The following is a 144,179-nucleotide window of genomic DNA, read 5'->3' as shown; positions in this document are numbered from 1 at the left end:
AGGTCCATTGCAACTACAGTGTACCAATAATAGATGCTTGCAAGTCCAAGAAATTGACAAAGGGTGGAAAGTTTAGTGGGTGAAAGGTTCAGTACATTTTAGTATATGTATAAGCACCTTGTATCTTGTACCCATAAAGGGAGTCACATTTGTGTAATGTTCTCCACTACTTTTTGCTGTCTTACTGTGACGTCTTAAACTGTAAAAATGCAAAACTTTTCAACAGATTGCTTAAATGTTCTGCAAACTTTACTGATGTGTTTTGCATATCGTCGCTTGGGTGACAAGACCTTGTATCTGCAATTTTGGTGAAAATGACTTTTTTGGATTAATGGTCAGTTAATCAGTTAAGTGATGTCCTAGGTCCAAATCCTAGATGTCTTACCCCAAAAATGAAGCCAACACAGCATGTCAAAGGAATGTCTATCCCATTGGATACAGTGCTTTGGCCGCCATGTTTTTTTTTTGCTCTGCTGAACTTTTGACATTTTGTAGATACGAGGTCTTGTCGCCCAGCGACGATATATTGCTGCCTTTAATCAATCAACAAATAAATATGAAACTTTGAGGTAAATTTCCAATAAAGTCTACAGTGAACAGATTCATTGAATTTGATGGTTGTCCTTCTGACACTTTAACCCTAAAAGGGCCGGGGGGGGGGGGGGGGGGGGGGGAATCCCCCCCCCTCGACGTTTCGCGCTATAATTCTGTAACGCGAGAAGGCCTCGTCGCGAGGCTTCTTGACTTTCTTCGTTCAAGTCTCGCGCAACTTTTGAGACCAAATTTGCAACGTCCGCGCATACTTTTGCGAAGCCACGCCCATTTTTGTAATGGAATGTCGCCCCAAAACGGGCACAATTTTGTGATTTTGTGTACATATCCTCTGGAAAACGGTGCTCTGTCATGAAAGTCACAAAAACCTAATTATTTTTACAATTAATCACTTTCATTGATTAATTTTGTGCTAACTATCGTAGAAAAGTGGTCAGTGACAATTTCCAAAGAAAAAACAAAGAAAAAACAAAAGTTGAAAAACACAGAAATACATAAGAAATTCTGGAAACAATAAAATACATTAGAATTGGAATGAGTTTTGGGAATTTTTTGTGATGTACAATTGTTGAATATGCTAAAACAGATTTACAGATCAAAAAACTAGAAATATCACTGAAGGTGATTAATACCCCCGCCCCGTGACGACAGTCTTACCCAAGGAATCTTTCCTTGATCTTCTGCCATTTAAATGCCGTTACCATGGCAACGCAGCTTCCGACACGTCCGAAAAATATGTCTTGCACATCTTCCCACCAAGACTATTGTGTGTGCCACATTTCATAAGCTTTTGTTAAAAACTGAGGAAGTAGTTCAATCCACAAGATCTTTCCTTGATCTTCCGCCATTAATATGCCGTTACCATGGCAACGCAGCTTCCGACACGTCCAAAAAATATGTCTTGCACATCTTCCCACCAAGACCAATGTGTGTGCCACATTTCACGAGCTTCAGTCGAATACAGAGGAAGTAGTTCAATCCGCAAGATCTTTCCTTGATCTTTTGCCATTTATATGCCGTTACCATGGCAATGCAGCTTCCGACACGTCCGAAAAATATGTCTTCCACATCTTCCCACCAAGATCAAGGTGTGTGCCACATTTCATAATCTTTGGTCAAAAAACTGAGGAAGTAGTTAAATCCGCAAGATCTTTCCTTGATCTTCTGCCATTACTATGCCGTTACCATGGCAACGTACTTTCGGGTACTGTCAAAAAATGCGTCTTGCACATCTACAACCGAAGGCACACATCTGTACCAAGTTTCATGGAAATTGGGCAAAAACTGAGGAAGTAGTTTGCAACACAAAATTTTCCATCATTTTGGCTCATAATATGTGAGCTGTTACCATGGCAACATACTCTTTGTCACTGTCAAGAAATGTGTCATGCTGACCTATATCCTAAGACAAACATTCAATATGAATTCCATGAGAATTGGAAGAACACTGATGAAGCAGTTTTGCCATGAAGCATTTTGCCCTATATTTTACCAATAACATGCCGTTACCATGGCAACGCACTTTTTGCCACTGCGGAAATATGTGTCTTGCACATTAACATATTCAGATGAACATCTGTACCTTATTTCATAAAAATTGATCAAAAACTGTGGGAGGAGTTCGCGACGCAAGATTTGTACCCATTTTTGCCCATAATATGCCGTTACCATGGCAACGTACTTTTGGGTACTGTCAAAAAATACGTCTTGCACATCTACAACCCAAGGCACACATCTGTGCCAAGTTTTATGGGAATCGGTTGAAAACTGAGGAAGTAGTTCGCGACGCAAGATTTGCAACGGACCGCCCGACCGTCCGCCCGACCGTCCGCTGATTCCTATATACCCCCTTCAAACTTCGTTTGGCGGGGGTATAATTAAATCTCAACCGGGAGAACGGGAGATTTTGCAAAAATTGTTTTTTTGGCGGCAGATCTCCCTTCGAAAACGGGAGAGTTGGAGTCATTGCAAATGTACCTTTGACAAAACACAATGTGAAATTGCAACTTTTGCTCATGTGTAAACAAGTGGTTTGGTTTCAATATTGTAATAATGGATCACATTTGATACAGCTCTTTGGAGTGGGCTGGTGGAGGGGGGAGGGGGGGGGGGGAGGGGAGGGGGGAATAAGGGGAGAAGGGGAGTGGAGTAGGAGTGGGGGAGGCAATTCTTTCCCTATCATGGTGTACATATCCCCATGGTACCAGCAACTTTGCCATATGCACCTAGCCTGAAGCTGGTATGTCTGGTGCTGGCACAACATTGGTTCCCTTTTAGTTCATATAAAAATCATACTAAAAACATACAGCTTATAGATTATGCCACGAATCAAACATGATAGCCGTATATAGCCCTCTCACTGCCCTACACTTTCCATGCACACTTTAATTACATGGTACCCTCATGATATTAACCTATTTATCCATTTTGTCATTTTTGTTTTCCTCTCGTGGCGCTGGTATGGTTTTCCATACCACATTTCAGATAAAATCACGGGGATGAAATATCATCTTATAGGAATCAAGTAAGACTATTTTACTGAAGCAACGCAGTTGAGTGGAATGCTGCCATCTTTTCATGTAATCGCTATATTTTCATCTAGTAATATATTCTTTGTTTACATTTGTGCATGTATCTTGACCTCTGACCTTGTGCATGATGTATCATTACTCATACACACACACGCGCGCGCACACACACACAACAACATTTTTCACAAATCAATTTTGGCAACGTAATACAAAAACTAATAACTCTTGAGTGTGGACACACAATACCACTATTTATCACAATCCACATTACGATGCAAGTTATATCAGTCTATCTTTATTATTATTTTTCATCCCTCAAGATAATATACCTCAAGCAGTACTTGTGCCCATGACATGCACAAACAAAACAATTTTTTTTTTCTACCTATCCATAACCCATCACCTTTATCAGTTGTCTATTTCTATCTTTCCTATCAATTATATTACTACTGCTGTAGTATACAACTCACGGGCTAGAAATGACATCTTTAGCATAAATAGGCCTTAGCCATTATTCTTTACTCATATATTAAACCTCTGATATACAGAGCTTGCCTAATTACCTCTATCCTTACTACCACTGACAGTACACTACTAAATATCAAACTAAAAATTTCTACCCAAAGTCATCCCTGGAACATGACATTATGCAGCTAGAGGTCAGTGACATTTGATATTGAGGAACTTTCCTAGAATCACATCAGCACAATCATTCTACACATTGTGCATATCATATGAAATTGGGGCATCGGGACACAATACAACAGACAACCTGACGACATTTTAACTCAGGCACCCTTTTTGAGCAAAGGGCATAACAATATGAGGGGCTCTTCCCTTCCGATCTTAACATAGAAACTGACGACACATATGGCATATCATATCTTTAAAAATTAAGTATCATCTCCCACACTCTAAAACTGGCAGAAAATCTTGAAAGCCAGCAAATCTATGACTAGAAATATCACTGAAGGTGATTAATACCCCCGCCCCGTGACGACAGTCTTACCCAAGGAATGATCTTTCCTTGATCTTCTGCCATTTAAATGCCATTACCATGGCAACGCAGCTTCCGACACGTCCGAAAAATATGTCTTGCACATCTTCCCACCAAGACTATTGTGTGTACCACATTTCATAAGCTTTTGTCAAAAACTGAGGAAGTAGTTCAATCCACAAGATCTTTCCTTGATCTTCCGCCATTAATATGCCGTTACCATGGCAACGCAGCTTCCGACACGTCCAAAAAATATGTCTTGCACATCTTCCCACCAAGACCAATGTGTGTGCCACATTTCATGAGCTTCAGTCGAATACAGAGGAAGTAGTTCAATCCGCAAGATCTTTCCTTGATCTTCTGCCATTTATATGCCGTTACCATGGCAATGCAGCTTCCGACACGTCCGAAAAATATGTCTTCCACATCTTCCCACCAAGATCAAGGTGTGTGCCACATTTCATAATCTTTGGTCAAAAAACTGAGGAAGTAGTTAAATCCGCAAGATCTTTCCTTGATCTTCTGCCATTAATATGCCGTTACCATGGCAACATACTTTCGGGTTCTGTCAAAAAATGCGTCTTGCACATCTACAACCAAAGGCACACATCTGTACCAAGTTTCATGGAAATTGGGCAAAAACTGAGGAAGTAGTTTGCAACACAAAATTTTCCATCATTTTGGCTCATAATATGTGAGCTGTTACCATGGCAACATACTCTTTGTCACTGTCAAGAAATGTGTCATGCTGACCTATATCCTAAGACAAACATTCAATATGAATTCCATGAGAATTGGAAGAACACTGATGAAGCAGTTTTGCCATGAAGCATTTTGCCCTATATTTTACCAATAACATGCCGTTACCATGGCAACGCACTTTTTGCCACTGCGGAAATATGTGTCTTGCACATTAACATATTCAGATGAACATCAGTACCTAATTTCATAAAAATTGATCAAAAACTGTGGGAGGAGTTCGCGACGCAAGATTTGTACCCATTTTTGCCCATAATATGCCGTTACCATGGCAACGTACTTTTGGGTACTGTCAAAAAATACGTCTTGCACATCTACAACCCAAGGCACACATCTGTGCCAAGTTTTATGGGAATCGGTTGAAAACTGAGGAAGTAGTTCGCGACGCAAGATTTGCAACGGACCGACCGCCCGACCTCCCGACCGCTTGACCAACCGCCCGACCGCCCGACCGTCCGCTGATTCCTATATACCCCCTTCAAACTTCGTATGGCGGGGATATAATTAGACTCTCAATGCTTTTAATTAGGCTAAAATATGATCTTGAGCTTAATTTGCATAATTAATTAATTAAAATTAGAAATTGATTGTTTCAAAAAATCTAATGACACAATCTTGTAGATTTTGACGTGGGTCTCACCCATGCAAAATCCATCCCCCCCGGTCTGAGCATAGCCAAAAAAGCCCGGCCCCTTTAGGGTTAAAAATGTAATGCAAAACTTTATTCCATCAATGCTGCAAGGTGTTAACTTTTTATGTGCCACGTTCACATGTCCAACTCAGTCAATGGCTTGCCAACTTCACATATTCTGCTCAAACCCACAAACTCGCCCACACCCATCGGTAAATCGCCAAATGCAGCAGTACAACGAAAGCTTATGTCACGCTTCTGTCCATCTCACATATAGCTTGCATTTTATGTGGTTACTGACTATCAAACACTGTTCCCTAATAGATTTGTGTTTAAATTCTAAGTTTCTGTCACATTTTTTAATGCATAAGTCATACCTTTACAGTGAATGTAGCTACAGGTCATTTCAAAGAAAAACAATTATTGATTTGTCTTACTATTTTTATCAAAGCAAAGCTTGGCATTTTCTGTACAGCTTTGCTAAATATATGTTAAGCTGAACAGAAATCTATAGAAATTTCATAGATTTGAAAAACAGAATGTTTTCTCAAAGCATGACTACGTTGGCGTCTCAGAATAATGTGGCACACAGGGGGTTTCCACCATGGCACATAAAGAGTTAATCAAAACATTCCCTGCATATTACTCTGCATCTCATCTAGGCTCAAGACCCAGCCACTCATTGATGGCCCTCCTAACATCGAGTTGCAGCTGAGTAGCCAGCTCTTTGCTGAGTGCACGATCACAAGACTGGTAGATGAGTCTATATGTAAAGCTGATCTTTCTGTTTACATACTGATTAAGAAAATTCATCTCTCGCACAAGGTCAAATGTTACTGATCTCACTACTGAGCAAAAGAGGAGTTCATCAAATGAATGGTCCAGAAGCCAAAAGCTGACATCATGGGCAAATGTTGGGGCATGGATGCTGTAGTTAAATGTCTGTGCTTTTGTCTGAACTGGTGACATATTCCCATCCTTGCTTGTTGCAGGGTTACCACATTCATACGAACTCATGTGAAAATGATTCAATATTCTGTCATCCGCAGACCAAAGCAGCCTAATATCGTCAATATCAAATCTTAACATGGCAATGGTGTCCAGGTGAAGCACACAGAAATGCACATCCCCTTTCAGAGAGTGGAATGTCCCAAAATGCCCAACAGGCACTGTACTTCCATAGCATTGATTCGACCCTACTATTTGGATCACAAGGGTGGATTCCTTTGGTAATGAACTGTTCTCATCACCACTGGGTGCAGTGCTGTGGTTGAGCACTTCCCCTTTCTCAGCAAGTAGACCAGACACCATGGTGCACACACTGTCCCATGATGGAGCCCTCCCAGAGCATGGTGGGTAAAACAAGAGACACTGATGCATTATGGGATAGGAAAGAGAGTTTATGACACACCTCTTGAAGACACGCCCAAAGGACGCCACAGGTGTGCTCATCTCTTCTGCTTGCAATGTTTGATTCTGACTCAAGCAAGCTACTAAGCTAGGTCTTAGAATGTGATCTAATCTCTGCTGCTGTAAACCATACTCAAGGTATCCACACTGTCCTGCTGAACAAGCCTGGGGATTCCCCTGTTTGTAATTGCTGCAGGCACTGTCTCTATCCATTCCACTCTCCGTACCATGAGTCCTGAGCTGGTACAATTCACTTGGTTTGAAAGCTGAGGGAAAAGGCAGATCTTTGATGTTCAACACTAGAGGGAGCTCTTCAGATTCCATGCTGCGCAGTGCTGGATGCATTGCTTGCATAGATCGTTGTATGTCACCAGCAACTTCATTGATTGGGTGATGTTTGGTTTGGAGAAGGTTCCTGAAATACAATTCAACATGAAAAAAATGTAGAATTAGATATTTGTAAGAATATCCAGAGAATTCAGAATATTCTATATTTTGTGATTGAATTGTATGGTGAAGGTCAGATGAGGTCATTGACCTTGTTTATGACATCTTCTTCCATATCTGTAAATGATGACACTCCTCTGCTATGAGTAAATGAGAGCTACAGATCACTGTCACAACAAAATCATCTCAGTGTAACATACTTTCAAATAGTTATACTGCCAAATGATTATTTTAATGTCTCTTTTTATGCATCACCAAACTTTTGTAAGAATGTGGTGTGCACAATTGGTCACAAAATGACAGTTTTTTGCAAGAGACAGCAAGCCTATGCCTATTTAAACCTCAATTATCCACAAATAATAATGGGCTGCAACTTTTTGACAGGTTCAGGATTTACTAAGAACATATGGCAGGGGCATCATGGGTGAATGGTTACCCCCAGCCTCTGCAGCACCTAAACAACACGCCAACATACAAGAATGCATAAAAGACATAAGACGGATCGTAAAAGCAGTAGATCTTACAGTTCATAATTTGCCAGTTAATACATGAAGATATAGGTATGATATCAATACAGCAAAAATTTTCCAAGGAAATAAAGGCCTAACTGAAAGGTATCTTGACTAAGTAGTAGTAACTTTACATGGCTCATGGGATTTTCACATTGGGTCTGCTTATGCTGGCCTACATAACGATATGCCGAGGAACGCAAAGGGGTCTTTGAGATGCACACATGAAATAAGACTTGTCTTATTTCTTCACATCATTTCAGCCAAGAAAGTACAATCTTTATCATAGTCTCTGCAACACTATCCTACTCGACAGCAATGTCGACGCAATAGCACAAAGGATCTAAGATTTCACAAACACATTTCTTTATAACCTTTTGGGAAAGCCTGCTGCCTTCACATATTTTTTTATTTTCCCACAGTATGCAGATATAATGGGTTCACTGCACTACATAATTCCACGCAGGTTCAATGCGGAAGTCCCTTAAAAAGTCTGCAGGAGTGATTTCTGTAGAGCAAATGCTGATACAAGTCCTATCTATTATTGATGGCTCAGGGGATCAAGATTTTAAAAGAGAAGGGGAAAAGACTGACCGGTCAATTGACCAGCAAAGGTCGCCTGGACAGATGAACTTAACCAGCTCCTTTGACACAGGATCTGGTGCAGTGAGTAGCTTGACCGGTTGAGGTGACCCCAATGTATGCGGCACGGTGGCAATGCTCCTCTCAAAGACATGGGTCACGGCATTGCGGGTCACAAACTGCTTTGATTGGCTCCTAGTCATAAAAAAAATGAAATTTAGGTTCATCACTCAGTGAAGCAATCTTCTGCAGCCTACATATGCCATATCTCATTATGATTATCAATGCAAAAGTTTTGTGATGGAGAACAGTTTCCTTCATATCAGTAGAATACATCTTTTGCATAACATAACAAAATAAATCTATGAAACAGGACATTTGGGGCAAACAATTACATGCAAGCCATCCATTTCAGAGAGTTTTACTTGTTTATGATTTTGTCAAAGAGAGGAGGTTATGCCTGGCCCGGAAATTATTCACATTTTACATTAGTTTGTTCAGTCCATGACAAGTGACATTTTTCATACGTAGTTTGATTATCAAACCACTTTGACTATTAAAACATTTTAGGATGAAACAAACTAAAACAAAAAGTGCGGTTTCATTTCCTGTATCATTGTAGTTTGCAAAGATTCCGGATGATCAAATTTTTCAAGATGAGCCATTTCCCTTTGTTACCTGTAGCCTGTACAGGTGTAATCCAGGTAGTCCTCTGAATTAAACGCGATTGTCTTGGTCAAGATGAAAGACCCACACGCTGCCATGGCAACCACCTGCCAAGAGTCATTCCATTTCCTCTGAGGGGTGTCAGCACCCGTCCCTCCTTGGCCATTACATAGAGTGACAAGAATTCGACCATCTGGTGACAAAATCCTGGGGGAGCTGGGGAGGGGGGATGTGGAAAAAACAGTAGAAATAATACAAAAGGTTGCATATTTATGAATACTCACAGTATAAATCTATACCAAACAGAAAGGTTACCATTATAGAGGTTCAATTCTTGGTATCAGAGATGAAATGTGTCATTACTGATTATTGGTTCTCAAAATTTCAAAACTGATTTTGAAACTGCAATTCCTGTATGATGGCTGTATCACACATGTTTGTATACTTGTGTGTGTTCAATGTCTTCATCATTGACGAACATTATTGGATTTTCCCCACTCAGTTGAAAGAGATTTTATTGCTTGCTTTTCAATGTGTTTACAGTTCTGCTCCAGGTTACACTATTTCTCTAATTCAAAGTCAGAGAAGATTGTTGTGATTATCTGCATCTAGTTCCTTTGTTCTCCCTAAAGTCACTTAATTATGGGGAGAAAGATCTTTTACTTCAACCTACCACAAACTTTGGAATAGCCTAACTGACAACATCAAAGCATTTATGACATGTGACCCCTTAAACACACACACACACACACACACACACACACACACACACACAAAGTGGATAAACTCTTCTGATTGCTTGTTATATTACATTCTGCGGGAGCTCTTCACAGAATTGATTTGATGCAATGTACGTTATATTATTACCTTTATTATTATCTCTTTTCTTGCCTTTTTCCTAGCTGCCCTGCCTGAGATATCTACATACAGAGTGAGATCTGATCCTCTGTGTCTCTTTCCAAGTCTTACTGGATCAGTAAAGGGGATGGCTAGTAACTGACCAGTGGGAATCAGTGGGAACGCTGGGGGATGATTGTTCCAATCCTTGTGGGATTCATTTAAGAGTACATTATATATAATCTATTGTTGTGTGAAAATTATTTGCTTCAGAATGGTCTCATATTCAAGTAATGTGCAGTTTAATGTTTCCAAGTTAGCATGCCTGTACAGTGACGGGGTATTAAACTGCATGTTACTTGAATATGAGACCATTCTGAAGCAAATAATTTTCACACAACAATAGATATATATGTATAATGTACTCTTAAATGACTCCCACAAGGATTGGAACAATCATCCCACAGCATTCCCACTGATTCCCACTGGTCAGTTACTAGCCATCCCCTTAATGTATAAAGGGGATCTGTATACACATATGGTAGGCCTATATACAGTATTATCAAATTGTATAAACAATTATGATGACTTGCTTGTGATTTGTGATTATATCTCTGTTTAATGTCTTGTGTTTGTAATTGACTTAAAACATTAGGAATTTCTAAAATAGACTAGAAAGATTAAAATCAAGTGAAATACGAACCACACAAAGAACTGCTTGAGGAGATCCCTGTTCCTGCCAATGTTTCCCTTTCCTCCGACATGTGGAAAATTAAAGACAACTGCATCAAAGAGGATGCCATCAAGAGATTTACACTGGTCCAGCTTCGTTGCATCCACTTCAAAGAGAACTTGAACGTCTGACAGACATGTAAAACATAAAAATTTCATGATTTATTATTCAGTCGCGTTTCATATTCATGGACGAAAAATTTGGGAAAAACAATTTCAGACCATGCAAATAAGTGTTTGCAAAAATTGTCAAGAATGTTCATTCCTGAAAATCTTGACATTTAGAATGACTCATGCAGAAAATAGCACATTTTGGAAATCTTCACTGCTAACCATACAGTATCAGACTTCTTTGAAAAAAAACAACAACAACAACAACAAAACCTTGTACTTTGACTGTCAAGAGTGTCATCTGTCATTGTTAGATGAAAGAAAAATAAAGGAAAAATAAATGGTCAGTCTTTACAGGCCCTACCAGCCTCTTTAAGAATCTGGATGTTTCTCTCGATGAGCGGGTCATCCTTGGCAATTCTATCCAGACTCTGAAGGCAGGAGGTTACCATGGCGACTGTCTCTGGAAGCATCCTCCGCAGGGAAGTGGAAAAGGAGAAGTTGGCCTCTCCAAGGAGGAGGATGGACTGACAACTTGACAAGAGATCCTGCATCATCTTCCTAATTAGTGAGAATAAAAAAGAAAAGAAATAGAAGATAGATCACCCCAATACACCCAGATATTTTTTGTCTCTGTCTGGGCACTAGGTAAAGATGCCGTGCGACACTTGTGTACAGCAACAGGGCTGTGTCTATGGGATGACTAACTTACTAACAACAGCAACAACTATTGTTTGGTACTTTGGAACAAATTCATGGTCATGGATATGGCTGTTCACTGACACTGCCACTGGTGTTGTTGACAGGAAGTGTGGAGGCAGACACTACACGTATATTATTATGTCGGCAATGCAACGCAATACCAATGCCAATGGTAGAGACTGCTGTTGCACTTGGAAGTTGTAGACTACAATACACTACCCATCCAGCAGTCTAGGTACGTAGTTGTAAATCAGTTAGAAGAGCATGAAGAGAATGGGAGTTGTTCATCAATGTTACTTTAATTGTTAGTTGTCACCGGCCACGATCCGATCCGGATAAGATACAAAAACAAACTGTTTTACGACCTCTTAAGTAGAAGAGATATAACTAGTCCTAATATTCTTTTAATACATGTAAATCTCATACGGTATAGCTTCCTTGGAGCTGCGAATGGGATTACTGCAACAAGTAACAAGTAATACAAATGCTGTTGCAGCTGCATTGCATTGCCAATGTTGCCAGTATTGTTAGTATGAATGCAGATCTTTTTTTCCAGCGCGGAATCGAAGATGTGGGACTATGCCAGTATCTTCCGAACACCCGCAGTCTGCGGCTCTAATGTATAGATTCGTTGTATAATTAATGACAAGGGCAAAATTACCTCGATCCTTGTTTCGTCCACAATATTACGGAGTGCACACATGAGTGGTTTACTCGATTACCAAATCTTTTAGAAATCCGTATGAATTTAAGTATTTTGGGCGATCACGATCCGAGGCAGAAGCAGAAAACGAAACCTCTTTGCGTGAATGAAATACATAAATACATTATAGCTTGCTGCCCTCAACGTTTGTATTACTATCAGATAGAGAATTATTCATGTGTATTCTCAACCTTTCCTGCTGAAGTTTCATCCAAATCCGTTCACAACTTTTTGAGTTATTTTGCACACCGACAAACCAACGGTAACGAAAACATAACCTCCTCCTTTGGCGGAGGTAAAAATAATTGCTACATTTTACAGAGTGACGGTGCAAAACTGTGCACAATTTCAGAAAATGCTTTATGACATCATTTTGCAAATAGTACATGTATGCAAAATTTCGTCATAGGAGTGACGTCAATAGAACTTTAATTGAATAGTACTTTATGGAGTGTCAAACATGCCAACACTCAGAGCTCAAAATACCCATATAATCATTTGAAGCTCTTTCAACCAATCATTAGAGGATATGATCCAAAATTTAGGCCTAATATGAAGTTGAGTGTGTGTGTGTGTGTGTGTGTGTGTGTGTGTGTGTGTGTGTGTGCACGGGGGTCGGGTGTGTGATATAATGAAAAGACTCATGCTTTGGCTATTATAATTATCTGATGTCGAAGTAACTATGTGGCAGTCATCATAACCGTATCAAATCACTATTGTGGACGGACATCCATTATCCTCCACAAAATCTGACCTGTTCAGCACAGTGATAAGTTTCCAGCTGTTTAACCAAGGGAGATATTGTATCTCTCATTTTTTTATTCAGGTATTAGGACCCTTTATAGTTATGGTAAAAGTTGGTCCTACATATTTTTTTTTTCTTTTCTTGAGGAGGCTTACATAACATTAAAAAAAAATTGAATGCTCAAAAAAAAAAAACACCCTATAATATACCTTTTACTTTTAAAGAGTTTTGGACTCCGAGTTCCCTTGCTATAATAGGAATACTGTCGTACGCCATATGTTACAAAATTAGTTAGTTTTCCACTAGCTCGGTATGAATAGTCCTACATTGATTAAATGGAAAATCCAATCCAAAAATAATTATGAATCTGATAAAGAAGAGTAAATCCTCTCGAGATGAACTTTAAAAATTTGACTGAAATCGGAAGAAAAATAAGGAAGTTACAAAATTTTGAAGTTTTTCCTGATTGACGGCAAAACAGTTCATGTACAGTGGATATGCATGTGCAAATGAGTGAGCTGACCGTGTCACAACCTCAAACTTTTCCGTTGATTGTGTACCCCCCCTCCAAAAAAAAAAAAAAAAAATGGCAAAAATGCAATGTTTCTGTCAATGAAGTCTGAAACACGATGTTATTCCTGGTCGAATAACTTCAGAATAAAGATCAGTTAGCCTCGGGCATAATTGCGTTTGAATGAAAAACGACATTTCAACATTAATGTACAACATATAATAATGGTAAGTTGTGAGGGGATGACACGCTCACTTTGCCATTTGTATATTAATATTGACCGTTCACGAGCTGTTTCCTCAAAAAATAGCGAAACTTCAAAATTAATTGTCATATCTTCCTTATTTTTTTTTTCAAAGGATTTCGATCAAAAAAAAAATACCGTTGAACTCGTATACTATTTTACTCTTTCTTATCAGACTGACTTACATTTGGACTGGATTTCCCCTTTGATAGCACATTACGTTCATAATGATTGGATTCTATAGTGAAAAAGAGTACTCATGAAACTCTAGCAAGTATTGTTACTTCCATTATTATCAGTATTTATGTTGTTGTTATCATCACAATTATCACTATCATTTCATTTTGCAATGTCACAGGAAAGGCAAAGGATGCGGATTCCACGTGCAGTATCAGCTGCATTTACACAGCTGTAGGAAGGTCCTTTTGGAAGACACCTATTTCCATTTCAATTTTACGCCCAGCATTATACTTTTTGCACTTCAAATAGGCTATTTGAAGTATTTCAAGTGTAATGCTGGGCGTAAAATTGAAATGAAAGTCAGGCACTTTTTATAATTATGATAACGTGGTAAATATCAAGATCGAGTAACTAAGAGACAGAGATGCCAAGTTTCTTAACTGGCTGGAAGTGAAAAACTGCGATGGGGTGGGGTGACGAAGATTTAGCGACGCTAACTTTGTAGCGACGTATGCGGATGGGATGGGATGGGATAGTGGCTCCAGATGCACGGAATTAGAAATTGCCCGATTTGGCGCACACTTTTGATTTAAAAAAGTAATAGCATAATTCTCATCAATTCGTTAGAGAAGATGATCCAGGAAGACATTAATCCAAGCATTTTCCCCAAATTTTCATCAACTATGAATGGGTCTGATTGAGTGATTGACATTTCAGAGACCCGGGATTATTTATTCAGAAAGAGAAATAACTATTAGAGGCAGCAATGTAGGACGGCCCTATCCTCCAGCCAACAACAACAGCAACAACAACAACAGCAAACAATAAGACAATTTCGAGCAGCATCACAAAGCTGGCATCTCATCCACCACCTGCAATGCGCGCAGTGTTTGTCATTGATCTACCGGCCGCGTTTTTGTTTGTTTGTGTTTTTTTTTTTTTGGTTTGTTTGTTTGTTTGTTTGTTTGATTGATTGATTGATTGACTGTTTGATTGATTGACTGATTGATTGACTGACTGATTTGACTGATTGATTGACTGACTGATTGACTGACTCACTGATTGATTGATTGACTGATTGATTGACTGACTGATCGATCAATTGATCGATTGATTGATTGATTGACTGATTGATTGGTTGATTGATTGACTGATTAATTGAATGACTGATTGATTGACGGACTGACTGATTGACTGACTGATGATGGATTGATTGATTGATTGATTGACTGATTGATTGTTTGACTGACTGATTGATTGACTGATTGACTGATTGATTGACTGTTTGATTGATTGACTGATTGATTGACTGACTGACTGATTTAACTGATTGATTGACTGACTGATTGACTGACTCACTGATTGATTGATTGACTGATTGATTGACTGACTGATCGATCAATTGATCGATTGATTGATTGATTGACTGATTGATTGGTTGATTGATTGACTGATTAATTGAATGACTGATTGATTGACGGACTGACTGATTGACTGACTGATGATGGATTGATTGATTGATTGATTGACTGATTGATTGTTTGACTGACTGATTGATTGACTGATTGACTGATTGATTGATTGATTGATTGATTGATTGATCAATTAATTCTCATTCTTGTTACTTGTTTTTTGCACTGCGAAACATTAGAATATTGACTGGCGGGTGAGCGTGAGATGGGTTGCTAAAGAGTGAGACTTGGTTAGGTGTGAAGAGGTCTCGACACAAATTATTCCACATCACTTTACTTTTTTTTTATTCATAAAGAGATTTTGATCATAGAGTAAAAGACAAAGTGAATACAATGTACAAAGTGTATGTTAAAATCTAATAAGATACACTCTATTTGAAAATATTTTTGCAATGATATTGGTGTAAAAGCTGGTTCATACTTATAGATTTATCATACAGCCATGATATCAGTGCCTATAAGTGAAGAACAATACACGTTATAGGGGTCATCGAGTAAAAGAGCAAGATTTTAAAGGTCAAGCGAAAATGTGAGATGGTGACAAATTGAAATGATAACATAGGGTAAAAAATATCTTGTTCCCTGTATGAGACCATGACGTCAGGGCGGTAAATTTGAAAATCGAAATGATGCACACGCTACTGAAAATTATAGTTTTAAAATTATTTATCATGTTTATGGTGCTACTTTTTTTCACCAAAACTTCTTGCAGGGAACTATTTATTTAAATAACTGTCAAAATTAGGGGATAAAAGTGTTAAATTCCATCAATTGCAGCATTAAAGCCTTTCCTGTTCCACTAACCCCATGGAGTTGGGGTAAGTGGATCGCATGCATTAATGAATGGACGGCTTGGTGACTTTGTCAGTTCTGCGTACTTTCACCTTTCTCATTTTGTGTAGACAATCCTATGCGTACAATGCTGTTCCACTTACCCCAATACGTCGGGGTAAGTGGAACAATCGAGTAGTCATGACTAAAATGAAATCTTGAACTTAATTATGAATAATATTTACCCAAAACAGTATCACATAAATATTTGTATTGTGTTTGTTAATGGTCAAACTGTGATGCTAGAATATTTCTTGCGAGTTTTATTTTTTTTTTTGTGCGTGTGTGATTTACGAATAATGGCTTAAGCGTTCCACTTACCCCACTTTACCCTATGTATCATTTCATTTGTATCTATTTTTAGAATCGTTGTAGTGATGTTGTGGCGGATCAGGAAAAATATGTCAATTACCACTGTACTGAAAGTGATCGACATTTTCATTTATAAAAGTTGATCATTTGTAGTTTTAGTGTTGTATAATCGTAATTCTCAAGATATTCTGTAATTCAAACCATGTGTTTTAAGATAGCTGCCATTCATTTGTGACATGGAATGATGGACCTGATCATTGTACACGTTTGTAGGGCCTACATCAATATTATGTGTAACTCATTATTTTAAAACTGAATAAAATCATTGTGTATTTTTGAGTCAACCAAACATTTAACTGCAAGCATGTATTACATAGGGCCTACACACACACACACACACACACACACACACACACACACACTCACACACACACACACAAACACACCTTGTCATGATCCTTACAATGCACTTTACCATAATAAATGTCACACAATATCTCCAATAAGCAGAAGTTTATCACAATTCAAATAAAGGAATAAATCGTGTCGTTTATGAAGCTCAAACTCAGAATTAACTCTTGTTCTCTCTATGTATGAAAATACAGCGTGTAGGTCTATCCTTTTAAAACTTGTTCGGGTTGGAAGGGGGGGGGAACTGATAACTTTAAAACAGTTTTTGATCCTTAATAAAAGTTAGCATCACTCAGATAAGTTTATTATCCAAATTGATGGATGCATAGATCTGAAATCCGTCAATTCATGTTTAGTGAAAGTTTGTGTTCCGAGGCAACAGAAAAAGCCTGTGTCAATAACATCCTCAATTATTTGTTACTACATCGGTATTACTTTCATAGGAAAACATGTAAAACTTCCCCAAAACTTTCTTAGGCTAGTTTCCACTTTCTGAAACTTTATTTTGTTAAATTGGTTGTTTCCATGTACATGTATATGAAGAGTTTGTTTGCAAAAACTGATAAGTCCATATTTGCCAAATGGAGATATTTGCGATTAAAGTTCAAGAAAAATAAAGAAAATAATAAGAAAATTTTTGCTTAATTTAACCATAACTTCAAAAATGTACATTTGTATGTAGTGACCAATATATCATTTAAAAGGTATTATTTTGTACTTTATTACAGAGACCGTACTTCAAAATCTTCAAAAATGGACTTATCGGTTTTTGCAAACAAACTCTTCATATGGAACTAAATGTACTGTTCTGTTCATGTGTGTGAGAGTTGTATGGCCAAAAATATTTTGCAGCCCTTAATTTACACAAATTTGCAAGTCTACGATTTGTAAAATAAGTCGTTTAATACATGTAGTTGGTGAATATAACACTTTATGAAAGCCAGTTATTTTGGTAGAGGATAGCAAAACAATAGTGCATCGCATTTGATGATACACTGTATATCTTTTTCCATTTACTGTACATGTATATAGAGAAGAATACCAATACACATTGGAGGTTATGAGAAATTGACTTTATATTTGAGGACCCGAATATAAGAACGACCCAAGTCCAATTTTTGGCCAAATTCAGTTTGACATGAGAAATTGTAGCTTATGCATGGACTCATCTTGTGTATAAATGATAGATCCTAGTTACCCCCGGAAGTGCCTGAAATGAATGAGTTAATCTTAAGAATGAAGGACTTGGGTCATTCTTACATTCATATAATAGCGCCCTCTCTCATCCTTCTCTCATCTCTATAGCAGAATATCATGTATATGAATCAAAGAACGACCCAAGTCCATATGAATCAAAGAACGAACCAAGTCCACCACACAAAATGGCCTCTCCACAATTAATGTGAATGTTAATTGTCATAATAATGTATGTTCTAATTTGTATATACAATGTTGCCTTCCCATCACAGTTAAATAGAATATTATTGGACAAATAAAAAAGATATGAAGTTTTTTTTTAGTTTACTCGAAATGGTGTTCCATGGACTTGGGTCGTTCTTATATTCATATACTCATTTGCTTAGTCAGCCAATTATTCGACATACTGTACATTAACTTACCTAGAGCTGACTTATAATTATAAATACAGTACATGTACAATGTGATGGCTTCGCACTAACTTTTTTTTCTTCCTCTGGTTGCCCATTTGGGCCACTAAAATCTTTTAATCTGAAATTTTGATGGCTCAAAAGAAATGATGTGGCAAACAAAGCAATCAATTTTGAATCTTAGTTGCTACAGTTTTTGAAATCTTGTGGGCCAACATCAATTATATATTATACAGTATTATATCATATTCACATGCAAATACATTTGTGTTTGTGTGTTCCATGTGTGTGTATGATCTCTCACAACATCTTTAGGTTTATAATACACCTAGAAAGAGGGAGAGAGGAGAGAAAGGTGATATTGCCTGTTGTTGTTATGGAAAAATTAAAAGTAAACCATTTGTCCCAAGATAATACCGAGATCAAATCAAGCAATGTATTAACCCTAACTTACCTGGGGGGGGGGGGGGGGGGGGCATAATGGTCCCCCCCCCCCTCGACAAATTCCGCGACCATTCCACCGTGCAATTTTTTTTTGACTGCGCCGCTCGCTGACTTTTTACTTATAAGTCTCGCGCAACTTTTGAGACCAAATTTGTTGCGCCCAGGCATATCGTTCCGAAGCCACGCCCCTTAAAAAAATTTTTTTGTCAACCCCAAAATTGCTCAAAAACGTGATTTTGTGTACAAAGTCAATACAAATTGTGTTTTTTCAATTAATTCATACAAAGATTCATATTTTTAATTTCAATGGCTGAAATAAATTTATTTTAGTATAATTATGCTTTTAAAGATGTGTATGACAAATTCTGCTAAAAAAAACAAAACAAAAACAAAAGTTCGAACAAACAAAGAAATACATAAAAAATGATAAAACAATAAAAAACATAAGGAATTAATTTTGATACAGAATTTTTTTTTTTTACGCACGAACGTTCGGAATGTCACTAGGAATATTTACACCAAAAATCAGCATTCCATAAGTCTTTATAAGCCAATTACAGACGAAAATGAGGTTTTTTGCATATATTTGCATAATTAATTAATTTAAAATAGAAAATGCAAATTTTTTGATAATTTAACTTAACAGTCTTGTAAATTACATCCGGCTTTATGTTCATGCAAAATTTTGTGGCGATCGCGCGATCAACGGCTGAGATCTGAAGGGGGGGGGGGGGGGGGGGCATAATGCCCCCCCAGGAATTCAAGTTTGCTAAATAGCCCAGGTACATTGTAAGTTAGGGTTAAAGCAGATCAAGGATGGTTTAAACTTTAATGCTTAAAGGTAGAGAGCTCATATTAGGCATATATGCTGCAGAATGATATGCATCACACACCAATATATGACACAAACCAATGGAGGAAAGACTACACTGACAAAAACATTGTTTTATTTGCACAAAATGGCAATGACTGCAAAAGTGTCCCTACAAATTCATGACAGATGTAAAACAAGAACACAAAATCAAATATAAAAATGAAGATGGCTTACTAGGGAAGATATACCAAGGGAAACATCAGGACTCAATTAAAAAAAAAAAAAGTAAAATACCTCTAGAAGAGATAGGGGAAATCAAAAGACCTTAAGTCTAATAGTACCTTCAAATCCATATCTACCAGTTTTTAATCTCTGTTTGCATTAATCAAAACACACACACACTCACACAAATACCAACGAAAACGGACATAATTCTTGACATTTCTGGTGCTGCACTAAGGGGCTGCGAAGACACACAAGTGAACGATGTCTCTTGCCAGAATGACTTCTCTCCAATCACTTGAAAACTAACAAAGTAATTATACAATCCCTTCACTCTTCATCAGTATTAAATGACCTCCCGTCAATGCTCTATCGAATGCAGTGATGAACAACACTGAACAGGCAGGAATAACTATGGTGGAACCCTACAATCTGTTTATAGCACTGTGATAAACTGGATTTGGCTCCCTCTTTTGTTAAACTCGACACACAATGTTCCTAAGGGAGGTAGGAGTACGAGCTATTAAAGACATGATCATAGTTCAAAGGTCAAGAAACTTTTGAGCAAAAACAAGAAAATTCCAACCAGAAAGTTTGTGGAGGATGCTCCTATTCTTGCTCTCTTCTCTTTCCTGTGACTTCAGAAGGAAATCACTCATTTCTTACTTCAGAATTCAGCTTTCAATTTAGGAGTGTATAGGCCCACATGAAACAGCTCAAAAATGTCACTGTTACTTTCAAGCACTTCAACACAGACATTTTCTCAATGTTACTGCAACCTACTGCAAATAATTGATAATTGCCTACCACAATTCATTTGTTGTTGTAGAATTGCATAATGCACTCCCAGATAAGAGAGAGAGAGAGGAAGAAGAAAATGTAACAATTTATACACATTATATTACACCAGACATAGAAAGCTTAAACTTCAAAATATCATACAGCAAGCACATATTTTGGCTAAAATGTGTCAGTTGTACAGAATTCACAAATCTCATAATCAATAGCACAAATAAATCATTACAGGGAGTGTATTGTACTCCCCTTATTCATAAGATATCAGGACATCACAGAGTCTTCCTTTAAAAACAGCAAGATTCTGCAGACTACACAGAACACCAGTCACACACACTGTTATCTTATGGTATAGATCGTTATAATCATGCTCACACCCAAATCTTGTTCTTACATCATTACAGTTTGCATTTTACAGAATTGTCTAGGGAGACTAAAGGGGAAGATTGCATCATATCTATCTCATGCCATCACTGCTTATTTTGTCAAGAGACAGTATTTTTCTACAAACTTGAATGGATGCCTTTAGTACTACACCTCATGGAGTCATGGTATGAAATAGTTACAAGAGAGTACCTCTTTAAGAAATGCAGTACTAAAAAGGGTAAAGAATTTGCACCTAAAAAAAGTAAAATATCCACAATGATGCATAATTTTGTGAAATTTGGCTTTTTTTTTCTTAGTAGTACTGGCTATTCACTTTGCACTTTGCAATTCTTTTCATGGCCACTGTTGGCTGCATAAACTTGCACTACGGGCGTCTGAATGGTCATCTTCTCAACAAGTTTTACATGAAAACAAAGAATTTCATAATGTAGTGTCCTGTTAATTCTAGTACTCAATCGATACATAACACCATACTTATAATACCTCCATCCTACAGAGGATGGTGTTAGCTCAGGGAAAGACATTTTAATAAAATGTGTAAACTGCACCATCGACAACACTTCAAACATGCATCTAGCTTTTTCCTGAACAACCAAAGAACTGAAAAATATCTTTAAAAAGGAGCAGTGCATGGCTGATGATCTAATAATTTGGCAGGTGGTTAGAACACTCTCTACAGGACTCTTTCTTGTTTCTTGTAGTTGTCTTCTTACACTATCAGACACAAAACTCTACTGCCACTAGACTACAAGAATGCTGCAGAGAGGTCAGAAGTTGGATAAAGTTTAAAATCCTCTGGTCCTCTCACTCCCCAGATCATAGAATAAATAGGATAATATATTCATGCAGTACTACACCCACTATTCATCACTGTGGTTAGAAGAAATAGCAAAAATGCTCTGAACAAATATCACTTCCAAATCCATGAAAGATAGTCTTTTCTTTCAGCACTCAGAGCTCCTGATTACGGGAGGAAATACTCTCTAAAACTTGACTTGAATACAAAGATCAATGGCTATGTTGTGGTATGTATGCCAAACAAATAGAAAATAAAAGTTGTGAATAAATGAATAAAACCAAACCAAAGAAGGCAAACATGCAACACCGTTCATATATGAAAGCATCATATGTACAGTATCATTATCATTATAATTATCATTCCAATTCATCCCATACTGGTATCAAAATTCCTTAAAACGATAAAAAATGTCACCAGTGGTACAACAGCTTCCCAACACACATAACCTAAGTCTGCCCTACAAAAGGTATAATGCTTTGCAATGTTAGCACTGCAAAAATTGGAAAGATTTCATTCACCAATGCATAAAGAATCCATTGCTTGATTCGATGTGACCATTGGCATGTGTCATTCTTGCTTGCATCTTTGGCGCCACTCTAGATTCCATCAAGATAAATATATTATATCAAAACGATGATGTATAAAATCTGCACTCTGTTGCTTGGAAAAAAAGATTACGAGGAATCACACAGGGATGGGAATTCCCCTGTCAGGCTTTTGCATATATCTGCCAAGACCATCACCATCTCAAGATTTGCCTGCTTGATTTTGTTTTTGTTTTTGATAATATTCCTACATCAAATATGAGAAGACAAGCATAGAGCGAGATTGCAACAGACATGTTGAATGCTTTCTAGCACTTCCCCATATTGCATACATGTGCCATGCTATTGGTTGATCTAAACAGTTCTAATTATTACATAATCATCGGTGATGTATCACGACTGTCACATCCTTGAAAACAGGAGCAGCATGTATTTATGTACACATTTTGAGTAAAAAGAGTCCAAAGGCACAGTCTAGAAACACAGGAAAATAAGGTCGACATGAGATTATAGACTCCACTTCCTGCATCCAGAGTTTATACAGACCAATATGTACTTCTCATATTGCGTAAATACTACAAAGCCTTTTTCTTTATATTGGTAATCATACACCATGCTAAGGCCAAAAGATTTCTATATTGGGTGGAAAAATACTCACTTTAATATAGACAGAGGAGAACAGGAATTTGAATATTGGCCACTATGATAAAGTACTGACAGAAAATCTCAAATATATTCTTATATTCACTACCTACATCATCTTACCTGGTTATTCCTCATACATGTACATACATTACACTATCTTTGACAGACCAGAACACATTCAATGACATATCAAGGGGAAAAAAAAAAATTGTTCATCAAAATGTAACTTTCTCATGTCATTAAGACAAATATGTTGACCTGTCAATGTAATGCTATATAATAAGTCTGAAGATATGGGATTGGCCAAGGATTGGGGGAGGAGATCTACACTGGTGGGTAAATTAACTTCTTGATACCAACAAAGAGAACCTCGCTGACAAAGACCATCTCAAGATTCAAGTGATGGCAGAAAATCTCTTAAAGGGAAACCAATATCCTAGATGTGGCTTTATGCAATCATCACTCAGCAGTTTGAGTCATTGGCTGGGGGATATCCATAGCGATATGGGATGTCGTATGGGTCACTCCCGGACCGAGGCTGGGTGTCGTATGGGTCACTCAGATGCTGGTCTTTCTTTATCGTATAATCAAAATCCGAAAATTCATCTTCCTCCTCGTCTTCATATTTCTTACTGGAAGGGAGAAAGAGAGAAAGAGATCAGAGTCAAAACTTTCATTTCATTTTCTCTGCTTAGTACAGACAAATACTCACTATTGTTTTCATTCACCCCATATTACCTTATTCCTCAACAGATCTGCTTGCTAACCATTTCTTAAAACTGTTTTTGTCAGCATACTAATAATGCAATTTCCTACATGTAGCACCATCTGGTTTCTCATTTTTGGAAAAGGATCAAATTTTCTTTTAGCCAAATCAATATCAAATCCATTCAGTAATGATCTACTGTACGAGCTGAAATTTTTGCGGTGGTTTTATTTTCGTGAATTTCGCGTATCGACTTTGAACCACGAAAATAACAACACGCGAAAATGTCCTCCAAGTAGCAATTCGCGAAAATATCTGTACGCGAAAATTTCAGCTCGTACAGTACCTAATTCTTTCAACACTAAAAACTGTTTCGCTATGGCCATGTGTTAGACACAGACAAGATACACCGAAATTGAAATTCCAGGGAAACCTTCCTAAATAATGCGGTCATTAGGACTGCCGATTTTACATTGTAAGATCTGGTATCTCATAAATGCATTAAAAACCAGCTAAAGACAAAGATATGGATAATTGGGACCACTGAATTCATGTCATTTCAAGTTCCACCTCCTTGTGAATGAATTCATTATGAAATCATTTGTCAAAAATCCCTTATCAAAAGATTGTCAAGTTAAACAAACAGAATATACACATATATACGATGTAATTTATATATACAAAATATAATTATATCCTGCATTCATGAAAACTATATAATGCAATTACAAAATAATCAATATGTATTTCAGCAGGATTAGACCATCACCTTCCACTATATAAATTGCAGTATAAGCAATATGGTATAAACAAGATTGTTGGTTCATGCTGTTAATTCACAATGCAGGGTTCATCCAGATGTCAAAGCTCAAAAGTACCATTATCCATTTCACAATATTTGTTTACCACACATCATGACAAGAATATATACATAGTTTGAGACAAACAAACTAGCTCCATGGTTACATAGACTTGTCAGAGGACCTCCACACTCAAGGTGAGGCATTGCTAGTTGGCAAAACCAAGTAAGTGATGGGATATGAGAATGTTTACTAATGACCTTCTGCAAAAGAAAAGGAAAGAATGATCAGGAAATTCACACTGAAAGACAAAATGAAAATATAATCTGGTTAGAGATTAGTCAATACACAAAACTTCACCACTGTACATTCCAGTTAGTATTAATGATATACAAAAATGCCGTATGATGTTGTTCCTTTGTGCCATGCCTGTAATGTTAGAACAGTCTGAGAAAACAAAAATGAGAATGGACCATATATGAGGGTAACATAAATTCAATGAAGTTAGTAAAAGGGTGCAACAAATACAATGGTAATATCATAAATCGACACTGAACAGTTGTGATAATGCGTAAAATCAAACTATCAAACAAGCAAATACAATACCGAGTACTAATATATATGTGGACTCTACAGGTTGAATGGCTCAAGTGAGCAAAAACTATAATAGTTCATTTTTAGACTTAACCCTAAAAAGACTGGGCTATTTTGGTAGCTCGAAAGACTGGGGGATTTTTTTCTCCCTCATTTACTTCTTAATTGAAAATCCCTTGTAAAAAAGCAACATGGATTAAGAAATTCCTTGTCACCACACATCCAGCTGTAAATTGCCAGACAGAAGGACTAAACACATAAAAAAGAGTCAGATATGTAGTAGAATGACACACATAACGATGCAGAGGTTTAAAATGTGAATCTGAAAGAAATTTATGGAATAGGTAACTATAGTACAGTCGTTATCTGCATTACTTGAATATTTTTTTAAACATCTAATAAATTACATCAATTGATAAAGAAGACCTCTGCATCATGTTTTTACTTCTTTAAGAATTGTGCATAGATTCCATATAATTGTGCAGAGATTCCATAGAATTGAGCATGGATTCCATATAATTGTGCATATTTTCCTGGTGTCAAGAAACATTGTTAGGCCTATTTATCATTGGCACATTGCCATCCATGCAAATTTACCTGAAGTATGCATGACTCAATAATGCACAATACTATGGACACTTGGTAGAAATATTCTCACAAAGTAGTATTGCTATTATAGATCACCAAGATCTGTTCCAGCAGGCTTGCACTGTACCCTGCATGGTGGGGCAGCAAATGACGATCAATTCAATCAGGGTAACCTTCCCATTACATAGCCTCCCACCTCAACCCGGTCTTTAGTACACAAAGAACACATCAAAGGGGTTTACAAGGAATTGTATTACAAGAAAATTAAATGTATTTAAGGTACGTACAGGAAGCACAGTTCTCACTTAGGTAGTCATATGTTTTACACTCCTTTGGTCATCACTGAAAATTGGTTTACTTGACACAGGGGACTTAAATTTTGGCAGACCAGCTGCTCACTTGTTGCCCTCAGTGTTCTCCATCAAAGCTTTATTAACTAATAGGGTCTAGTTTAGCATGCAACAAATATTGGTACTTCCATCACTAAACATCCTTTGTCACCAATTCACAACGTTGCAGAGTCAAGGGACTTACTGGTGAAGTGAACTGATGAGGCAAAACACCAGGCAGTGGTCTCTTGGGAGAGGTGAGGAGGGACTTGGTAAAAGTGATTTATAAATTATAGAAAATTCCTGGAAAATATCTCATTGTGAAAGCTGATAGCAATGCCGTTTTTGTTCATAACAATTAAAAAATAATGTGGTGGTGGGGGACATCTACTTGCCCACTAAACTTACACTTGACTTTAACTGAAATAGCATTGACATTAAGCAAATATTGAACTTGTTACTACACTTTATTCATAGAACTTCTGCAGAAGTGATGTTCAGACATCATATTGCTTAGAGTCTTAAAGCGGCAACATTTATTACACCCTGGCATTTTCCCTTTGAGAGGGAGCTCACTTTGCAACCTGGTTGATCTTTTAAGAGAGTATTTTAGTCTATAAGTCACAACCTGAACAAAAAAAAAAAGAACCTCAGAGACAGATTTAAAAATGATCCAGGAAATTTGTTGGGTGTGTTATGTTATAGCACTGCTCATAAAGTAAACATAATAATATATCTTACAAAGTTACAGTTAACTTTTATCCCACACTGCTAAATAACATATAATACACTAGCAGATCTAGTAAGTCTACAACATTTACAGCTTCAGAGGTTTATGCAATACATCTAACTCAGCTTTAAGAGAACCAAAAAAAAAAAAAAAAAAGAGAAAAAAAACTTAAATTGATTTTTTTCATATTTGCAGGACATGATGAAAGAATCATGTTAACTGCAGCTCACAAAAGAAAAAAATGAATAAAGTCCTTTTCATATCATGTTCCATTTAAATCATGTCGTTTCCATTTCAGCTACACTTTGATGAGTAACAAACATATACAACACAAAGCAAGAGACAGACATCTATCCTATCTACTTAATCATTGTAACGAAAATGATATTTAAACAAATAAAGGAAAGAGACCAAGTACTGAAGGAGACTAACAAGCCATTCAGAAATATTTCCCGAGTGAAACTTTCACGCCTTCAGCACCATTACAATGTGGTACATTCTCTGTTTCCATGGGAACATTATCATTAGCTATGCTCTCATCTCCTTCATGTTTCTTCCCTTTTTCAACAGTGGGAGAGTCCAGGGTGCCACTGACAGGCAGGGAGGGTCTGGGAGCCACCATTCCGTGTTGGGGTGATAAAAAGGTGGGTACAGGCAGGCAATGAAATGAGGTGCAGATTGAAGCGTGAAAAATAAAATGGAATAAAACACAGCACAAATAAATGAAAATGCAGAAGAATATATGAGGGCAATAAAAAAGTGATTAAAATGTGTTCCATACAATCCCAGTGACAAGAAGAGATGGACCAGAGAACTCACAGTGGGTAATCAAGCAAGAGTCAACACAAGGCCTTAAAAGACTTTTTATTTCTACCACATTATCCAATGCAGCAAGAATGTAAATTAACACTGGCAACTTTTTCCTCTTTGGGGATGCTCAGGATTATTTGCACTTACTCAAATTCAGAGATAAAAAGCCAAATATGTCTTTCTAGGAATCTTGGCTAAGTTTAACTGAATTAAGATGACTTTAACATGTGATGGTAATGCTGCTGTTAACATATTGTGCAGTGATACTGACAAATGAAGTTGAGGGGATAAAAAATGATTCTAACTCTCATTACTTTATTTGGAAAAAGATATTTCAGTGATGAGCCAAGTTCTTAATCTTTTTCTTAATACTTTGTTAAGAGAAAATGTTCATAGAACACAACAGCAAAGAGGCAGATCCAGGAATTCAATAAAGGGGAGGTGCTTTTACTGAATTAAAAGGGGGACGCACTCACACCCCCATTTTTGTGGATCCGCCACTGCAGCATTTGGTTTTTAAAATGAGCTTTTCTTGAACATACATAGTTGGAGTAAATTGGCGGAAATATCTGATTCCAGTTTATTGAAAGACAAAAAAAAAAAAGCTGGCTGGAGACCCAAACATGTTGATCACCCTCTATAGTTCTCTAGCACACCAAAGTAGAAAACACACACACAAGCTGTCACAAGGCTATGTGAGGCAAGCCCTGTATCACCAACCTGCTACTACGACAGACATTAACACAAAATCCAGTAAAATCAGTTTTGTTTCCATGTCAAAATACTTTAGACATACCACCTGCAGAGCAATTCATACCATACATATTTTACACTTATGTAGTGGATTGGTATGAGGAGGAATTTTGGTTTAATTTTGTTTAAGATGTGGCAAAGAATACCTCCTTTTGGAGATAAAGAATACTGCATCAAAATCATAATTTAAGGACATACGGTGAGTTTTAATACTTCAATCACCATTCATGTCATGATGAATGGACTCCAGTGTTGCAACAAATTTTGAGTTTCTTCTCTGATGTGGACTAGCAAAAAGCAGCAAAATCTGAGGAAAAACAAATTGAATGCTCAAAGAGCATAAATGGTTGCTTTGAGTCCAGTGGACTAAACTTGGTTTGTGCTGCTGTTTTTACAGGATTTGATGTCATGTCTTGCAGCAGGCAGGCTGGTCAGGCAAAGACAAGAGGGATGCCAAGACAAAAACCATGTGGGAACCAAGAGATTGAGAGAAAGGCAAGAGAACACAGCAAACAAAAATGCAAGCCATCCCGTGTGTAGATATAATTCTACTGTGACAAGTTCTACACAGTATACCCTGTTGAGCACCTTGATATACTAATTTATTAGCAGACTATATATGATTCCTTCTGCAAACTGTGTGAATTCTGGCCCTCAAAGCGTTGAATATTAGTTATACTGGTGTACACAATTATGTGATTTCTTTTATAATTTTTGGTGAGGTCATGTTCTCTTGATGTGACCATATTAGTAATGGCATCTACATCTGAGCAGGTGCAAAAAAAAAAGTCTAAATTCACATCCGATTCTAAGGTTGATACAAACGATGTGGTTAACTGGCAAGGTGCTTGTCGCTAATATGGTCTGCGAAACAAAAAGCTGTGTAGATACACTGATTGGAACTTGCCTCAGTTTTGGGAAAAGGGATTGGGAGGGATAGAGGGGAAAAGGGGAGTAGGGTGGGGTACCTTCAGACCGTGGTATGAATCTCATTTCTACAAGCAAGAGGGAAACAAGGATAAGAGTAATACCTTTTTTTCTAGCTTAGATATTTGCGCAAAGCCCTTGTGTGATTTCTTACACAGCTCTATGAACATGAGGGGAAAAAGAACTGAGCGTCAAAACACAGACACAAAAAGAAACAGGAGGTGTATACAGTAAGGCATTTCATCTGGATAGTAACATAATTCATGTTACACAAAATGTTTTCTCTTCTAAAATCTTCATGATATGTTCGGGAAGTTCATCACTTAGAATTTTGATGATAGCAAATTCGGATTAAAATACAATAACATTCTCTTACAGCCGGACACATTTTAACCCATTGCTAACAAGTTAAATCTCACTAGATCTGTTTGTCAAAGGTATTAAAAATGAATATTCATGAGACATGCCTGTTTAATCAGAAAAAGGTTTGAAGATGACAGGAATTCAAACCTGCCACATTTCTGATAAGTTTCTGACATGTTAAACACACTTGCTGAACAGGTCTGAATTCTTAACCAGTGCCTGTTAAATCTCTACACAATCTTACCTATCTACAAGTGTTCAATTTCAATATTCACCATTTTCCCCTCAAGTTTGATATAATTTATTCATCATCATTGGGTTCATGTCTCTCAAGTATCTGGTGCAGTGATTCTGAAGTATCACCATCATTAAGCCTTAACACTGTTGACCTTGAATTCCAAAACACATAAAAAGTTGCTCGGTTTAATCAGCCATGAGGCCAGAAAATATATGTGATAGCTCGATTAGGCTAGCTTTGGACCATTCTCCTGTCTAGATGTGATGTTCAGAAGCCTTAAAAACAAATTTACTTTTAATAGTCTTTACAGACCCTCTAAAACTAAATTTCTTTTCTTCTAAATGCTTACTGCAAAATTTGTAATAAACCAAGATTGGATTAAGGCCTTACTCAAGTCTTATAATGTCATAATGTCTTTAAAAAAATTAATAAATGCATGTCAAGAAATGATTTTAACTTGTCAATACAGCAGAAATCCTCAACATGGTGAATTTCCAACTGTTTCTATGAGGAATAATCTGATAAATTTCCAAATTGCAAATAACATTTTTTTGCGAGATCCAAACATTGAGATTAAAAAAAAAAAAAAAAAAAATGTCTCTCACTATCACATTAATACGATGAAAATGTTAAACTTCAAATTCAAGACTGCAGCGATTTTACTTCTCCTAGACTGCATCCAAAGAATTAACAAAATGAAGCAATACAGAAATCAATATCCACATTTCAAGAGAGCGTTTTCACTCTTCTAAGATGTCTCTGAAATGTTAGACTGACGGGGTTAGTCCACTTCACTCCTTTACTGACCCATCTTTGTTCACAAGGGGCTCTGCCTCAGCCGCTGGCTTTTCCGTCACCACTTCCTCTGGCTTTCCGTTTTCGATGGGTTGGTACGTCCCTGCATCACCTCGTGGGGGCGATTTACTCTTTCTGTTATCAGTTTGCAAAGTGTTCAGATTATTTGGTTTGGTGTTTTGTTTTGTTTTGTTTTGTTTTGTTTTGTTTTTTTCAGGGAAAGAAAGATTGAAGTGGAATGGAATGCATTGTTATTACACAGACAAGCAACAACGAACATGACATTATGTTGATAACAGATGATAATTCTGCTCTAAATTCTCTAATGATTGCATGTAAGGGCATTTCGTTTTTTTAAGAGAGCAGCAGGTCTAAGAAACATATGTTTGTTGGAAATATGTAGCGAGGCATTGACAGATACTTCACAATTCTAGAATTCTCATGAAATGAATAAATAATTATTTGGACTTTGTATGCATAAAACATCAAATCAATTCATTGTACATTCAGGCACAAGGAAGCAAGCAAGTGAATCAATAATTTCAAGAGAGAACTATCAAAATGTGAAAGCTTTTCTAGAAAATTGAAAAACAAAATTGATATTTTAACATGCATTTATGCACAGAGGGAAACATTCATTTGAGTAAACAGGGGCAAATGGCTGAAAAATGATCACAGACACTCATTTTATGATTTTTTTTTTGGTCTACTTTTTGAGGGGGATATAAAAGGGGAAATTACAATGAAAGAGTCATGTTCACTGGTCCATGGGAGGTGTTCTAATCATATGAAAAGACATCTTTTTATCAAAAATCTCATTCTACAACATTATTAAGAAAGTGTATGATCTTGATGAAAAAAAAAATGAGCCACAATCACATCTTGCAGTGAGACACAAATTAATTTTAGAAGGCAATGCAAAATGAAATATGTAAACTTTTTTTTTTTTGGAAAGGTCACTTGTTCAGACTAAAGTTTTTTTTCATCAATTCATTTTTTTTTTCTAATGAACTATCCCTTTATTTTTATTTATTAATTCTTTTCTTCATATTTTCAACTTTCCAGGTTACCATCCCATAGACCAGGGGCTGGGAGAGAAGGCATGATATGATAAATTGAAAACATGGATCCCATTTAAAATAGACTTTATGGCAAGGGACTAAAAACACTAAACAGTGAATCCCCATCCTCAAATTATTTTGACCCTTGACATTCATACCACAGATGGGATTTCCTTGATTTGTTTGCAAAACAACTGCTACCATCATCATCTGAATACTGATATGGATCTCATTGGGAGGTGACAGATACTTTCTTTTCTACACTATACAGAATGACACAATCATACAAAATACTCACAGAGACACAAAACCTCTCAACACAAAACAACTACACAGGTGGTTACTACCACTCTCTAACTCTACATTTTTTGTCATTTTTTTTTTTTACATCACACACACTACAATTCACAACTTATGACAAAGACGGCTGCTATTGGAACACTCTAATGAGTTTGTGGTAACACAGAGGAAAGGAAAACACGCCAGATAAAAGTGTACACTGTACTGAAGGGTTTGAATAGAATGTTCAACAGGAGAAATGTTTTTTGGTACACGTGTGGTCCTGGTCTGGAAGGAGAGGATCCATGGGGATAACAAGACAGGTGAATCGGAAGGAAAAGGGTTACAGGGGTAGACCCTGTCACAACTCCATCAGTCCGACGTTTCTCCCAGCTCATCCAAACTGTTGTCAAGTGCGTGGATTGAAGCAAGTTATGTCCGATCACCTGATCTTTTCCCCTCACAGTACTGTCATGTGATTTAACACAAGTGTCAGACTTATCATATGAATCTTTTAGGTGGAATGCCCTGACTTACGAAGAATCTTCTCTGACTTAAAAAGAATCTTGTTTTTATCTCCCAAACAGTATTTGAATAAAAATAGATTGTAATGGATACTTGATACATATATGAAGTAAATTTCCATTGACATGAGTCAGAAGTTTGTGGATATGTTCCATTCAAAGTGATACATTCATTATTTCCAAAATACCTGTATACCTGTATTTATAGAAAAATCACTGTAAGGGTGATTAAACAGTGCTGTTGTTTGCCAAGCACAGAAGACTAACACATTTATTTTTGATTTGCCCATAAAGCTCCATGATTAAAAAAGATTTTATTAGACATATCCAAGTCCAAAGCACAAAGCTGGATCTGCTTTAAGAGCCACAAGACAAAATGAACACCATTTTTGTGACTCAACTTTGCCAACACTTCCCTAGAATGTTGATGTTTTCATGCAAACTCACAGGCAAAAGTTTTTTTGTTTTTTTTAATGAGTGTCATGGCTGCTTTTTTTCTTTCTTTTCACCATACTTACTGATATAACTATTGCAACAAATTCTGACACAAATTCACTCATGCACAAAAACAGCCATACTTTAAAAAAAAGTCTGGTGTCAGTAAAATTAACTGTATTGTAGAACAGAAACTGAACTACCCTAACTTTTGAGTAAGTATTTTAGGCAAACCATCTCTACATACTTCTTGACTGATCAAAGTCAAGCAAAAGGAGGGACAGATGGTGAGAAAAGATCACTGTACAACAAACTAACATCGCTAAAACTGTTGTCTATGTCTGAAGGGACATAGTATCATGGACAAGAAATACCATCCAGATATTATCAATCATCACATCAACATCAGGGAATACCAGCTAGTTTTATGGACACAACTTCACTGAAAATCCATCCTTCAGGTATGTAGGATATAGAGATTATGACTAACACTCTTGACAAGTTCAAAAGGTTAAAGGACAAGTCAACCTTCATATACACAAGGATTGAGAGAATGCAGCAATATAAGAAAAACACATCAGTGAAAGTTTGAGGAAAATTGGACAATCCATTCAAAAGTTATGAAATTTCTAAATATCTGCTCTGTCACTGCTGGATGAGAAGACTACTACAGTGTATGATGTCACATGCGTACAACGATATAAGGAAAATAAAAAGAGAATTTCACAAAACTTTACTTTTTAAATAAAGTGCACATTTCTTCGACTTGTTACAGAAGTATGTTAAAGGTAATATCATTCCCCCTGCCTTCTGAAAGAGGGAAGTCAAGTGTTCTTTTGCTGTGCGAGAAAAATGGAAATATGTTGAATTTTCTTTATTCTTTCTTTATATCGCTGTACACATGTGACATCACAAGCTTAAGAAGTCTTTTCATCCAGCCGTGACTGAGCAGAAACTTCAAAAATTCATAACTTTTGAACGGATTGTCCGATTTTCCCCAAACTCTCATTGATGTGTTCTACTAATATTGCTGCATTCACTCAACCCACATGTCTATGAAGGTGAACTTTATTGTCCATACAAAATCACAACACTACACCACAAGGACATCAAGGAAAGAGATCTTCCCAAGAAGAGGGGGTGAGTCTATTACAAGGATGTAGGTCAGTATCTAACCAAGAAGGGGGGGGGGGGACATCCTATTAAAAGGGTGTAGGGCAGTATCTGCCATTATCTGTAATAGATGCAAGCACTCTCAGCTTCATCAGTGTTTTAAACTGGAGTCTTTACAATATTATGATCAATTTGTTTCCTTTCTTACATGTACATTTGTCAATATGTTGTTTGTCAACATGTTGTTTACCAGGAATTGTTTGTTAGAAAGGAATATATAGAAAATCCAAGTGAATAGCCACTAAGAAAATGACAAAATTGTCTCGACATAATGAAAAAAGATGGTACTCAGACTAAAACTTGATATGTAATCGAAGCGGTCGGAGTTGTAGTTAGAAATATCTAGGTTTCTTGGAACTTTTCAATGTCTCTAGGATTTTTCTTGTTGTTGTTTTTTTTTTTACAATAAAACCAAACAATGCTCTGCAAATTAGGACATGGGAGATCACAGATTAAAACCTACACACTTCACTCAGATTGGGGGGGGGGGGGGAGATGACATTCATGTGCAACGGACCCTTCGTTTACTGAGGAAATATGGACGTCTTCTGTTTTCACGGCAACCTCTTCATCCACAGCTACAACATTGGCACTTGGGTCTGTTGTCCCCTTTCCCACCCTACCACTTTTTAGTTTTGTGAGGCAGATCATCCCATTTCATCATTTTTCCAAGTCACATGGAGCATAGCAGCGGAAACAAAAATGGATGCGAGAGGTGTAATTAAAATCAGCACATGGTTCAATTGATGGCACAACTTAATACTTCTTTCTTCTTCTTCTTCTTCTACTTCTTTTTCCTCTTCTTCCTTTTCTTAACCTTAGAGCCTGAAAGCGCCATGACCATCTTTCCATGGATTGTTGCGCTAAAGAAGTATACACTATCATTATCATTAGTATTATTATCATTATTAATATCATTATTATTATGATGATAATTATTATTATCATTATTATTATTATCATTATCATTATTACAACTATAACTTGGACAAGCATCAAACACTTGCAATAATCCTTATATCAACAGAGAAATAAATATTTCGCACAACCACCACAAATGAATTTTGAGGAAAGATTTTTTGTCTGTTTAGAGCTGTATGGGCAATAATATGGAATAATGATTATCTGGTAATCTTTACACAACATGTCTTTTATAATCCTACATTATTATTCATTCACCTTCAGAGGAAAGTATAGCCTAAAAACGTTGCAAAAGATTTTTTGAAGAAGGTACTTGTGTCTTTGTATGTTAAATTTTTAGCATATCATATACCTGTTTGAGGCACTAAGCTAGTCCTGTGTTTGACTTATAAACCAGAAATCATAAAGACTTCCGTATTGTCTGTGCATTGCAGAGTCATATATTCAGACAGTAAACACAAATTTGTTCCAGACATGTTTTACAATGAAATGAAGCTTTCAAAAGTAAACCCAGCTGCTGCATACAAAAGAAGATTAATTTTCTTCTTTCCAGATCTACAAGAGACATAAATCATTCTTGCCTTTCTATAATGTGGAACAACATGATTACAAAATGGCATTTCTGTGAAAACTTATTATGAAAATCATTATTCATGGATACAGAAAACAGAGACGAATTTGGAGATGGACATGAGGTGTGGACAAGATGGCTGAAGGAGTGTGACTAATGGGGGAAATCTGCCAATCGAGATACAATATTCCTAGAAAGCTGATTTATTGACTATCCTACATGTTAAAAAGTGTGTTGTGATGATGTCCTTTTAGCAGGGGTGACCTCCAAACTCCTGTATTCTACTAGAAATGGAAACTGATGGGGAATGGGATGACTTGATATTATTTTGCTGTTCCTACTCAATGTCCATCTTGCTCACAATCTGTAGACTCTCACATCTACACATCAGCTGATATCATTCTCTCTTACCAGGTCTTCAGTCTCTTCTTTCTGAAAGACATCTACACATAAACACTCATGTTCTGTTTGTTTGGTTTTTTTCACTTCAATCTATCAGTCTCTACTCATCACCAGCGTTTCAACTGAATGTCACTGTTTTCTTACCTCTGCTTTCTTTCACTACTCCTCTCTCCTTCTCTCCATCTCTATCTCTCCCTATCTCTCCCTCCGTCTCTTTCTCTGTTCATGTCTATCACTCTATCTATCTCACCATCTCTTTCTTTCCCTCTATATCTATCTCGGTTTCTGTCTATCTTTCTAAGTCTCTCTATCTGTGCCTTTCTATCTATCTATCCTTCTCTCCATCTCTATCTCTCAATTTCTATCTATCTCTGTTTATGTCTATCATTCTATCTATCTCTATCTCTTTCTTTTCCTCTATATCTATTTCGCTTTATGTTTATCTATCTATCCTTCTCTCCATCTCTATCTCTCAATTTCTATCTATCTCTGTTTATGTCTATCATTCTATCTATCTCTCCATCTCTCTCTTTTCCTCTATATCTATTTCGCTTTATGTTTATATTTCTATCCTTCTCTCCATCTCTATCTGTCAATTTCTATCTATCTCTGTTTATATCTATCTTTCTATCTATCTCTCTATCTGTGTCTGTCTGTCTATCTCTCTTTAACAGTAAACTCCTGTCTCCTGTCCGGATCAACCATCATGCTTACCCATATTCCTCATCTCCCATCTCTATCTCCTCCTTCGATGACGGGTCGGTCTTGCCACAGCAGTTGACACAGAAATACATCAGCACGCCGCAGTCGTTCATACAGAAGCAGCAGACGTCGATGAGGATGAGGAGGACGATGAAACATGCTACCACGATGGCGACGAGCTCCACTGTTCCCAGTGTGCCAATCCTCTGCTCTGGTCGTGCTGCACAACACAATCAGATCACATCACAATCACAATTAGAATGTGTATTATAATCACTATTTGGTGTATTGTGGATGCTAGCATATAATTTTTTGAATCTAAAAACACATCTTTTCATTCTTTGGCTGTCATACCATTGGACATCTCCTGGCCAACTGATGTACAATTTGCTCTAATGAAAAAGAAGCATATTAAGTGCTGACATCATGTGGATGACATCAAGCAATATTTCTTTACTGATTTTTCCCTGTGTCTCTTTGTATGATTTGACATACAAGCAAGAACTTGAGTAATAATTTGATTTGGTTCAATTTAATTATTTTAGAATGATTTCATATTAAGTGACCACTGGGAAGGCAACAGAGTGCAACCACAGGGTGGCTGCCAAGTCTCCTCAGAAATAACTAGAAAGAGGATAAAAGGCATCACATAGGGCACAACTGCTACAGCCAACGGACTTGAACCAGGGACCTCATTATTGATAGTCAGTGGTCTCATTGCCTAGGCCACAACAACTCTTTATTTCTGGGCCCCCTTCCTTCTTAGGGATAAAACCATATAAGCACAAACAAACAGACAAGTAGACAAGACACACACGTACAAGATGTCACAAATAAGTTGTAGGTGATAAAGCTGGGAAGACTGCAGTATGGCTGATTGGTTAAAAGAATAAGAAATTTTAAACTTTAATATTCTCAGTACCTACTGTTCAAAATTCATCATCTTCTAAATCATTGGCTACATACATAAAACAAATTTGAAATGTTGCTGTTCCATAAAGCATGTTATTGTGGAGTTCTCTATTGACTGATGATGTTAGGGGTCAAATATCTTGAACATACATGAGTACAGCACATTTTCACAGCCAATCTTCTGAAACACTGCCCTCATTCAGTGGCTCACTTTACTGACATTTTAGTAGTGGGTTGTTGTTGTTTTTAATAAAATGGTATTATAAATGTGATATCCTCGGAAAGCTTATATCTTTAGGTGTTTTGCCACCTCTAACAAGTATCCACGGTGACATACTGCATGTTTAAAAAACAATCTTGGACAGCAGCTTACGGTCATTTGTTGGGCCAACGATGAAGCCCCCAAGTGTCTTGAAGTTGATAGAGGCAGGTTCACTCAAACCAACGATGTTGATTGCCCTCAGCTCCAATGCATGGAACTTGTTTTCATTCAGTGGCTGCAGCACAAACTCCCTCAGCTGTGGGGGAATGATCTCTTCCTCATAACGGGGCCCAACTTCTAGAATGTCACCATTGTCCACCTGTTCAGGAATTTGGCAGGATAAACAACTCCTTAGATTTACTCAACACTGCTCCCTCACTACTAGCCCCAGGGTAAACAGGGCAGGAACAGTATGCTTTCATATTAATGTATAAATTTGCCTTTTTTGTGTATTTATCTACAAATTAATTCTTCTTGACTCAAATGTTCGTTTCATGCTTTGAAATAGTCATGCTATCCAGGCCATACAAGCCCATATCACAAATCTGTCTTTCTGCACTGAACTATATTTCTGCCAGCATAGGCTACATCATGTCAAGCATGTGATGTCATCAACATTACCATTACTATCATAAGCATTGCTACATAGTACATTACTGTATTATGCCTACATTACTAGATCCTCAGAAGAAAGCAAATCATTCACCATAAAGTGGCAAGCAAACCATTTCCCTAACACTGCCATTTGAGATTTTTGACTGTTAAAGGTCCTGTTTACCTATCATATAAAATTTTCTTAATAAAGCCTAAAATATATTAAAGGTATTATATCAGTATATTTCCAATTAAACCATAACTGTAGATGGTTTAGTCTGGAAACATTTGTAGTATAACTATTGTTCACATTTTGTGTATTTCAAAATACTCAACATCAATAATATGGATAAAATTTTTACAGCGGTTGTTTTTATCCCTAACTCACATTTCAGAACTATTTTAAAGCACTAATGCTGGGTTTTTTGTTTCATCTGCAAAATGGTAAATAATGCTATGAACTTTGGACTCACCTGTGCATATCGAATGCGGTAATCGGTGATGTCCCGCCCACCATCATCAATCGGTGCATCCCAAGTCAGACGGTAGCTGGTACCGGTGGCAGCGTCTGAATCCTTATTGGACGTGATGATGGGCTTTCCGGGCACAGCTGGTTACCATGGCAACAAGGAGACAAATGGAGATAATGAAAGAAAGTAGAGAAAGACAATACAATTAGTTGAAATTTATTAACAAATGCCACAAGCAATTAACATCTTAAAAATGAACCGACTGCATCACTGTTAGTCAATATTTTTTATCTTTTTCTTAGTCTTTAACTGCCCTCTCAAAAAACTTCATATTTCCATAACAGTGAAAAAACTGTAAACACCAGCCCTGATTAGAATTCAAGAGAATAACTTCCCTTGAAATACAACATTGATAATAGAACAAAGAAAAAGGATCAAAGTCAGAATCTGGATTCTTCCTACAGCGGCAGAAAGCATTGTCAAATATGGAATGAATTTCAAAGCTTACAATTTTGTTGTTCAAGGCCAGCAAAAACTTTGCACATTGTATTCCTGCACAACTTGTAAAACTCACCTGAATTACAAGAAGATTATCCAGAATAGGCTTTAAAGGACAAAGTCACCTTCATAAACATAAGGATTGAGAGAATGTAGCAATATTAGGAGAATACATCATTGAAAGTTTGAGGAAAATCAGACAATCCGTTCAAAAATTATGAATTTTTGAAGTTTTTGTGCAGTCACTGCTGGATGAGAAGACTACTGCAGCGTATGATGTCACATGAGTACAACAATAAAGGAAAATATAAAGAGGATATCACAAAATTTCATCTTTTGAAAAAAGTACACATTCCCTTGACTCGTTGATAACATATGTTATGGGTAATGTTATTCCCCCTGCCTTTGGAAAGACGCAAGTCAAGTGCTCTTTTATTATGCGAAAAAAGTGAAAATATGTTGAGTTTTCTTTACATTTTCTTTATACTGTTGTACGCATATGACATCACAAGCTGTAGTAGTCTCCTCATCCAGCAGTTCCAACACAAAAATTTAAAAAATTCATACCTTTTGCAGCGATTGTCTAATTTTCCTCAAACTTTCACTGATGTGTTCTACTAATATTGCTGCATTCTCTCAATCCTTATGTTTATGAAGGTGAACTTGTCCTTTAATTACAATATCTGTGGTAATCTGAACTCCCCTCCTTTCTGTTACTAGTGAACCAATGCCTACCTAAACATATGAAATGAAATGGATATTGGTTACCACTTCGAGGCTGTGCTCAAATATGCTTCTAAAACCTTTGTACACAGTAACATTGAAGGGCTTTGTATGGACGTGTGGTATATTGGTCAAAATCATGATGCCATGAATGGGCTCAGAGGTAGCCAAAATCATCTTTCACTCAGTCTTTTTATGACCTACACAGATATTTCATTGAAATATACTTGAGTATACAAATATTTAGCAGTGTCTTCATTTTTCATCCCTATTCTCTAATCTTGTACTGTCTGTACACGTGAAGAAAGTGAAAAATGAATAATAATATCACTACATAACCCATTACAAAAAAAAAAAAGAAACATAACTACACATTGCACAACTCAAATGTTTTCACATAATACTGCTGCCTGAAGAAGTCTACCCTGGAAAATTGCTGCTGTTCCTGTCTTTTAATTGTTTATTTTAATGCATTAGATCCCATTTCAGATAATACTGTAAAACATGATATATTCGCGGCATGAAATTTTCGCGAAATGGAGCCGACAGCCTTTTTTGTGGCATGAAATTTTCGCGAATTGCTACTGGCATTCAATGTATGTAGTGTAGACAAAAGCTTTCGCGTGCATTTAATTTCGCGAATTTTGGCGCTCGCGAAATTCGCGAAATTAAAATGCACGCGAAAATTCCTCGTTTTACAGTATCTGGCAGTCAAAAGTCATCCCAGGAGTCCTAAAATTACCAATTTATTGAATACACCAAATTCCTGATCTTACCTCTGGTGCAGGCCATTAGAAACTATCAGATTTCACTATAAATAGAGAATAAACAACCGTCCACTACAGACTGGCCAATCAAACATTCTGGGCATAAAACAATCGTATTAGTAGCATTCCATGCAGGGGAACTATTATTATGAAACTAACATTTGCGGACATATTGTATAAATAAGAATATGCATAACAATGTAAATCTGAAGTGATCACTGCATAGAAAAGTAAAGGAATTTGCAAGAGTCTCTTGCTCAGCATTATATAAATGTAATTACTGTATTGCTGTTACAAGGCGCGAGTACATTAATCAGTGAATTATAATTTGTTTCCCCCCAGAAGTCAGTTATACTCATATGATTGAAATGTGCTCATGAATATAATGGTTTGGATAAAAAGTGAATAGATAGATTAGAACAGTATTTCCCTTTCAGATTTCATAGTGCAATACATTGGACAGAATATTAGTGTAACTCTCTGCTCTTGAGGCTGGATTAGCCTTGCATTCAGTCTTTGAGAAATTGTAATATCTGAAGAGTTTGTTTGCAAAAACCGATAAGTCCATATTTGCCAAATGGAGATATTTGCGATTAAAGGTCAAGAAAAATAAAGAGAATAATAAGAAAATGTTTGCTTCTTTTGACCATAACTTCAAAAATGTACTTTTATATGTAGTGACTAATATATCATTTAAAAGGTATTATTTTGTACTTTATGACAGAGACCGTACTTCAAAATCTTCAAAAATGGACTTATCGGTTTTTGCAAACAAACTCTTCATCTCTTATATGTAATAGGATAAGAGAGCACAATAAACAGAAGTCCTGATATAATTGGAGAAACATGGTATGAATGTCAGGATATTTCTCTCTTTCTCACAAAGGGTATATCTTGAAAGCAGCAGTAACATTCTACAGGAAGTATTCTGTTCTGTCACTGAAAAACACAGGTGACAGGTATCTCAGGTCTCAAAAAGAATGTAGGATTTGAGGAGTGATTGGGTGCAACATACAGTGCCTAAAAATGCCACAAGACACGAAACAGAGAACAAGTTGTGACAATTTCACAAAGATGATAGTTGGTTACAATTTGAGAAATGTGTTTCGTAATGTCAGAAAATGTTGATACCATGTTCTTGCTTTGGGGTATAAGATGCCTCCACTCATATTCTCTAGGAATACTTAGTTCTATACTGAAAAGACAGAAACTGAAATCCAAAGGAAATTTTAAAGGAGTCAAACCTTTACCTGCATACAATACATTGTTATTTTCTTCGCAAAGGTGTAAACTACAGAAAACATATACATAGGTAGATATAGCTATATGCATAAATATATATTTTTTTAGTAGTTTAGTACTATACTGTATTCATGTTACAGGGATACACAAGTAGAAAAAATATAACTGTAGGAGATATTATCACTCAAAGAATACTGTCATGGCATACTACATCAGGAATATTATGTGTTAGTGCGTGCTGTAATAGTCACACAAGCATTCTTGAAAGAGTCAATTGATCAGTTGGGATAGTATCTAAGAAACTGTTACAATATTTAAGATGCATGCAAGGAATCCAGTGACTCATAACATACTGCCATGCAAATAGCCATCTATAATACTACATTTAAAACATGACCTTTGAAGGATTAATCAACTGCTTTTGTCAAGCTGTTTTTCACTAAGGGAAACAGCAAAACTGTAGAATTGCATGAATTCAGACAAATGGAGATGAGTATTTCTTTTTCTTTTTCAAAATTGACAAATGCCAATCACAAGTTATATAAGATAAGAAAGTCATAGACTTTTTGATACACTTCATTTTTTTCAAATCACTCTCTACACCTATACAGATTTCCATAAAAGAAGAAGACAGTACGCAAGGGGGGGGGGGGGGGATGGGGGGGGGAGGTACGGACATGGTTCAGTGATATCATATGAGAAGGGCTGCCTTGGGCAGTCGTAATGCTAAATGGTTATTTCAGGTGGATTCTCTGATAATTACATGTCTTTGGGATACTTGCCAGTAAACAAAAGACATTTAAAGAAATCCCCATATTTCCCCAGCTTTAAGTCTAGACTGATTGAATATTGCAATGGCAGTAGAGCACATCACTGACATTAGAGGAACATAGAACAATTTGTTCAAAAGTTTCGCCTTTTTCAGAGGCTTGGTGCTACCACTACTGGATGAGAAATCTAAGAATTTGTGATGTCATTGCAGAACAAAGATATAAAGAAATTATGATAAGAATTCCACAAAATTTACTTATTTCATGGAAAGATCACATTCTTTCAATTTGGTACTGACATAATTTAACAAGAGTAATATCATTCCCTCTATTTTCTGAAAGAGGCGAGTTGATTGCTTATTCCGAATGCAACAAAAATGAGGACGTGTAAAATTCTAGTATATTTTCTTTTTGTTGATATTTTAAAATGTCATAAACTGAAGTGATCTCATCCATAGCAGTATAAAAACTCATAAAATTCATAACTCTAGCAGACTGATTGATTTTCCTTAAACTTCTCTAATTCTACTAATATTGCTACATTCACTCAATCCACATGTAAACCAAACTAGCAGGATAATTCTTTTGTCCATGTGTATAATTATGTGGCTGGGTGTGTGTATGGGTGGTTGATTGTTTTGTGCCAATCCATTTTATAGACTTGATTTCAAAAGCAAAGTATTGTGCCTATTTAATGTCATCCTTACCTGCTCACATACTGAAATTAACTAAACCTGTGTATCTCAAACACAGGGAAATGTGATAAATGACTTTATTGGATCCTCATAATAATGTGCCATTAAATTAAAAATATATATATGTGACCCGCTACAACAAAAAGGTCCTAAAGTCGCGCACGGTCGAAGCCGTGAAAATCAAGTTTGAAGTCAGAGCATCATAATTGGTCAAAACTTACGATTTTCTGATTTTGACATATTATTGGAGTTTGACATGTCTTCTATCATCTGTCGAAATTTTGAAGCAAAATGATGAAAGGAAAGACCAAAAAAAGCGTTTTTCTGGGCCATGTTTTTGGCGTTTCAACCAAGCAGAAACCGGTTCGAAAATTTGGATTGAGCACCACATATAGGCTCCGCCCCTAACAACGACCGGAGTGATCTCATTGGTCAGTTTGCTGCTTGCCGCTAACCGAAGCGTGAAGCTCGCACACTGCCAAGTCGACTGGTGCGTGCGGGCGGGGTGCGCTATGCCCAGCCGCTTCTCCAGGCATCCTGGTCACTGATTGGTCGGTGAGGAGACCGCCGACGCTGTGCTTGAATGAGCATTTCGGGGGTTGCTAGGGTTTACCTTCTATTGTCCGGAGGTGAAAACTGACTTGCGTGTCCCTTGATCGCGATTGCGTCGCAAGGAAAACTTTTAGGGTGCTTTTCTCGAAACAGTGATTTCCCATACGTCTCGACATGCTCTCTTTTAAACATCGATATCTCTGCAGCCGATTATTTTCATAAGATGTGTTATATATCAATTTAAAGCGGAAAGATTATGGAATCTTGTCATGCAATTTTCAAATAATCAACTTCACCCAACTTTAGGATCATTTTGTTGTAGCGGGTCACATATATATTCTTATGGTGAACTGACGCCCTTCCTCCATTCGTCCAGTATATCTTAATCTTGAAAACTCAATGAATAGATGAGTGAGTGCCAAGTGGCTTAGCCTTGTTGCAAGGCTGCCATGTGTGTTGTGTTAGTATTTCAATAAAATAAAAGAGCAAGATGTTAAATCTGCATGACATTGAAAAAGAAAGACAAAAGGGGAGGGAAGTGCCTCATAACAGCTAGTTGGTTAAAACTGCGCAGTAATATGCACTGAATAACATTAAACCTACCAGGATCTGTTGCATGAGGAGGCAAATAAAATAAATAAAATGTGGAGAAACAGAAAGAATAAATAAAAAGAACCAGTTCATGCATTCTTTGCACAATATAATATGATGCCATCAAATGCTGTTACACAACACATTCCTAATAGAATACTGCAACTCAGGGGAGCTGGTTTTAGTCATAAATTTAAGTACAACTTTATGATATGTGCACTTGCAAAATAAATAATGCATCCCAAAGGAGAAGTAAAGTGTTAAATACACAGGCATTCCCGTACACATGATGACAGCTAGGTTTCAATGGGACTTGAAGGAAAATGTTCAAATGCCTTTTTAAGAGTAAGGAAGTCAGATCGTCAGCTTGTAATAGTTTAGATTGTATCTCTGAATAATTGCTTCACCTCTAATTTAAATTGATGAGGTTTTGACTAACACACAGCAGCAGCCATAATGCATGCACAACTGTTCTGACATAATCAAGAAATTGAATCTTATTTTTGATTTCAATTTGAATTTGACTCTGAACTTATCTTCCCCATGGGCTAGTCATTGAATGCAGGGGATATTGTCAAAATGGCATAGTAGTATCTCAATGTTGTATGCTTGCAACTTAGTCCAATTTTTGTAATTTGGTGTTGGTTAACCCCACATCAAGATATTGACATCTTTGACATCTCCCACATCTCTACTTCAAGAAGATGAGCCTGTTGCTATCCTGCATTCCTGCAGAGGAAACACACTTGGAAGCAATGTTCCAATGTTGCCTGCAAATGACAGGCACAGAGTGTGCATCAAGACGTTTGATTTCAAAACACACATTAATCTTGAAACAAAAAAGCATAAAATCTCAAGTATTCTCTCTGCTTATCAAGGCATTTTTACTGTCCTTCAGATAGTCTGTCTCTTGAAAATGTTACCACAATGAAAATGAAGATGATGACAATAATGATGATGATGAAGATGATGATTACAATGATGAAAAAAAAAATGATGGGAATGATGATGATGATGATACATGGAATACTGTTCTGTGCTTAACCCTTCACACGCCGGCAACTCTTGGCATACCAGCTCACAAACATCAAAGTGTTAAATTACCGCACATACATGTATGTTTCACAGAGTCACAACTATCACATATACATCTTTTGAATATGCCTTCTGTGCTGTGCAGGTTACAGTACGACCCGCAAACATGCCTATTGGTAAATGTATAATAGTCCCCTCTTCTACCTAACTGTGCACATATGTGCTGTGAAGATATCTCCATAGCTCATGCTTCAGACTGCTACCACTAATTGATCATAAAATTAAACTGGTAGGGCTCTATGGAAATCCTACGCTCCCTGTCAAGATCTCGCTGCCACACATGACCCAGGGTTCTCGTGCTCACCTGAGTATTGCAAATTCACCTTCCACATAGTTACTAATCTAAATTACATGATTTTCTCTGTCTCTCCCCTCACCCCCCATCCCACTTCAGGCATTGTGCTCTAGTCCCCCCCCCCCCCCCCCCCCCCCCCTCCCCACCCCTCCGGTGGTGAATCCTGCCCATTTGTACAAATATTATATTCTATCACCCACTGATGACCACGGTTGGTAAAAATTAGGGGCCAAATTTGGACAAGGGGAGCATGGTGCCCATTTGAACAAATTGAGATCCTGTACTCCTTTGTGTGCTACCTGCCAAGTTTGGTAAAAATCCATCTTGGGGTTTCAAGAAGATTTTTTTTTTCTCTTTAAGTGTGAGCATGGTTTAGAGAAGAATTTATCATCTGATGTTTCTATTGTTATATTTGCCTGCAGAGATTCTTGTAGATCAGAATTCATCAATCACAAAGTCAAAAAGTGATCATAACACTTAAGACCGACACTCACCCAGAGAAAAAATCTTTGTAGTGGGCTGGATGTTGACTGCACCCTTCCACATTAACTCTAAACCCCCCTCCCCCCCCCCCATGCAGTCACAGCAGAAATAGATATGGAAACAGATCATCTACAATACCCCGCATGCACTTGCTCATTCTTTAAATGTGTGAGTAGCTGCAAATCCTGCGGTTAATGCAGATAAGGCGTATTAGTATCCGCTTAGTCAAGAGCATGCCATGCTCAGGTCTGCTGCACAACCCACACAGTTACATGCCCAACTGCTTTTAAGTTGCAAAGAGAAAAAAAAAAGCTTGGTTAGTGCGTCATTGATAAAAAGTCACGACGTGGACCATTGCACTCACTGCCTGGAATGGGCTGCGTGGTTGGCGCAGGAGTAGCTATTTATAACACAAGTTACAATTACGTTTGCGACATAGATTTGAAAAGATTATGAGAAGTGAAATAGTGAGATTGCATTCATTGGAATACATAGAAAACAAGAAAAAAAAATAATGAGGATGAACACCAATGAGTTATGTCAATACAATCATGTGAGTATACATGTGACATGAAGTGTTGACACAATGGACAAAAGAATAACCACCAACAAGTCACCCAACAGACATAGAAAATAAGAAATGGAAAATGCACGGGACCACGAGAAAGTAGGACAGAGACAGAGAAAGGTGGGGGAAAACAAAACAAAGAGAAAACTGTTACAAATGCTCACATATTGGGAATCAATCCTATGAAAACTTACTTTCTTCGTCCCAATATTCATTACATTTCTGCCTTCAAGAAAACACTGCTAAATTCTTTTTTTTAGCTAGAAAAAAAATGCAAATTCTTACACTAGCTGCTACCAGCATCTCTTATATTTTGTGTAAAATTAAAGCTAGATAGAACTTGAGTTTGAAAATATCTGCTACAAGTCTAACAATATTGAAAAGAAAAATCAGGAAGAGATTTTGTATGTCATATCTAATATTTTTCTATGTCCACAATAAGGTTCAAATAAACTGTTAAAGAACAAGGAAGGTCCCAATCATAGTGATTTTGATCAAGGATATCTTTTAAGATAATTGGATGATTTTCAAAGCATTTGGGTGCTCATGAATATTTCATGCACTCAAACTTAATAAGGATCGTTTAGTTTTGGTTGAGACCTAATTTCAGGTTTCTAGCACTTTTTGGTAAGATAATGAGAAACCTTTAATAAAATATAAAAGAGCATGTAATTCCATGAGGAATTCAACATTTATTTAATGAAAATTGGTTTTGAAATGGCTGAGTTATCCAAAACAGAGTACTGCTAATAAAGTGTGGGACCCACATTTTACTACGATCGCTTTGTTTTACTTTGTTTTTGGACGTTTCAGTCATTCCAAACCCGATTTTCATCAAATAAACTTTGAATTCCTCTTAAAATGGTATGCTCTGTACTATTTCGTAAGTGTTTTCTTGGTATCTCGTAAAAAATTAAAAGTTCAGTTCTCATCTCCACCAATATTGTACCATCCCTTTAATTCTACAGCATAGACTGCACAGTTTGATAACTTATTAAAAATTCAGGCTTTATCCTGTAGTGACACGGGATAATGTATGATTCAATTTGTCCCTATCTCTTACCATTCCTTGCATATAAAAAAGACATAATACAAATAAAGATAATAAATATATTTATTAATTAATAGAGAAATATAAAAACAAATACATACATTAACAAATAAACTGATAAATAATCAAGAAACATCCTAATGCATAGAGAGGAGAACATGTTGAAAGAGCAAAATCCTATGATGGTTCAATACTTTCTCATACGTTCTCAGATTGGTATAGCAATTCATGTGTGATGCCAACAGCATGGTACTCATGCATTTACACATACCACTGGTATAGAGATGTGCTTATAAAGATACTTCATATATTGTTGATGTGACAAGTTTATATATCGTTCCCACATAACAGATGGTCATTCCAGACCACATGGTCCCATACTTGGAATGACAATGAAAAGAAACTATTTTTCGTATACAGGAAATATTGATGTCAAAAAATGAAACATTCACCTGATATCCACATTCTGCTCATGTGAATAATATTAAAAACATGCATGTATAAACATTTCTAGTTTCTCCAGATATCTCCACACCTTGCTTATTCTATATGCTTCTTCTTTTTCTTTTATTTATTTATTTATTTATTTATTTTTATTTTTTTTTTTTGGGGGGGGGGGGTCATTTGGTTGTGTGTGCCCTCAATGTTTGGTCATAACTATTTGACATTTATGGAAACTGAAATTGAAGTGCGGGAAAATTCTCAATTTTGTTTTAGGGAGGGGGGGGCTTCTCAAATCTTGCTCAGATTTTCTAATTTTTTACTTAAATCATGCTATTCTTAGGGTTACTGTTGACTTCAACATCACAGTGGGCTTTCTGTGTAACGAGACTTTACCAAGTAAAACAATAAATACAAAATAAATATGTTCATCATAAAAAGAGCCAAGGAATGCTGCAGACAAGATCTTACACTGAGTTTATAGAATTTGATTTGGTGTATTTATCAAATAATTCATTTATATATTCATTTATTTATTTTTCTTAATGAGTAATTAATTTATTTATTTACCTATCTATCTATCTATTCTTATTATTTATCTGTCTATCTATCTATCTATTTGTGTATTCATCTACCTAGTAATTTATCTATTCATCTATCCATTTGTTGTTTTTGTGGAGGAAGATGTAACAGCTTGGAGCTTGACATAGTTTTTATTGGTACAAGTTTGTATGTCAGTCCAAAGTAAAATCAAGATCCAATATTGGAGTTTACCTCAACAATTTGACTTTTGTCTTCTCAAGTGGAGATCAAACTCTTAGATTCCATTTATTGCTCTTTTATTTTTGTTTTTCAAGCCATGCTGTGCTTAATATTAGCAAGTCACATCCAGGCTGGGGGTTTAGATAATGCTGGGAGTTTAGATAATGCTGGGAGTTTAGTGAGTATTAATCTCATATCCAACATTGATTCATCATACAAACTACTTCAATTTATGGAAGTATTATCTGGTATCAAATTCATTCAAGGCTGCAAACTGTCATTTAAGATTTGTGAGTATGTAAATAATGTAAGAGGGTAGGGTGGGGCAGTGTAAGGTGTCAGTACACTGGTAGAGAAGGGCCACTACCACAAAAAACAACAAACTGGATTCCTCCAACACCTTAGTAAAACCCCCCAAAATAAGAATGTTCGACCTTATTCCTGAATACAGTCATTTGTAATGTTTTATCACTGAGAATCTATCTGGCGAGGTAAATACAATGAACAATGTCATAGATTTAAAAACAACCATAAAAGGGAAACAATGGATTTTAGATGAAGAAAATAATAACATAAAGAATACTCACTCTCAGTTGGTGTGGTGACTGGGTAGGGGTCGGAATAAGCACCTGTTCCTCTATCATTAATAGCAGCAACCTCAATGAGGTACTGGGTATTACTTGATAGACCATCCAGAAGGACAACAGTTACTAGAAGGAAGATGGGAGGCAAATTGGCAACATCATTCCCACAGGGCAAGAAAAAGTTGGACTGTACAGTCTCCCACTTTATGTTTCATATTATCTACATTTTTGTTCAATTATCTGGCAGATGCTAGATAATTAAATTGAGGTATCTTATAACAGTCACAAACAATTTTAAACTCCCTCATTTTATGGACAAAGAATTTTCTACAGAAATCACATAAAATCTCCTTAGGGTGAAGAAAATCACTGCTTTTATTAATATAAATGGCCACAGAAAGCAATGACATCATATCTGCACTATCCATTAAGGGACAATCTGGTTCATTTCATAATGTGACTCAAACAATATCACATGAAGATAGGCAAGACCAACACGATGAGGAAGCTTCACAATATCCTGAAGAAATCTCACCTGGCATCATCAAAAGAATTCAGCAATCCTCAAAGACCACATCAAATAGAGAAAAGAAACATGCTTTAGGAATCTCTTGATGACAATGCCAAAAAAAGCTACAAGTGAAGAGTTTGTTTGCAAAAACCGATAAGTCCATTTTTTAAGATTTTGAAGTACGGTCTCTGTCATAAAGTACAAAATAATACCTTTTAGATTATATATTGGTCACTACATATAAAGGTACATTTTTGAAGTTATGGTCAAAAGAAGCAAAAAAGTTCTTATTATTCTCTTTATTTTTCTTGACCTTTAATCGCAAATATCTCCATTTGACAAATATGCACTTATCGGTTTTTGCAAACAAACTCTTCAAGTACTAGTATGACTGTCTGAAAACTCACCATTGTCATAATACCGTATATCCTCTTGGCCCCCGCTGCTGTACTTCACAGCGTACTGGAAGATTTCAAACCCACCATCATCCTCCGGGTAATCAAATGTTAGCCGCACCACTGAAGCCCTGGTATCAATCACCCTGATATTCCTTGGCTCCGTGGGAACAGCTGGAAGGAGAAGAAGTATGCTTCCATTTATTAAATTCTGCCTATTAAATTTTCATCCCCAATATTTGTAATTTTACCATGCTAGGGTTTAATCTGGGAGGTAGTGTACACACAAGATATAGTAACTTTAATGACAGGTCTACTGAGACACACATTGCATTCTGGCGAGTAGCAGCATAAGCTTACAGACATTAAGTGTACATGAAAATGTATTAACAGCAATTAAAGGAAAGTATCCCTCAGTTACAACCTCTCCCAAATAGCTCTTTTTCCAATTGGGAACCCTTATCATGACATGAAAATATTATCAGATGCACACTTCAGACGAAAGACTAAAGTGTGCAGAACCTTGAAAAAGACTGATAACTAAGTACACTACGTCATCAGAGAGTCATGAAGTCACGCACACATCACAGAAAAAGAAAAAGTGTGCTATAACCTTGAGAAAGACTACTGTATGGAAATATGAACTATGAGCACACAATTTTTCTCATGGATAAGTGTGAACAGTGCCACTCAACCACAAATTCTACTAATGACAGAATGTTGTGGTTACTGTTTTAATACATCGTTTTAGTCTGAATCAAGACTATTTTATGTCATGAAACGGCCTGAAATAAGGCTAGGAGAGTGACAAAATGGATCGTGATTAAACGACGTTGAACCTACGACATGCCTCCAGTTTGCATTAATGCTCCTTGCAGAAAAGATGAACCTTCTTTGACAGAAATACAGACATAAGTTCTATTTGGGGAAAAAAAAAAATAACACAAAACAGTTAATGATGTGTGCCACTTCTAATAACCATCTATTTCTTTCCTTCCAAAGGGTGCTGGGTTGTGACAACAGCGGTAAATGTATGCAGATGGCAGCTTACGGCTGCATGCTTTTTCTTCTATTGTTCATGAAATTTGCCCTTCACTGCAACCCTGTCAGTACTCAGTCAAAATAAGATGAAGAAGAATGAAAAACAAAAGTAAATACTGTTCATTCATGCAGCATCTAACCTTAGTAGATGTCAGTGTAAGTGAATTTCCATGAGAAGATTTCTTTATATTTAAACAAAATCAAAGCAGTGTCCCTCATTTCTGATGGTAGTGTATTTCATTTCTGATTTTTCATTTGTAGAGTGAACAAAGGCTCTCTGTTCGCTTGTGTTTTCTGCTTTCTGTATTCCAGCAGTTTGCACATCTCGTGTCTTGCTCCTTGTTGAAACAAGTGAAGGGTTTGTTTGCAAAAACCGATAAGTCCATTTTTGAAGATTTTGAAGTACGATCTCTGTCATAATGTACAAAATAATACCTTTTAAGTGATATATTGGTCACTACATATATGGACTTATCGGTTTTTGCAAACAAACTATTCAAGTTTTCACCATTTCAGCTTTTACCAAGCCAAGAAATGGACGGTGGGCTTCCTACTTACTTCCTTCGATGAGGTCGATACGAAAGTTTGTATCTCCCCTGCTGTTTGTGGCCTTACACATATAGGCTCCAAAGTCTGATTCAGCTGGATCAATCTGCAAGGTAAAAGGCACAGATAAATGTGCATGTAAAAAAGGTCATGGATAAGTGTGCATGCAATTCAGAGCTAGTGTTGCGATCCTTAGATCCCCCCAAGCAAATAAAGAGAGAGAGGGGGAAGAGAAATACCATGAGAACTGTTGACAAACTATATGTCACTTCAACATCATGAATGGTTACTGTATTATTTTCACAGGAAATTTCTCTTGGCTTAAGATGGTCTTTTAAATCATATATGACGTGTCACCACGAAAGCCATAGAATGTCAGGAAAATATTTTTAAACAGTTTTTTGGCAGCTGCAAATTTGTCAGATGATAAAATTTAAATTGATACAAAATTCACCCTACTTCATTACAAGTACATTATATTTTGAAAGAAAAGGAGAGAAGTTAGAAAACTGTGAAGGTCATATTGACAAAGTTGGCTTTATGCACATTTTTCCATCAGCACTAATATTCACGCAAGCATCAAACAAGAATGTCAACTAAAATAGCGGTGGGTGGAGTCTTAGGAAAGACTTGCTACCATGACAACAGATGTTCCAGGGGCGGTTCCCTTGAGGAAGGTGATGTGGTCTGTCTCATTAAGGGTGTAACCAAGACGAGTCCACCTAATAGAAGGGATGGGGTAACCATTCACCACACACGTCATGTTGACAGGGTTACCCGGCCAGGACAGGACACGTGACCTGGTCTCTGATGTGTCGATAAACGGCTCACCTGGGTCATTGATGAGAAGGGCCAGGAATTAGTTTTCCAACATCCAGTCCCATTTACACATTATACTCAATGTTATCAGTTTGCACAGAGTTATTATTGCAATGTGATGCAGACACTTCAATACTTGAGCGTGGACCCAAAAACAAATTCCTTGTGCTGTCCGTCCACTTTATTAAGCAGCTCAGACTTTATAGCGCTTCATTCGCAGCCAAACGCTTCTATTTGGCCAGGAGTGGATGGCAAAAATAAAACATTTTGTGCAATATGACCCAATACTTGATAACTCTAGTGAGTTAATGGGCCTAATGAGTCATCAAAAAAATTGGATGGCCCAATCACATTTTTCTGCTTTGGTATGACATCTCCCATCAACACAAATAGTCTTGTATCGATTATGTCAAAAATCTGATACTACTTTTGTCATAACACCTTCTGTTTTAACTTAATCCAGAATATTTACAGTTGTCAAAAAATTTGTGAGTAAATTAGTGAGAAAATTTAGCACCTCATATAGATTTGTCCTTTAAATACAAATGTAAATGCAGATATGACTGTGACTGAATATCCATGAATTGTCAAACATTATAATCATGAAAATTAATTCATCACAATCAAACCTACATTACACTTTTCAGTTCTGATTGGTTGAATGTATTTTGGGGATCAGAGGTCAAAATGAAAAATGACTCGTTTTCTGTTAATGGAAATCAAGCGGATTTTGGTTTCAAATTTGATAGGAAATGAGTGAGAAAAGAGAGTGTGCTGACTTACTCTCAACGGAGAGGAAATGGGTGACTTGGACATTGCCTGCAGGGCTGACCGCATAGCAGATCCAACCCCCGCTGTGGTCGTAGTGGGTGGGGTCCAGTGTGAGGGTCAAGACTCGCCCCTCGTCACTGCTAGCCACACTGACCCTTGAGTCCAGGGGCTGGGTAGAAAGTGGGACAAAAGTTTGCATAGTAAAATTCACAAACATTGATACAAACAAGTCTCACAATATTTTTTTTGCTTCAGTCTAACATAATGAATAGCTCGTAACAAATTGTGCATCAGGCTGCATCATACTGATTCTGCTACGTCCTTTCTTGAGATATATTCATACCAAACTTTTCATCTAACTCTCTCCTGGCATCTTTTGATGCACAGATTAAGAAAAAGTTTGTTACTATTTACAAGCCATACAAAATTGAGAATACATAGTCAATTAATGCCATTCCACACCATATTCAGGATGACTTTCATAGATATGAAAAAATAAATAAATGAAGAAGTCCTGTCAAAATCAGACATAAATAGAAGAGGCAAATATCACCTACTTTCTCCAGATATATAGTAATAATGGTTATACCAAGACATATATGGGAAGAAGTGTTAATGCATAACCTCAAAATTCTCCCAATGCATTGTTAAAAATAAATCATCAAAAGATTGTTTTTCATTAGCAATTAACCAAGAAGAACTCCTTTCCCCCTTGAAGTCACTGTTGCTATAAGTTATCTGAAGACTACAAGAGTTTACCATGACAGACATAACTTATTCCTACCGATTCTATATCCATTTGGTGGAGATTTGGGTATTTCTTTGTTGTTGTTATTGTGTGATCAATATTTGTAGAGCTTGGCCAGGTTATGATGTCATTCCCTCCTCCACAAAACATGTTTCACTTCTTCCTAGTATCACTGCTCTATGACAACATGCTTTACACTTCTACAACTTTCTTAATTTAGGATGAAGTTTGATAGATACTTCTACCTTGTTTATTAGTCTAATTTAACTGGGTCTTGGTGGGAGTATATCACATAGTATCACAATTTTCTCCCCTTTAACCCTAATCAGGCTGGGGGGGGCGGAATCCGCCCCCCCCCCTCGACGTTTCGCGCAATATCTTCGCAACGCGATAAGCTCCCGCCGCGATGTTTCATGACTTTTTTCTTTCAAGTATTGCGCAACTTTTGAGACCAAAATTGTTGCGCCCGCGCGTACCGTTTTGACGCGACGCCCGTTCGAAAAAAATTTGTCAACCCCAAAATTGCTCCAAAACGTGATTTTGTGTACAAATCCAATGCAAATTGTGTTTTTTCAATTAATTCACATAAAAATTCATATCTTCACTTAGAATGGCCGAAATTAATTTATTTCAGCATAATAATGCTTCGAAAAATGTCTGTGACAAATTTTGGCCAAAAAACAAACAAAAACAAAAGGTCAAAAAACAACGAAATACATAAGAAATTCAAAAAACAATAAAATACATAAGAAATTAATTTCGATACAGATTTTTTTTTATCCTATGTCTCAGAAGAATGATACAAGAAACATTTTTAAAAAGAAATTAGCTTAATTGGAGCATTAATAAGTGATTTAGAGCCCAAAACAGATCTTATGCATGAATTACAATAATTAATTAATATAAAATATAAGAAAAATTTTTCGGAGAAAGCAATCATGTATTTTGATAGAATACGTCGCGGGGGTCGCGTGTGCCGATTTTCGGCGCGATCGCTCGTTCCATAGGCGAGATCTAAAGGGGGGGGGGGGGAATTCCCCCCCCCCCCCCCCCCCAGATATAGCATAGCCAAAAAAGCCCAGCCTGATTAGGGTTAAAATGATACTATTTTGCATATGTGTGATTTCTTGCTTGCCGCTAGAAAGAAGTTGTTTTGAGAGGTGCTACTTGAAGGACCTCAACTGGAAAAGCGGCTGGCCTCCAAAAATCAACACCCCTCCTCCCATGATGCAGGCACAATCCCTAGCAAGGTAACCTATTCCCATATAACCAATCAAACCCCATCACCCCCTCCCCCCAACAATACAAGCCGGGTCTCCCAACACTCACCCACTGGCCATCGGTAGGGAGTGCATCCTCATCCCTCACACCTCCCCTCCTCCACGTCAGAGTAGCCGATGCCTCTGTACGAGTGATGGAGCACTGCATGGAGAAGGTGGTTGCCTCGGCGATGGTCTGGTTGTTCTGGGGATTCAGTGTTGGCTTCACCAGCACCTCTAGTCGGATGGACTTCTCTATGGATGTGTCGGTGGAGTTAATGGCATCGTTGGAGGCGATGCAGGTGTAGACCTCATCATCGTCGGGGGTCAGGTTGTTGACAGTGAGGTCACCGGTGTCTGTGAGCAGGTACTTGGTGCCATCGTCAACGATTTCTCCCATGCCACTCTTGAGCCATGTATAGGTGGGTTCGGGTGTGCCTGAGGCGTGGCAGTAGATGGTGATACTGTCTCCCTCGATGCCCTGCTGGTTCTGGGGCTCAGCTGTCCACTCAGGAGGAACTACAAACAAGGTGCAGAAGAAAATATAAGAAATTCAGACCACTTCTTATTCCACTACCAGTGATCTGTTTTGAGCTTACTCTTCATGCAAATTGCAAAGGCAACTGCAAACAGAGAAAGCATTCCACATCACAAACAGATAGAGCACCATTTCTTATACAACAACCTAATTACCAAAACACAATAATAATCATATTTTTGGTCAAAAGCCATCAAACCTTTCACCATTCTGTTTCTGTTTTGTTTTGTTTGTGTTTACTCTACTCTTTTTAATTACAGTAAATATGAAAGTAGAAAAGTTTTATGCTGAAAGACAGAAGGTACGGTGTTCCATACTTAAAACCAAAAGATTTCATAACACCATTGCTTTCCAATTTTCGCCACAATCTGGTGAGTGCTATATACTTAATGAGTGTGTTCTGTTATTGGTCTTCTTCTCCATACTGAAGGCAGCTGGAACTGAGAACTCTTTACCTTGCACAAGAACCTCAATGGTAGCCTGGTTGGTAGCACCTGTCGCCGTGACTGTTGCCTGGCAACGGTACGAGCCGGTATCCGTGGTGACCACATCCGACACGACAAGGACTGCAACCTCTGCATGCTCCCAGCCGGGCCTCGGTGCCTGTGGTGGGTCGGCCACAGGAATGGTTGATGTTCTGGCCTGGTATCTCGCTGTTAGAAATCACAGAGACAATCAAAGAATTTACGAGAATTAACAAAAAATTTGCAAAATCTCCACTACTTTTTAAAATCTAGAATTAGAAGTCATGCTTTGTTGTTTTTGGTTTCTTTGTTTTTTATTGCTCTTGTTTTTAGTTGAGTTTCATTGACATATTTTGTTATCATAACAAACATACTACATTTTCACACATGTACAATTGGTTTCTGTCTGGCGGTGCATTTGATTTTATTCGAATTCACTTATTCATTAATTGTGTGTGGCACTCAAAATCCACATAAACCTGAGAAATTCTACATCAGACTAAAGAAAATCATTCCAAAAACTGCAAGAAAAATAATTTCCCCACATGAGACAATGACCATAGTTTTTCAGACAATACAAAAAGGTTAAAAACTGACAAGGTTGATCCTTTTCACCTATTTTTTTTTTTTAGTCCCAACATAAAAAAGGTACATATACATGTATACATTTAAAGGTCATACTTACATCCCTCAGCAGCAGTGTTGATGTAGTTATCATTGAAGTACCAGATCACTGCAGGGAAAGGGTTGGCGTTGACGGTGCACTGTACGGTGGATTCCGTATTCACCAATAATCTCTGGCTGGACTCGGCAGCCATGTTTGGGAAGGTAGGAGGAACTAGGAGATGGGAAAAGGAGAGAGAGAGAGAGAGCGTGGCCTCTTATATAAGTTTTCCGTTTATTTTGCCATCCAATGCTATAATAACTCTACTATGCACACTCATATTGTGCACTGAATGCAGCAGGAACAAGGACAGAAACTTGCTTTTATCTTGGGATTATTATTACACATCGTAAAACACCAAGTCTGCCTTATTGGAGCTTACCAATTTCTCACCATTATCATGCATCAACATCAAAAAAAGTTTGTCTTGAACGGAAAATACAAACAATCAATGCCAACTTTAAGTTTAGGTCACTAAACTCTCCTGTAATTCCTTGATAAACATTGACTACAAGTCTTTTGTTCTATCCATGTTCTTTCAGGCATACAACAAATCTAACAAAGCAGCAAAAGTGCTTCCTAAACTGGTGTGCTATTATACTAATGATGCACAGGATAGAGTGTGTTAGTGATCACTAACGCCACGAAATAATCCTGTGCATCATTTGTTTTATAAAATGGGTCGAAAACTAACAGCATTATTCACGTACCTTTGTGGGTCAATACCAGTCAGCTACATGTAGCAATCGCTCAAAAGTCAAGATGTCCGAAGATGTTCGTCCCAAACATTTACGCACGTCGCACTCGGAAATCCCGCACATAAGTACTGTACGTACGTATAAGAGTATACGTACGCCACGTACTGTTATGCACAAGAAAGGCCGCCGGCTGTTGTGGCAGCCCGCGGCCTGAACTAGAAGTTGTTTACCGGATTGACAGCGCGTATAGTAGCGCGTGACGCACTTGTAACAACTGATTGAGTGCGCACTGCTAGTGTAAAACATTGTGACGTACGTCAGGCCAGGGAGGTGGAAGAGAGACTCTTCTTAGTGCATACCTGAAGAAAATAATGCACGCACACGTGACTCATTTCAGCGCTTCCAGTTGGCTACATTCTTGAACCCATTTTATAATAACTATTGAGACCACGTTTACAGTGCAGGGCTGGGCCGAGCCCGGGCTGAGCCCAGGCTGAGCCCGGCATCATTTGCCGTACTCAGCCCCGCAATTCTGTTCGTTTACAGTGGAGGGCTGGGCCCGGGCTTTTAATTCAAACCTTTTAATATTTTGTCCTGGTGGCGCTCTGCTTGTAAACAAACGATTATTATTGGGAGTGTGCCCGTCGCAATTTGGTACCGCACTTTGCCCAGTTTGCGCTAACAGTGAGAAAAGGCCAGGCCGAGCCCGAGCCTGGGCTGAGCCCGGGCCGAGACTAACTCCAGAGCTTGGCCAAATGCACTGCTTTTTTTGGTACCGCATTTGGCCTTTTGTGCGTTTACAGTGAAAGGAAGGCTGGGCTGAGCTGGGCTGAGCCTGCCCTTTCACTCACTGTAAACGGGGTCTAAGTCATGGGTGACATAATGTATGAAATCAATTGGACAACAGCAAGTGGGGAAAGGCAAAGGGGGCTAGAGTGGGGCATGGGAGGGGGACTGTGTCACCCCTAGAGCAGGAACCTACTGGTGACAATGACGGTTCTCCGTAGATAGGCGCCGCTGGCATAACAAGTGTAGTTGCCATCCTCAGATAACTCCACGTTGCTAAACTGGAGCATGGTTGCCTTATTGGGTCCACTCATTGTCTGCGTTGTGGATACTCGGCTGTTGGCACCTGCAAAATGAAACATGAGAGAGAACTGTCATTTATCGATAGCCTTTGTGGGTGAGTATAGAAGACCTCACAGCTTTCACTCTTGAACCTTTTGGATCAAGTCCCTGACAGAAGAAACAACTTTTCTAGGCAGGGCATTTTATCTATTGTCGGGTGACAATGCGAAAAGGGTGTAAAGTTGCCTTGAACACAATGGCTTTGGTGGCAACTTAATGCCCTTATCATTCACCAATGACGTACATAACAATGAAATTGCTATCATTTGTGAGATTTTTCCCCTTCTTACTGAAATCAACGTAAACGTAACATGGGTTTGAATTTTTTAAACAGCAAAAGAAGCACAAAAATGTAATTTCTTATTACAATCATCCTTGTAACCTGTGGAGTATGAATGCTGCTATAGGTCAGCCCTTACCGGTGGACGATGAAGGCACGGCATTGTCGTTCTGGTCCCTCCATACTGGATAAGCTGCCACTGATGCATCTGAATCTATGCATGTGTACGTGAAGCTATCCCCGACATTTAGCACCATCTGTGCAAATGGTGGTGACGTTGACAAGGCTGCAACTGCATGAATCGAGGAGAAAAGGAAGGGTATGCAACAACAAAAAAAAAGGTTAGATTTTGATTGTCCACTGCAGAGCACAGAAAAGCATACTCTCTGCAACAATGCTCTTTCATGCAACATTTCCAATTTCATAATACTCCAGTTACCTGGCAAAGTTGGGTTCATTCTGAAAAAAAAAATGAAACAAGCCAATAATTACCATATAACCACTCTCCATCAGATTCATGGGAGCACCCTTCACCAAAGTGGTAACACAAATTGATGTCATATCCCCACTACAGACAATATACTCCATATCTGTACAAAGTAAGGATACGTTCTCACCCTCTTAAGAGCCATACATGACACAGTAATAATACCGTGGGAGGTTAGATCTATAGAATATATATAGTCTAATTTCACTGTATTTCATGTGGCAAAAAAACTGCTCAAAACTGCCTATCCAATAAGGCGAGCCATTTTTTTTCACTGTATTTCGTTACAAAGTGTATCATTGAGTACTAAAAAAATTGCTGTACCTTTGGCCTATGAAGTGCTAGGGAATTGATATTGTAATAGAATATCAGACTCAAAACATCCCTGTTGGTTTGAAAATTACTCTTGAGTCTACCCTAAGAAGACATCACTCCACAAGACATAATTGAGAAATTTTCATACACATGCAAGAGTGGTAATGAAGAAATCAACATTTTTCAGTTGAACTACAATTTGTAAATCAAGACTGCAGCCTTTTTTTTTGTTTGGATCAGTTTTTTAACAATCAGTGACTATTAAGGCCTCTACTCATACAAAGTTCAGTTTCATTTCCAATCCCTTTACAGTTGAAGAGTTTGGTTGCAAAAACCGATAAGTCCACATTTGCCAACTGGAGATATTTGCGATTAAAGGTCAAGAAAAATAAAGAGAATAATAAGAAAATTTTTGCTTCTTTTGACCATAACTTCAAAAATGTACCTTTATATGTAGTGACTAATATATCATTTAAAAGGTATTATTTTGTACTTTACGACAGAGACAGTACTTCAAAATCTTCAAAAATGGACTAATCGGTTTTTGCGAACAAACTCTTTAGTTCTTCTTTAAACATCCCATCGTATCATGCACAACACATGGCACACTACAAACAGGTAAAAGAATAACAACCATTTTTATCTAAAAGCAGTTGACATGATTATTATAGGGGGAAATGGAAGGAAAAATATTAAGATAAATTGCAAATCACTGTGTTTGCCTTTTGTCTTGAAGAAAGATGGCGCATTTCACATTTTACAAATTATTAGAATGAAATCATTCATGCAGAATAAGTTTTTTTTCAAACCTAAAACATGTCACATTAATTTATGGACTGGTACATTATAAATGATTTTAAGCATGTTGATCATACTAGAATATTGTCGGTTGAGAATGATATTGATAAGGGAGTTAAGTTGTCACTAAACCCATAGTGTTCAAGACCACTTAACTCCCTTCTCATTCTCAACAGACGATATGGAACTGAATGCAGTTTAAATCTACAACAAATATAGATATGTCCGTGGCTACTTCATACACATAACAGTCATTTCTCTTGAGCATGTACATGTACATGTATACAGTGGGGTGTTTCACACACACCCATGTATTTCCCTTGTATACCAACAAACACAACAAAGGCATAATTCGTCACACATCCCTGCACATCACTTTTGGCGTTTTTTTTTTCCCCTAATGTAGTCATTGCTATTTTTCTTAATTAGCTGCTAGCTTGTACACTCATGTAGTTAAAGAGATGATTATTCTAGCCTTTAAATTGTACAGATGGCTGATTATGTAATCCACCTTTCCCCACATGCCAACAATCACATTACACTATTGTGTTGGCTGTGGTGGTTTGTGGAAAGATGGGCAGTTAGTTGAAAACACTGTCCAGGATAAATCAATACACACCTCTACACCAGTGGTCTAATGAGCTGGGTTTTTCTCTCATCTCTCTCCCCGCTTTCTACCATTGTATGTCTCCTCTCTTCCAATGCCAAGCTTCAAGGCATGCTGGTCTCCAGGTATCAATTTCAATAATTGGACCAACAGATAAGCGATTATAGTGACGAGCCCATTAGACGTTTTCACATCAGCCCGATAAATATCCAAGCTTGAGATATTTTTCGCGATCTCAAATTAGCACACTATTTCATTTCCTATTAACATCAGCCCAAACATTATCAAATAGCGCGCTAGTTCGCCTTAATTATCCTGTTATTTCGCAAATTTCTCGAATTGGACTCCAGGAATTTTCTCGATCAATAAGCGCTCTAATTTGTATTCATATCATCAAGTAGCGCGCTATTTCGTGATCAGGTTAATTTCCCAAGTCAGAAAATAGCACGCTATTTCGAAACATCGGGCTGATGTGAGAACGCCTAAAATTGACACACAATTTGCTTGGGACTGTCGTATCATTTGGCTCTTATTGCGCTGTTTTTGTTATTGTTGTTGTTCCTTTTGCCCCCCCCCCCCCCTCTCTTTCTCTCTCTCTCTCTCTCTCTCTTGTGTGTGGCCTTTATTACAGCTGACTTCTATTTGTCAACTCTGGTTTAAATTCAAATTTGAGGGATATTTGCTGGATCCACAAATCTAATGTAAAACGAGGATCAACGTTCGCGTGCATTTTAATTTCACAAATTTCGCAAGTGCCAAGATTGGAAAAAATTAAAATATACGTGATAGTTCTTGTCTACACTATATGCATTGAATGCCAGTGGCAACTCGTGAAAATTTTTATGCCGCAAAAAAGGCCTTCGGCTCCAATTTGCGAAAATTTCATGCCAACAATATATCATGTTTTACAGTATGTATTCAAAATCCCATGCTGATTACTTATGTTTGTTTGTTTTGGTGTTCTTTTTCAAATCAAATGGGAGAGTTCTTTTTATTTAAATGTGATGAATCCTCATGAAGCTGTTTAATGTAGGGAAAAATACATTTTTAATGTTTGATAAGTATGAATTCTCCAGATGCTAAGCTTCAATCGAATACATAATTTCTTTGACTTCATTGCTAGGGGAAAAAAAACCATCGCAAGTCATGAAATTGTTAAAGGGATCGTATAGTTTTGGTTGAGACCTGATTTCAGGTTTCTAACATTTTTTGGTGAGATAATGAGAAACCTCTTGTGAAATATGAAAGAGCATGTAATTCTACAAGGAAATCAACTTTTATTTGATGAAAATTGGTTTTGAAATGGCTGAGATATCCAAAACAGAGCGATTATAGTAAAGTGTGGGACCCACACTTTATTACGATCGCTTTGTTTTACTTTGTTTTTGGATGTTTCAGTCATTCCAAACCCGATTTTCATCAAATAAACTTTGAATTCCTCCTAAAATGGTATGCACTGTACTATTTCGTAAGTGTTTTCTTGGTATCTTGCAAAAGGTTAAAAGCCCAATTCTCATCTCAACCAATACTGCACCATCCCTTTAAAGATATCTTGGCTTCCCCCCCCCCCCCATTTTGTCTTTCTTTTATGATTTCCGTATATATACGGGTTACATGATAATGCTCCACATAATAATTATGTCATATAATTGTGATCAGTATCATTATCTTGATGAACACACGAATCTTTCCTGTAATTCCCTTTGTATTGTGTAATGACTCTTTGTGATGAATTGTCTGCCATCCGTCTATGTTTACTGTAAAACGAGGAATGTTCGCGTGCATTTTAATTTCTCGAATTTCGCGAGCGCCAAGATTCGCGAAATTAAAATGCACGCAAAAGTTCTTGTCTACACTATATATGCATTGAACGCCAGTGGCAATTCGCGAAAATTTCGTGCCACGAAAAAGGCCATTGGCTCCAATTCGCGAAAATTTACTGCCGCGAATATAACATGTTTTACAGTATCTTATTCAAATGAAGAAAATCGACTACCTTCAAGTATGACATTTGAAGTACTGTACAGCCACTGGAAAGGAAATGAAAAGTGCATCCATGCATGAGAGTAAAATTGGGTGACATTAGTTATGGGCTGGTGTTACACGTAATGTCATGAAATGTATCAACCATAACCAAACTGAAATTGATATTCTAGAGGTCATTACACTATTTTATCCCTTCCTAATATTGGCATTGCGTGCATCTCTGAAATGCATCATGCATCACGCATTACGTTTTGCTGGTACTGGTTACTGTCTTCACTGTATAAATGGCTTGAATTATTCCAAAGGCCGATAAAGAACAATCCCTCATACCATCCATGATATACTGTAAAACGAGGAATGTTCGCGTAAATTTTAATTTCGCGAATTTCGCGAGCGCTAAGATTCGTGAAATTGAAATGCACGCAAAATTTCTTATCTACACTATATGCATTGAACGCAGGTGGCAATTCGCGAAAATTTCTTGCCACGAAAAAGGCAGTCAGCTCCAATTCACAAAAATTTTGTGCCGCGAATATATCATGTTTTACAGTACATGTACAAGGTACAATCTTCTAAGAATTTATGTTCAGTTTGGGTTTTGCATTGCGTTCCCTCCTTCTTGATCTCATAAAACCATTGTTCTCATAAAAAAGCAAAACAAACAAATCAACGATCAATGCCATGATGTATAATTTTGTGTTGTCCCAAGTGATAGCAGTCAATACTTAATTTACATTGTATCATTTATATTTGGAAAATATATGTTTCCCATTTATTTAATTTACAACAATTTGCAACAAATGAATACTTCAATTGAAGTGGAAATGGAAAATTCATGTTCTGGTTGTATATAGGATACCTGTACAGCAATGTGCTCTACACCCTCTATTTCTAAACTGAGGATTCTTCCCTGCTCTCACATTTCATATCAATATCACATCTGTGTGGCCTTTAACACCCTTTCATAAAGGAAGCTATGAGCTGGAAATGCAATGCAAAGGATTGGAACCAAAGACTGGCAAAGTGAACACCTCCTTTGCAAACCACTAGACCATGTAAATAACACAGGTGTCTGGTACAATACTCCATGCTGAAAACCATGAGTCATACCAATATCAGTGCAAAAACACACAAAAGGAACTACACATTATGCAAACACTTGTCACGCAAAACTTGCTTCATTAACCAGAGGAGATGAAGTTTGTTGAAAAAAAAAAGACTGAATTTCACTCTTTGGATCATGAGGAAGAGTGGGGAGAAGAGAGAGCAAACTTGAAGCTAGAGAATTAGTTGTCAGAGATATTGGCATAGAAACTCATTCAGAATAATTTTTTTTCAAAGTAATGTTCCTGAACTCTGTCATACAGTAAAATTCTTTCATCATGCAAACCACAAGAAATAGGTTGACAGGAAAAACACAGTGACAAGAATCTATATTTTGCTGGCCAAGAATTTCAAATGAGTTGACTACAATATACACAGAAAAAAGAAGAAAAGATACGATTGACCCCAAAAACAGAGAATATAATGTTCTCATACATAAACACTTGTCATAATACTGTAAAACGAGAAATGTTCGCGTGCATTTTAATTTCGCTAATTTCGCGAGCACCAAGATTCGCGAAATTAAAATGCACGCAATAGTTCTTGTCTACACTATATGCATTGTACACGCACTCGCGCCGCTCGCTACGTCGCTTATCGTACACTGGCATCGCTGGATGAAAACAGCGACTGTGTATTAACCCACTGCGGAGCGCGAATTTAAGAACCCGCGAATATGTTTGTGAGCCGCTCAGTGCGAAAAATTAATCGTGCGAAAATATTGACGTTTACAGTATCATATTTTTCTCTTTTGAAGTGTGTGCAATAACAAACTAAGGTTCCTAAATACCCTACATTTCTTCCTCATAGGTGATGTTGGTCAATAAAATGGATACATGTAGGTCCTGATGTTTATTACTTTGTGCCTAGGATCATACTCTCTGTAATCTCCAATGACCTTTCCTACAAATGTTTGACCTTTAGTAACATAATGACCTTCAGTCTGCTTACCAGCTGGAACAGCACTAATCCACTTCAGTATTTTCGCAAACATCTCCAAAGCACAGGCCCCTTTCAGACTGAAACTTACCGGGTGATTACCCACTGAACTCTTGTTGTGTCCAAAGGGGAGAATTCTTTTTACTATCAGCAATTAATTCCCCTACACTTCCTTGGCTAGTAAGTCAAGGAATTCCCATACTCCCATACACCACCCCCCTCCCCCCCCCCCCCCCCCCCCCCCCCCGGAAAAAAAACAAAAACAAACGATAGTATCAAAAATTTAAAACTGATGGTTATTGCATATTATGAAAGGGACTGAACTCCACCAACAAGAAGCAGCAAAGACGACACAAACCTAAAATCACCTACATTACTCTTTACATGTGTATGTTCTCAACAGTATAGGCCGACAGTGTAGGCCTTTTAAACAGCACCCAGCTACTTATTGTAGCAGCAGGTTGGAGAGTTTATTACCCTCCATACCAGCCTCTTCAAATGCCATTGACATTGTACATGGACATGTCACCACAGGCTGAAAGGGTTAAATGAGCTGGAATCTCTCACTGAAATCAGGAATCATAATTCATACCTGCCAGCTGAGAAGATGGTTGGTGTTGGTGTATCATTGGTTGGGGCCTGTTCAGTCACCAAAGACAGGCAATGGGTGCATCCCTTTGAAAACTGACCAATCTGAAAGGGGTACCTATCATAATTTAAAGTACAAGTCTCTATCTGTTGGTCTGGGACTCTTCAGACAATAAAGACAGGCTAATGAGTGCACCCCTTTGAAAGCTATCCAGTCTGAAAGGGGTACCTATAGCGGATTGAAAACTATGCATACAAGCCTTCATCTTTTGCGTGGGATGATGATTCCAGCAGTACATAGCACCCTGGTCCCAGATCATTCACTTGAGGCCCATATTAATGATTAACACAACAGCTGATGACACAACTAAAACACACAGAGCCACAGCACGGAGAGGATTAGTTAGACAATGGTCCCTCATGTGTACAGACAGTGCCTTATCAATACCTTGAGTCTCTATACAGTTTATGCAGTGCTCCATGACTACAAGTATGAAGAGAAATAGGACAAGTCTACAGTATTTGCACATTTATTATATTACACACATACCCCCCCCCAAAAAAAAAGAACAAATTTCACTGACTTGTCCACATCAAGAGCATTATGAGATATCTATTTTCCATTGAAATATGAGTAGCATTCACTTTACTAATAAATACACCATCCAGGACAGTGTAAAGGCAATGAACAACACATCACACACTGCAGAAAATGGTAAAATAATGATGTTGCTTTGTTCAAAACTGATGAAATCAGAGAAATATATTCAATGGTAATTTGAGCAAATTTGGTCAAGTGTAATCGCAAATCCCCTTCATGTGATAATGTTGGTAAGCTCTCCTAGCTGCTTGTGACAGTCTTAAAAGAGTGCATAAAAAAGATCATGCATGTCTATGTATTTCCACTCCACCAAATGTATTACTTTGAAACAGCCAAACTAGTCAAGTAACCTAAACATACAAGTCATGCTATTTTAAACTTCTAAAATTCACCAGTGCTGCATCTTCTTGATTAGATTTTCTCAGTTTGCAATTTAGCAAAGATATGAGGAAATCTTATACATGACAGTAGCATAGGCCTAGGCCTATAAATGGGTAGGTCATAAGTTGTTGCAATTCAGAAGCTGTGAATCATGTTCAGTTTGTACAATACACAGGAGAAGATAGCTTTTTTATGAATATGCTTATCCTAATCCTTCAAAGAATCAAGCCAATTTGTGTCAAATAATTTGCATGGCTTAACTTCTATGGCCTGTTGAAAGATATAGTGCAGGCCCCTACATACTACAATCTACATCGTTACAGCTTTATGACCTGCCATCGGCAGAAACAAGTGTGTGTCTTTTTGGTGTCCATGGCCTGCTGTGTAGAGCAGCCCTGCCGAGATAATAACTTCTGTAATATTAATCAAATTTTGCTCATAATCCAATTTTGCTCATATTTGCTCCTTTATATTTTGTTGCCCATTCATCTTCCCAACTGCATTCATAGAATGAAACTTTTATATTTGAGAGTATTCATTTCAGAGAAATGAATATAATCTCCAAAGCCCCAAATGCAAGGATGCTGGCGAAATGTTTAAAATTCTGGCATGTTTGTAGCCATGATGTGACACAAAAAGTCTTCAAAACAGTTTGATGGGAGTAACACATGTTTTGCAAAATATTATCCATGTCTGTATAGTTTATTGACATGTTGACTGCAAAACATCCTGAAAACTTGCCCCTAAAACCTTTCCCACCAATCTCCCCTCCCCCTTTCTCTCCCTCTCTCTTCTTTATCCCTCTCACATGTTACAAAATTTTTATATCCACTTCTCAAGTTGCCCTGCAGACCCTAATGGAAAACAGACCCCACTTAACATACCACACATATGTGTCATCAGAGCACCCAGATACCTCCATTGTTGAACTGACGCATTGATAAGAAGATCGCAGCTAATTCAAACTGTGCAGTCTTTGAAAGAAGACTACAAACATGCCAATAAACCTCTAAAAATCACACCATCTGCAGCAACACATGGTGAAGACTATGACCCTATTTCAGTTATGACACTAACCTCGAACAGTGTTTAACACAGTGTTCATATTTAAACATTACCACTTTATACGACATAAAGGAGATGAAAAAAAAAATCAATTTGAAAACATTGGGTTCAGTCCCTAAAACTGAATTGAATGCATTACATCAAGTTGATGACAATAATCACGTGTGGTCGTAACTTCTTTATGCTCACACATTTATGACTTGACATAAACTTTGTTCTACTACTGATGGCGGTGAAATAAATATTAAAGACACAAGTTTACTTTAATATCAGGTCCTAAACATTGAAACCACAGTGAACAATACTGACAGAATTTTTGAGGAGGGCATGCTTTATTTCTGACAGTAAAACTGAGTTATTATATTTCAAATGATACTAGGAATGAAAACTTCAGGGTGGTAGTGAGACTTTTGAATAGAGAGTACTTGGAACTTTTGCCCTCTGGTTTCTTCTCTGGAGAAAAAAAGACACAGGACTGACTAGAGATGGTCAGTGCAGTCAGTGCGGTCACTGGGGTCAGTCATTGTGGGAAAGTATGGGATATTTTTGAAATGCTATCATCTGCAAGGGATGATACCAGTATTTTACTTAGCAGAACTTTTCAAGGACACAACCCAGGGTACTGGCGGGCAATCAAAGACCTGGTGGTAATGAATCCGTATAGCACCGGTCCCTGCCTACCAGTCCCTGGCTACCGGTCCATGTCGGAGGAATGGATTGGGGAAGTGATCGTGACAGCTGTCATATCCTATAACCTTCCAGCATCCCCGGCTGATATCTTCATTGACGAGATAAATGCGAAGCTTCCTTCCTTCCTCGGACAGCCGAGGTGGAACCACTCACAGCAGTGACTTGGGATTGTTCTTCAAATGTTGACATAAAAGTGGCTAAACAGACCAGATGTGGGGCATTCTGCTGAAAATTTCACACAGAACATCAGCAACAGAACACTGTGTTTTCCATAGAACAGGACCAACAAAACAAAATAACATAAAATAAAAGCGTGTGATTATTCTGTCATGGATTGAACGTAAGGCTTCCTTACAGTAGCAGTTTTATCCGATGGGAAAGGATGTCAAAAGGCTAATGAGGTCAATTCTGGGACAAATCAGGTTGATCTACGCAAATTTGAAAGAAATGTAAACACACACCAGCAGCTGAGCATATGGAAATAACGTCTGTCGCTTGACTCTTAATAATAGCCTGCTATATATACATGTCAATATTCTTTGTGAATGGGCTTTGATAAGAGTTCCTTGTTTACAGATAAAATGCAGATAAAGCACTCGATATAATATGCAAACTTATTAATAAAGTTACAGAGGACTTCTTGAATAGCCTACATTGTAATTGCACTCCAGTCATCATACAGCAGCATAACGTCTAGAGGTCGTGCTAATGAACCAAGCTTGATATTGGCTAAAATTTGAAATTGGGTCTCCATCATTTTGAATCAACTATAGGTTAATAATTATTCTTATCCAGTGTTTATGCTTGATCAATGCATAATGAAGATGGGTGCATCATACTAACAGGTTTTTGAACCAAATTGAGATTGGTAATTAAATAAACAATTGCTGCTGGCAGCTTGTCTAAAAGAAAAGTAAACTCATCTTGTCACCGATAATGCCAACAGCAGAAAAATAAATGCTTGCTAATTACACAAGTTGCATTTAATAGCCTGTGACTAGCTGGCATACTGAGTATGCAGATGAATGTGCAGTAACTGCAGGCAAATAATTAATTCTCTTTGTGGCTTGTTTTTGCTATAGGCCTATTGCTTCTTTAGTTTCTCTTAACAAAATTGACAATTTTCTAGTTGAAAGCTTCACATTGTTTTCATCCCCACAGCCGAGACAAGTGCTCATTTCTCTTCAAGCCACTATTTTCCACATCCCTATGAAGATAAACATGTTTCAGCTAGGCTTTTCTTCAAAATCAACAGGGCTTGGTTGTGGTGCAATGACAGGAAAATCTAGGTCAAACACGAGTAGACTAGTAGCAAGTGATATCTGAACATTGTTTTCATACACTGGCAGCTCACAAAAGTGAATGGACATCATCATCAGATACCGGTATCATTCATCACCATGACAACTACACAACATTAGACATACGGACCCCACTGGTATTTTACAGCCTACAGGTTGTACATGTAAGCAGTCATGAGAGAGTTATAATAAATTCATCAATCTCATATAGGCCTAGCACTATTTGAACATACCAAACAACATTCGGCAACTCTCCTAAAACAAATTAATGAAAAGCATCCATGGACTGACTACCGGTAATATCATGACAGTTACACCACCACAAACCACCAAGATCAAGTTTCCTTCTAGATACCAGCAACTCTAAGGTAAATAGACAATCAATCTGTCACGTAACTCAAGTACAGAATTGAAATTGTCTCCCCCCCCCCCCCCCAGTTTACAAAGCTTAAAAGAATGCAAAAATGTCAAAACATCACAGATTACAATATGTAAAGGCATTAGGTCAGAAAACGTTACATAATTCTGGTCTGAAAATGTTCAATTTCTGTTGAACCACACAACTGTTGGCATGACCAAGGTGGAAGTTAAATTTGTTGGGGGGGGGGGGGGGGTCGATGAAAGTTTCAAGACAAAGCAAGGAATGAGAGGGGTAGAAGTAGTGGAGTCTTTGGAGGAGTTCTGGTTGGGGATCATATAAATTGAGAGGGGGAGGTGGTGACGGCAAAAAAGATCTGATGAATGCAGAAGATGGGGTGAGAGGGGGTTTGGGCGGGGCAGGTAAGGGGCAAATTGGTACTGGTAGCAGCAGTGGTAGGGAAATAGTGCTGAGGATGGAGGGAGCAGGAGCCTACAATGGCAGAATAGCTGGATTATGGGAAGGGGAAGGGGTTGAAAGCAAAGCAAAAAGATGGAAAAGATGTTGTCGTGGCGATGCCAAGACCATTGACTATACCAAGAATGCATCAGTCTCTGGAAGAGAAATAGAATGATACATCTTGAGATGGAGACAGGTGAATGTGATGCAAAGGATGGCACATTACACCACGCACATTGTGCATTCAAGGCATCCTCCCTGATTAGTCCTAATGGCTGTGGCACATTGCTGATTGCTGTCCAAGGATCATTAGCATTCCGCCCAGATGTTTGTTCCCGGTCACCGTTCACATTCACTCTCTCCGTTCACATTCACTCTCTCCGTCTCCAACAAACCAGCACTTCTCCACCAGTTCACATCATCAACCAAAAAGGTGACCGCAGAGACTCCAACCCAAAGCAACTTCTGATCTGGAGATTCTCCCGCCTGAAACCCCTAGCAAACGGGAGACTCCAACTTGATGTGTGCGAAGTGCGAAGTTCCTAGGATTCTAGATGCTCTCTTGTGCTATCTAAGGCTTATTTTTTCAACACACGATAGAAATAAAGTAAGAAATCCTTTCAAACGGGAGACAAGAGCCAGGGCGGGAGAAATTAAATCTCAAACGGGAGAACGGGAGATTTTGCAAAAATGGGTTTTCGGCGGGAGATCTCCCGTCGTAAACGGGAGAGTTGGAGTCTCTGTGACCGGGCAGTAACAAACTACCACTCACAAAAAATCTCTCTTCCTGTCTACATGTGAAACACTTCATACCAAATTTTCTCAACTTCTATTAAAGAAATTATCAGGATATATCCTACATTCCCTACCAAAGGAAAATCAGACAGTATGGAGCAGAGCTGTGTGCTTTTGAAATCCGCAGACTAGAGTTTGATACAAGAGAAGCTAATTTACAAAGAATAATTGACAGAGCAACAGACTACAGACTTTCTTCCAAGATATGATACTGTATCATATCTTGTAAGAAAGTGATTGCACCCGTGATTGCACAGCTGCTTCACATGTACACGATATTACAAGAAGAACGTCAAGTTATTTTGTTTTTCTTTGAATGAATAATTCCAAGAACTTCTCAGGACATTAGACCAGAAGTTTCATCTACTTTGATAAACAGATATCTCAGCTAAGGTACAGTTTCCCTGAGCAAGGAATAGGCCTGTATTTCTTCTTAAATACAGGCAAGTGCCTAATCAGTTTACTTGCCAAACTGAGAATTCTTGTTTTGATGGACAAGAAGGGAAGGAAATGTTTCTAGCTCCTTTGCTTTGTCCAGACTGTATAATTAGGCGTTTTCACATCAGCCCGATAAAAATCCAAGCTCAAGATATTTTTAAACTTCCCAAGTCAGAAAATAGCGTGCTTTTTCTAAACATCAGGCTGATGTGAAAACGCGTTTTTACTCTCAGTCACTCGTATTGTCCAGTGAGGGTTGAATACTATGCCAAGTGTGTTCAGTGAGGGTTTCTAACACTATGCCAAGTGTGTTCACATGAATGTGTGAACAGAGGGTCGGCTGAATGCACAGAATTTGGCGATGCAGATCAAGGGGACATTGCAATTAGACCCTTGGCCTGCTTGATGGCGATTCCCTGCCCACTGAAATGTCTTCCCGTCCGCTCTCTGATCTCACTACCACCCTCGCGTGTAGCCTCCATCACAGGTCTTCTCTCGCTGAAGTAATTGCAAGCGAATTAAGTTTGGGTCATCAAGTGGGGAGGCGGGGGGCCCAAGCAAGATGACCTTTGGGATACCAATCCAAATTTATTGACTTATGCCTTACAAATACAAAAATTTGCTTCAGTACTAGGAAGCACAAATCCCAGCTAGAAAGCAAAGCTCTGCTTGCCGCTGATTATAAATGCATAATATGCCACTGCTGGCAAATGAGCAAAAGGTAGTACTGTAAAAGTGGATATTTTTGCGCGACTAATTTTTCGCGCTTGGCCTGGTAAGAAGAGTTTCGCTTGTTTTTATTTCCGCGGAATCAAGACATCACGCACAGGAATGTATAGCAAGCAAAAATATTCGCATGCTTTTATTTTCGCGCTAGTTTCTGGTTGCGCGAAATGCACAAAAATTTCAACACCGCGAAAATTTCCACTTTTACAGTAATTCTATTTAGACAAAGTGACTATCGGTACCTACAATAAGTAACTAACTGCAATTGGTCAGAAAAGTTTTTTCCCCAGCTCTTAGATAGTAATTTTACGTTCTGAAGGCCCCTTACACTGATGTCCTTAGCTTTGGCTGTTTGATTGGTTTCACTAGCAAACATTGGGGAAAGTCACAACAGTGTGAGGGCCTCAGAAAAAAAAAAGGCTATCCTTTAAACTGAATCAGGTGACTCTCTTCAAACTGGTTACATGACTGGGACAATACCTGACAGAAGATTGCAACAAGCACTTTGGCAGAACCAGTATTCTTTTTTATTACATCCCCATACCTGTATTCTGGGTCATTCACTGTCAAATGGTATTTCATTCGCACGCAGGTACGATCGTATCTTGCATGCATACACCCTTGCACATCAAAGGACAACACTCCCTACTTTCATAATTTCCCTGAAGTCTAAAAATATTCTCTTCCAACTTGTCTTCCATACATCTCCTTCTGGCACTGATAAAAGATTAAAACAAAACACAACTTACATTGATTTCTGTTTCTCTCTCTCTAAAAAAAGTCGAGTGGAAATATTCACTCTTGAAGGAGTGAATACAAAAAAGGGTGAAAATGTTTATTTTCACTCTTTTTGGAGTGACCTCAGGGATCACTCGATGATCTTGGAGTGATCCCTGAGGTCACTCTAAAACGAGTGAAAATGAACATTTTCACTCAAAATATACGCCAATTTCACTATAAATTCACTCTTTTTTGTATTCACTCCTTCAAGAGTGAATATTTTCACTCAATTTTTTAAAGAGAGTACATGAATATCCTGTTGCTAAACATTCAAATATATCTGAGAATTAGGTCACTTCCTATTTAGCCATCCTTAACCAAACTTTACGAGAAATAATGAATACTGCTGAGGTACATAATTATTACATTTAGAAATGTCTCTATGACTACATTATAAAAAAAAAGTTGAAGTTGCCAATGTGAAGTTGCCAATATTTATTATAAACTAATTGCTTTTAAAATATACTGGGGAATGAATTTTTTCTTGTTTACTAAAAACATAGCAGGATTTAATAGAATGCCATCTCTCAATCATGTAGGTTAATTAAAAAAATATCAACTAACTTGATAAAGGGATAACACAACATTTACTTTACAAACTACAGACAACATTGAAGAGTGGCCAGTCTCTTTTAGTCAAAATAGTAAATACTGTATTTATGGAATGGGGCCTTTGCTTTCTGCAGCCTAATAATTTGCCAATAAGTCCTCACTTCCATTCAGGCACTGCACTACATGTCGAATGTTTCCAGTACGAAAAGTCTGAGCTATTTGGTTCTGTGTGATATCCAACTCCCTGATGTATTGTGTATCTGAATATTATTAAATAAAGGTTGGATATGATTCATGCTACAGTTGTAAGTGGTTCTGGAAAGTATAGATAAAACCTGCAAATGAGTTCTTTGTACCTGTGCCAGAATATACACAATACTTCACTCAATGTTTTCTAAAGGAAACAATGAATGAACCATATTCAACAAACCGTCTTATAAATCTGGTGAAATTCGTTACATCGTTATCTTAGTAATGATAAAAAAAAAACACTTTAAAATCTTTGTATGCCCAGAGACTGTTTTCAAAGCTGTGATCATCATCATGCCTTTTACTCAGCAAAGTTAGAACATTACTGAAAGTGAGCCTCTTTACAAGGTGTAGCATTATACAGTCTTTAAAGGGGATGGCTAGTAACTGATCAGTGGGAACCAGTGGGAATGCTGAGGGATGATTGTTCCAATCCTTGTGGGATTCCTTTAAGAGTACATTACATATCTATTGTTGTGTGGAAATTATTTGCTTCAGAATGGTCTCATATTCAAGTAATGTGCAGTTTAATGTTTCCAGGTTAGCGTGCCTGGTCAGTGACGGGGCATTAATCTGCACATTACTTGAATATGATACCGCCTGAAGCAAATCATTTTCACACAACAGTAGATATATAATGTACTCTTAAATGAATCCCACAAGGATTGGAACAATCATCCCTCAGCATTCCCACTGATTGGTTACTAGCCATTCCCTTTAAAGGTGAGTCGAACATGAGAATGAATAAAACTCACCAAAGTATGATATGTAAGTATACCACAATGCATGTGACACAAACCAAAACTGTGCAGCAATAAATCACAGTAATCAAGACACTATGTCAAAACAAACAAAACAAACAAAAACAAGCTAGAAGCTATGAGTGTATTGATACTCTCTTGCTGGTCCATCCAGACCCCATCCACTCATCACACGATCAGAAAGATTTTTTTTTTTTTTCATTTACATCCCATACCTGTCTTGGAATTTTACACGCCCCGACAAAATGACCAGTGCATGAGCTTTACTGCAATAAAAAAGAAAGAAATACTACTGAACACCTAAAACAATTGAAGAAGAATGTTTCAAGGGTGATTGAGCTTCCAGTATAATATTCTTCTGATTTGTTGTTGTTTTAAATTCATCATAATTTGCTGATGTGACTGGGCTGGCGTGACATTTTGTTCACCTCATGATTAGGAATCACAGAGGACAACCCTCTCTTGTCACCTTGACAAGAAAAAACTATTTTCTACAGTGTATGATTAATGCCACAACGACGCTCTCAATCATTTCTCCCTTTCCCTCACTAGTAGTGTTATTCCAATTACTCTAGAGACTGGATTGGTTTCTGTCATACCCAGTAAATAGAGCTTTGTGTGCATTTCTATGGCATCGGCACATTATCTGGCCAAATGTGAACATGGCTAACATTCAGGAGAGGGCCGGAGGGTGTGGCCTGTGGGGGTAATGACTCTACCACTGTAAATCTGTGAAAACAAGGCTTGTCAAGTCTGGTGGCAGCCAACCAAATATGGTGGTGATACGAAGATTGGCAAATTGGACTGTAGGGTATAGTTCCCTTGCTTGAGAGCATCAACCAAGGTCATTGTTGAGTAAAGAACTTTGTTGTGTGTTGCCTGAGTGATAGGGAGGCATTTGTAAGGAATATCTGTCAATTTATCACTATCTATTCCTTTCTCTACCCTCTCAACTTGTGATATGTAGACTAAATTTTGCAGAATTTGGTAGTGAAACCAGAAAAGGAATGTTGGTATTTGATACTCTATCATCTTATCAATATCACGTACTAGGCTTATAAATATAATTTATGCCTGTTTTAATTGGAGAACAATATGCTTCAAAGTTAACTTTTCTTTTTTTTATAATTTACTCCCCGAAATCCCAGTTACACATGAACAGAACGAAACAAAACAGGAGCATTATCAACTTTGAAATACTTCCGCCCCCAATTGGGGAAAAAAAAAGAAAAAAAAAGGAAGCATGTATCATTCATTGATAGACCAATCCATTATAACCCACAATCTTACTAGATTATGGACCTAGGATGAATACAGTTCTCCAAAGTCTCACTACAAAGCTAAAAATGCTATGCATAACTGATTTCCTACAACAAAATTTTCAATTCCAAAGTTGAACTACATCTGTAGATCCTTGATTTCAATGTTCCCATTGATAACAGGTCACTGAGACACAATGAAAGCTATGATGTGAGAAAAAAAAATCAATAGCTCATGGCAGACCTCCAGTGGTGGTACAGCTACAACCATTCATACATCATAATCAAGGTCGCACAAATCAATGAAGTGGTACATGGGTGTTACCATACCCTAAGGCTAAGGGTTATAAACGAGTACCAATCAAGGAGGCATTGGTATTCCATTGTCAGGACATTGAGTTTTGTGTTATTCCCAAAAAGTGACTCATGCAAAATCTTAGAGAGAATTGGCATTTTTGATAATTTAAATTGGAAATATACATTGCTATCATCAGCACTTTATGCATAGGCCTATAGGCCCTATATGTCATCAGTGTTGTTGATACAGTAGTTGCTTCTGATTGTACAACTGTACATGTAGTTTGTAAATTATGAACAAAGTTTGTAAATTATGAACAGTCGTCTTTTTAGCCACGGTCCCTAGTGTACAAACCAGAATCTTACTCTTCATTTACTAGTCAGATTTAACATCCCTTTACAAAACTCTCCGAAGTACAGATGTAGTGCCTATATCACACAATGATCTGATTCACATAAACCTTGGCTAGGGATTTACACATCTCTTTCTTTATATGAATAAAACTAACAAACATCAAAATAAAATAATAAAAATAATATGTGAACACTATAATTGTTTTGCAGCCACATATCTCATGTAATTGTGATTTCATAGCAAACACAAAACTTGTGTCACAAAGCAGGGCCCAGCAGTAGCAGTGGCCCAATGGCTCGGGCCCACTAAAAACTGCTGTCAGGCCACCAAACTTCCAAAAGGTCTAACTTTTGGTGGCTTGATTGGGAACGTAAGACTTAAAATGGACTGCTATGCTTCCATTTATTTTGGCCACTACATTCTTCTTCAGGCCACAAAAAAAAAAAAAAAAAATCAGATCTAAAGATGTTATGGGCTCAATTGGGGCCACCAGACAAAAACAGTTAGTGCTAAGCCCCACAAAAGGGCAGGCAACTGCACAGAAAAGTCAGAGACTTTCACAAAGAGTAATTGGAGACGTATAGGGGTCCTATGGAGGGTTGAGCAATGCATAACGATGTCTAATCAAACTCACTTTTATCCCCCAAAAACATCCTGGCAACAAGACTAGTAGTCTAGGACCTTGGACTGCATCTGATCATCCTTGTCAGACCCTGTCTGTCTGGTTTGGGTGTATACAAACCTATCAGGAGGTGCGTTCACACTGATGGCAAAATACCACAGTGTTTCAAATACCATGTTATTTCATAATGTCAATTCATATATACGACAATTTACAAAATATATTGCCAAATACCGTGATACAATGTCTAGAGTGGGAATTCTGACTTCGCTCAGCAGACGCATGCATGCAAGATTTGGGCGTGAATTGTGTCACAAATATAGGGCCTTCCACTAATCCTACAGCAGTGTAAAGGTTTATGACTCAAAACAATTCCACTCTTCTCTCCATAGGAGATATAGGCCTACATTATCAGTGCTTACCAGAAATGCTGTGGTATCCATGAAAGAGAATGGTATGAAAGAGAATGGTACCAAGTAAACTGCTTTGGTATTCTACCAATGAGAATGGTGGTGATAAACTATTGTACTGTCATATCTAATACCACAGTTAAAGTATCATTAACCCGTTGAGGACTGACTGATTTTGCTACAACACGCATTTCCCATAGACACCTGCCCAAGTTTACTCTGGGCTCGTCCTCAACGGGTTAATGTACCTCTAGAGACCGTGGTATGAGATGGGAATACCAAGAGATAAAGGGGGCACAGAGGGAGTGAAACACATTATTCATTTAAACACATTTATTAAATCTCATGCAGACAACTTTAGTCCAGAGATATTTTCTAACCAAGTTTTGTCCAATTCTAATAGTGTGTTTATAGTCTGAGTGACTTTTAACCCTAGAACATTTTAGAGGAGGTGTACTAAAGCTCATTGAAGCATGGCTTGCGTGCATATGTACAGGCATAACCATCCATATCAAACTTTGAGCATTTCATGCTCAATGAACAAGAACGAAATTATAAATGTGATACATCAGATGATCAGATGAATGGAATGCCCCTGGTAATTTGAGAACATGAAGCTCTATGTTTAGATGTTGGTGAGGAGACTTGAATTTTTCAGAAGCAAACCAACCAGGAAGTGAACATAGCTCCTTCCATCAACACATTTCACCAATGTGATTCAAAATGAATGCTTTCTCAGTATGAACTCCCTAACATACACTACCAACAAATAGGAGGTAGAGATGCTAGAGTGGAGTGGTGGAGATTCTTGGTCCCCAAAGGGAAGGGGATGGAAAGGTGTGATTTTTATCATGATTATACTGATGGCATCTTACATAGCGCACAGGTTTTCTGACAGCAAAAATGCGCCAACGCAGAAATGTTCATGAGCATTTTAATTTTAATAATTTTGCAAGAGCCAAGATTTGTGAAATTACAATGCACACGAAAGTTCTTCAACACTATATACAACTGTATGTATTGAATGCCAGTGGCAATTAACAAAAATTCAATGCCTCGAAAAAGACCATCTGCTCCAATTAGCGATAAGTATCATGCTGCAACACTATCTTGCTTTTCCAAAGAAGTGTATAACATGCTGGAGTGGAGGGGTGGGGAATTTTGACAAGAGGTGGGGTTATTGGCTCAAAGAGAGAAGGGGAGGGGAGTCCAGGGAGGCATTTAATGAAGCAATTTGTCCGACAAAGTTGTCGGACAAATTTGCTCTCAGCCAATCAGATGCAAGGATTTCAGTAGCTCGTAACAATTTGTCAGAAAAATATCCGACCAAAATGCTTCATGAAATGCCCCCCTGCTGTCTCTTCGTGATGGTAGAGACAGCGGAAGTGGAGGGGAAGGGTGATGTGACGAGACAATGGGTGGGGTAGTGGGAAGTACAGGTGATTATATAGGCCTATCTACAAATATGACAGGCAAGGTTTACGCAAGGCTGTCAGCCATCACAGCTATCACTTATTCCTGGCAGCACCATGTCATATCATAGTATGGTGCACATAGAGATCTCTGGGCAGAAATGCACGCCGATGTGGGCATACATTAAATGGGAAATTTGATCTTTCAACTGGAGATTAAGTGACAGATCACCTGACATGAATTATGTATACATTTCAAATTTAGCATCCAGGTTTATCCAGGCCACACAGGCAGGCTCATGCATGGTAGAAGAGATCAGAAATTTGTGTTCTGGAAGATGATAGTGCAGAAATTGTTGCCCATCTTAGTAGTCGTTGTTCCCATCCTATCTGCCAGACGAGTAACTTCCCACCTTAAACCAATGAAATTTGCTGCCTGTGATGTTCAATGAAACTTTGGCCCAATGGTCTAATTTCTTCGTGTACAGTCATCGTTTTATGAATGGCACTGAGTATAATGAAATCAAATGGATTCACACTATTGGTCCAAGCAATCCAAACAGGCACATTTGTTACGATTTCACATCCAATGATATCTCATCTTCTTCTGAAAGTGTAGATAGGCCATATACTTAAGTTAAGACTTGAAAAAGAAAAAAAAGATAATTCATGTTGAGGGGGAAGATGTGCTGTAACAAATTTTTATAAAAAGCAAAAGACCACTTTTTTTCCTACATTTCTGTGTAAAATTATCCTCTGAATTTTCATAACTGACACTTGCTATGCCCTATGAGCAAGCAGATAAAATTCTGCCCCATTTTTTTTTTCCAAAGGGGGGGGGGGGGGGGGGGGGGGATCATTATGAGATATATTTGACACTTCCTAACCAGCCTCCTATCAGCTCTAATCTTACTCTTGACATTCCAATCTCTTATTAGCTAAACATTCTGAGCTCAGTTTGTCTACGTCTGAACCAATTCCTCACTGGCTCCCTGCACTGTGCCTTGAAACTCTGTCAGTTGAGAAGTTTACAGAGATGTGCAGTAAATAGGCCTACTCTGGGAGGGTATGGTAAATGTTTTCTGAATATGTCTTTAAAAAGCATTCTACAGAGTTATGCTTGCATCACTGCTGTAATGATCATGACTGACTTACCTGTAATAAGGAATTGGTGATGACCATCATCCAGTGGTTGGCATGGCAACATAATAGAGATGGAAGAGAAAAGAAAATGGATGCTTTGATTAGTCATGTCAAAATGAAATCTGCACGCACCTTCTTTCAACCTTTGCAGAATTAAGCAAACAAAAATAACAATGAAATGCTTCACAGCTCATTGCTACGTTACTGTAAAAGTGGTTTCTTTCGCGGTGGTTTTATTTTCGCACTTTGAGGTTGAACCACGAAATTAACATCACCTGAAAATGTTTTGAAAAGTCGCACGAAATTAACCATCCAAAGGAAATTTTTGAACTCGCCGCTTGTTACAACGCTATTGCGCAAATACACACACGCTGATTCCGCGCATTGAGTGTATTGATGGTCAACACAAACACAGCGATACCGTGCAATGTAGGTTCAAGCATGTCATAAAGTACTCGAGAGACGGGATTTTAGGTAAGCCTGCATTTACTTTTAATTTCTATTTAATAGATAAAAGAATAATTGAATTATAGTTTGGGTTTTCATGTGCAAAATAAAACAGTTTTTGTCGACTGTGAATTCACAGATTTTACCGACCGCGAATTCAAACACACGCGAAAAAGTCGGCACCGATGGGAACCGCAAAGGTATCTGTACGCGAAAGAAACCACTTTTACAGTACAATGTAGGCCTACCAGAATACTGAGATCCCAACAAGGTCCTATCTTTGTTGGATTCAAATTCAGTCAAGGCTTTCTGGCACAATAGGAACTTCTTCAGAGACAATAAAAAGAAGAAAAAGAAGAAGAAATGAATAGATTGTTGATATTGCATGGAATTGGGACCATGATAGAAACATAAAAAAGTTTTCTCAGTTTATTCTTCATCCTTGCCATGTCTTCTTTATTACAACGCACCACATCACAGGAACCATTCTGACAACAACTGGCAGTATACAGCTCAAATGCATGTGATCATGGTTCTTTATTTTTGTCATTGAATTTTTTAAGGTCGGCGGACACTTTGGGTGAGTGACATTCATTAACATTGCAATCTGTATCCCTAGATCTACAGTAAGTGTCCAAAGAACATGAAGATAAAAGGAATCTAGAGGAAGAAATACAAGAAAGGAAACAAGCTGGCAGAATACTAAATTAATGTCAAACTGGACATAACACTGCTGAGGAGAAAAATGCATGGGAAAGAGAAATAGAAGGAGCAAAGATGTCATAGCATAAAGTTTGGGAAGACTGGCTAGCCAAAATAGAAGTAAAAAAAAATGCACGACATTTCTGTCAACGGCTTTGATGAGTATCATCCTACAGACTGAGGCCAGAAACTGAAAGGCTCATTTCACTACATCTCAAGCAGCGGGGCTCTGTTTTCTGTAAACAATGGAGTGAGATCCTACCAAAAACATCAGAGTAAAATGGAGAAGGGTAACCAGCATGAGATAATCACCTCAGGGCAGTCCAAACTCAATCTCACAAGACTGTCATCTCTAGCTTTTTACTTAAAGGGAAAGTTTCCACAAACATACATCTGGATTCAGCAACTGCACTCTGCAGTAAGATTAGTGAAACACTCATTGAAAGTTTGAGGAAATATGCAAGAATTTGTTAAAGGAAAAATCCATTCCAAATATAAGTTAGAAAGAGTAACATATTATGAGTTCAACGGTAAAATTTTAATTGAAATCGGGTGCAAAATAAGGAAGTTATGACATTTTGAAGTTTCGCTAATTATTGAGGAAACAGTTCTTGCACTGTCAATATGAATTTATATCCAAATGGCAAAGTAAGCAAGTCATACCCTCACAACTTGACATAATAGTTTGTACATAAAATTTTGAAATTTCCAGTTTTTCATTCAAACACAATTATGCCCGAGGCTCAAATCCTGATATATCTTACTGATTACTATTCTGAAGAGGTTATTCAAGCAGGAATAACATCATGTTTCAGACGTCAATGACAGAAACATTGAATTTACGTCATATCTTGTACTCGATCGATGGAAAATTGTGAGGTTATGACATGGTCAGCTCACTCATTTGCATACATCCCCTGTACAAGAACTGTTTTGGCAAAAATTAGCACAATTTTAAAATTTCATAACTTCCCTATTTTTCATCCGATTTCAAATTTTTACTGTTGAACTCTGAAGATTTTATTCTTTTATATCAGACTAAGTTATTTTTGGACTGGATTTCCCCTTTAAAAACTAGTTATTGAACCTGTGATTTCATGCACTTCACTCTATATTGTATCTGAATCCTAAAACAATCTGGCATATTTCCTGATGTGCACTTTTCCTGAAAAAAAGCACACAAGGTAAGACTTATGGTTAATTGTATGATGTAACAACATCGTTCTTCAGGACTGTCAGATGTACATGTACAGATCTAAGAATATGTTTTGTTTTGTGGTTGTTTTGTTTTTCAACCCTGTATTATTATGCCCAGGCGCTGAACGTAACTTGGCAAGCGTTTTTATCAGCATTTAGTAATTCATCCAAACTTGACATAATTGTAAAGTTAGTAATCACTTTCCAGTGTAGCAATGTGCCTCAATCACACAGGAATGTTGCACTGACAATAGGGTTTAGAGTCATTGACAGACATCTGCACAAAGAAAGCAGAGTAAGGGGTAAAATAACAAAAGCAAATGGAATTTGTAAAATGCCACAACAAGGCATTTAGAATGCCTTCACTGGATCTCTTAATGTCTGAATATCACACAGTGCAAATGGCCAGGAAAAGATATCAAAATGACCACAGAAAGAATGTACACTGGCCAACTAACTATAGACTGCTTAAAAAAGGAAGTATTTATAAGGAATTCTTCAACTTCCCTGTTTCTTTTCTGATCCCCCCCCCCATCATCCTCAAGTATGGGAAGGAAAAGAACTAAATATCAGAAACACTGTCTTCATTCAGTGCCAAGTGCTATACAAGTAGCAGGGCTCAACATATTTAGCATGATAAGTCCATTTGCTGAGGGCAAGTAAACTATATGTTGGGCAAGTTAAAATGTGATATTCCTTAAAGTTACATAGTATACTTGCCCAATTGGAAAGGTAAAGTTTTGATTTGAATATGAAAATAAGAATATGATCCTCAAGCGAATTGATGCAGGTGCTCTTTGGGGGCACACACTTTTTTTCTTCTTTAGGGCAAGTAAAAATATGAAAGAAAACCAATGGGCATTGTAGAGGAAAAAGCTAATGTCAGACCCTGAATATGTAAGTATGAAGTAAACTGGTTTGGTTTTGTGCCAAATGCATTCTTCACAGACAGAACAACAACACCCTGGGGCAAGGATCATCCAAGGAAAATCTGCAACTGTACCAAGAGAAAGGACACCAGAATAAATGTTGACATTCCTGGCAGGTAGATTACCAGCCATTCTCTGGGTCACATCATCACCAGAACGACAGATCTTAGATAGGAAAAAAAATCACTTGCACTGTGATAGTACGGCAATACAAACTGTCTACACATAGGCCCTATACTTTTCCTAGTTCAGTGGCGGATCAAGAGGGGGGCGCACCGGGTGCGCGCCCCCTCTTAAAAGGGGGATGGCTAGTAACTGATCAGTGGGAATCAGTGGGAATCCTGGGGGATGATTGTTCCAATCCTTGTGGGATTCATTTAAGAGTACATTATATATAATATATATTGTTGTGTGAAAATTATTTGCTTCAGAATGGTCTTCTGTTCAAGTAATGTGCAGTATAATGTTTCCAGGTTAGCATGCCTGTACTGTGACAGGGCGATCGTTAATGGCCCGTTAACGATCGCCCTGTCACTATACAGGCACGCTAACCTAAAATAAGTTTCACACAACAATAGATATATAATGTACTCTTAAATGAATCCCACAAGGATTGGACAATCATCCCCCAGCATTCCCACTGATTCGCACTGATCAGTTACTAGCAATCCCCTTTAATTTTTAGTCAAAACAAAAGAAATAAAAAGAAAAAATAGGGGAGTGCGTGCGCCCCCTCTAATTTTGCAAAGGCGCCTCCCCTTCACAGAATTCCTGGATCCGCCCCTGTAGTTGTCATCTCAGTACTCCTGACAACAGAGACACACTGTCACTCATTATAGCATACAATAAGACAAGGAAAACAAAAAGGAAATCATTCATCAAATAACAAATGATTTGTTTTATAACATGTCAGCACATTATCCTGCCTCTCATGCTCAACATCTGTTTTTTTTGGTTTTGTTTGTTTGTTTGTTTTTGTTTTGTTTTTTTTTTTGGGGGGGATGCTTTCGAATCTACAGAGCACATGGCTTGCGGTAGGCCCTACACTAGCTTTGTTTGCAATTCAATGCTACAACTGTACATGTACATTCCCATGCTATCTGACAATTTTCATTTTCCACTAGCATCAAGACAGTTTTTTTTTCCAAAAATCTATCTTTGACAGCTACTAACTTCGCTGAAATCACAGTCTCTCCTGCTCTCCCTGAGATTTGAAGGGTGACCCTAAAGTGATTCAAACAACCCAAGTAATCTAAGTACACAGACTAAAATAGTTGTATCAATCCATGCACCAAACTATGATCAGCCAAAATGGATGCAAGTCACTCTCATGACTATCATCGTCATGGGAAGTATTTCTTGTGGAAATGAAAGTGTGAGAAGCTTGACGTGCTCCTGTGGCCAGACATTGCTTGATACTTGATCACAGATGTGTCATCATCTCATTAACATTTCACACATTCTTGGATAAGTTTTTATTTTCTTATTCAAAGGCACAATGTGTATTTCTATTTGAAGTGGGGGAATATAAACACAACCTTTGTGTGAGGAAGAAGTTGAAATGGTGGCATATATATCTTTTGAAGGGAAACAAAAGGTGGAGAAGGAAAAGATAGATGAGACGAGCTTCGCGATTATCGGAGGAGAGAAACCATATCACTGGCCTGAATGTTCAATAAATCACTGCAGCGCATGACTGCAAGAGTGGATTCTGACACGGAATCTCTACTCGAGACGAGACCCCGGTGCTCCCATCACGAAAGATAATGTTTGACGTCAACGGCAGCAAATTGTCGCGGCAGAGAAAACACTGGCAATGTCACTTAGGCAAGCTCCTCATCATGAGCAATGCACGTTTAGAGTTCTCCTTCTTCAAGCTGGTTGGCAGATGATGGGACCATGCTAGGGGATAACTTGGCCTGGCTCAAAAGGACGTCCCCATGAAAACATCCCCCTAACTCCCATCTCCCCAGCCTCCCCCCACCCCTTCTCTGGCAGCTCATAATTGGATTTATGCCACAAAATTTCATGGATGCACATAACTATCAGAGGACGTATAAACATTTACAATCGTGTACTCCAAAGCACCTCCTTGGGCTTTCTCGCCATCTGGATCCAGGTATCATTGAAGTTGGAAAGGAATCGTAAAAGGGCAAGGCATCCAGACCAAACCCTTCCCTTGCATGATCCTCAAACACAAGCTTTCAGGTCTGAGTACATGAGACAGACGGATCATGTTGCATACTGCTGCATGCTGCATATCATTATATTCAAAACAGTGCAGGGTATTATAACTTATAAAGCCAGCTTTTCATGGGCAACCATATATATGCATCATCAGGGAAGTTAAACAAAGTTAATCAAAATAAAAGCTTAATGAGTTGAATAAAAGTACTCCCTTTACAAATGTAGATCATGTCAGCAGTTAAAGCATCTCATTGTCATGTAGTGGAAAACGATGTATAAATAATACTGTGATGGAATGGAAGGTAACAAACAGAGATGTGTTCACCTGTTGTTTTTTCCTCACTACAAACTCTTAAAGCTGGCACATCGCATTTTTTTTTCTTTTATCTGAGACAACTCTGAGTGCAAGGTACAATTGTTCTCTGCACAGCTTTAATCAGTGCCTGATAATTATGTGCAACTATTACTTAACAGACAATCGTGTCATTCAGTAAAGCTGCATCTCCACGTCTCAATAATAATTATGCTTTGAATGCTATCAAGTCTTGTACCCCATTTAGAGTCCCCCTTTACCCAGAGAACTTCTGGAGGACATGCCAGACATAGGCAAGTGGTACAACTGAGGTAACCTGCATGGGAGAGAGAGACCCTCTTTGCCTTAGTCTTCCAGCATGAAGTTGGTGTACGATTCTATGGAAACTAAGTGGTGTGCATCTCTCCTTGAAAAGAAGCGGGCAGTTTTAGTACGCACCGCAAATCATAACCTCCGGAGATTACCTCAGACTTGTAAAGCCTAGCACAACATTTACCTCAGACTCCCTCCAGACTCTTGTTTTGTGCCATGTCTAGTGACAGTCCCAGGTGTCTGCAGTAAATAGGCCTATAGCACAATCTCCATGCAAAGGTTGTGCTGTGTTTTGGAAGACTCTAATGGGATATTACTTGATAATGGTGGGAAACTTCATTTCCTTCAACACAAAAAGAATTGTTTTAGACAGGAACAGACAAAAATGCTTCTTTTATCCAACTTGCAATATTTCACTCTATGTTCAAGTTGCCTTTGTTGAAATCCTACCATAAAAACATGTGCAGAGCAACAATGGCAAGAAGCCTTTAAAAATTGGTGAAACACTGTCAAGTAGGAAACAAGATTCATGCAAAACTCCATCCTAAAATGAACAGTCATGGAAGCTACAACTTGCTATGTTTTTCAGAACACTTCGATGATGTCAGATTCAGTTTAGGCCTAGGCCTATATCATTTCCGTGGTAAGTGAAAGTTGGCTCCAAAATCATGTGACCTAGATGTTTTTTATCTCCATCCTTAAAAGACAGCCATGAAAAACAGAATAGTGGACAAAGGAAAGGGGATGAAGGCTGGCTGGCATTCAAACCCTCAATTAATCACGTAGTCATATTTACTGGCTTTGTGCCATCCCAAGATACACAAGGATATTCTTCACTCATGTCATGCCTCACTGATCTTCCTGAAATCTGGTTTAATCAAAGTTTCATGCCTCACTGGTCTTCCTGAAATCTGGTTTAATCAAAGATCTTTGAATGTTCTCCAGTAAACACATTTTGATGGTAAAATGACATTACTTCAGATGGATTCAGTCTTTCAAAAAGTTCTTTTGATATTTTCAATGTTCAAATGCTTGGAAGATTTTGCAAGTGAGATACCTCATATCTGTAATGAATATTTCTATAAGCATAGTAAGAACTATTGCAACCTACTGCTAACTTTAGAAAGAACAGTGTAGCCATGAGGCAGTACAGTGTATTTCACAACCAACAGTCCAAAATGCCAATCAGCAGTCCATGCACTTCAGGTGTCAAGAGACCTTACAACTGATTGGAATCCAATTATGGGTTAATTGGACAATTCAACGCTGAGACAAAGCTGTGATAAAGGAAGCTAGTCTGTGGCCTTACACACTTCCAGAGTGACCGGTGAGTATGGCCAGGTCAAAGCATGAGATTGAGATACATAGTGTAACTGACCTATGGTGTTTCAACAAGGGTGGAACGTCATTGAAAGTTTAACCTGTCAGTAGAACCTGGACTAATCCATGAGTGACCTCATCTTACAATGAAAATCATCCTTCTTTGTAAAATTGATTCATGATTAAGACATTATCGACATTGCATACTAGCACTACTACAGATAGCAGTCATGATGACAGGTTAATTAGAAGAGAATCAGAAGACATGAATACAAATCCCACAATGTTTGAACAATTTACACAAAATAAGGAAGGTGCATGGAATCCATTGAAAATGAAAATTGAATTAGATGGAACTTAGTAAATTCAGTGTCTTTACACTTTCTCTTAAATCTCATGATTCACCACAGAATTTTCTAAGGTTTCATGAAAGCAGATATGGACAAAGGAATGCATTCATCTCTCGATACCAGAGCCCTCCTTTTTTTTTTTTTATTTCACGCCCAACTTGACCCTATCTTCTGACCGAATCTCTTCTGACCCAGAGACGAAAGAAGAGAGAGAAAGGGACGCAGACATGGACATGAAAGAGAGAAACAGAGAGAGAGAGAGAGAGAGAGAGAGAGAAGCCTGTAAGCTGTAAAGGAAGTCGTTCACACCGACTGTCAAATACCATGGCCCGAATTCACGAAGGTGGTACAAATGAAACCATGGTTTAAACCATGGTTTAAACCATGAACAAAAACCGTGGAGCGCCAAGTGTTGCACGGAATATTTCCGTTGACACATTTCGTGGACGAAATGTGCATTTAGTTACAAAATGTTGTCGTTTCGGTATGTACAAAATAATCATTTCATCAACAAAATGACTGATTTCGTAACGAAATATTCCACGCGACACTTGGCGCTGCATAGTTTTTGTCCATGGTTTGAACCACGGTTTCATTTGTACCACCTTCGTGAATTTGGGCCCATGAATTCGCATTTATTTTTTTTCCCCTCAAGAAGTCAGTAAGCCACCATTGACGCATTTGCTGTTTGCAAGTTTTTGAGTATTTGTTCTGATGCACAAAGCCTTGAGAGATTTGTTTGCATGGTAAGCAACCTTTTCCTGAAACTCACCAGATCAGCATCGAAAATCAAAGATTGCACTTTGCTACATTGACAGTTTGAATGTCCTTCCCAAGAGTTCCTGAAAGCTGAAATGTTCACACATCATGGACAGAATCATGGATGGATGTACCTATTCCCACTACCATTACACTAACATCAGGTTCAGAGGAAAGCATAATCAACCAACTATTTCCAAGGTGTGAACAGAAGAGAAAATTATCCAGGCATTTACAAGTTAGAATGGCCCAGGGTTCTTCATTCTATGGAATGTGTACACCCTTCCCTTTTCCTATCATGCATTCCTATCTACTAACTGATCTTGACTGCTGAGAAAATAGGTCTGACCTCTTGCTATTCTCCGCGGAGATTTCATTTCCAATCACATCATATTTTTAGTGCCTTAAAGGTGGTATTCTCATGCATAACAGCAGAAAAAAAAGAGGGCAAGTATAGTTGACAGCTTAAACTAAAAGGGAAGCTTACATTGACTAATGATATCAACACTTTTGCATACACTCTGCTACAATTTTGATCAGAAGGTAGGGACTATAATGGCTACTCGAAACAAATGACTAAAATATGCCCAAAAGATTTTTTTTTTTTAATCACAGAGGGATCAATCAAAGATCTTATATTCCATGGTATCACTAGCCTAGAGTTCAAAACTAAAATGGTGAATATATTCAGTTCAGCAAATAATCCAAACAACAAAAAAAAAATCACTAGAATCACCAGTTCTAAATTCTACTCAATATGGGAGGGATTTCCAGATGTCTGTAACATCAGGCAAAATGTTGAAGACTGCCGTGTACCTTTAACGCCATCATTTTCTCCTGTCACCGATTGGGGATGGCGACGATAAACATACCACACAAAGTGACCGATCAAGTTCATCAGTTTTGAAATCAAAGATACCCTAACGGGGTAATCCAAAGCTCCCATCTCTAGCACCCCTTAGCCTCTCCTCTTTCTTACACCTCTCCCTCTCTCTCTATCTCTCTCAACAAAAACAAAAGTAAGCAAAAGTCTCGGCAGAATTTATGTTTGTGCCAATATAATTCCCTCCTATCGGTGTAGTCTGAGCTATTTATTTCAAACAAATACTTCTCCAGAAAATGCTTCAAATAAAAAATAATAATAATAATAAAAAACAAGATGAAAAGGCTTTTTGACTAAGAAAAATTAAGGTGCCATAAACATTACCTAAAAATGAATCACAGAATGACATGATTCCCTTTAGAGTCATATTGCAGCACATCATGATGACATAAGCAAGGATTCTTAATGTATGAATCACCTGTCTATTTATTAATGTCTATCAACTCTTTATAAAAACAAGGCTTTTTTACCTCCCTGATAAAACCGAATGTCAAAAATAATTAATATCTCACTATTCTAAACTTAAAATCATCATGCAAATGACATTCCCGGTATGCTCCTCTTTCAAACATAAAATCAGTGGAATTAAAACTTTAATTTTCAAATCATGTGACAAAGGAATACTAAAGGTCCTTTTAGTGGATCATGATCAGATTCTAATTAACTTGAATTCTCAATGAGTACTTCAGTCTTCCTGAGATATTATCTGGATGCAAAAGACACACCAAGTTTATTGACATTACTTGAAATGATCTTGGCCAATTCTTTGGTTCCAGTGATCTTGACCTATTCTCTGGTTCTATCTCTCAGTCCCCACCAAAGAAATCACAGGTTGATATCTTAGACATAGAAATACATACAAGCCTGAAAAGGGTCATCAACCCAGTTGCATGTAGCCTTACCTCCAGACTTTCAGATAATGTACTCAGTATTCGTCATTGTTGAAATGTTCATACAAAGTAGGCTCTATGTTGTTCGATGCGATTGATATGTTTTTCAATATGATGCATTATAATTTAGCCTTCATGTTACTACGTTGCATGTTTGTTTCAATAAGCCATTATCAAATCAAATCAAATCAAATCAAATCAAATCAAATCAAATCAAATCAATCAAATCAAATCAAATCAAATCAAAAAATACCCGGCTCTAGTCCGCAGGCTTGCTACATGGAAATGAAGCAGATTCAGGGAGGAAACTTAGCAATGTGACTACATTATTTCACCTCAATAGAAATATTCTAAGGTATCAAATATATATATATTTCATTACTCACAGACTTCTGTGAAAGTAACACAGCGTTGAAACCACAGAAAACATCTTTTTTTTTTATTTGTGTGAATCGGTGCAACAGAAACCAAAACTACTGAAACCACTCGTGAAACATACAAATGTATCCTACATGTATGGTGTCATCAAAAATCTATGACTGCACTCTGTATTCTAAATATTTCTTTTGTCTTGTTTTTCTCTTCATCATTCCATTTTCTTCCTTTCTTTCATTCTGTTTTTTGTTATGTTTCATATATGATCAAATTTCAAACTGATTGCACACTGACCATTCCTAGCCTGTCACAAGAGAGCCTTTGATATTCACTGACTGTAATAATGTCCTGGGAAGCTTGTGTGTGACACTCCTACCACCTTAGTGCAATAATTCACTCAGCTTGGTGTATACATTACTACCTGTAAATTATCCTCAGTGGCTCAGCCATCAAAAGTCTGGCAGTAGCCACATTCACATGTACAAATTAGTAGGTTACTGAGAGCTCCAAACCACAAGGTTTTTTTTGCACGTATTTAAATGTGCCAAATATAGCAGGTTAGCGATCATGCTCCGAAACTCAGGTTCTTTTGCAACCGTTCATATGTACATAAATAACCTGCTAATTGCTGATCGATACTAAAATTGTTAAATCTATTGTTCTTGTTTCTTACAGTGATGTGGAGTGCACGCTATTGTGATGTTCACTTTGAATGATGGCATATAAAAACTCAAGTTTATTTTGTCAATTGTTCACACGTCACTGTGGGGCAAATTAGCGGGCCAATTCAGAAATATTAAGAGCTAGATTTCTTGGGTTTAGCATTGCGCGGCCGATTGCGCTGATTTGTGGGGTTTCTGTGTCCACACATGCAAAACCTTGAGTTTACTAGCAGGTTACAAATCTTGGGTTTTGTAACCCACTAATTTATGTTTGTGTGAATCTCCCTTCTGCGTGTGTATGGGGGGGGGGGGGTGGGGAAGGGATGGTGAGGGGGGGGCAGAAGAGTAAAAATAGGATTGAGCCATGGCTTTCTTTAGAAAGATGCATTACACAATCGTATGTGAATGGAATCCAATATGCTAACGGAAAATTAAAACAAAAAATGGAAGATACTCTACAGTCAGGTCTTTATTAGGATTGGGTGGAATCATGCAACAAATGGAAACTTGATGATGTCACAATGAGTAGGGATTGTAATCAACGAGAATGAAAACTACAGATACAATGTAGCTTGATCCTTTTGGCATTGTATTACCACCTCACCTATTTTACCTTCCCTTGGTAAAACTCTGAATTCACAAAGAGCAGGATACCTCAATATATTCACTGAATACCATCAAGAAATATGATTGACATTGTGAATGAATATCACTATGCTACTAAACCTGTAATTCTTTCCTATAAAAAAAAAATGGTTTATTCCGCCACCACTGATTATAGAATGTATGGTTTATCCAGTACCTCGCTGACTTTCAATTTTTTTGTGTTGAGCATTTATTTTTATCCATGCATAATAATGAAAGAGAAACTTTAGTAATGTGGTAGGTCCATACTTCCCCAGCTCAGATATCTCAATCAGCTAGTACCTTTAGTTTAAAGGTCCTGTTTAGCTTTGGGAGCAGTGATTAAAAAAAAAATCAAGATATAAAATTTGATACATTATGTGTAGGTCTGTTGTATCTCAAAACATCCTACCAGATAAAATTTTTGCAATAGAGCCTAAAATATAAGGAGATATCATTATTTTTCTCAATAAACCATAACTATAGACGGTTTAGTCTAAAAACATTTTTATTACAACTATTGCTCACAATTTGTATATTCAACAACACTTAAAAGTAATTATACTGATTCAAATTTTTACAGTGGTTATTTGTATCCCTAACTCACATTTTAGAACTCCTGTAAAACATGATATTTTCGCGGCATGAAATTTTTGCGATTTGGAGCCGACGGCCTTTTTTGCATCATGAAATTTTCGCTAGTTGCCGCTAGCATTCAATGCATATAGTGTAGACAAGAACTTTCACATGCATTTTTATTTCACGAATCTTGGCCCTCACGAAATTCGCGATATCAAAATGCACACGAACATTTCTCTTTTTACAGTATTTTGAAGCACTAAAGCTGGGTTTTTGTTTCATCTGTAAATGGTAAATCATGCCTTTAAGATGGGCTGACTCTTGCGAACACCCAATTCTCATACAGACACCTTCTGAGTATACTCAAGACCAGTCTCCATTGGGTTAACCCATTGAGGACGGTTTGATTTAGCTACAGCACGCATTTCCCATAGACACCAGCCCGAGTATACTCTGGACCCGTCCTCAACGGTTAACTTGTCAAATTTGTTCATCAGCATTCATATTATGGTCCTTTCAAACTTCAGGCAATGCAGAACTTGACCTAGTTTCAAGTCCACTCAGGTATGGTATAGTGGTGTGCCTCAGTCCAAGAGGAGGGCCAAGGTGACACAATGAGGGATTAAGAGGATTAGCTAATCTCAATTCATTGCCAATTAGTCTACACACATCTGGGAAGAAAGCACTCCAGCCTATTGACACATTACTCACTCAAAGAACAAAGCAAAGTAAGGGTTAATAGGTTGAAGCTTGTGAATAGCTTAGTCACACCCTATGCCTTGTTCAACAAGGCACAATCTGTACTGTGGTACCTCTTTGGGCCTTTTCCTGATAAAAGCAAAGAAAACATCCCCACAAAGAGTCAAACTTTTCGTGCTAGAGACATTTTCTAAAGCTAGTTTATATAAATTGCTGCACTTTGTGCTTGAAAAGATTTATATAGACCATTGACATCCTTCTTTCTCTCTCTCTCCCTCTTTTTTTCTGTCATCTATCAAAATGTTGTGTTCCAATTTTCAATTTTGCCCTAGGATGGAGAGAATTGACCTCGGTGATGACCTTTGTGTCAAAAAATGCTTAGAAAATCCTGATGGAAAAGATATGAGCTGATGTTGGATACAACTGAGCATTTATCATTTGCAGAGATGTAATATTGTCAGTAACAAAGAACGCTATTCATTGCCACATTACATGCTGTAGTCAGTTTGTAACAAATTGTTAGGTTATAAAATATTGGGCTGTACTACAAACATCAAGAACCTGTCTTCAATGTGTCACACAAAAATGTTCCAGAACAAATGAAGGAATTCAAAATAACATTCTAAGATTGTGCTCTGTATATCTAAGATGGTAAGTTTGACATCAGATAATTCATTTACAGTAACTGCGCACAGTATTCTCACCTCACTGACACACAGGTGCGTCCTTTTCATTTGAGATATGCGTATCCACAATGTTTACCACAAGTACCACAGTATTTCTTGAATGAGATGGGACTAAGTGAATGCCACTATATCTACTTCTGTGGTATTAAGCCTTTGAAAATAATGGCAACATATTACCCTAGTGGTTTAATACCAATGTAATTCTAATATAATCGCACCCTATATATTACAAGAATGTTACAAATGGGGTAAAGTAAAACTCATTGTTTTTACAGATAAACAGTATGGTATAAATGCTGTCCATCATCATCATCATATTATTATTATTATGCCATGCTACAACTTTTGAGCTTTACTGAACCTTTATGCAAAATATCATGCCCCATTTACTACATTGTACCTGGGTTTTTGTCTTGTGATCAATAATTTTGGAGTTAGATGCTTACAGAGCTTATTGAATTGTCTCTTATGAATACTTCACATGCACTAATGCCGAGTAATGGTAATTTGAATAAACTAAAGTTTCACAGAATTACAAACATTTGGTACCACTTACTGTCTAAGTCCTACTTTATGGACATGAGTTGGTAAGAATAACTACCAGTATTGCATGTTTTTATTGTGGGATAATCTAGATTAAAACTATTTTGTTGAGTACCCAAAACACAAATGATGATGGAGTGTTCTAGATTTGACTCCCTTATAATCTAACTTGTTTTAATAGTGCTAATTTTGTTTTTCATTTATGATATTCAATAGCTCATTGAGGCAAAGGATTCCTGTAAACTTAGAGTTTACCTACAATTTGTAAATTATCATATCTATTGGGTTTCATAGAATAGCTGCAGGGAAATTAAAAGCAATACAACAAACAGCTCTAGAGACCAGAAGAGTTTGTGAGAGACAACTTAACCAGGGGGGTCTTTCATAAAGCTGTTCGTAAGGTTATGAACAACTTACGAGCGACTGGTGATCAGTGCCAATGTGCTACACTTATCAGAATTTCCATTTAATTCAGCACAAGAACTGATCACCAGTCGCTCGTACGTCGTTCGTAACGTTACGACAGCTTTATGAAACACCCGTCACTGGACTGAATGACAATAAAGCTGAGAACCTTCTGCACTCTGCAGACAAGTTTGGTCTATTTAAAGTGTACCATCAAAAGGAATGTCATTCCTGATTTGGGCTTTTAAGGTCCCCCTTCCCCGTTTCATGTGCAGACATTCCACGGACAAAGACTGACAAAGATCTCTCTATTGTGAAAGACATTAATCCACTTTAATCTTACTAGAGCCAAGTGGTAGAATTCCTTGACAATGAAGGTATGGCCCTGTGACTGTTGATAAGGGGATGAGGGTAGGGCGGACAAGAGGATTGGAATAGCTTAAGATGATTAGAGTTCACCTGGTCCAGAGGATCTTCACTCCCTGGCTTTTTTTTCCCCTTCTTCTTCTTTTAGGATGACAGTATTAGCCAAATGACACACATGTATTTGTACAACCTCAGATACAGTAGAGAAGAAATACATTTTGCTTCCTTGAGGAAAAGACTATCTTTTTTTTCATTTCACTCAAGGCATCATGAGAAAGATTTCTGTCAGAATATCTATAATATTTCTTCTTATTTATCCATCACTAATTTGTTTCTTACTCTTTCCACATCAAACAGACTACACAGTCGTCAAATAGAGTTGAATAAGTCTGTAAGATTCACAAGAACAAATTAAGTACTATTCTGCTTACCAGTGATGGTAGCCTACATGTCATGACTATTCAAAGGGGGATGGGGGCATTAGTTGCCTAATCCATTACAGCCATTTCATACTCTACAGTGCACTTGTACTAGACAGAATTACAAGGGAAACGGCGTAGAATCAGAGCTGAAGGTCAAAAGATGTCAACCCCAAAACTAAACATAATGTGTCACTGTCAGGTATATCAACCTTGTTATCAGCATCATACTTACACAGTATTCTGAGGTCTGAAAAAATGTGTTTTTGGTGGAAAACAGCAATTTTACCTTCCATGCAATAAACGGGTCTAGTAATAGTTTGGGAAGCATAATGTTTTTCATGAAACCTCCAGTATTTTGGCAAAATAAGAGTAGGCCTTCATAATATTGCAAAAAGTAACAGTTGGCATCTCCGACACATAGGCCTACTCATAGGGCCTACAATGTACTTGATGCCAACAAATCTTTATTTCATGGCACTTTTGCTTTTAAGAACCCCATATCACTGACCTTTATACCATACCACAACACAAAGACATCACCCCTACCCCCCCCCCCCCCTCCATTTTCCTCCTCGTTACACTTTAGGGCCCATACACACACACACAAAAGGAATACAAAAAAGAGGGGATAACAAAAAATGTGTAGGGCCTATACTCAAACTGTACGGACTCTGAGCCCCTATTGATTTCCTCTAGCCTGAGTGATGTGGTGTTTTCCAATGAGGAAGAAGAAAAATAAGGCATCAGAAGATGTTACATTGAAATTGCATCTAATTCCAAACCAGTTCAAGCCTACGACACACACTATTCTGACTATACTCTCACCACACTGAACTGTGTATCTTTCAGCTGTACTTTTTGTAGGATAAAAAATACTCAAGCTGCATTCTTGGAATCTCTTTACATCAGAAAATATTATGGGTTATGAAACACATGTTACAGGGCAGTGAACATACATACAACAAAATTATGATGTAGGACCTATATTTTCAAATTTCAACATTATGCCAAATTTGACTGTTTCTCCTCTGTTTCAGCTATGATATATTCAATCAAAAAGATAATTTCAAAATGAAACACATATTGCTTTATCACTCTGAGAATTTCCCTCTCAACTCTTTTTACATTTAGAGATAGTTGCTACCATTTCTAGTGTAGGGCCTATAAGCTTGATGTTTTGAATCAAATCATTGCCCATTTTCTGTCACAATTCATGAGTTGGCAGGGCTTCATAGAGGATGTTTTGGCATGGATAAAAAGCCCAGCTTGCAAAGGCCAATTATTGGTCTCTCTCATGATAAAAAAAGAAAGAAAACTCGTAATACCCTGTTGAGGTCAAACCCTGTTCTTTGTAAGGTTATGAAGAAAACTGGCAGGCTGGACTTAATTTGATCGGCTGACAAGGTTACATGGTAATCACTTCAGCCATCAGGATCTGATGCACCTTGCTATGGGTCTTCACTGCACCTTGCTAATGATAAAAAGCACCAGATTCATTATGTCGTAATACTTCATATTGAATTGCTGCCCTCTGATTTATACAGAACATCTTGCAATGGCTCACTGAATTCAGCACCCACATGAAGGTTTCAGATGTCCAGACAGTTAAAGGAGATCACTACCCACCAGCAAAGTGTCAAGAATACTGAAAATAATATCAGAGGATCAATTTCAATGACTAGATATTAAACGAAACTATACACTAGGCCCTACATTACACATTATGTTGGAGCCAGCCAAGGTCCTCAAATTTATAACAGCCCACACCATCAAAACCCTCTGCTATGTGAATCAGGAGAAAACTTACACATCATTATCATGGAAAAGTCTTGATGCAGTAAACTATTTGGAGAAAAATTGAAAACATTGATGTGTGTTTTTTCCTGAAACTATTCCAAAACAAATTTTATCAGCACAAATTCCTCCTTAGTGTATATCACAGCTTTAATTACTTTACTGCATGAGTTTATCAACTCCAAAAATATTTATCATATCCATGTGTGTCAAAATGTGTATTGGATCAGTCAGATACATAATGGAGTTGGAATTAAACCTCAAAAGTGTGATAGAAGTGGAATTCTCAACCATTTAGTAGCTTACCAGACTGAAAAAAAAAAACACCACCAGACCAGATTATATTGCAAGCTTCTGAGCGATGTCACTTTATACTTCAGACATGATTTCTCATTGAAAGCAGTTCTCCGCAGTATTTAGATCCATGGCTAGTGTACATGTAGACCCTATAAATATAGGCCTAGATGGGAATGACCTTTTCATATCAGAATGGTAAAAACCCACACATGCCTATTTTCTCAAAACTCAGTAGTGTAACAACGTGGACACACATCTTTTCATAAAATGGGGTTGTTTCACATTTGGACATGTTGGAGACAAACGTATTCATTTGTCATACCCTTCTTTTATGTACACAGATTTTAATCCAATGTACAGAGCCTCACAAATCCAAAAGAAATTTCTCTTTCCTTTGTCAGAAAGTTGCCGCCAGTAAGCACACCCCTAAGCAAACCCATTTTGAAGACTTTATGAGAGTAGGTAATTGGCCTGTTGTCCGTTTGTTGACAGCACCCTATCTACCCAGTGGCAGTGTATCACAAAGACGACCCTTTTTCCATCAAACATCCACAAAACAATCCTGAATTTTGATGACAAACATGAACGATTATGGAAAGCTAGCCAACCAGGACTTGGATAGAAAAAAAAATGTGCCCCCTTTCAGGCACCAATGGACAAGCTTGGAAGAGTAGCCATCATGTTTTGGACTGGTCAGTGTCCAGAGCACGAGAGAAAGTCCATAACTATTGTCCTGAAAGGCCAGGTGATTCCACCCTGGACCTTTGTCCTATAGCCACCATCCCCCCCCCCCCCCCCCCCCCCCCCAGTCTACCTCTACCCAAGCAACTCCAATTGACTGGTCAACAAATCTGCTTAGCCTCACGCACACAAACAAGATGGGGAACAATACAATAATTTTGCCTCTCTCGACCATTTGGTCGATACATTGGGCTAAGCTCTTCCTGCTGAAAACTGACCCAGGCGTAATATACACTATCAAAATACCACAGTATAAGCCCCTACTCATCCACACATTCACTTTCCACATGAAGATTGCTAATTAATGGCATGCATTACAGCATAATTCTGGCGGAACAGCTTACTATCTTTCTTACTTTTAATATTCTAACCATCTTTCTTATCTTTATTATTCCATTTTTCTTTCTATCTATTTATTTATTTCCTTTCTTCTTCTTTTTTTTTTTTTTGGGGTGTGGGGGGGGGCTAGGGAGGGGGGTAGTGTAGGCAAAATGAACCCCCTGGGTGCAGTGCATTGAACAAACATGATGATATCTTTCTTCCAGCTCATTAATGTTTTGTACTCAGCCATCCACAATGTACAGCTGTATGAAGATGTCCTCTCCTTGTTCCAGAATGTAATAATTGTGTAGACATAATAACTCTGCATTCTCTCTTTGAACAGCCATGCACACCATTAGATCTCTCTGAATGCTTCAAATCTGCAGAGACTGGATACTGTACAATATGAAACTATCATGATTTCATAATCTCTCTCTGAAAAGTAAAATATGTTGTAAAAGACTGCAGTAAGGATCCAATACATCTGCAGCATATCCAAACTACAAGCAGAATTACTGACATGGTTGAGGCCGATGTGATTAAAAAGGGAAGTCATGCCATCAGGTTTTATATGAGTTATATTTCCTTACACTGTATCAATCTTTTATTAGCATACACTCACAGGTACAGTCCTTTCTGATGCCTTCATGTTTACAAGGACAGTTGGCATACATCATGGCTCATATCACTCATTACCAGCATGTGATTGAATGACAGGCAGTCACCCTTTCTCATGTTCGTTCGTTCGTTCTTTCTTTCTTTCTTTTATATTCTTTCTCTCTATGGTCTTGCTGTGTTCTTAGTACTATCATTCATCATCCTTTGAGAGAAAGAAGGAAGCAGAATGTTCATTGCATGTTGGAATACCAGTAAGTTTGTGCTCCATGCACATAATTCTGAGTGTTGGAATATTAGCTTACATGCAAGCAGACTTAAGAAAGTTTGTGTAATGTTTATTCTACCTTTGTTCAATAGCTGATGAGAAAATCATTTAATGGAAATTGCTGAGAAAGTCTGGGACAATTCATTCTGAATGGCTATAAAAACAAACAAAACAATCACGTGGGACTATGTTTTGTTTTGTTGTTGTTTTTTGTCTAAATATTATTCCTGTTACATACAATGTATCACATCTACACGCCTAAGCTTACACATGGTCTAGCACTTTCATTTCAACAAGGTATAACTATGAACGAGGTTGCACAGGCCAACCTCATGTAGGGCCTACTTGATGTGAACTGATGTGGAAGTTATGTCGACCAATTGATTTTGACGGTAGCTAGCTTACTTCATAAAATGATGGAGCTACAGCCAGCCTGGTACTGGTAGTGTTTAATTGCAGCTTGGCAAGAACATGTTATCAAAATAAACGTCATTGAACACACGTGATTGATCAAGAAGCACATGGCATTATGCAATATCACTCTCCTGCTGGTCTTTTGGCAAAATAATAATTTCTCCACTCATACTTCAAAAGGGCAACTTTCAATTATTTCTGCCTATTCTCATTTGTCACAGTGAGATTTAATACCCTCAGCAAGCAACAAAACAGCAGCTGGGAAAGTGGGTTAATGATATTGCAAAATATTCAACTAGAAACATACATTTGATATCAAAGGAAGTTTGAAGATCCCTCAAACAACAAAATTATCTCTTTCTTTTTCGTAATCATGAAGGAATTCTTCTTTTTTGGCAGCTCTGTAGCTCTTTATCTCAAAATCTGAGCCTTTCCTCCCTTCTGATGGAGGGCGGGGCGGTATAGATGCCATCATTTGCCATGTGAGTGCCCAAGCGAACCATTTCTCTCTTTACTTATTGATTGCTAGCTGTGAATGGGCGGCAAACGTGGACACAATGATCCAGACGTTGGGGTTAAAAAAGAAGACTGTGTAATGTGAGATCAATATAAACGGTTCTTTCGACCAGTTTGGACATTTGTAGAGAGGGGACGGACGGTGAATTAATGGCATGGATTGTGGGTCTCTGAATTATTCATGCCAGATTCAAGATCAAACAATGATTTCTTTTAAACTGGAGACCCACCTCCAGTTTTTGAGAATCACAAAAATCAAGGAGGATTAAGGCATTGGCGCTTCTCCCTTGATCGAGTACTGAAAGCTATAAATAGGATTCAATGGGGAACATTTTGAATACCGGTAACATATTTGACAACACAAAAAAAAAAAAAAAAAAATTACAAAGAGACTACCAATAATCATATTGGACATAGTGATGTAATGACAAAGTTAATGTACAGTCCACTTTGGTCATTCAAAGGGCCATCCTCTTCAAGTGCCACATGCAATGTAAAGCTATCTCACATCACCAAGTTTGGTAGTGACGGAATTATTCCCTTCTGATTTCTTACTTTTTCTGCTAATCTTCCTAAAAGCCATATCCTCTGTGAGGTTAAAATAATCACCCAATTTTATAAAATTGATAGATGATAATGGTTCTCTTTGAAGTCTACCTAGCTTAAACTGTGGTAAAGCTGGGAAGGATACTTGTATGCTGGAAGAGAATTCCTGTGTGATTTCTACCTCTTTAATTGTAGGCTGGTCAGTTAAGGAAGCACATCAAAGGCCAATTATTGGTTTCTTTCTCTTTCTCTGCCATCGCCGGTACACGATATGCATGAGTCAACAAAGTTATCGCTTCCCTAGCTCTTCAGCCCACCTAAATACACTCAAGAATGCTGACGAATTCGTTGCAAAAGAAAAATCTACTGATGTGATCAATAGCTCAGACGTTAGCAGCTCCACTACACATGTAAGCTGCTGTTAAAATCAATTGGTATTGCTGTAAATCTTGAAGCTCCAGTGAGTAGCTGTTTTCCTTACAATTCTCTTTTTTAAACCACTGAGGTTCAAGTGATGGAATGTATCCTTCCGATCTTTTGAATGCTAAATCTACACGCAACATCAAGAATCTAACATATAAGACGTCATGTTTGGGGTCCGATACAGCACAATGCGCAACCAATTAATTCTATATTGTCTCCTTTTGAGGAAACAAAACAAAGAATGTGAGCTCAAGCAATATGTTTACATGTTCCTGTTCAACTTACATTTCTTTTTCATTACTGTATTTACCCTACCTCCACATGACATTGGCCATTGTTTCAGTGCAAACAACAAACCTTAAAATTTTCAGGAGAGCTATATATTTGCCTTGAAAACAAAAAGTAAATAATGAAAACAAGATGGAAACATTTTCAACTGATCAAGACAATACAATTACACTATGTAGGTAAATGAAGGAGAAATCTCAATCGATTCTAAGAGCTAAATGTATCTAGCCAGACATTTTAAAGATACAAACACCATAAATATTTCTTTTTTCATTAATTGGCTTATAGGCCTATATATAAACCAGCCTTCATGAATTACATCAAATTCCAAAAAGAGACACAAGTTTTGTGTCTTTAGGGCCCATCTAAATTCTACAGGTGTATAACATTGATGGCAAATTTGAACATGCATTGAGTTTCCTTTAGATAATATTTGAAGTGTTTGTTTGCAAAAACGTTAAGTCCATATTTGCCAAATGGAGATATTTGCGATTAAACGTCGAGAAAAATAAAGAGAATACTAAGAATTTTTCTGCTTCTTTTGACCATAACTTCAAACATATACCTTTATATATGTAGTGACCAATATATCATTTAAAAGGTATTATTTTGTGCTTTATGACAGAGACCGTACTTCAAAATCTTCAAAAATGGACTTATCGGTTTTTGCAAACAAACTCTTCATTTGTGCTGTCCATCTGACATAACATGCCCATAAACTGTAAATGGAACAGATCCCGGAATTACACGTTGTTGTGTGTGTGTATGCCTGCACAGTGCCAAATCAATACATTGACTGAACTATATATCTGAAGCCTCGTAGGGACAGATAGGCCACTGCTGACCAATGCTGAATATGAGGTGGCCAGTCTTGGTGGCGGTCATTTCAACCAACCCCTCACCAAACCCCTCAAAGATGTGGACGTTTGTTCATCCCTCCCCCATCCCCTCCCCTCTCCCATCCATACCATGACAGTCTTTCTACAGTCAAACCTGCCTTAGCGGCCACCTGTCTATAATGGCTACTTTTCTCGTCTCCCTTGGGTAGCCGCTTTAGACAGGTTTGACTGTACCTAGAGCTGTGACTCCACTAAAATCACCCTTTTTTCCCCTAATGTCAACATTTTTCACATCACTACTAGTGTCAGTGTGAAGAGGCACTATCTAACACCAACTGAAGCTAGGACTACACTGTACATGTATCTACCAGTTGGTCAACCGTGAAGGCTAACCCCAACAACAGCCTGTCCAGCACCCCCCCCCCCCCCCCACCAGACTGACCATTTGACCTTGGAAGGGTCTGAATCCCTAGACTATAAATAGGTCTATGGGGAGGGACAAACAAGGTCCTCCCTCAATGAGCCCACTCATGTGGCAGCCGAAAATTTAATACTCTGCCCCAAGCTCTCCCATTACAGCGAGTTGCGGTCATCATATGATAGGAGGAAATGTTAGACACTAATTAGTCTTGATTTACAGACCCGAATCTATAAATCTTACTATTACTTTGTTTATTGTAACATGTTATAGAGCCTATATAGGCCCCCCATATATAAGTTATATTACTATTATCTATTACAATTACTCTATCTTTTACTTCTTCATGCCCATCACTACAACCTTCCCATCAATTTACTTGTATCAAATCATCTTTAGGGGTGGCAGATGATGATAACGTAGTTTCACCAAACACTTACCATGCTGATTATACTAACACATTGCTAACGCATTAAATTATGCTTCAAGGCAGCTCCACCCTACGTGTAACCAGCCACAACTGGTGAGGGTCCCTTACTAGTTGATCAATATGTTTGATGTCCTAAACTTGGTAGGACCTTTGCAGAGAAGTTTGTTCTCACAAAAGTTCAAGCAGAAACTGTATTCCAGTTTCTAACCTCACTCCCAACACCAACATGGCCCATAGAGTCAAAAAGATGCAGAATTCTTGACAATTCATTGTTCAAATGAGCAATGACAGAGAGTATGAAAAGTGTGGAAAAGCTAAGATGGAGGGAGGATAACTTTTCTAAGGCTCTTGCAGGTCTTCAATACAGAACACTCAAACCAGACTTCCCTTCTACCGAGGAGGTACGAGAGAACCTCTTTCCTTCTACCTTTCCAAGGAAGAGAAAGACCACATGGCCCCCAGAGGAGTAAGGCCTGGCAGGTGGAGCTATAGGTGAGAAGAGTGAGGGGCACTCACAGTACAGCCATATGGGTAGAGCAGAGAGGTGGGAAGAGTCAGGAGAGTTGGAAGAGGCCAGAAAGAGACCAGAAAGAAACCAGAAAGGACCAGAAAGGACCAGAAAGGACCAGAAAGGGATACAAATTGAACTAAATAACAAACAAACAAATCAGCACAACTGTATAAGGTGAGAAGACAGAATTTCTTCGAGAAATTTCAAATCTGCTGACCACAAGTACCAAATAGTCAATACGACAGTTACTGTACTTATGTCTTAGAACATTCATGTTAGTTGTTACTGCTAGAGTTGAAAAAAAAAAATGCTGAGGCAAAGACAGGCTAGTGTGAATGTTTGCATCCCTAGAACCTCAAGCTTCTTTACTCTCTCCCACTCCTCTACATCATTTGTAATCCTTTTTGTAGTTGGTGCTATCACTGGTACTTAACCATTTCTCTGCTTACATTATGCCCCTATTATATTTCAGGCAAAAAAACTTACTACTTAGCTTTCCCTGCCTTCCCACCGAGCTCCAAGGATGCTGTATATAAGGGTCTTCTATCAAAGACTAATCCCCTTTTGGTCAAGCCTCATCAGACAATAGCAGGCCCCTGGACATTGGCAGGATCTTTTGTCCACTCAGCCAGTGAAAGAGAAGGAGATGGGAGGGAGGGGGGTATGCCATTGTGGAGTGGCTCAAGAGACTGGACACGTGGGTCTGGCACGTGAGCTGTAGCAAGGCCTTCTTTTTGTCACCTTGGGATGAATAGGGACATGTTCCCAGAAGACGCTCATGGGGATAATGGAGATAACATACAAAAAAAAGGGAAAAAAACCCTACATGTATGGTAGATGGGGATGGGGATGCGATGGGGTGGGGCAGACAAGGATAGAGTGGGGGAGGGGGGGGGGGGGAGATCAGAGAAGGGGGGGGGGGGGGGGGGGAGAGAGGGACAGGTTCAGAGGAATGAGATTTCTGCCAGCCAAAGATCTTGAAAGAAATCACTTCATGCATGTGACAGCAGATATATAGCACTGGAGTGCACAGTAGACAGCATGTGTTAACAGGGATAAAATTATTTTACACTTTTACATCATAATATACAAGAAAGATCCATCCATGCTTTGTTCAAATATATATAATGCACAGGCTACCATAAATATTTCAGTTGTTATTCTTTTTTTCTAATGATATTCTAGTTCTACAAAAACCTCATAATGCGAAAGATTTGGTATCGAGACAGATTAGCAATGGGGCTACTCAACAGTTTATGCTCCATTTCATCTTATTTACCATGGAGATTCTTGAATGTTTACACTCCATTCAAATCAACAGAAGTGGGAAGGTGTCACATACAAAAAAATATTTTTTTTCAAATACACACCAACTTAGTGTTGGTGGGATTCAAGGCCGCACGAACAGTTTCCCAAATGACGCCTGATATTTAAATGCTCTGATCTAATTACACAAAATTGTGGTTTGAAATGAAAGCTAAACAAACATACATCATTTGATTGATTGCACTGTTAGTGTTAGATGCTGCCAACCATTATTGAGCCATGCACCCATAAACATGACAAGTCTATTGTGCCCCCCATTGCTCTTTCAAAAACTTGGACTTCAGTCCCTGTGTTTGAAGCTCCTTGGTCCCTTCTTGAGCACTCTGGGCCAGTGCTGACAGTTCAACAAACGGAACTACAATTGTACTTTACCAGTAGAAGGAGTCAATGGCTTGTGCTTGCCATTTACATAAAGTCAAACAATGCAAAATGTATGATCGGTGTTATGAAATCAACAACAATGCCAAGTCACATGTATGTACCACACGCATGTACTGTATACTTGAATTCCTGAGGAATACTGAGTACATGTGACTTGCATTGCCAGTAGAGCATGTCATACGTACAATGTACGCTGCACATTATTTGTCAGAATGTTTGACAATTGGACCCCTGCTAGGCAGTAATGCCCTCTGGGCATGAGCTTTGAATAAGTGCCATGCTTTGCTATCAAGAGCAAAAGAAATATTACATATTTACAGACAACTTGATGCTGAAAAGAAGTATACAATTTGGCATTTTTACATACCGGTAGTAAAATGTACACTCTCAATTTGTAGATGGAAAAGATAAATGAAGCAGGTGTATTATGATAGCATGTTTCTAACAAAGCAATATGGTAGGCCTACACCTTTGGTGTACTTTGTAAGTAGTATGCTGGACATCTTCAGCATTTGATTATTTGTGATAATTAATTCGGAGAAACATACTGAAAGATAGAGTACTATAGGCCTACTGTTTCCAGATCCGAAATAGGTCTATAGGCACTATTAGCCTATATGTCTGAGAAAATTATGCTACTAAAATATAAAATTAAGTGGTACATTATATTGCAAATGGTTAGTTTAGGACACTCTGACATGCAAAATCACATATGTATAGGCCTACATGTAGGCCTACACACATGTTCAACATACATGTAGGACTACATGTACATCATACACTGTAAGCATGCCCTATCAGGGCCTACTAATTACAGTACTGCATCTGACACACATGCATACAATTGTATGCCCTTAAATACAAACTTCATTTCCAGAAAGTAAAAAAGTTTTACTGAAGAATGGTGTGACCGTGCATGTGTCTCCACAAAAACCTTATATTCAGATATATACCCTCTGATTTAGCCTCAGAACTTCCTTCGAAGGCAATGGCACGCAGAAACTGATGTACTATCTACTGATCATCTAGAATACATACTCCCACACTACTGAGGTATTCATAGTGGTTTGTATGTTGCCTTGTGCACAAAGAATAGCGGTAATCTCTTTGGACTACCATTGAGACCAGACCAGTCCACTTGTACTCTGCGGCCTTCAGGCCTTGTTCCGCTATCGGCCGCCAAATTCCGAAAACTGCCCCCAGACCAGGTATTTACGCTTTATCTTTTGTTCCTCTCAACAAACATCTCTGTCAATAAAGGCAAAAGGAGTAAACAGTTTTCTTCAGCTAGTCTGTAGCCACATTCCTGTTTATTTCTCAACTAAGGACATCTAAATAACGTTGCTTGGAGAGAATAAAATGTCAAAGATAGAATGAAAAGGGGAAAAAAAGTGAAGATTCCAGCAAGCGAATCATTCAACTGCGTAATGCGCACTTTCACCATTAGCAGGAGAGGTATCCTTTTTCTGTCATGATCTCTTCTCATGACGACTAGTTAGAGGAAGATTGACTGGTTCATTTTCTCCATGGCTCTGATGATAAAAAGAAAATTACTACTATGTCTTCAGCTCATGTCCTTGGAAAAGTTAATGAAAGAAAGCTGCACACTGAAAAGTAATGCTTGCCAAAATGCAATCTCATGGATGTAAGTAGATGGGACTACAAGTAGCAGAGTTCTGAATAAATCAATGTTGTTAGCATTTATTCTCCTTCTCTAAATTTTACTTTCTCTCAACTTCTATCTTCTTCAATGTGATTGAGTAAACACAATGCAAACTATTTCACCAATATATACAATATAGTACTTGGTGCCATTGGTTCTAGAGAGATTCCATGTTCTTGGGTTTAAAGGGATCGTATAGTTTTGGTTGAGACCAAATTTCAGGTTCTAACATTTTCTGGTGAGATAATGAGAAACCTCTTTTGAAATATGAAAGAACATGTGATTCCATGAGGAATTCAATGTTTATTTGATAAAAATTGGTTTTGAAATGGCTGAGATATCCAAAACAGAGCGATTCTAATAAGTGTGGGACCCACACCTTTTTTTTTTACGATCGCTTTGTTTTACTTTGTTTTTGGATGTTTCAGTCATGCCAAACCCAATTTTCATCAAATAAACTCTGAATTCCTCTGAAAATGGTATGCTCTGTACTATTTTCATAAATGTTTTCTTGGTATCTCGCAAAAAGTTAAAGCCCAATTTTCATCTCCACCAATACTGTACCATCCCTTTAAGATCTGACAAACAGTGGACTCTTTGCAATTTCTCATAACTGAAAACTGCAGGACAAGCAAAAGGCACAATACTATGATCAGCCTACAGTCTGTAGCCACTAAAGACTCTGTGTGGAAATGAGGGAGAAATAAAGACAACACATGGCCAGAGGTTGGTATCAAGGAAAATGCACTGATTGCTAACAAGGTACAAACTTGAACCATAATTTGGTCCTCTCTCTTTATTCTCCTCTTCTCTAGATCCTCAGCTCACTGATTGCTAACAAGGTACAAACTTGAACCATAATTTGGTCCTCTCTCTTTATTCTCCTCTTCTCTAGATCCTCAGCTCACTGATTGCTAACAAGGTACAAACTTGAACCAGAATTTGGTCCTCTCTCTTTATTCTCCTCTTTTCTAGATCCTCAGCTTTAAAAAGAAGATTCAAACCTGTGTCTGGCAGTAGAGACTAACAGTCTCTCTATTTTTCTCCTCTTCTCTTAATCCTCATTGAAACAATCTTCCCCTATCTCTTCAATCCCTGGAAGAAGACCAGTTCTACACCAGAGTGGTGAATGAACATGGAATGCTGCCTTTCTTTGTTCACAGTTGAAAAGGCCCTGAATTTTAGTGTGGAGTCAATGGGACAAACTTGTATTGAGGCTACTCTTTAAAGGATTAAAGGAACAGATTACATGGATTACCTCAACATGGTACTCCATTCAAAGTCGAGACATTCTTCACAGCCCAAATCCTTCTTCAGACAACCAACTTGAATTGCTATTGAAATTTTCTCTACCCTAAGAGGTTGCAAGTGTTAATCAACTACACAGCAAGTGTTAAGCCTACATGGCTTAATGCACTATGTCCATGGGCATCTCTTATCCACATACTGTATACGCTGTTATTTTCGCGAATGAGGGGGTCATGGACATTTTCGCGAGATGTTGTTTTCGCGAATTGACACGGCGGCCTACATAAGCACACTACTACCTTAGTGTATGGTGACATTTTCGCGTGTTGTTGAATTCGTGGTCCAACTGTGTGATTCGCAAAATTTGCGAAAATTAAACCCTCGCTAAAATAACAGTTTATACAGTAGTCAGCAACTTGTGCACAGAGAGAGCATGTGGAATACCCCCCAGTGACTAAAAACCCACCCTTGGGACATACAGGTGTATGATACAAGAATACGATTTTCTACAATTTATGTCATGTACTGTAAAGCAAGTACTCAAACTGTTCCTCTTTTCCTATGGACATGGGTTGAAATACTCTCGGGACACAAAATGCCCCTGTGAGGCTTGAACTCGGACCTTCTCAAAGAACACATGTTTGGCATCCACTAGGCCTCACGAGATATCACAGAACACAGAACATTATTGCTCAGCACTAAAATAATCTGACATGTAACCACTTTGACAGTTTAACATGTTGAGGACGAGTCCCGAGTATACTCAGGAAAGTGTCTATGGGAAATGTGTGTTGTAGCAAAATCAAACTGTCCTCAGTGGGTTAAAGGGATCATACAGTTTTGGTTGAGACCTAATTTCAAGTTTCTAGCATTTTTTGGTGAAATAATGAGAAACCTCTTATGAAATATGAAAGAGCACGTAATTCTATGAGGAATTCAATGTTTATTTGATGAAAATTGGTTTTGAAATGGCTGAGATATCCAAAAAGGAGCAATTCTGATAGAGTGTGGGACCCACACTTTATTACGATTCCTTTGTTTTACTTTGTTTTTGGATGTTTCAGTCATTCCCAACCCGATTTTCATCAAATAAACTTTGAATTCCTCTTAAAATGGTATGTTCTGTACTATATCATAAGTGTTTTCTTGGTATCTCGCAAAAAGTTAAAAGCCCAATTCTCATCTCCACCAATACTGTACTATCCCTTTAAAGTAAATATACAAGAAATCTTATAATCTATAGTAGGCCCTAATGCTTTCTATCCATGGAGTCAGTGTATTTCTAATTGCTGCATTTTGTAAGCACTAGGAATGTACTGTGCATGAGAAAGAGAATGCACAGAGAAACATTGTGGTATTGAGCTTTGGAAACCATGAACTATTTATTCTCATGGAATGAAGTAAGGAGCAAGAAAAACAATGGTAAAATAATACAGATAAAGCAGGCCATATGAATATTTCTGAATCATGTTTGAAGTAGCTTCAATTTGCTGAGTGAAACAAGCTAAGGAAACCTTACTCCCCCATGTTTTGGTAGTGTACATGTCGATACAGGTGTCTTATTGCACCACTTATTCAAATGTTTTCTGAACACACAACATCATTTGCAGCCTACAATTACGAGCACAAGTCTAAAATCTGCTCATTTTGTGAATGCCTTGTTTATGTGTGGGATATATGCATGAAATAATCTCTATTCATACTCAGCACAATGGGGGAATGGAGGGCAAAATTGGCACATTTTGTACAGCTTCTGATTTCAAGGGAGTAGGCTATAGCAAGCCTGAATGGTCATTCTATCAGATTTGTCCTCTACTGCTAATCAAACATATTGTGCTGGTATACTTTACACCGAGCTGTAGATACGTCTGGTCAGTTTGGTGTGGGAGTATACTGTAGTATTTGGCTGCCCCTCCCATGTGCAGTGTGTATAAAACTGACCACAAACTGGACACGTCCCTGGACATAACACATCCGTGAAGACTGACCCCATCTGGTGATGGAGAGTGTTTTCGCAGAGATCATCAAGCAATGTCCATCAAGGTGTGGTCATGATTGATATCCAACTTATTTCCTTTTTGGAATCTCAATTTGGAAAGCCTTTTCTAGTGTAGCAGAAATGTTGGCTTGTTTACCTGACAATCCCCATATTTTCATTTACACATACAATGTACAATGCTTTGTATTTTGTATTTTGGTTGTTTCAGGGGATTTTCTTTTGTCTGTATGTGTGTGTGTGTGTGTATTTTTTCTCCATAAATATTCACAGCCACCTTGAGAAAAATGACCACTGTATTGTGTATGCCCAGCAAGCCATACACAACTTTTTTTTTAATTGTTTTTTTCCTTATCAAAGCAATAGACCTTCAAGGAACAGAAAACAATAATAACCAGGGAGAATTGGTAATATATAGGTAACACTCCGAAATGAAAGAAGAAATGCATGTTTTGTGCCTTTAACCCATCGTGGGCGAACAGATTTTGCCACAACACACATTTCCCATAGACACCTGCCCGAGTATCAAACTCTGGACTCGTCCTTCACAGGTTAAAATATCCCTCACTGTGCTTCATACCAAGTGACTCACATGCTGGAGAACTTTTTCACTGATTAACTCTGATGTCTGGGCACTAATTGGCAGTGAATAGAGATTAACTAATCCCCTTAATCCCTCTTCTTTCACCATGGTCCTTCTGTGTATAGTCTGAGACTCATTGTTCATGCTATGTCTGTGTGGTCTTACTAATCTGCAACTGGGTCAAGTCTGGGTGGATTATTGAAGGGATATGTAAAGCTGAGCAAGAAAGTGCCTGGACACATCATTATACACCATATACAGGGTCAATGTGGTCTGAAGTGAAGATGTGAGTGACTGTATAATTTATACACAAGGGCAAGAGCTTTTAGCAAACCAACAGGAATACTCTTTCTTGTAACAGCTGATTACCAACTATTTAGTCATAGCAACAACAAGAAAAAGACACAATGCTCTATTGAGCAAAAGTCTGTTGGCCCTACTCACACAACTGAAGAAAGTTTTACACTTCACAAAAAAGAGAAGAAAACCACATTGTAAACAAACAAAATATTTACAACCCATCTCCTAACAAAGGGCATACTACCACTAGTACCAGCGTCATTTCCGGAAGGTACGACCACACGCCCCTGATACACCCCCAGAGGAGTGACTCTCTTCACAGGCCAGTGACAACCAGCTTGGCAAACAGAGTATGGTTAGATCATCCCCAACTTCAAAGTCATTTGTAGATGGAGCGGAAAAGACAGCAAAGAGGGACTAGATTTGGCAAAAAAAAAGAGACAAGTACAAAAGCTCAGGGGAGCAATTAGCCACTGAGGTGATACACTTTTGTACTTGTTTTGCCTCTTGACAATAGGGCTTTTATTCCCCTATTTTTTTTCTCTTCTCTCTCTTCTGTGGGTTTGGACAATCAGGATGAGGCAAGTTCTCTACTACCAGCCGATCTGCACCTTAAAAAAATGAAGAAAAGTTGGTAACAGGAAGAATGAATGGAAGGCTAAAGGGAAATGAGCTCTTGAAAATCAAAACAGCATACACCCTACTCACCATGTATCAGAGTGTATGGAGAGATAACAAGTAGTAGGCATGCTTGTTTTTGTGTAGCACAGACAGACTTTTGGCAGTTGACTATAAGGCAAATGTCTGCTACTATACATGTACTACAAATCTTGATCTTGATCTTGATGTAGTAATCCCTTATGCAATATATATCATTTTCTGTGGATATTGTGAACTTCAAAACAACTATTCTGTTTTGGATTCTTTTTTTTTTATAAACTCAAAGTAAAGACAAATTTGTATGGCCATCTATTTTATCTGTTTTCAATATATATTTGTGCGTGTGTGTGTGTGTGCGTGTGTGTGTGTGTGTTTTCTGTGTGGCCTGTTTTTGGTACAAAAAAAAGAAAAAAAGGAATTTTTGTTCCCAGATAGTACTATTTGGACTGAACTATGTTTTGTACTATGTTTTGATTTTTGTTGATTGGAAATAAACTATGATGATTGAATTGATTGAATTGAATTGATTGAATTGAACTTAGAGAAACATTTCACATACAATGTACAATGTTTGCATGTAGGACCTACCTCAAATGCCATAGTTTATTGCAAAGGATGTGTAGGTCGAAGAAAAGGGGTAATTCAATTTTTCTATTAAAGTAAAAAATTCTGACTTATAAGTATGGTTACCTGCTTGAATTACTAGATGAAAGGTTATTATTGGATGTCACTCATAAAGCCCCTTTTAAGACCGGGAAAGTGCAAGCCACCACTCTTCAATTATTTAGCAAATATAAAATGGAACATAAGCTTGAGTCATTGAACCCATGCCAAAATACAACCTGCAAAAATTCAGCAATTTTAATTGCATCTTGTTATCATCACAGGAAAGGTTTGGTTTATTACTCTGATATATAACTTTACAAACAAACAGACGAAGGGGACATTGTGTTGTGTACTACAAATTCATGTCATAATATCACACCTGTCAAAGTACACTTGTATAATGTATATAGTCCATCAACTAATGCCACATAATCAAATCATTTATGAAAGTCTGTATGGGGGAGAAGCATGTAATACCACAGGTGAGAAAGGATGAAAAATGAACTGCCTACAGTATTCATTCACGAGTGAACTTTATAGTTTATAACTTTCTGCTCCACTTTGCTCTAAAAAGAGCAATACATAGCAATTGTTTACTCTAAATGAGATTATTGTGCCATAAAGTCCCGTATAAAGTGTCTACACTCCCAGCTCTCAGCCCAAACAGTTTTCCTTTTCAATGGGGATTTTCTTTGCCTTTATAGAGGGTCAGGATCTGTGCCTTAAAAAACAAACTCTGTACTTCTTTTTTTCCTTGAGCTCAGGGTGCACTTTTTACCCCCTCTGCTCATAAGCTGGCGGTTGTTGGAGTTGAAAAAGGCACTCCTCTGAGTATAAAGGCAACAATTCATCAGTACCCACAGGGTAAATTTGTTTGCCATAAATCATACCTAGTTTGTTAGTGACACTTGTGCATTGAATGCAACAGGACTATAACAGCAAGGGATATCAGCATTGACAGTGTGGAGTTCATATGTGATCTCATGTTTGTTGGGGGGTTTTCCAAGGAGTATTTTTTGATTGCTCAGCAGTTTATAATCCAATACATACTCTTCTTCCAATAATATAAGACAATTCATAAAGATGCATCAATAAATGTATTCAGATGTGTTCTGATTTAATTAAAATGTACAAATGTCTTCAAATGATCGACACCTTTTAGGGAATAAAAATTCTGTTATCTATTTCTTCAGTTTGAATTTAGATAGCTTTTGCCCCTGCACAAAATTGGGACTTTTCCAAAAGAGAAATAAAGCCACTGCCACATTTACATTGTCTTCTAGAATTTACTATGCAATCAGACCTACAGTACAACACACAGGATCATATTACAATGATTATCTTTCCCATATTAATGTGGGTGGCCCTGAATATGACTGGCATTTAATATTCCAGAGGCACGAGCCAATCTGTTACATAACACTTCGTCAATGACATTTATGGATGTGCGCAGCACTTATGTCATAAAGTGACATTGCTGTGTGTGCATGCATGTGTGTGTGTGTGTGTGTGTGTGTGCATGTGACATACATTTTGGTACTACTAATTGGTACGCTATGCATCGGTTTGCACAGAGCTCACACCATGCACAATGTATTACTCTCATCACATCCCATATGAGATGATTGGGACACCACTGGAGATCTACAAGCTACCTTCCACTCTCCACTCTCAATGTCGACATTTTAGCTCTCAACCTCAGGCATGTCCAGTCCTGGATATTGTCTTTCCATCTCTTCTGTGGTCTTTTTAGAACTTGCCCTCTTTTCTTTAAACTATCCCTTGCAAGGCACAGCCTCATACCCTTTTCAGTTTCATTGTCATTACTTTCAGTGGGTTGGTCCTGTGTTTTTGTTTTGTGTACAAGTTTGCTTTTGGCAATGATATCTTTTATCTTCTCCGAACAGACATAAGGTGGTTTTCGATCCCTCCTTGTAATCACCCCCCCCCCCCCCCAACACACACATATCATTTCAACAGCATTGTAGCCAAAAGCAGCTTTTCTTTCTAATACAAGCCAACGACCCATATTTTAAAGGCCTGGGGGTATGTATTTCATAAAGCTGTTCTTAAAGTTACAAATTACGTACACATGTTCTGATGTGTTATACTTAAAGGACAAGTTCACCTTCATAAACATAAGGATTGAGAGAATGCAACAATATTAGTAGAACACATCAGTGAAAGTTTGAGGAAAATTGGACAATCGATGCAAAAGTTATGAATTTTTAAAATTTTTGTGTTGGAACCGCTGGATGAGGAGACTACTACAACTTGTGAGTCATATGCGTACAACAGTATAAAGAAAATGTAAAGAAAATTCAACATATTTTCACTTTTTTCGCATAATAAAAGAGCACTTGACTTGCCACTTTCTAAAGGCAGGGGGAATAATATTACCCATAACATTTGTCGGTAACGAGTCTGGGGAATGTGTACTTTTTTCAAAAGATGAAATTTTGTGAAATTCTCTTTATATTTTCCTTATTTTGTTGTACGCATGTGACATCTAAGTTATTCACACACTGCAATAGTCTTCTCATCCAGTGGTTACTGCACAAAAACTTCAAAAATTCATAACTTTTGAACGGATTGTCCGATTTTCCTCAAACATTCAATGATGTGTTCTACTAATATTGCTACATTCTCTCAATCCTTATGTTTATGAAGGTGAACTTGTCCTTTAAGAAAATCTCAATAATTCAGCACAAGAACTGATCACCAGTCATTCTTATGTCGTTCATAACTTTAAGAACTGCTTTAGGAAACACCCCCTGGTAGTATTGTCTGGGAAAACATGGGAGGTCTGTTTGAAATTATCATAATTTGCTGCTCACCGATGCACATTCCACAACCAAGCATAGTGTCCATCAGCCAAGTGTCAGCAAATACTGTAAAACATGATATATTCGCGGCATGAATTTTTCGCGAATTGGAGCGACGGCCTTTTTTGCGGCATGAAATTTTCGCGAACTGCCACTGGCATTCAGTGCATATAGTGTACAAAAGAAGTTTCGCGTGCATTCAATCTTCAATGCAATCTTCACGCTCGCGAAATTCCCGAAATTAAAATGCACGCGAACATTTCTCCTTTTACAGTATGCGCATCAAAGCATAGGCCTAAATGCTCATACTCCCAACAGACAATTCACTCAACTCAAGATTCTTTGGCAGTGTGTGTAATTTTAAAAAGTTGTTCAGGAATCCTGGAATAACTTTCCAAGTCAGGCCAGCTCTCCCAGTTGATGGTATCCCCACTCTACCAGGCTTTTGATGTCAGTGCAGTGAGGCAGTAAGGCACACCCATGAACATGAAATATACAATGTAGTAGGCATAGAATGAATCATTGAGGCTGTCCATAGCATGATCTCATTTGTTTGGAATGTCATAAAAGAATGTCCTTGTCATTTCCAGGAGACATGTCATTGTTCTATTATTTATGTTAACTATTTTGTGAAAGGGATCAATTTGCTAACACAAACCACAAAAAAAAAAAAATCCTACTCAGTATTCTTTAGTCCTGCATACTGAATTTTGCGGTCAAGATTCGTAAGGTACATGTATACATGACGTGTAACGGTGTCACATTATCACCATATTTCTGCGATGTGCATTCTAATTGCAAAACAGCAAACTTAGTGTAGAGCTAAAGAAATCACAAACATGTAAAGGTTTGCAGTTCATCACAATTTTGTAAAAGAAAAGGCAGCTCTGAAGAAGATGGCAAATAGCTACATACTGTAGGCCTACACACTAATTGTATGACACAGGTGCAGTACAATAGGTTGGCCTACATTATGTGTTACAATAGCATACAGTCTGCCATTCAGTACATTGAATAGAAAATAATCAATGCCTTCGAACCAAAGTGATGTGCTGTAATAACGAGTAATATGTCTTCTAATCGTGCCTTATATGCTTATCACGATAATTGCATATAGACACTGTAAGCATAGCAGGTCAATCTCACGCCTTATTGTCAGTTCAAAAGATGCTTTGCAGAAACATTATTCCATCAATGGCTATTCCATTCCCTGAATTGACGGCGTGGAAACCGAAACTGCCAAGAATAGGCCTTGTCAACCTTCTCAGTGCTTCCCTTTGACATATCCACCCAAAGTAGGACCTGTCTGGCATCACTGCTAGTTTTCTCAGCCTTTCCATCTTCCACAACAAACAAGGAAATGTTTTATTCAGCTGGTCAGGTCGCTGGGCCCATCTGTATGATGAGTCACCACTACGTCCACTCCCAACTCCCCAGACTACCAATTAATGGTGGACACAGCAAGTCAGGTGACCATCCATAACTCCTTAGAGGTCAAGCTTCTTTGACCACTTCTCCTATTAAAGATGGTAATTAACAGTGAACAATAGAATGGGCATACATCAGATTATGGGTTTGTTTTCTGATTTTGGTGCATCTACAAGCATGTAGTTTGAAAGTGAAACATCTGTTTAAATGCTGACTCACAGCAATTCACCCATTTAGAAAAACCTACCCCTCATACAGGTCTGTCATTAAAACTGACCTCAATGCTAAATCATTGTAATGACCTCCTCGACATTAGACAGACGCTACTTTTGTACTAAAGTCGTATCAATACAGGGTCGTCATAGAATGCTCAGCTCATAGAAAAACATAAACAGACTGGAAACACTATGCCTTATACAGACTTCCACTTGACAAAAGTGTGTACATACTCACACCATTTCTCTTTTCCCCATGATGAAATCATGTCCTCTGACATTTCTGAGCTCACTAGCAACATATTTGAATACTGCACCACATACCGGCCACACACAACACCCTCACATAAAGGGTGCAAGTATGAAATATAGCGACATTAATGAGTTTGGCAGAGGAGATGGTAGGTAGTGTATGAGATGCACAGGATGAGAAGAGCTGAGGAAGAACCTATAAAACAGACATGCATTCTGGTTAAAGGGGAAACTTACAAGATGTTAAAGTTTTTGTCTTATAACTTTTAATTACAATCTATCAAGAATGTGTAAATCAAACAAAAAGATGAGATCAAACCTAAGTCAAAAAGGAAATATTAGTCTCTGAATACCTGAATTACAATTGTATGTTTGATTTTCTAACCTACTGTATGTTTGATGGTATCTTTTTATGCCTTTTTCATGACATGCAATTTTCATAAATTGCCACTGGCATTCACTGCATATTGTGTAGACAAGAGCTTCTGCATGCATTTTAATTTCACGGATATTGGCTCTCACAAATTTGTGAAATAAAATGCAAGGTTCTTTCTTTTTCCATTTCTGGTTTTACAGTACATTATGAATACAAATCTATTTGATGCTTTCTATGAGTTTTAGTATTAGAAGCAACGTTTATCAATTGAATTCAGAACAGAAAGTATTTAGCTTCAATATCTAATTCCCAACCCTTTGCAATATATTATTGCTTTGTATTACTTTATATGGAAATAAAATCATTCAAATTTGAATATAGGGCCTACATGTACGGCTGTTTTTAAATATTCATTTCTCCCTTTTTATTTGTTCTTTTTTTCATTCTGTTTATTGTCTAAACAAAACCAAGAAAGAATGACTGTAAAAATTCAAATTCATGTCACTTTTTGACTTTAAGAAGAGGGGAAGCCAAAATTCATTATCAAACTCACAAACACATAATGATAAAAAAAGACCTCACCTCAAGAATCCTGTCATAACTATGGCAGGCAGTTTCACTTTGGCTTTGTTCCGAGATCCTTACAGTCTTTTAAAAGGTACAAAAAACAGTGTTGAGGCATGAGCCTAAACTTTTGAATTGAATGCAAGCCTCTGTTCCTACACTTGATTGACTGTTGCGGCACAGTCCCAACATTAAATTGCTCAATTTACCGTCCCTCCATCTCTCCAGCTGCTATTTGCTACCAACCCATCCACGGCGTCTCGCCGCGGCTGCAGTTATTAGTCGCTGTCACAGACTAAAGCGATTCACCACAATCCTGATGGCTATTTCATCCTCCACCAGCAACAGATGACAAAGTTTTAATGCTGCTATACCAGAGACATAAAGTTGTCTGTCTGTCTGTCTCCTGGAATTCACCTAACGACTGATGGAATTTGCAAATCGCAAGAAGCGCACTGCATATATCTCAAAGAGGAACATCATCAATGCATTTCAAATGAACTTTACTACAGGAGTAAGCAGACATGCTATGTACGCTACCACACTATGCAGGCGGGGGAAAAGGGAATTGGAATTAAGAGCTCTGTAGACCATTACACATTGTGCAAATGAATTATCTTAGATGTAGGCCTATGTTGTAGTCATCTTATGCTGGGTTTTTTTTTTGTTTCAGGCCTACAGTATATGTACATCTAAATTCATTCGAAATGACAAGCACTTGAATAGTTTGTACTACCTCGACAGATGAAAAACATGTGCATTAAAGTGTAATAAAGTCTTCAGTCATAAACTAGCAATAGCAATACACTGTATACTCACAATCTGAATTCCAGAAAGGTATTACTAGTAATGTCTCTATATTACACATTAAAATTTAAAAACAAAACATCATGTATAATTGTAAGCCCTATATAGTTGTATCTTACAAAATGGAAGAGCCCCCATTTAATCAGATGTGAGTAGGCCCCATGTCTAACTTGAGGGGTGTCTTTTTGCTCCTATTCAACCAGGGGTCAAATGGTCACAGTTCTTCTCTGCTGAAAAACAAGAAAGACCTCAATATCCACACAGCCATTTAAAAAGAATGTAAATTCTAACAGCATGTAGAGACCCACAGGCACAGCATACATAACAATGAATGAAAACTAAAAATACATCCAAGTGATAAAATGCCTGAACATATCAGGAGTGCAACAGGAAAATCGGGATGAGACTGCATTATTCATTAGGCACTAATCACATTCTCTAAAATAGCTGAACTGCTTTAATACAATGTACCACTGCCCAATGAGTGAGGATATAGAGTGAGAAAATATGTTTATTTTTACTTCTTTTTGTTTAGGCCTATACATTTCATCAATATCATATTTGCAATATATTCTAGAAAAATACACAATCAATCTTGCTCTACACTATACTCTCTAAAAAAAATCGAGTGAAAATTTTCACTCTAAAAAGAGTGAATACAAAAAAGAGTGAATTTCGAGTGAAATTGGAGTGAATTTTGAGTGAAAATGCTCACTCATTTTGGAGTGACGTCAGGGATCACTCCAAAATCTTCGAGTGATCCGTGAGGTCACTCCAAAATGAGTGAAAATGAGCATTTTCACTCAAAATTCACTCCAATTTCACTCGAAATTCACTCTTTTTTGTATTCACTCTTTTTAGAGTGAAAATTTTCACTCGATTCTTTTTAGAGAGTATGCAACAGAATGCTGTAGGTACAATGTATGGCTGTGTTATGTTAGTACAAGTGGGCACTGCACAAAAAAACTCCTGGAGCTCAAGGGTTAATTGATTAACAGTATTTCAATTTCAAAATATCTTATCAACAGATATTTTACAACCTCTACTAAACATAAACTTTGCTGGTGATAGTGGCAATCATTCTGACTGGATGCCTTTGTGTATCTACAATAGTGTCTGGGATCACTTTGTCTGTATGTCTGTCTGTGAGCGTGTGCTGGAGAGAGAGAGAGAGCGCGAGTGAGTGTGTGTGTGTGTGTGTGTGTGTGTGTGTGTGTGTGTGTTTGCCCTTCATCATCCCTCCAATCAACGTGAAAATAACATCATGTGCTCTCCCCAGGTGAAAATCCAATAAATTCCCCTCACTAAACTTTCCCTGGCATTTTGTTTCAATGGGGTACACTGGTGCTCTGTTCTTTGTTGAATTCACCCTGACTCCTGCCCAAAAGAATGCCAAGAATGTTGGTCCCAGTCTAGCAATCAAGCCATACAACAGAGTCCTTCTGGACCCAGACTTGACCATTCTGGAGTAACTGCAGAGATTTCATTCTCACAAGAGCAAAGACCATTCTTGACTTTGACTTTAGGTATTCTAAATGAGTCTTCTGGAGAGTTGGTATACTTTCCTTTGATGATTGATGGTTTATACATGGCTAGAGGGATAACAAGTTTTGCCCCTTTCGAACCCTGCGTAGCTTGACAGTACAAGCAAGTTTTGTTCACTTTGTTTTGGCATTAGGCCTACATGTTTTATTTCAAATACATGTATGCATATTATATGTGCACTTTTTAAAATATGGAATTAATTTACACGCACATGAAGCAGGTACATACAAATTTGTAAGGGCTTTAGGCATTACATATCAAAAAAATAGCTTGTACATTTTATACATGATTTCAATAGGCCATAAAAGACAGAGGCCTACTGGGGGGCATTTCATCAACGAGTTTGTCGCAGGTTTTCACCGACAAATTTGCCATCAGCCAATCAGATGCAAGGATTTCAGTAGCTTTTAACAGTTGTCAGTGTAAATCACTGACAAAAAGTTTCATGAAACGGTCCCCTGGAATCATGATCAACTAGACCCAATTGCTGAAATTGTAATAGTTCTTGAAAAGGTTCCTTGAATCCCCACATCTTATCCCTTGTTTAATCACGACTTTAATCAAGAGTCAATATTTCAAGACAGTGCTGCCAGTGTGCTACATCACTCTCTTGACCAAAATGAAGGGTTCACTCAAAGAACAAGACTGTAAACCACTACTGAGAAATTAACATTGGTACCCCTGTGAGAGGTGTTGAGTAATATAAGTTTGCACTAACATACGGAAAATTAAGATAAACCTACACTCTTAGCACTGGCCCATAAGATCTTGTACACCAGTTAGTATAATACTACTACTTCTTTTGATGTTCCTGGTGTATTTTCACCCCTCCTATACAAAAGAAAAAAAAGTGTGGTAGGGGTGGGGTAGGGTATTATGATATCAATATCCTGACACTATCTTTTTCAAAACAAGCTTCCTAAAAGTACAGACTACAGGGTTATATTTCAACTCAATACGTTACTCCTTTACTCAGCTTGAGCGCTCTAAATAAAGAAATCATGAAATACTTCCAGTCATTATACAACATATTCCTGTCCATGCTCCAGCACTTTACAACAACAACCAATTGTTGCTGAGTACAGAATCATCCTTACCTATAGGTCTTTTCTGTGTGTTTTTTTTTTTATTCAGATTTGTCAATTCGACCAGAAATATCAATTCTACAACACGGTAATTTGCACAGTGCCATAGAAACTGCAGTGCATTGTACATTTCTCCCAACACCTTTACAACTAAAGTGTTTTCATTTCCAAACTGGAATGCCAAGCCCTTCTCTTCTCGCTCAAAAGGGCCACCTCACTCCCGAATCAGAATTGGCACAGTCTAGCCCCCCTATTCCTCAGTTACTGGTAACAGACTGGTAAAACTGGCACACTTCCATCTTTCTCACTTCTTTCAGCAAATTTCCCAATCATACAAGCACAATGACGCACTACACACTTGTACCAGGTACCACATTATTTTCTTGTTTAGCCCCAATATTTGAAATTAGCTGTCATACTCCCGACCAAGCTGCATGTACAGTAAGATGCAGTTCCATACTTTGTAAGAGATCATACATTGTCCCTACATTTGTACCATTCCCACTGGTTCAAAATGAGTAATGGTACCAGGTATCAGAAATTTTGACTTTGAACGACCAACACTTTAATGATCAGTGTGTCACTTCAGGTGCAAGTGGCTGCTGAACAATCCTGAGTATCTTTTTTAACTACTTTGAATCACAATCCTACCCACTATAAACTTCAATAGTGTTGAACATCAAATGAGTGACATTCCATCACCAAAGCAAACACCAAGACAATCATTTTTAACTTCAATGATTTCAGAGAAAAAATGACGAGCTCATATTAAGCTTTGTGTTTTAGTGATTCTAGTCACTGACCAGCTGTTGAGTATACATGTACATGTACAAGTGTATAATGTATATTTCACTTATTCTAGTCACTGACCACTCATTGATTGAATGTTCAGTAATCTTAACAGCCTCTATGCTTACATATCTACATTTTGTCCACAAAATTACATGTAGGTACATGTACATTGTAGACATTGTACATGTTCAAAATCTACCTTATGTCAAATACGGAAAAGACCCAAACAGATAGATTATCTATCAGTATTCTACGTTAAAGATTGTAGTCAAGAACATTTAACGCCTGTTGTATAGTAGTGTTGCTACGAATGCACTGTAACTCTCTACAATGTATGTGCATTCTCTGTGCGAGAGAAGAGCATGTTTACTCTGTTTCTATTCCGCACAGCCACACAGCATACCGGAGTTATCAGTGATAACACACACCATGGTTAATGATTGACTACAGATCTGTTTTGATTTATCTCCCTCCCTCTCTCCTTCTCTCATATTCCAAAAATGAGAAAAAATGGTCATGCAGAATTCATCTTTACACAGTGCTGAAAGTACACAGTTCATAATTTAGCAAGCTTTACACAATGCCATTTGACAGTACCAGGCTCACACTGTGTCGAGTAACTCATCATTTTTTCATCACATACACACATACAATGTACGCTGTATGTTTGTATCTAATTAATATGCTTCGTTTCGTATGATACTGCAACATTATGCTACTACTTGTATCTTTTTTACTTGTATAGCAATATGGTTCAATCTTGCTGTCTCCATGTTTACCAATGTCTCAGATATGAGACATTGATTCAACTTTCAAAATCAATCAACATTCTACTTTGCAGAAAGGCCCAACACTGCATATTGCGTAAATGACTTTAAATGTATTGAGACACTATAAAACATTTCACAAAATCTAAAATCTATGATGTAGGCCCCTACTTGTAGTAATGCAATATGCTGAGAGGTTTCATTTATAATGTAAGGCCTACATGTAACTTCAAAGTTCAAGATCTTGTGTAAATATCAAGATTTTCTTTCTATCAGACATCATAAAGTTAAACATAGTGAGTGATCTTTTTTATGCACAGGATTGTGTAGGCCTATTATGTACATTGTACATTTATACTTCCAAAGCTCATTGACGGCTTTTATTGGAATTAAAAAAAAACAGAGTGATTCAGGCTTTAAAAAAGGATGATAAAGCAGGTAATATCAATATATTCTGCAAGATGGAGTTCAAAATATATTTCAGTGAAAAATAAAAAAAAGAAAATCTGGATATATTTGAAATTACTGAGGAGAGGGGTAAAACAATGATGGAAATCATTTTTCATTTAAAAAAAGGGCTAAAGAATCTATTTTCTGGAATGGAGTGCTGCGAATGAAAGAAATGTTTTGTGCTGGTGATGAACAGACTGTTACCTGGTAAGTTGTACACTGGATTTGTGTTTCTGCTGTACAGCAGAGATGCTGTATGAGATACAGTGTACACTTGTAATCACTTGAAACTGTAGTGAAAGGAAAGATTGAACATTGATCAACTTTATGCATTTCCTTTTTGCTGCCAAGACTTCCAATAATCATTATGGAGCAGAAACAAAAAAGTATTATGATGCAAGACCTACGTACAAGAGCTCTTGCAGTTAACACTTTCACTTTCCAAACTGTCACACACCACTCACTGACAAGACATGGTCAAAAATAGACACCAGTGATAAACAACATCATGTGGCTTTGTTCTACTGTAACTCTAAAAAAAAAATACAGCTAAGCAATCAAAATATGTCTGAGATAAAAGAGCAATGAAGGAAATCACAACTCTTTGGGGTCAGTCTATTCGTGCTTCAATGACTTTTTCTACCACCAACAACTTCCTGTCATGTGTGCATGCATGTGTGTTTGTAAACACTTTAATCATTGCTACTAACTTGTGACCCATGTAATCTGAGTAATCTTCTCAGTCCAAAAGTGAAAATCTTGCCAGGATTCATACAACATTTCAAATGTCCACTGTCTTTCTGCAATGTAGTGTATCCAGAACCATCTTTGGAAACTCTTAACGTGTTACACTTTGATAGCTTACTTAGAATTTGTCAACTGCTGTAGGTCAACAAAGACTTCACTATATAGTCTATACAGGCATCCAAGCTTCACCCCCTTGCAACACAGGAAAATAAGTGGAGAGAGATGAATTCAGCATATGAAGGTGTAAACCTGATTCAATGTAATTGCCACATTTGTAATATGTACTATGAGGCTATCTCATGTCTCACTGGGGACTTTACTACAAGACAACACTATGTCCACTCCTCTACAAAAGCATCCCCATCGTCAAACCATGGAGGTAGATTGAACTATCCCACCCGGAAATGCAATCATCCTCTCATCCACATTGGGCTACTTGCCAAATATCTCACAATGAGGGGCATTGTCAAGTTGCTGCCTTCAGACAGAGAGAGAGAGAGAGAGGGGGGGGGGGGCACCAATGTTTTACCCTTTACACAAGCCTGCATCGTAATCTGTTTACTGCTCTCACACTCTATAAAACACCATAATGGCAAATGTAAGGAAACATCATGACATACCACTAGACACATCTTGATTGGTGTCAAAGTCTGAACGCAATCACTGATCAGATGTGCAATACACAATGGACACTTTTCTTTCTTTCTTTCTTTCTTTTTTTTTTTGGGGGGGGGACATTCTTATCTTATTTATGCACAGTCTCATTGAAACTCGGAGTGGACCACTGAACACCATCAAGATAGAACAGGCTCACCCAAACATTGCTGAGTGTCACAACAACAGATCATACATTCTAAATGTAACTTTTGTGACTCATCGTCATTTATTGACCAAAACACATACACGTACATGTATCTTCCCTTGCCCCACCCCACAAAACTTTCCTTCGTAAAAGCTCAATAAGAACATGGTTTATGTTTTATGCATGAATACTGCAAACTTTTAGAGTCTTTATGTTGACAACAATATGTTGTGACTCTGCAAGCTGCAATGATCAGTCCCCCACGTGAAGAGTTTGCCAGACACAAACTTCCAGATCGTACCATACAGTAATTGCAAATGCATGACTTAAACAAGCTTGTGTACATAATCAGATGAGAAACACAAAACATACAACTTCCATTGCCTTTGTAGGCTGCATCATACTTTGTGATATTTTTTTTTTTTTACAAATTTCATGTCTTCCTCGCTCTTGGCAGAACAAAGTGTAGGCCTACATGCACCCTGTATTCACTAACATGGTCATAAAAATTTTGTACAACTAGAGATGTGAACTGAAATTGACAATGACAATATGTGTTGCAAAATGGAAGATCATATTCCCATGAAGGTCTTGTACTAATTGCATTAAAAGAAAATTACTCCATAATGTAGGCCCATACATGTAGTTTGCATTAATACCCCAAACTTGATAGGAAACTTTCAATATTTAAAAACTTCACACATATAGCAAATCCATGAAAGTCTGATAACCTTTAGAACTTGGAAGCCACTTCTTCAAAGCAGCTCTTGTAGATTTCACACATTTCAAGGCAAGGTTAACTTGACTGGACAGATTTCCATCAGTATGAGATCATCTGAAAACACGCTGGTACTTCCTTCCCAGAATTCCTCGTGTTCCTTGCACTTGAATATACATGTATCTCTCCTTTACTAGAAAGAAATAGGGGTAAGATCACTGGTAATTTAACCCACAAAGGATTCAGAGCTTTGCTCATAAAAGAACTCTATGTCTAAGTTAAAATCCCTCACTGTCTCTAGGCTGCCTGTGTGATGACTTTATCTCGTCTAACAACTGACAAACAGTCCTCCAAAAGTTATAACTAAGTAATATAAAGCTTTGAATTTTTGTCCTCATGTTCATAGCAATCACTTCAGTTCCATTGCACTCTGGGAAACTAAACCCACCAATGTTACTAAGAATGTTTGGTTTGGTTTGGTTTTTTTTTTTTCTTGTAGGTTTTTATGTCTCATTTCCATTACAAAAGAAATCAAAGGTATTCACAAGTTGGAGGCCATTTTTATTTTCTTTCCATGGGCCCCAAAAAGACAGGTGAATATAGTTGAATTGCATATTAATCTCCACCTGTACCCGCCCTCCACTCTAAAGTAACAGACTAGAAGTTCTCCTGTCTAACACAAATTTCAAGAGTGCAGAACAAGCAGAGAAGACACAACCGTTGGGGATATTTTCCTTTTTTTCAAGCTTGTTTGTTTGCTCCTTCTCTTTTTTGAAATAATCAATTGCAACCGCCCCTGTGGTAAATGTTGATTGTCCAGCGTCTGCGCATTGTCCACGCTTTGTCCGAGTACGGACATGCGGCGTAAAGGTGTGGATAACACCAGCCCCAGCGAGCTCCGCAGACGAGCAGCAGACCGTGATGCGACAAGGCTGAGAGCCCCCCAACCGACAGCACTGCGCACCTCTTACGTAATGGACGGTCTTCGGTATATGAGCAGAAAAACAAGGAAAATCACTTTGGGCGTGCGTTAAACCTCTGCAAAATGCAAGGCAGGCAGAGTAATGGTGGAATTAACAGCTCAGTGCCTGCTTCTTTGAAACAGAAAATCAGAAACTGGCCATTGATGATGTAGTGGTCACCATGTGAAATGTCCACCAAGCTTCCCTCCTACAGCTCCTCCCTCGCGTCCAGAATTAACTCCACCGTCCAGTGCGATAAATTGCAACTCAGCTCAGCTAATCATACAATTAATCAATTTATCCTGTACTTACCCGCAGCACTAATCGACATGGATATCAGCAGAAGTATCCTCAGCATCTTGGAGCAGCGATAATGCAGCAAGAACGAGAGAAAATATTCCTCGAGAGAAAAGGAATAAGGTCGAGAAGTCTTCCACCAGCTGGTTACGCGAGGTCTGGTTTCGGAAGTCTACGGCAAGTGGATCCCACTCTGGATGACTGGAGCGAAAGAGCGAAGAGCGTTTTTTGGTCCCAGACGGTTTGAAGTTGGTAGACGCCCGCGCTACTCTTCTCTGCGTGTGTGTATGTGTGTGTGTGTGTGGTGTATTTTGTGTGTGCGCGTGAATGCGTATGTGAGTCACCTTGCCAAAAATCAATGGAAAAACTCGTGTGTGTTCACAAAGCACACGTGTGGCCGATATGCGCAGGCGCAAAGATAAGTTTGTGTACGGATGAACGCACCCACGCTCAGGGCCATTAAAAGAAAAGAAAGGACAAAATAAAAGGGGAGGGGGGTGGGGGACAATGCACCAAGAATAGATGCTATCCATGTCCAGCTTGTGACGGGTCAGTGGCCTTGCAATAATATCACCTCCAGCATTATCAAACATCAAAAGGATTTTCTAGGAGAACACTTTATTATAGTCTACGAGACGTCTACATCATAACACATCCATGACAAACATTCTATGTTGAATCCCGATGATTTGTTATTTAGCCAAGAGCAATGTTCATATCGATTATGCCAAGGATTTATCAGAACTCCTTGTTTAAACAGTGTCATGCTCAGTATCAACGTAGTGATGCCGAACCTGTACACGATCATTGTACAATTATAGAATATACAGTGAGTATACGGTGATAACAGTAAATTGGGAAACTTCGTTTTGATGCGTAATGGTGTAACTGCTGTTTTACACACACACACAAAAAAAAAAATAGAAATTGAATTAAAAAAAAAAAAACATTCCTCCAGTTGCAAATAGTCTAATGAATCAACTACACCTTAGCCACTATAGCATGACTAGAAATTACAAATGTATTCAGACATTTGAATTCTATTTTATCAAAGTTTGCTTCAGACGAGTTGAAGTCGTAAGACTTTGTCCGAGATATCATTAATATCAAGGGTTTTATGCAAACGGAATCCTATGAGCAGAGATGATCACGTGGTCTACACGTCGCAGAGTTCTCAAAAGAAGTTTGCATGATAATTTGAATACATTATCAAGTCCTCCGATTCGGATTCGGATCTCATCGTCATCATCATCATCATCATCATCGTCAGAAGAAGAAGAAGAAGAAGAAAAGGTTACTCTTCCCCTGAGAGGGAGACCTGTCAGCGGTAAAGTGGATAGTTAGAGACCCTTTAAGGACAAGAAAACTTTCATATGTATAATTACACATCTGGATTGAGTGAATGCAGCAATACTAATTGAACACATCAGTGAAAGTTGAGGGAAAATCGGACAATCTGTTCAAAAGATATGAATTTTTAAAGTATCTGCACAGTTACTGCTGCTGGATGAGAAGACTACTACAGTGTGTTTTGTCATGCGTACAACGATATAAGGAAAATATAAAGAGAATTCCAAAAAAAAAAATGTATTCATATTTTTTTTTTTTTTAAAGTTCACATTTCCTTGGCTCGTCACTGATGTATGTTAAGGGTAATCTACTACTCGTTGAGGATGGTCTGATTTGTCTACAACACATTTCCCATAGACCCCTGCCCGAGTATACTCGAGACTCGTACTCAACGGGTTAATCCCCGTGCCTTTGGAAAGAGGGATGTCAAGTGTTCTACTCATGTGAGAAAAGTGAAAATATCTTGAATTTTCCTTATACTTTCTTTATATCGTTGTACACGTGTGACATCACAAGATGTAGATAGTAGTCTTCTCATCCAGCAGTGACTGAGAAGAAACTTTAAAAATTCATAACTTTTTTAACGGATTGTCCAATTTTCCTCAAACTGTTGCTGATGTGTTCTATTGATATTGTTGCATTCACTCAATCCCCATGTCTATGAAGGGAAAAAAAGATATCTCTCTCTCTCTCTCTCTCTCTCTCTCTCTCTAAAAAAATACTAATTTGGATCCTGGAGAGCTAAACAAATGGCATCCTGGCGACCCTTGTGCAGTAAGGAAAATAGCGCCTTGGGGAGATGTGATCACACAGTATAGGGTAAAGCCAACAAAATGTGTCTTGTTAATACTATCATTTCGTATTACATGTATTGTCAATTCTGATAACAATATGATCAGATATTCCACTTTACTACTGTTATCATTGTTAATCCAATAAGTTATTGTTATTATAATCAATATCGTCATCATTCTAATATCATTATTTCGCAGACACCGATAAATGATCATTGACAAGACACCAGGGCCCGTATTCTGCTAAAACTGATACCGAGTTTAAACCCACGTCTGGGTCTAAAGTGGGTTTAAACCTTGGTCTTTAGTAGAATACGGGCCCAGGGGTCTCACCTCCCTGATCGAGGTCAGCTAGCTGCACAGCAGCAGTCAGTTCTAGGCAAAGAGATGAGGAGATTACCCTCTATGGTTCTAGGTCTGTCCCGAATAACGCCCTCTACGCCTCGTTACACAAGTCTCTCCACTGCAGGCTGTCAGCGTGTTTTTTTGTTTGTTTGTTTGTTTGTTTGTTTGTTGTTGTTTTTTAGACGGCACAGATTGGGGAACCTAACCCTAACCCTAACCATCAAACCCTAACCCTAACCCTAACCCTAAACCCTAACCCTAACCCAACGTGTTTCCCATAATACGTGCCATGCCCCAATCTGTGCCGTCTAAAAGAAAAAAAAAACGCAGGCTGCCAGGGGGGTATAAGATACTAGCAATACTTATTAATGGTCTCACGCTATGCTCCATCTCAGGGGACGTTTCACCTCGTCCCCGGCTCATCGATACAAGAGTGTTCCCAAGGAAAAACAAATAAATTGATAAAAATTAATGTAGAAAGTACACAATGATTAAGTGGGGTTTGGGGAGTTTACTTGTTTTATTTTTTCTGTTTTTATTGTTTTGTTTCGTGATACAGGTTATCTATTTAGACAATTTTATGTGTGTGTGTGTGTGTGTGTGAGTGTGTGTGTCCCTCTTCTCGACTTAATCAAAACCAGAATGACATTATATTGTAATGTTTCTAGCTCCATTTTAGTTGTTTTTATCGTATATTGTTTGCTGTATTTATGTTGAATGAAAAATAAACTTGAACTTGAATTTGTGTCACCCATCCTACTATAATTTGCAAGGAGATTTTTGTATTTCAAACTCCTTTAATGTCATTAAGTCATGAATTTATACAATTTTACAGCTCAAAATTATAATGATACATGCAATGATGATGACGATGATAATACTGATAATAATAATAATGATAATGATTGTATAATCACCGTCATCATCATCTTCATCATAGTAGGCTAACATTAATGATAATAAATTAAAGACAATAGGTAATGCTAACATGTTTCACATTTCTATAATTCTGATAAAACAAACTGTAACCCCTCCCCTCGATTTGAAGAACAAAGAAAGAACAGTGTCCGGCCTGCAGATAAGGTGGACTAGGCCTATATGCAGGAGGATCTACACACGCTTTATGTTTTATGTTATCTTTACACCACCCCCCAAAAAAAGAAAAAAAAACAACAACAACAACAAAATACCGTCTCCCATATTCCTCTCGTCGACTGTATTAACTTTTTTTAATATTATTTTGTTAAACCTAAAGTGTAAAAGTAATCAGTAGCTTAACATGATTTCATAATTACAGAATATGGTCATGATGTATTTAACTCAATACAATGTGATATAACTTGTGAGACAGTTGTGTTATCCAAGGACACTTTGAATAAACAATCAATCTATTTACTGGTCCCCATCACATTATAATCCTACAACATTCAAAATCGTCAACACAGTTTAAACTGATATCTAATACAGAAAGACATTTCACATTCTGCATAATCTGCAGAATATTGTCATTAATAGTTACAGCAGCAGCCTATAAGCCGTTGCTTCGTGTCATATACAGAGTGGTCTGAAATACATAGTAAGTGACATTTCATTTCATTTCATTTTGATTTTATGTCAACACGGTAATAAGAAGGAAACTTGCTTAGCTATCGGCTGTTATTCTGCAAGTCCGTGCATGTATACAATATAACATGACGAAAACATAGATTCAGTAACAGCATATAACAATGACTGAAATAAGAACAAAAAAAAGAGAGAAAAAAAATCACAAAGAAAGAGAAAAGTATATGAAGAGTTTGCAAAAAACCGATAAGTCCATATTTGCCAAAATAAATGGAGATATTTGCGATTAAAGGTCAAGAAAAATAAAAAGAATAATAATTTTTTTTTGCTTCTTTTGACCATAACTTAAAAATATATCTGTATATGTAGTGACCAATATATCTTTTAAAAGGTATTATTTTGAACTTTATGACAGAGATCGTACTTGAAAATCCTCAAAAATGGACTTATCGGTTTTTGCAAACAAACCCTTCATAACAGCACATGAAAAATACAGACATTGACAAGAGATTGACATGAAACAAATGTCAATAGTACTCATCGCGTAACATAATAGGAAACGTTATGATTAATGACATCCACTATAATTGCGGATATGAAAATAATTACGTAATTCATCTTTGGTCTGCGGGGAAAAGTCCGCGTAGGACATGCCCTATATCATGTGCAAATACACACATGTGGTATCGGCATTCACTGACGGTTCTGACGATTATGACCATAATTGACTCGTCTTATACTTACATGACTAATGAATTCAATGCACGCGTCCTTGAAGGGGAGCATCAAGCTATTTGCTCAAGTACGTTTCCTAGTCCATGGAACTGCAGTTGCATGTTTCTATTTTGGGCAAATATTCAAGCAATCATATTTTGGTCGTCAGGAATAATGGCCTCTACGACGTGCTGTTGTGTTCAAGCTGCAGACGTATGACTACGACCTAGACATTAGATTGATTAGTGGTAATATAAAAATTGCGTTAATGAGATAATTACTAGTAAGTTTTGTTGTGTGTACCGCTGTCCTCATCATAACTGTTTCTATCATCAATTAGTAAATCAACTTACGAATGACTTCATGATAATATCATGCATATTTCCCAGCTTCATTATAATTTACCATGGTCACCTCTGCAGAGCTCACCTGAGTGTGCTATGGAGCATTGTTATCTTGCGCTCAGTAAAACTGCTGTATAGCATTCAACAAACTTTAGTTCAGTCATGAAGACAGAAGACAAACTAGCTGGAAAACTGCACAAACGAAATTCAGTCCAGTCACACTTTGTAAGTGTCCAGAATCATCTGAGAATCCATCTACACCATTCTATAATATTATCTTGCCCTCTTCCTCCTCCTCCTCCTCCTTCTTCTTCCTATTCTTCCTGTAAGGTCGTGTTCCTCCACTTGCCCTCTTTTGTTTCCATTCAATTTTCTCCGTTGGTTTACAAATCGCATTGCGAATAATTGTAGATCATTACTTTAACGTGGTGTCAACCAAATAATATCAATATTTGGTGCAAATGTATAATTGATAGATCATTGCTTTACTTCTACTATTCTTTACGTTATTTTTCAAGCATAGCTGAATATGTGAAAGTAAATTCAAGTTATGGCAATACGTTCAAAGACTGCATGATATTACGTAAAGATTGTCAAATAAAACACGACGGACCTGCAGAATTATCACAATTGACAACTTTTATGTAGGTATCATGATTATTTTTCCTAACTTTTGAAAAGGTATAACCTTTGACATGTTAGCCAAGAACCGTTAGAATAAGTATAACAGGTAAAGGGGAAGCTACAGGGAAGGTGGGAAAATGGGAATGGGAAGGAAATTAACTTTCGAATTATTCAAAATAAAAATGGGGGAGATGAAGAAGGCAGCAGTGGCAGACAAGAAGAAAGAAATAAAGTGAAGGAAAGAGAGAGAGAAAGAGAGAGAGAGAGAGAGAAAGAGAAAAGAAGAAAGAAGAAGAGGGTAATGACATTGTGGTTGAGGATGGGGAATGTGATGTAACAATTAAAGATGATTACTGATACACTGTAATAAAAACCGAACATCAGTCGTGGAAAGAACACTGCGCTGACAGTAGAGGGCGCTATTACAGCCAATGCAATAGCCAATGAGCGATTCTCAGTCACTGCCCGTTCAATGAAGTGAACAAAATTGACTAACAAAATCAGTGATAACAGCAGGCTGCTGCTGTAGCAACAAGAACAGCAGCAACAACAGGGAACAGCAACAATAACAAAAACGATAACAAAATCACACTTCGGTAATCATTCCTTCAATCGTTATTCATCTCTAATGCAAAACAATATGTTAAAAGTACCTTTTGATATTTTCTTGTGTGGGTTAATCGTGTAATTTACCTCCACCTCCTTCCTCACTGTCTTGTTTTATACCATTTTATTTGTATTCTCTCAGATCGAAAGCGGGGCAGCTGTTCTTATTCGATTCTTTTACTGCCAAAGTTCACTTTGATTCGATTTGTCTTTAGCATTATCTCGCCAAAATTCTCTAAAATCAAAAGATTAATCTTATTATATCAAAATATTTGAATAGAATGTTAGAGCGATGACCATATCATACAAAACAAAAGAAAAACATCGGGTATACAATAGCACTTTTTAAATTATTATGGTATTCTCCCCTTGATAGCGAAACTGAAATTCGAAAGTCCTTATTCTTTATCTTGGTGAAAAGCATCATTAAGTCGGTACATATAGCCAAGACTAAGACTTGATCATCAACATGAACAACAACAAAAATATCTAACTACGACCATTACCACAACAACTGCAACAACAACAACAACAACATCAACAACAACTACAACAACATCATCATCAACAACAACAACAACAAATGAAGTTATTCTATCAGGACTTGAATTTTGCTAATTCAGTTTTTACCATAGAACTTTACTTCTCTTTATTACTATAACATTCTTTATCTTTACCCTATTGGATACCAATGATTATTGTATGCATTTTGTCAATATTATAGTTTGTCAAGATTTTAGTGTTTTCTAGTAAAGTGTATTTTTGACTCCAATTTCACGTGCAGCCACCAAAATCCCCGCACGTGAAATCAGTGTAACTTTTATCTGTAATTTTTTTTTTTAATACAAGTTCAAGTTTTTATGGCGCCATGCCAATAGAAGTGACCAAAATTGATCGACATAAACTAAATAGATTTAAGAATGTTGCTCTGTCTTTCTGTCTGATTGAAGAGCAGCCAAACTTTCTAATTTGTTTTAAAGACGAAGGTAATGCATTACAGGCTCATTTTGTGTGACCCATTCGTTACCCTCTATTTTAATAAACAATATTAATAGATGGTTTAATACACTTAAAATGACATATGATGTGATCACAAAATGCATTTTTCTTTCTTCAAATGATTTGTATGCTTTGAAACCGTATTATATAGAAATCACTAAAAAAAGTCTATATTCTTTTTTTGTGGGGGGGGGGGGGAGGGGGAGATGGTAGGGATGATTTGAGATAACATGGTGTGGATCACCTTCGTAATCGAGCATATTTCTATCATCTATCTTTTTTTCTTTCTTTCTTTCATTGTAGTTAGCCGTTTTGTTTTTGTTTTGTTTTTATTTTGTTTTTGCTTTGCAGAGGATCATGAACGACAGGAATATTGAGAGATAATAATAGAGAAAGATCAGGAGAGAGAATGAGAGACGGAGGGAGAGACGGAGGGGGAGGGGAGGACAAAGATCGAAAGGAGAAGCGAGAAAGAGATTATGAAAGACTATTATAGTAAAATTAATTCCCAGTTCAAGGTCAGGAGGTGCAGGTGCAGGTGCAGCTGATCTGTCTGTGACACTGGACAGTTTTAACGTACAATACAATATATCTGTAATGTAACTGTCGGTATCCGGCATAAAGACTTTATTACTTTATTATTTTGTCGTCCGCATCGAAAGAGGGCGCTGTCTCTTCGCAGGCAATCAGCAAACATCAACCAGTCCTGCCTCTCCTGTCGCTGACTGATGTAAAGGGACGGCCGCTGGCTGACACACTGGTTCGGGCAGCTGCTGCATGCTGCGGGTGACTGCGGCCGCTGCAGCTCTGGGGCACAAAACGATCGTCGCATCGCTTTTCCAGCTATGCGCTAGCTGCAGCCGCTGAGCGCAAAGCAAAGCGAGGCCTAGCTGAGGCCGACTACAAACTACATTTGTATGTTTACTGTGTGAGTGCTTTAACACTAAACAGTCAGTCTTGTTTATGCTGTACCATCAAGGGTCTAGATCCAAGCTTCTGGTGACTTAATTGTCTTTAAGGTAAGGTTGTAAAGATGATTGCGACTACCGTGGATATCTTGTATTCACGCATTAACCTATTTGAATAAATTTATTGGATATATCTTAAACTTTGCAATGTTTACGGCAAATTCTGACTCGGTGATGACACAAAACGAAGTATATGGGCCTGTAATGTACGCCACAATCCAGTTACATGCTCTTTAAAAGACCATTGAAACCTCTCAGTCTCATATTACACGTGGATGGTGTTCATATTCTGTCATTATAATGGAAATTCTAAAGTTGAATAAGACCAGATATCGAAAGCATCTTTCAACTTACAGCTGTTGCACAAAGTGCAGTGCAGTCGCTAGTGACATCCAAACAGTAACGTTAGAGGGTTCTATATGTCGTGAGTTTACATTATCTCAGCTAGCCAAAACGTATGCAGAGACTCCAACTCTCCCGTTTTCGACGGGAGATCTCCCGCCGAAAACCCGTTTTTGCAGAATCTCCCGTTCTCCCGCTGAATATTTAATTTCTCCCGCCCTGGCTCTGTGTCTCCCGTTGAAAAGGGTTTCTTACTTATTGCTATTGTATGCTGAAAAAATAAGCCTTACGGCCCTGGGCCTTAGATAGCACCAGAGAGCATCTAGAACCCTAGGAACATCGCGCTTCGCACACATCAATTTGGAGTCTCCCGTTTGCTAGGGGCCTCAGGGGGGAGAATCTCCAGATCAGAAGGTGCTTTGGGTTGGAGTCTCTGCCTATGTACCACTCCCTACCAGGTAACCGTTAGTAGATCTAGAATAAGCCAGTTCATAATTAGCTCATGAACACATTGGAACAAATGACCTTTTTTTTTTTTCTCAGTTGGTTAGGCACTTCACTTGTTTTCAAAGCGGCATGATGCATAAGCTTGCCCGACGTAACAATTTATGGAATTTATTCAAACACAGAATGAGCTTGCGTTGAGATCAAGTGATCAGAATACTCCATCAGTTGACACTTTAGCAGGCATCCATTTCATTGTTTTGTATTGAATGCAATAACAGCCTATTTCCTCTTTGCGAAATACCATTCTTGCTGTCAGGCGGATGTGCATGCTGGCAAGCACCATTTAGATAAGGATCACGTGAATAATCATCGCATCACAGATGCTTATCACAGATGCTTATCTCAGTGAATTTACAAACCAAAATGCCTGTTGGTACAAATGATCTTTTTCTGCTCTTGCGCAAAGTGGAATTACGAACTGGTCTCTTGTAGTCTAGGATCTACTTAGTACCATATCATATGCAGTATGGATATGAGCTGATAGAGGTTATAACTGTGAAGTGAACATTTTCTTTCATGTTTTTTTTTCTCTCTTGGTTGATGGATCATACAGTCAGATTTCTGCATTGTAGTCAATATTCTGACCACTGATCAAAATTCAATGATAAATTATGCAATTTGTAAAATAGACTTGTTTGTAGCCCTACATAGTGATTGTACTTATGCTGTAATGTTTGTCAATATTATGTTTCAGGCAATAATGCTTTTATAAATAACTTTTTCTTTGTAATTACCAGGTACAACAAAGATGAACTCTTGATATGGAAAATCCTCTTATGTAGACAACACGCACTGGAAGAGAAGCAGTGCACAAGGAGGAGTTCTGTTACCTGTGAGAGTGTTTGTCGCCATGGAGACGGAGATGCCGATAAAGAAACAGTCCAAGAGGAAGCCGTACATGTGTGCGTTATGTAGCAGGGCTTTCTCCAAAGCCTTGTCACTCCAGAGACACATGGAGGATATTCACAACATCCAGGAAACAGATAGTGAAGATGAGGATGATGATGATGACGGTAAAGAGGTGAACAAAGATTCGGGAGGAAATGTCAAATTGATGAGCAGTGATCATCTGAAGCTCTCCAGTACTCTTTGCTACCCCAGTGATGGTGTTAATAGTCAAAATCATGGCATTCTTGTGTCTGAGCATTCGCTGAATGACATAGATACCCCTTCTCAACACACACTTCTACCTCAGCATCAAATGCAAAATGCCATCATTCAACCTGTAAGCTCAGGCCAATCACAGCAAAATTCCTCATCTGAAAAAGAAGTGATAGAGCAGCATGATGGCTGTGTTACTGGAGATAGTTTTGTTCTTGGATGCAGGATTGAAAAACTAAATCATCACCGTGGCAACAACTGTGCGGTTATTGGTTCTCACCTCTTGTCGGAAAAGAATTGGATTCTGGCTGTATCAGACCAGAGTGCAGCAGATATGGAGGTAGACCTCGAGCAGGGATGTAAGGACATCTTGGCGGAGGCTGCATCAGCAGCAGACATTTTCAGTCAAATCAGAGAGGAGAAGAGTGGAGCTGGGAGAAATCAAATCCATGATGAAAGTGTTCAGGGAAGACGGACTCCTGCACCACCTTGTTCAACCATGCAGGGTGCTCAAGAGAGGAAGGTTTCTGAAAGCGCAACTGTGTCTCCTGGACTCAAACCAGACAGCAATGGGCAGCCAGGGGTAATAAGGCAACATCAATCTTCAGCGCAAAGTGTCACCCCAACGAGAAGACCGAAAAGAAACTTGAAAGAATTTATTCAGATTGGGAAGTCTGACGGAGGGCCATCTAGAAAACAGCAACCATCAAAGGATATAGGCAAGCAAAAGTCCACGCAAGTAGAAACTGCTACACCAAAAACAAGGCGTCAAAAGTCTGTGATAGAGGTCTCTCGCAATTGTCTTTCTGCTGTTAGCCATGATACCAGTTGTTCCAGAACATTGCGAAGATCACCACGAAACACTATGCAAGCTAGGAGCAAAAAGGCTGTATGTGATCTGGCAATTGGCAAAAAGCTACATGTAGAAGCTTCAAGTTGTAAATCTGGTAAGAAGAGACAATTTGAAACAAGGTGTAATCAACAGATGTTATTTTAAAGTCTCCATTCTAAGACTGCCATGACACTTTAACTGTATCAATATGTCTAGTTTTAGTAGAAAAAGAAAAAGAGTACAATAAAAAAGTAACAAGATTTAAAGCTTGTACAAGATCATTTATCATGCCTTTACAGAGCAGTGCCCTAAATCAAATCCAACAAGTAAAACATGATATCAATGTGGCTTTAATTCATAACTTGTGAGGTATGTGAATTTTTACTTCATAATTAGCCACTAAATCTGAGGTTAATGAAAACCGGGCAAATGATGCAGAGTTCTTAATGACTTCATGTTGTGATAAAAAAAAAAGCAAACAAAAGAAATTTCAATAAATGGAAATTCAGTGACAATTTACAATCCCGACATAGATTTCTGAGGTGACAATATCACTAAAATGTGGCTTAATTTTTCAGGGTATGGTTCCATGCCGTAGTATGACAGTTGTTAAATTTGCGAATACAACATCAGAAGAAAGTTTATTTGTTAACTTCAAATTCAGGAGATATTCTGCCAGAAAAGAAAACCATAACAAAAAAAAGAACCCAAAAACAAAAACAAAGACAGTTGAAAACCACCATTCATTTTCAGCAGTCAGTAACCACTGTAAAATTGGAAATTTTTCCGCATGTCATGCAACCAGAAGCTGTCGCGAAAATAAATGATGCAAATATGTTTGCATGCCGTACAGTGTATGTTCCAGTTGTTTATGTCCTGATTCCGCAGAATTTAAAACATTTGAAATTCATCTTATTAGGCCGAGTGCGAAAAATTGGGTGAAAATATCCTTTTTTACAGTTATCTCTTCTGTATGATGTAGGTAATTTTATGAATATTCAATGTTAAATATTTCAGGTTCACCATCATCTGGAAAGCACAGACAGCACAAAACTTTGCAGCAGAAGATCCTGGACCTCCAGAAGGCCAACGAAGAAACCAGGAAACAATCTCTCTCGGTCAGCAAACTTCTTGGCAGGGACTCGGTCAGTAAACGCTCAAAGGGTACGAGGAAGACCAAATCAGCAGGCAAGGTCAAGAATGTCGGCTTGACCGATGCTAATGAGAGAAATGAGGAGGAAGATGGAGCACAGGAGGAAAATGGTAAATGTTTTATTGTTTGTTTTTAACTTTGAATGGACAGATCACTAGCAAATTACTGATGCATGTAGAGACGTATTATGTCTGGAGCTTCAAAAAAAGGTACATGAAGTATGCTCATACTATTGCATTGTGGTTGTGAGTACATTGAGAGAAAGCTGCAGGCTATAAAAAAAACACCAATCATTTTTTTTTTTTTTTGGGGGGGGGGGGGCACAATTATGTAGCAGAAGGCAACACTCAATATGTCTGCAGCAAGATAAAGTTAGAAAATTGTTTTTGGAAAAGTACATTTGACAGTTTCAGACTAAAAGTTTTTGTTAAATGATGTGATGTGTGATTGAAGCTTATTGGGCATACACGGTCGTCATGAATATTTTCAAATTTGTTTTTATTTACCTTGATGAGTTATAACTTATAAATTCATTGTTTAAGGTACACTGAATGACAAATGTTTGGATAGGAATTTATTCCTAGTATTCTACTAGCATTCAAAATTAATCATTCTTTTTTAGAAGAAAATCTTGATGAGCAGAATAGTTCTGTGAAAAGAATATGTTTGGGAACTTTTGCAGTTGTTTCATCATTAACATTGCTGTAATTCAACATTGATTACGAGTTATTAGGTTCTGGTTGAAAATAGTACTTGCAAAAACATACGTAAAAGAATACATTAAAAAAAAGAGTTAAGGTTTAAAGTAATGGTACATGCAAATGACAGAACCCTTGCACCACAGTGCTGTATAGGCTGAACAAAAATAGTTGTGCTGGTCAATAATTTGCAAATTATTAAAGGACAAGTCCACCTTCATATGGATTGAGTGAACCCAGCAATAATTGTAGAGCACATTAGTGAAAGTTTGGGGAAAATCGGACAATCTGCTCAAAAGTTATGAATTTTTAAAGTGTGTACAGTGACTGCTGGATTAGAAAACTGCTAGAGTGTATGATGTCACATGCATTTTTAGGAAAATATTGTATAAAGAGAATTCATAAAATGTTTCTTTTTTTTTAAGTGCACATTTCCTTAACTCGTCACTGACGTATGTTAAGGGTAATATTCTCCTTGCCTTGAAGTCTGAAAGAGGGAAGTTATGTGTTCTTATCATTTGAGAAAAGTGAAAGTATCTTGAATTTTCCTTATACTTTCTCTATACCAGTATCGTTGTACACATGTGACATCACAAACTGTAGTAGTCATCTCATTCAGCAGTGACTATTTTCAGAAACTTCAAAAAATCATAGTTTTTAAACAAATTGTCTGATTTTAACTCAAACTCTTGCTGATTCATTCTATTAATATTGCTGTATTCACCCAATCTACATGTCTATGAAGGTGAATTTGTCCTTCAAGGTTCATTCAAGAACCAGCTACTCTGTATTGTTTCATCTCATAAGTAGTTTGTTGTGAAATTTCATGAAAGTATCAGTATATTTCAATAAGCATAACATAAACAAGTGCCAGTTAAACAATTGCCCTCTTAGATATATTCCAACCAATTGGCAAGGTTTTGTAAACACATTTGCCCGCGTTTGTTTTGAGCATCGCACAAGTACTGTGATGCAAAGAGTACCATGCAAATGCCAAAACACTGGGTTTCTCAAATGAATGTCATCTGTAATGCTTTGTTTATCCTACAGATAAACAGAGTGAGAAAGGACAGGAGCCCTCTGAGAATACTGCTGCAAAGATGATGCCTGAAGATAAATACTCTACTTGTTCAGTGTGCAGCAGGGGGTTTCCTTCTGAAGATGCCCTCACACATCACATCCAGCAATCATCAAAGTGCCAACAAGATGCTGATGATGCAATGTATCCATGCATGTCGCCATCAACAGCCGAGCAAGGCCTGATAGTGACAATCCAGGGAAATGAGATCCTACAATCGCGAACATGGTCCAAGGAAGGAAGACAGAGTATGCCGTTTGGAGGTGGTATGCAACCCAGCTGGAAACCTCCCGGGGCACAGACATTTCCCTGCAAGTACTGTGAGGAGGTCTTCAAGACCGAGGGAAGCTTGAGGCAGCACATGACCAACCACTGTGGACACGGAGAAGGAAAGTGCCACAAGTGCCAACTGTACAGAGATCCCCCTTCCTCAGCCGAACTGGAGGACATTGCTCGGGCTGTTGAGGAGATACGGGACCTCACGGGGGACAGTGAGTACCAGCACAAGAGGGGAAAGCGTCTGAGTGTGCAGTACTTCCAGTGTATCATTTGCAATGACCGTTATGCTGTGGAGAAGCACCTGAGGAATCATCTGAAGACGCACAGCAGCATTGTCTGCCAGTTTTGCGATGGAGTCTTTGCAAGTACCGATGCTCTGGCCAAGCACATCCCCACTCACAACAAGGGACCTCTGGCCTGCAGGACGTGTAAGCAAACTTTTTTCTCTGCATACATGTTACTCCTTCATATGAGAGGACATACAGGAAATGTTCATTGCAAGTTATGTAATGCAGTGTTCATGTGCCAGGGAAGTCTCCCAAGGCACATGAGACAGAAGCACTCCAATGGTAACAACAGCCCTCAAGGAGACCAAGTAGCTGAAAGGAAGCAGGAAGGAAGAACACATGAGAGAAAGTCCGCCAAGGGTTGGACCAGACAGCTAAACTTCAGGTGCCAGCATTGTGGGAACCTACATCGCAAGGAAGCCACGTTGAAGCGACACATTGAGAGGTACCATCCTGACAAGGTGGAGAATCCTGGTCAGTTTGTCTGCGAGGTGTGTGGTGCTGTGAGACACAAGGCTCAGCACCTCAAAGCTCACATGGTGTGTCACCAGTTACCCAAGCACAAGTGTCCTCACTGTGGCAAGGTCTTTGTCCGGCGTC

General features: G+C 37.9%; 2 protein-coding genes across 2 annotated transcripts; both read right to left on the bottom strand.

The window, feature by feature from the left end:
* Window positions 1-10,073: 10,073 nt before the first annotated feature.
* On the bottom strand, window positions 10,074-11,321 carry LOC139722711 (ferredoxin-fold anticodon-binding domain-containing protein 1-like). Its single transcript, XM_071634002.1, has 3 exons — window positions 11,129-11,321; window positions 10,625-10,781; window positions 10,074-10,080 (listed from the first exon to the last, which is right to left on the bottom strand). The coding sequence occupies exons 1-3, from the start codon at window positions 11,319-11,321 to the stop codon at window positions 10,074-10,076; spliced, it is 357 nt and encodes a 118-aa protein (XP_071490103.1).
* A 12,078-nt stretch (window positions 11,322-23,399) lies between these two features.
* Window positions 23,400-129,187, bottom strand: LOC139722758 (neural cell adhesion molecule 2-like). The gene is made up of 16 exons (XM_071634046.1): window positions 129,011-129,187; window positions 60,191-60,343; window positions 59,626-59,775; window positions 57,967-58,119; window positions 57,273-57,470; window positions 56,350-56,798; window positions 54,285-54,441; window positions 53,320-53,513; window positions 52,695-52,788; window positions 51,108-51,269; window positions 50,193-50,315; window positions 47,148-47,183; window positions 39,076-39,212; window positions 38,120-38,327; window positions 36,847-37,054; window positions 23,400-23,765 (listed from the first exon to the last, which is right to left on the bottom strand). Exons 1-16 carry the CDS (start codon window positions 129,054-129,056, stop codon window positions 23,597-23,599), a joined length of 2,637 nt encoding a protein of 878 aa, XP_071490147.1. The 5' UTR covers window positions 129,057-129,187; the 3' UTR covers window positions 23,400-23,596.
* Between the last annotated feature and the right edge of the window lie 14,992 nt (window positions 129,188-144,179).

Source organism: Diadema antillarum, unplaced genomic scaffold, assembly GCF_040938485.1.
Source record: "Diadema antillarum isolate AM-2024a unplaced genomic scaffold, OU_Dant_1.0 scf00000170, whole genome shotgun sequence".
Classification (NCBI taxonomy): domain Eukaryota; kingdom Metazoa; phylum Echinodermata; class Echinoidea; order Diadematoida; family Diadematidae; genus Diadema; species Diadema antillarum.
The sequence above is the reverse complement of the archived record's forward strand: the minus strand, read 5'-3'. Positions and strand labels throughout refer to the sequence as shown.

Coding starts and splice junctions, on each gene's coding strand:
- LOC139722711 (XM_071634002.1), bottom strand. CDS start 11,321: ATGATGCAGGATCTCTTGTCAAGTTGTCAGTCCATCCTCCTCCTTGGA. Junction 10,782..11,128: donor CCAGATTCTTAAAGAGGCTG/GTAGGGCCTGTA, acceptor CATGTCTGTCAG/ACGTTCAAGTTCTCTTTGAA.
- LOC139722758 (XM_071634046.1), bottom strand. CDS start 129,056: ATGCTGAGGATACTTCTGCTGATATCCATGTCGATTAGTGCTGCGG. Junction 60,344..129,010: donor CATGTCGATTAGTGCTGCGG/GTAAGTACAGGA, acceptor CGATTCATGCAG/TTGCAGCCTTGTCAACGTCA. Junction 37,055..38,119: donor CGTTGGCCCAACAAATGACC/GTAAGCTGCTGT, acceptor TGTGTTGTGCAG/CACGACCAGAGCAGAGGATT.